This window comes from Bos indicus x Bos taurus, chromosome 1 (assembly GCF_003369695.1).
Source record: "Bos indicus x Bos taurus breed Angus x Brahman F1 hybrid chromosome 1, Bos_hybrid_MaternalHap_v2.0, whole genome shotgun sequence".
In the NCBI taxonomy this organism is placed as follows: domain Eukaryota; kingdom Metazoa; phylum Chordata; class Mammalia; order Artiodactyla; family Bovidae; genus Bos; species Bos indicus x Bos taurus.
In genome coordinates, this window is record NC_040076.1 from 143412467 (window position 1) to 143534362 (window position 121896).

Here is a 121896-nt window from a genome sequence, read left to right on the forward strand (position 1 = left end):
CCAAGGGAGTATTTCATGCAAAGATGGGCACAATAAAGGACAGAAATGGAATGGACCTAACAGAGCAGAAGATATTAAGAAGAGGTTGCAAGAATACACAGAAGAACTATACCAAAAAAATCTTCACGACCCAAATAACCATTATGGTGTGATCACTCACCTAGAGCCAGACATCCCGAAATGCGAAGTCAGGTGGGCCTTAGGAAGCATCACTACGAACAAAGCTAGTGGAGGTGATGGAATTCCAGTTGAGCTATTTCAAGTCCTAAAAGATGATGCTGTGAGAGTGCTGCAGCAAATCAATATGCCAACAAATTTGGAAAACTCAGCAGTGGCCACAGGACTGGAAAAGGTCAGTTTTCATTCCAATCCCAAAGAAAGAAAATGCCAAAGAATGTTCAAACTACTGCAGAGTTGCACTCATCTCACACGCTAGCAAAGTAATGCTCAAAATTCTCCAAGCCAGGCTTCAACAGTATGTGAACTGTGAACTTTCAGATGTTCAAGCTGGATTGAGAAAAGGCAGAGGAACCAGAGATCAAATTGTCAACATCCATTGGATTATTGAAAAAGCAAGAGAGTTCCAGAAAAACATCTACTTCTGCTTCATTGACTACACTAAAGCCTTTGACTGTGTGGATCACCACAAACTGGAAAATTCTTCAAGACATGGGACTACCGGACCACCTTACCTGCCTCCTGAGAAACCTGCATGCAGGTCAAGAAGCAACAGTTAGAACCAGACATGGAACAACAGACTGGTTCCAAATTGGGAAAGGAGTACATCAAGGCTGTACATTGTCACCCTGCTTATTTAACTTATATGCAGAGTACATCATGCAAAATGCCAGGCTGGGTAAGCATAAGCTGGAATCAAGATTGCAGGGAGAAATATCCACAACCTAAACAGATAAGGACTGATGCTGAAGCTCCAATACTTTGGCCACCTGATTCGAAGAGTCGACTCATCAGAAAAGACCCTGAAGCTGGGAAAGATTGAAGGCAGGAGGAGAAGGGGACGACAGAGAGTGAGGTGGTTGGATGGCATCACCAATTCAATGGACATGAGTTTGAGCAAGCTCCAGGAGTTGGTGAGGAACAGGAAGCCTGGTGTCCTGCAGTTCTTGGGGTTGCAAACAGTCAGACACGACTGAGTGACTGAACCGAACCGGCCATTTTCAATATTGATTCTTCCTGTGTGGAACATCCCATTCCTCCTCTCATATAATCCTTTTTCATGTCTTGCAATAAAGTTTTATGATTTTTTTCCTTATAGATTATACACATCTGCTCATAAGTACCAGCCACCCATTCTGGGCTTAGATCCTTCTGTGTGTGGGTTAAATCAAGCTAATCCTAACCCTAACCTTACTTTGATTCTCCCAAACCTCTATCAGTTCAGTTCAGGTCAGTTCAGGCGTGTCCTACTCTTTGTGACCCCATGAACCGCAGGACACCAGGCCTCCCTGTCCATCACCAACTTCCAGAGTCCACTCAAACCCAAGTCCATTGTGTCAGTGATGCCAACCAACCATCTCATCCTCTGTCATCCCCTTCTCCTGCCCTCAATCTTTCCCAGCATCAGGGTCTTTTCCAGTGAGTCAGCTCTCCACATCAGGTGGCCAAAATATTGGAGTTTCAGCTTCAACATCAGTCCCTCCAATGAACACCCAGGACTGATCTCCTTTAGGATGGACTGATTGAATCTCCTTGCAGTCCAAGGGACTCTCAAGAGTCTTCTCCAACACTACAGTACAAAAGCATCAATTCTTCGGCGCTCAGCTTTCTTTATAGTCCAACTCTCACACCCATACATGACCACTGGAAAAACCATAGCCTTGACTAGACGGACCAAACCTCTATATCCTTAGTTATTTCTATCTGCTCAGACTACCATAGAATTGTGCTCATTTCACGTGCTAACAAGGTAATGCTCAAAATCCTTCGAGCTAGGCTTCAGCCATACACAAACTGAGAATGGTTCCTATTTTTATTAGTAAAGATGTGTTTGAGCCGAGTTATAATGATTTAAAATTCACGACCTGAAACTGCAGTTACTTTTGTACCAAGGAGATCCAACCAGTCCATTCTGAAGGAGATCAGCCCTGGGATTTCTTTGGAAGGAATGATGCTAAAGCTGAAACTCCAGTACTTTGGCCACCTCATGCGAAGAGTTGACTCATTGGAAAAGACTCTGATGCTGGGAGGGATTGGGGGCAGGAGGAGAAGAGGACGACAGAGGATGAGATGGCTGGATAGCATCACTGACTCGATGGACATGAGTCTCAGTGAACTCCGGGAGTTGGTGATGGACAGGGAGGCCTGGCGTGCTGCGGTTCATGGGGTTGCAAAGAGTCGGACACGACTGAGCGACTGAACTGAACTGAATAGTTCCCTGTGCTATACTGTAGGACCTTGGTGTTCATCTGTTCTCTATATAATAGCATCATCTACTAACTTCAAACTCCAGCCCGTCCCTCCCCTACTCCCCGCCCCTTGGCCACCGCAAGTCTGTTTTCTGTATGTGTGAGTCTGTTTCTGTTTCGAAGATAAGTCCATTTGTGCTGTGTTTTATTTTAAATATTTATTGACTGCATTGATTTGGCTGCTTCAGGTCTTAGATGCGACACAAGGAATCTGGGTTGCTTCATGCCGGACCTTTTGTTGGGGGCTCCTCGGTTCTGTCACACAGATTTAGCTGCTCTTCAGCATGTGGGATCTTGGTTCCCCAACCGGGGATCAAATCCCTGTTCCCTGCATTGCAAGGCAGATTCTTAACCCACTGGACCACCAAGGAAGTCCCCCACTTGTGTCGTATTTTAGATTTCACCTATATTCCCAGGTGGCATTAGTGGTGAAGAATCCACCTGCCAGTACAGAAGACATAGGAGATGTAGGTTTGATCCCTGGATCAGGAAGATTCCCCTGGAGGAGGAAGTGGCAACCTGCTCCAGTATTCTTGCCTGGAGAATCACATGGACAGAGCAGCCTATGCTCTGCACTCCATAAGGTCACAAAGAGCTGGACATGACTGAAGCAACTTAGCATGCACATTAGTGATAGCATATGATATTCGTCTTTCTCCTTCCGACTTACTTGGTATGATAATCTCTGGGTTCACCCATGTTGCTGCAAATGGCACTGTTTCATTCTTTTGGATGGCTGAGTAATATTCCATCGTTTATATGTACCACATCTTCTTTATCTATTCGTCTGTCGGTGGACATTTAAGTTGCTTCCATTAACATCCTTTCTTAAAGTAATAACCCCTGAGATCATGGACATTTTTCACTTTCCTTCCTACAGTGCATGTGCCTAGGGCAGTGTTCACATCTGTGTCCCCCACTCCCGACCACCCCCAGATATTTCCCAGCACCTGCAATTCTTTCTCATTTTTACCCCCAATGTCACTGTTGCTATTTTCACAGAGAGTTCCCGTTTGCCTGGATTCCCCATGTCTGAACTTCTGGGCTTGATAGCTCTCTTCCATCTTAGAACCCCCTGCTAGGCTCATTGTTCTCAGAACAAACCTTTGGGAACTTCCTCGAGTGGGTCTGTTGGTGGTAAACAACTTTAGCTTTTCTGCAAATGTCTTTGTCTTGTCCTGGTTTTGAAATGAAGTTTGGCTGTGTGACTAGTTACAAGCCATCATTGCTTTCTCTCAGTATTTTCAGACAATTTCCACTCCTCTTGCTCGGAGGTCTGTGGACAGGATCTCATGCCTGGTTGCAAATTCGTCCTTTCTGCCTGTTCAGAAATCCTTCCTCCTCTTTGTCTTCGCTGTCTGCAGCCACACTAGAATGTCTGCACATGAATTTGTTTTTATCTGGCTTGAGGTCTGATTTGCCCCTTGCCTCTGAGAATACAGTCTTTCATGAGTTCTAGCAATTGCTCAGCCATCACTGTGCCTCACATTTTCTCTTTTCCCTGTTCCTTCCTGCGTTCCCTCTATAACTCCAGCCAGGTATGTCCCGTGCCTGCCTGTCCATCCCCAGGCCTCAGACCCTCTTTCCTGTGCCCCACCTCTGCGTCTCTCTGCACGGCATTATGGGCAATTCTGTCCTTCTGCCAGTTGGCACATTCTTTCAGCAGCCACATCTAATCTGCCCTCTAAACCGTCCATTGAGTCTTTTTGAAAAAGTATTTATTTATTCATTTTTGGTTGCACTGGGCCTTTGATGCTGCAGGTTTTCTCTGGTTGTGGTGAGCAAGGGCTCACAATGAGGATTGCAGCGGCTTCTCTTGTTGCTGAGCACAGGCTCTAGAGTGCGTGGGCTTCAATAGCTATGGCACATGAGCGTTTTGCTCTGTGGCACGTGGGATCTTCCTGGACCAGGGATTGAACTGGTGTCCCCTGCATTGGCAGACCAACTCTTAACCAGTGGACCACCAGGGAAGTGTGCCCATCCACTGAGTCTTAATCTTAAATTTTACATTTTTATCCTATGTTTTTAAAAAAGCACATCCCTCCTCTTTTTCACATAGTATCATGTTCCTGTCCCATGCTTTTGATCCCCTTTCAATACTTGAAACATTCTGGATGCACAAAACCATGAATGGTTAAGCCCCAAAGAGTCTTCAGTCCTGGAAATACTCCTCACCCAGCACAGTCAGGGCCAAGTAGCTCTCCAGGGAGGTACCTCCTTTCTTGGATTACGAGACCATTGGCATAAGGGGTGTGAAGTGGCCAGCGGCGTCCATAGCTTTATTTCTGTGCAGAACTTAGTGTACCCCCAGTGGAGCATCCCCTACATTTCCCCCAAACCAGAGCCACCAGTCCAGCAGGATCTGCGTTTGCAGGCATGAGAGGCACACATTTTGCAGGTGGATTCTGGAGTTAATGGGGAGAGGAGCCAACTCCACCCCTCCCCGTGAGGAGTCTGGTTATGAGGGGACATTACTGTACCTTATGCTGTTGGCTAAATACACAGACAGTGTCCTGGAGCTAACACCCCACCCCCGAGGACACTGAGCTTTGGCCCCACTCAGGGGTTTTCTGAGGCTGGGCTCCCAGCAGCATGGGGAACCAGTGACAGAGCTGGGTCTCCGTGGCCACAGCTCTTCTGCTACGATGTGAGTCCCCGATCTGTGGCTGTGATGTGTGAGGTCTCCTGAGCATGGACTGGGCTCTGCAAGGACCCTTGGAGAGCAGTGTGGGCTCAGGTCCTGGCGTCCCGGGAGCAAGCCCCTGGCTGGAGCTGACATCCCCTCTGGTGGTGATGACTCGCTGCCCCCTCCAGTGAGGACGGGGGTCTCCTCTCACCAGTCTGCCCCTAGCTGGCTGGTTGAGCTCCTTGAGAAAGGAACCCTTGTCATGGACTCAGCAGCACAGCCTTCTGCGGGCAGCTTGGACATTCTGCCACATCACCCTTGGAGAGCTGGAGTGGGAGTCGCCTTGCAAGTGGCCGGGGAGTGAGATGCTGACACCCGCCCCTGGGCCATCTGGCCACCTGCTGTCCTCTGTGCGGATGTTTTCTGTGGATGGAGGTGGGACACAAAGATGCACACACTTTGGGCCACCCCTTTAGACCCATCCATGTTCCCTAAGGCAGCATGCCAAGGCCTTCCCCCCAGACCTTCCGGTCTGGTTCCAATCTGGTGCTCCCAGGCCATTCGCCGCTGCCCAGAAGTCGTCTCGTGGCATGCCCTCAAGCCACCTCTCCTTCCATCCAAAGGCAGGGCACCATGACCTCTGTGATCTCTGCTCACTGGCCCTCGGGCCACCTGTGTGGGCTGGGGTGCAGCCATGTGTACGCTCCTTTGCACTATCATCTTACCAGGCTGAGCCACTCATACTAGGCTGCCCCCCTAATAGTGTCTTAGGACTTAGGGGACACCCCCAGGTGGCCAAGGTGAGACTGAGGGGGAGGTGTCAGGGTGACAGAGGTGACAGGAAGGTCTGGACCACAGTCTGGGTAACTTCCTCATCCCTGGGCTTGAACCCAAATGTCCCATTTCCATCCCAGGACAGCGGCTTTTGTACCCGCCTAACCTTATGACAGGGGTTTGAGAGCCCCTAGCTCAGGAGGGGCAGTTCCAGTCACACCCGACGTCAGTGCCGAGTCCTCAGGACCTGCCAGGACCCAGAAACTGGAACAGTATCTAGTTCCCTGAGCCAGAAGGACTGGCATCACACTACAACCCAGGGGGCCCCTTCCTGCTACCCCCAGGGAGCCCGGCTTGGTGTCTGCATCCTGGACCATGGCACTGGCCATAGAGAGTGGCCACCAGAGCGCCTGTGCAGTGGCGGGGCCCACACTGGTGCCCACCCTCTGCTTAGTGGAGAGCAGGGGACTTCTGGCCTTCCTAGGACACTGGTCAGATGGAGGACTCTCCGACCACACAGGTGCATCTGCTGCAAGTCTCTGCCCCCTGAGCCTCCCACCCCTCCTCCACACCCTGGCCAGGCAGTGCCAGCATCTCTATGGGCTACAGGGAGTTACCGTGGCCACACCAACCGGCCGGCCCTTTCACAGCTCATCAGGGTCATCCAGACACCCGCCCAGTGCATTAGGGATCCCGAGTTCTGGGGCACAGAGCCCAGGCTCACACCCTCTTCCTTGCCCGGCCTTACACTCTGCACCACCATCTGCCCCCTACCATCCAGTCCCCCAAAGACCGTGCCTTCCTAGGAGCCAGTCATGCTAAGTTGCTTCAGTCATATCTGATTCTATGCAGCATACCCTACCCCATGAACTTAGTTCCCAGGCTCCTCTGTCCATGGGATTCTCCAGGCAAGAATACTGGAGTGGGTTATGCCCTCCTCCAGGGGATCTTCCCTACCCGGGGATCCGACCTGCATCTCTTGCATCTCCTGCATTGGCAGGCGGGTTCTTTACCACTAGCACCACTTGGGAAGCCCTCTTAGGAGCCAGACCCTGCACTAGAGTGAACAGAGCCCGCGTTCCTTTGCTCAGGCTATGCTCGGGCCTGGCTCTCTCCTGACTGTTCTGGAATGAGGGGCTGGTGTCACCTGTGACACCTGACTCAGGTGGGGCCCCTGTAGGTCTCCAGGGAAAGGGGGGGCGCTCCCCTTGTAAGCGCGAGGGAGGCTGCTCTCCTGGACCAGAGCTGGGGGGAGTTAGCTCAAGGTTTGCGGGCTGGTCTAGTGAGTTTCCCTCCCGGGTCTCAGGGTCCCATCCCCACCCTGTGCCTAGTCCTCAGCACAGCAAACTTGTCACGTGGCCCGGTCCATGGCCAGAATGCCTGTGGCTCTGCCTCCTTTGTGTGACTGGCCATCCCAGTGATCCTGAGACTGTCCTGAAAGTCCCATGGCCTTGGATACAAGCCCTTTTGTCTCCCAGAGTTAGTCACCTGCTTATGGTCAGATCCTGGTTCCAATTCAGGACAGGTCGATTACTGGTGACTGGGGATCCAGGGACAGAAACTGAGACCCTTGCTGAGGGCACAGGTCGGGGCACTGGAACCGTGGTCATTTAAATCAGGGAGCTATCTCATAACTAATACTACATTCAGTCAAGGGGAATTGAGGACCCCAAGAGTAAGCAATAGGTGCTTTCATTTACTTCAAAAATGCAGAATTAAGAATGAACAAATGTAGTAATATGTAGTGAAGCCATATGTAACTTTGTTCTGTATTTTCCAAGTCTCCAGTAAATGTGTTATCATACTTTCATCATTTAAAACATAAAAAAGAAAGAGGAAAAAAGGGATTAACAAATGTACAGGAAGTGAGACTAGTTAGTTCAGGGACTGAGGTTGAATTCATCTGGGGGACTCAACCGGCCCAGCGCTCCTCTCAGACTTTCCAGTGAAGATTGAGGGGTCATCTGGGGACACAGCCAGAGCAAGGATGAGCACAGTGGCCAGCTCTTGGTGGGCACGCTGGGACCCTGCCTGCAGGCTTTGGTGGATGGAGGGGTCACCACCTCCTGCAGCCACCCCAGGGCCTTTCTGCCACCCGGCTGGAGCCTCTGTGACCACAGAACTCACTTAGAGAGTGGCCTAGACTAATGGCCACTTAAAAATGCATGACCTTGGCTCCGGCCAGGTCCTGGGTAGCATTGGGAAGATTGATCCTGAGTCTCTCCTGCAGGGTCCCAGGGGCCCTGGAACCAGCATCAGCTTCACCTCCCGCCCACCTTCCTTTGCCTCTGACTCACCCCTCCTGGGGCAAATACTGCTGCCCTGAGCTTTGTCACCAGCTTCTCTTGTCTCATGGTTGTCTGCCCAGCTGGTTCAGAGACTGTGCGTGTTCACGGCACCAGGATGGACCTCAGGCTGCGAGGGCCGAGGATGCTGAGTGGCCCATTTCCCACGCAAAGACACCAGAGGATCAATAACCCCCATGGGTGGGTTTCCCGTCACCCATCCCCTACGGCTTCCGGCATGTCCCAGCCTTGCTCAGGCTGCAGGATCTGGTTCTGGCAACCCAGCAAGGCACTAGATTATGGACTGGGGCTGCAGCTCCCCTACCAGGAGGGAGGCTCCTCCCAGGAAGTGCTGTCTTTGCCTTCAGATCTGAAGGCCCCTCTGATCTGAGTCCAGCCTCTCTCGCAGGACTCTGCAGTGACCAGCATGGCCCGGAGCGCCCTTATGTCACCTCAGGGCACCAGTAAGCCAGGCTCTGCACTCAAGCCCAGTGGGTGGCACTTTGTCTGAGTACTTAGTCATCCCACTCCAGGGTCTGTGACTCATGGCATTAGCTGCAAGTGATCAGGACCCTGCTAACAGTGCCCTAAACCAGTCAGTTGTTTACCCATGCCGAAATAGAGCCAGGTCCGTGCTGACCTGCTCTGCAGCTTGACGAGGTCAGCGCCAGTGTGTTGTCTGTGCAGCCAGCCCAGGGTGGCTGGGTCTGAGCATGCCTGGCCTGGCAGAATCCACCGCAGAGGTCGTGACAGGCCCTGGGGTGTCAGTTGGCTGTCTTTGCAACATGCATGGCCTCCCAGCACCTGTGTTCTCAGGACGGCTGTCCCAAGGGAGCTTTAAGAGCCCAGCGGCCAGGGCTGAACCTCCACTTGTGGAAATGCTGCTGCTGCTAAGTCACTTTAGTTGTGTCCGACTCTGTGCGACCCCATAGACGGCAGCCCACCAGGCTCCTCTGTCCCTTGGATTCTCCAGGCAAGAACACTGGAGTGGGTTGCCATTTCCTTCTCCAATGCATGCATGCATGCTAAGTTGCTTCTGTTGTGTCCAACTCTGTGCGACCCTAAGGACAGCAGCCCTCCAGGCTCCTCTGTCCACAGGAAGTGAGCCCTGAGCAAACTGGCTGATGAGGAATTTGGAGAGAGAGGGGCCCGTCGGCCCAGGACCCTCCAGTAAGTTACAGCAGTTAGTGACAGCTGCTAGAGAAAGGCTGGTGTGCAGCAACTGCTGGGGTTTCTGTTTCCTTATTTTGTTATCAATTTCTGGTGTGTGTGTGCTAAGTTGCTTCGGTTGTTTCCGACTCTTTGTGACTCCGTGGACCATAGCCTGCCAGGCTCCTCTGTCCGTGGGATTTCCCAGGCAAGAGTACTGGAGTGGGTAGCCATTTTCTCCTCCAGGGGATCTGCCCAACCCAGGGATCAGACTCATGCCTCTTAACGTCTCCTGCATCGGCAGGTGGGTTCTTTACCACTAGTGCCACCTGGGAAGCCCATCAATTTCTGGTATTATTGCATTATGATCAGAAAGTCTCATCTTTTCCTGTAGTTTGGAAATTATTGAAACTCCCTGTGGCTCAATGTGTTGTCAATGTCTAAGAATGTTCCAGGGCCACATGGAGGGGTGGTGCCGTCCCTGAGATGGCACTGGCAACGTCTCCCTCAGTTCCACTTTCTGGTCATCTTGTTGGGCTGTGAGTACAGTTTCTTTAGTGCTGGTTCTGCTGTGGCTGCAGAGGAGAGTAAAGGCCCCTCTTACCAAAGGGCCAACTTTCTCTCTGTGTCTCCTGGCACAAGGATGTGTCTTAAACAACGTCCATTCCTTTCCTCCACACAGTGGCCTTGAAGAAAACATGCTCTGTCTGAGCTTTCTGGGAGGATGGCATATCTTCCCCCAACCCTTGCCATTTTGTCAGGCTGCCCGAGTCTGTAGAACTCTGCAAAGGGAGGGTAGGGGCGAGGAGGAGCCTGGGGCCAGAAGGGGCCGCTGGGCCTGGAGAAGCAGCCCCGAGGGCCAGACCAGAGACAGTGGTGAGCCCCTCACTCGCCTGGGGCCTCTGTGCCAGCTGTGGCCAGAGCAGGGCAGAGTGACACTGGCAAGCTCGCCACCCACAGGTGGGCCCAGCTCTGTTGCCTTCTGTGTTTTGGTCTGGGGCTCCTGGCCTGGCCAGTCAGGACAGCTGGCCGAGGCCTCGGGGCAGCCAGGCCTCCTTCAGGGTCATGGTCCTCAAACATTCATTAAAAGATTCAGGGAGAAAATGAGTTTCCTATTTAGTAAGTAGAAAGTGAAAGAGCAGAGTGAAAAAGTTGGCTTAAAGCTCAACATTCAGAAAACTAAGATCATGGCATCCGGTCCCATCACTTCATGGCAAATAGATGGGGAAACAGTGGCTGACTTTTTTTGGGGGGCTCTGTGGATGGTGATTGCAGCCATGAAATTAAAATATGCTTACTCCTTGGAAGGAAAGTTATAGCCAACTTAGACAGCATATTCAAAAGCAGAGACATTACTTTGCCAACAAAGGTCCATCTAGTCAAGGCTATGGTTTTTCCAGTGGTCATGTATAGATGTGAGAATTGGACTATAAAGAAAGCTGAGTGCAGAAGAATTGATGCTTTTGATCTGTGGTGTTGGAGAAGATTCTTGAGAGTCCCTTGGACTGCAAGGAGATCCAACCAGTCCATCCTAAAGGAGATCAGTCCTGGGTGTTCATTCGAGGGACTGATGTTGAAGCTGAAACTCCAATACTTTGGCCACCTGATGCGCAGAGCTGACTCATTGGAAAAGACCCTGATGAGGGCAGAAGGAGAAGGGGACACAGAGGATGAGATGGTTGGATGGCATCACCAATACAATGGACGTGAGTTTGGGTGGACTCTGGGAGTTGGTGATGGACAGGGAGGCCTGGCATGCTGTGGTTCATGGGGTCACAAAGAGTCAGACACAACTGAGCGATTGAACTGACTGACTGACTGACTGAAATACTCTTGATGCTCAAAACAAAGCATTCGGGGACTTCCCTGGCTGTCCAGTGGTTAGGAATCCTCGCTTCCACTGCAGGGGGCCTGGTAGGGGAACTAAGATGCGACTTGCTGCTTGGTGTGACCTTCCCCTTCCCTGAAAGTAAAGTTCAAAAAGAGCATTTATTACGTGTGCTAGCCAAGTTCCTGGTCAGCATACTAAACATATAGCATGTACGTAATCAGCGAGTCACTGACTTTCAGAAGCCGGGCCGTGGGCGTGTCTATTTTAGACTTGAGGGCAGCATACCTCCTTTGTGATACCGATCAGGCTGCGTCTTAGGATGGGCGTGTGCAAGACTTGGGTGCAGATGGGATTTTTTGTGGGTCCCGAAAAGAGGAGGAAGGATGTGACGGAGGGTGAGGTGGGGGAGCATGAGGAGTTCGACAGTGACCGTCACTGAACTGGTTGTCTCCGAGGGCCCTCTGTGCATCCCACACTCTGGGGTGTGATCCCAGCACTCACTGAGGGAGGGCCCAGCGGTGTCCAGGTCCCACCACATCCTACTTGGCTGCTCTGGAGCCCCCAGCGGGTCCTGGATGTGGGACCCTGCCAGTGCCCGGCCGCCCAGCAGCAGCTGATCAGAGTGAACTGCCGGCACGGGGTCTGGGGTACCCTGCGTGTCTGCTGGAGTCTGGGTCACCACGCAGGCCACTGTGACTGCACAACTGGGGGGAAGAGACACACAAGATCGGGTTAGCTGACCATCCCGCCTTACCGTTTGTGGCCTTTGGAGGCTGGCATTCTGGGTGGCTCAGCCCATAACACGCCCTTTCCTCCCACCACTCTCTTCTGCCCTTGAACCACATATTAGATGTGTTGGGTGCTGACATGAGAGGCACTAGGCCTGCCCTAGCTTCTGACCCCAGGGAAGGCGGTCTCCTGGGCTAGAAAAACAGCCCGAGCAGGTGGATGGAGGACATATGAGGGCCACCTGCAGTGCAGGGTGGTCGCATCTGCTCCTGCCCCACCCCCAACCCATCTGGCAGGACCCCAGGTGAGGGACAGGCGGTTTGGGCATGGAAAGGCCTCCCGGGGGATAACTTCAGCTTGAAAGGAAAGAGCAAGAATCCAGGCTGTCAGAAAGCCAAGGGAAAAGGCAGCAGAGCTGAAAATAGGAGCGCTGAACAGAATGTCTGGAAATGCCAACCACAGCGCCAGGTTTGATTCATTATTGCTAATTATTTAAGTCACAGAGCACAGAATAAAGCCCAGGGAGAGGATACTGTTTCGGTACAAACGAAGGCGGAAAGCACTGCACTGAGACGGTGACAGTGAACCTTACTGAGACCAGGGGGCGGCAGTCACCGCTCGTCCAACACAGTCACCCCTGGCATTCTGATGCATTTCCTTCCAATCTCTTTTGTTTTTTTCTTCCAATAGTTTATTGTCTCATAAAAACCAAGTAACATACATGATAAATATTGGTTCAAACAGGTTATTCCTCCATTGTATTATAGTATCAATTATTATTATTATTGATGAATGGTTGTTTGGGAGTGAAGTGTTTTCATTGCCATAACTGACAGTTTTTAAAATACTTCTTTATTTCTTTTACTTGGCTGCACCTGGTCTTCGCTGTGGCATGCAGGATAGCGGATCTTTTAGGTGTGGTACTAACTGACAGTTGCAGAGTGCAGCACTGGGGGGTCCCTGACATCAGTGGTGGCCCTGGGGAGGCTGTGAGGGCAGAGATGGCCCAGGCCCAGCACGAGGACTCACCTCAAGGGAAAGGAGAAGCCCCATCACCTTCTCCTCCGCACTCTTCAACCCAAGCAGCGGTACCGTCCCTGTACCTTTATCATAAAAACTGGTCTCTATATCCTGTGATTCTGGTTCTGAGAAATAAAAGATGAAGATTCCTTCATGCTCTGAATGTCCTGTTGTTTAGTCACTAAGTCGTGTCCGACTCTCTGTGACCCCCTAGACTGTATGTAGCCTGCCAGGCTGCTCTGTCCATGAGCAGCAATACTGGAGTGGGTTGCCATTTCCTTCTCCAGAGTCACTCTCTTTTAAAATAGTTTTTTTTTTTTTTTAACTTTTATGTAGTTGTGATCATATCACTCCTTCGCATTGACTCATTTTTAAACGCTCAGGGGAGACTTCCCTGGTGGTCCGGTGGTCATGGCTCAGGGCTTCCACATCGTGGGGCCTGGATTCAATCCCTGGCCAGGGAAGTAATATCCTGCATACCATGTGGAGTGGCCCAAAACAATAGAATAAATAAAATGCTCAAGAGACTTTGAGAAGATTCAAAGGCCTGAAGATAGCCAGGTTTCAGATTAGATGACAGGCATGTCTGACTGTTGGTTTTCCTGTTGCTCAAGCCTCATCTCAACTAGCTCAGTTCTGTACCTCCACGATTCTTCTAGTTAGGGGGTGACAAATTCCTCTGACTTCAGCTTACTTCATCAAAGGTACCACTCCAAAAAGAAGGAGAGAAACAGTGCAAATAGCAATCCCCGTCATGGCAAGGGGGAAAGTTTTATGATTTGGGAATCTACTTTAACAGTGAACATTTTAAGACTTTCCAGACTATCACAAACACTTTCTAAACACTATTTTGATGGTGACATAATAGTTCATCAATAAACATAGGGTAATTGTTAAATTACATAACAGCTATTGATGTTTTTGCTGTTTTCAATTTTTGGCCATCGATGCTGCAACATGAATTTCATCTATAAAGTTCTGGGAGAGGCTGTTTCCTTAAAGAGATCTAGAAGTGGAATTGTTGCATCAGAGGATGAAAGGGTGTAACTGCTTTTTAAAAAGCTGGCATCTCAGAGAATCCACTGAAGCAGAGAAACCTCCATGCAGGGGTGCTGAGCTGCTCGCTTCCCCACACCCTCACCTCTCTCATTTCCCACTGCCCAAGTTTTCTTTTTTTTAATTATTAATTTAGTTGAAAGAAAGGTTATATGGCATTTCCTCTCTAATTCACGAAGGAGATATTTCTCCACATAACTATTCAGTTCAGTCACTAAGTTGTGTCCAACTCTTTGCGACCCATGGACTGCAGAACACCAGGCTCCCCCGTCCTTCACCATCTCCTGGAGCTTGCTTAAACTCATGTCCATTGAATTGATGATGCCATCCAACCATCTCATCCTCCATCGTCCCCTCCTTCTCCTGCCTTCAATCTTTCCCAGCATCAGGGGTTTTTTCCCAATGAGTCGGCTCTTCCCATCAGGTGGTCAAAGTATCGGAGCTTCAGCTTCAGCGTCAGTCCTACCAATGAATATCCAGAGTTGATTTCCTTTAGGATTGACTGGTTTGATCTCCTTGCAGTCCAAGGGACTCTTAAGAGTCTTCTCCAGCTGCTGCTGCTGCTAAGTCGCTTCAGTCGTGTCCGACTCTGTGAGACCCCATAGATGGCAGCCCACTAGGCTCCTCTGTCCATGAGATTTTCCAGACAAGAGTACATTGATGTTTTTTGTCCTTCCAATGAATATCCAGAATTGATTTCCTTTAGGATTGACTGGTTTGATCTTCTTGCAGTCCAAGGGACTCTCAAGGGTCTTCTCCAGCACCATAATTCAAAAGCATCAATTCTTTGACACTCGGCCTTCTACATGATCCAACTCTCACATCTGTACATGACTACTGGGAAAACCATAGCTTTGATTCTATGGACCTTTGTTGACAGAGTGATGTCTCTGCATTTTATTATGCTGTCTAGGTTTGTCACAGCTTTTCTACGTCTATTTCCCTCTGTGGACCATGTGCTCCCCTGAGGCTACCTTTCACGGAAGGCTGGATTAAGTATAAGGGAACACTTGCCCTGAGGTCAGGACCACCCTGCCTCACTCCTCAGAGTGCTACATGCAACAGTGCTCCTGCACACCAGGTGAGGGAAGGACGTGCAGTGAGAAGCGCCGGAGCGCCACGAAATGGGAGTGTTCACTGACCGGGTTCTCTGTGTGTTATGGCTTCAGAGTCAGGTGAGTTTATTAAAATTCCACTTTGAGATCATGTAGAGTCATATGCTGTTGTAGAGAGGTCCCACACACCCTTTACATAATAGGGAAAATAGGGAAAACCCAATCTGACTCTGTGCCGGGTCTCTTTCTTTCACTTGAACCTGTGTGTTCTATTGCTTTTGCTACAAGTTAGTCACTAAAGGGATGCTGCCTATAGCTTGAAGTACACATAGTGCCCCAACTCCAGGAGCCCTGCCTCCAATGCCTGAGGTTAAATTGAAATACCTTTTTTTTTTTCCAGCTCGCAGGAAACACCCTGACCAGGACCGCCTGTAAAAAAGAAGGTGGTCTTCTTTCCTGCAGGAAAGAAGAAATGAACACATCCCCTCTGGGAGTCTGGCTAGAAGGAAGAAATAGTTGCAACAATTTAGGGCCTTTTTAAAAAAAAAAAAAAAATCTTTTCTTCCCCACCTACCCCCCTCCCCGCCGCCCCCCCACCCCCTGCCATTTTGCTCTGTGAAAGAAACTAGCATCTAAACCTGGGCAATGGGACTTCCCTGGTGGTCCAGTGGCTAGGACTCCATGCTCCCAATGCGGCTGGGTCGGTGGCGGGGGGTGGGGTCAGGAAACTAGATCCTACATGCTGAAACTACAATCAAAGATCCCGAGTGCCCCAACTGAGACCTGCACAGTCAAATAAATAAGTAAATATTAAAAAAAAAAAAAAAAGATAAAGCTGGGCAAGATGGTTCTTTGGGACACTAGTCCACCCTGTCCTCGGTCTGCTGGCTTTCTGTTGGTCTCTCAATTTATTGGGTTGTCGAGCGGTATGTAGTGCAAGCCTGGACTGGGTAAAATGCCCTGAGTTTCCGGCAGTGGCAGTGTCTTGTAAAACTCTAGCACAACATCACAGCAGGGAGCTGACACCAGTGCTGCCCAGACACAGGACATTGTGTGCCCCCAGGGCCCCTCCTCCTGCCCTTCTGTAGCCACATCCACTCCCTCCTTACCCCAGCCCCTCCTTAACCCCCAGCAGTCACTAAACTGTCCTCCATGTCTATAATTTTGTCATTTTCAAGAGTGTTCCAGAAATGGAATTCTATGATATATAGCCTTTGGGGACTGGAGTTCTTTCATTCAGCATAATTCTGTCAAGATCCATCCAGGTGGTTGTATATATCAACATTTTAGTCTTTTTGCTGCATCCACGGTGCCAATGGACCACACATTGTCAGACTAGTCACCCATCAAAGGACACCCGGTGGTTTCCAGTTTTCAGCTACTAGGAATAAACCTGCTGTGAGCAGCTGCTGCCTGGCCTTCGGTTTTGGTGCAGCCCTCTGTGGTGAGGGCCTGAGTGGTGGGGCAGAGCAAACTCTGTGAGGCCTCCCTTCAGACGAAGCATCTGCAATATCCCAATACATAATTGATCAGGCTCTCTGCAGCCTGGAGACAGCGTAACGGGCTACCAGGAAAGACTGTTTGGGCTCCAGTTCCAGCAACCTTTGAAAAAGCAAATGCTATCTCAGGAGAAAAGGATCCAGGGAAAAAACAAAAACATTCAGTGGACATCAGTTAATAGGAATAGCATCATTTTCACCAGTATTAAAAGGGATCACTAAACCAGAATGTGTGCTAAATTCAACCGTTTTCTAAATTCCCATGTGAAAAATAAAACCTCCGATAGGTCTGCTTAGGGGAAAAATAGCTCACTTACCACACGTGAGCTGGAGTGTTGCCTAGTAGAGTTTGGAAGAACTTTGACCTCCCCTTCCCTCTGTCCAGAAAGAAAATTCTTCCAAACAAGAGTTGGCCAGTGAGGCCAGGACACAGCATTGCCATGAAGGAAGAATTTTTAGTGTCTATCTTTTCAGAGTCTCGGCATTTACTTCTCTGTTAGAATAGATTAAGACGTGGAGACCTGGCCTTGGAGTCTACATTTGGTATCATTCGTTTCATTTTATTTTTATGTTTCTTATTTGAGTAGATGTGAAGTGATATGTTGTTGCCACTTTAATTTGCATTTCCCTGATACCTAATGGATGTTGAGCATCTTTTCATGTGATAATTGGCTGTTTGTGTTGAATCTCTCTCTCTCATTTTTTTAAAGTTTTGGTTGGGCTGCAAGACTTGCAGAATCTCAGTTCCCTGAACAGGCACTGAACATGGGCCCCAGCAGTGGAGGCACAGAGTCCTGGGAGCTCCCTGAGTTGGTCTCCTCTGATTTTTCTTCCTTCTGCTGTTCCTTTCCTGCCTCCTTTTGGATTGGACAAATATTTTATATTATTCCGTTTTACTTCCTTTGGAGAAGGAAATGGCAACCCACTCCAGTATTCTTGCCTGGGAAATCCCATGGACAGAGAAGCCTGGTGGGCTACAGTCCAGGGGGGGGTAAAGAGTCGGACATGACAGACTGCATGCGCATGCGCGCGCGCACACACACACACACACACACACACACACACACACCTCTTCATATACACATTTCTCATCTCCCACTTATCACCTCACGCCTGAAATTTCTCACTTGACAACGTAACCCATTCACAAACGTGTGATGTCCTTTATCCACACATCCTTTGTATTATCACTGTCATATCATTTACTTTTTTTTTTTAAGTATTTATTTATTTGGCTGTGCCGGATCTTAGTTGTGGCACGTGAGATCTAGCTTCCTGACCAGGGATCGAACCCATGCCCCTTGCACTGGAGCACAGAGTCTTAGCCACTGGACCATGAGGGAAGTCCCTCATTTACTTCTATATACACTTTAAAACCATCACACAAAGTTATTAAGCATGCTTTAAACAGTCAGTTGTCTGTTAAGAAAGCTATGGGAAGACGAAAAAAGCATAATTTATGTTTCCCCATTTGTTGATTATTTCCAGGGCTATCCTTTCCTTCCCATACATCTAAGTTTCCAGTGTATTATTGATATATTATTTTCTTTCACCCTCAAGAGCATCCTAAAGTGGGAATTCCACCCCCCCACACCAAAAAAAATAATATCCTAAAGCATTTCTTGTAGTCTCTACCTGTTGGCCACAGATTCTTTCAACTTTATCAGGAAATAGCTTTATCTGTTCTTTTATAGCTTTTTTTTTTTTGCTGAACATATAGTTTTTGGCTGAGTTTTTAAAATTCAGCACTTTAAAGTTTTATATAGTGGGTTTTTTGTGTGGTGAAAAGTTAGTCAAAATTCTTATCATTTTCCCCCTGGAAGTAAGACAAGAAAGAACTTGTCTTTCTTGGCTGGATGCTTTCAAGACTTTTTTCTTTATGGTTTTCATCACTTTGACTGTAGCGTGCCTAGGTATGATTTTGAGATCACTTGGTGTCATTTCAGGTACCACAGCTCTTTATGTCTCTGCAGAGAAGAATACAGTGAGAGCAAAGCGGCAGATGAGAAGTGATTTATTAGAACAGGACACTGTGAGGCTTACGAGCAGGCGGACGAGAAAGGCCATACCCTGATAACTTAGGGGACACAGTTTCTAATCAAAGGAAAAGTGGGGAGGAGAGGAGAACTTCTCTGTCTCTCTCCAGTAGACGCCATGTTTCCGTCATCAGTTCCTCCTCGGGTGGGGCAGAGTTTACCTGTCCCTCCCTAGATGGTCAGGCCAGGAGTGTCATAGCACTTTGGAAAAACACTTTCAGGTCTCAGTACAATGAACGTCTTTCATTTTGAAGTCACCTTCCCATAAGTGATTTGTTTTCTGTGTGCACAGAGCTTGGTTTGGGGTCACTGACTTGTTGACACCATTGGGCAGAGTGCAGGCCCCTTTTTCTACTATTGTTTTATTGTTCTGTGGGCATTGTGTAAAAAACCTGTCTTGGGGGCCAAAGAACTGTTTCGGGGGCTCCTAACTCACTCAGCTCACTGGGTAGGATGTGGGTCTCCTGTCACCATTGTTTTGTTGTTTGGGGGCGTGTCTCGTGTTTCTGTTGCAAGATTTTGTTGTTAAGCAAACCTGCTTTCTTGAGTAATCATTAACTTACTACTAGTGGGATTAACTATTTAATCACCTATTTTGTCCATTCTGTCCCTGTCAAGTCTATTTGCAGGTATCCTACTGAAGTTGTCCTGAGTTTCTGAATCTGTAAGTCAACATTTATCATCAAGTTTGTGGACTTCTGCCCTCTTCTCACTCTCTTCTCAGTGGGTCTCTTGGAATCTCATCCAGAAAGTGCTGAGGCCAGCTGGCATGGGGCATGTACAAGGTACCCCCCCCACCACCCCCGCCGACTTCTCATTCCCCATCCTGAGATCGGTGCTCTGCCTCACAGGCTCCAGCTGTCCAGGATTCTGCCCTCTGCCTGCTCACCCAGCCACAGAGCACACTACGCACACACGTTTAGCAACTGTGTTCACACTCAAACTGTTTCACATACATTTGTTGCTTTTGTAAAAGGTACCCCAAACCTACTTTCCTTTCATAAGAAATGTACATGCAGTTAAAGTAAGGTTTTATTCTGTGCATTCCCCAAAGGTGCACAAGCCACGGAAGGCCCTGGTGGGTATGGAGAGGGGAGCGGGTTGGGGACAAAAGTAAAAGGCAACCCCTACTCCAAGAAGTTTTCAGTGCCATGGAGACAGGAAACCAGAGTTGTGGAAATTCAGAGATGGTTGCTTCCAACCAGAGAGAGAGGATTTATGGGGGTTGATCTCCCAGGTGAACCCTGAGGAGGTGGTGCTGGAGGGTTCAGGTTGTACCGAGAAGGTATATAATCTTGTTCTACTTCACGGCAGCAATAGTACTTCATAAAACCAGACTGACAAGAAACACAAGACCAAGAGTTTTGCAAGGGGTAACTGCCATTTGCTCAGTGGTGGGAATTAACCCGGTGTCTTAACTGATCCCCCCAGGCATCAGGTCTTTGGTAAAGATAACAATGCTAGGTTATGGGCGACAGTCCCACACCTGTTAGAAACTGACATGCCCATGTCCACTTGCTGTTCTTGGTGACTCCCGGGCCCATGTGTCAGTGTTAGTGACCCCCAGGTGGCTTCCGTGTCCGCACGCGGCTGTCAGCGACCCCTGAGTCCGTCCTCGGCGTCGGGTACACGGCGTGGGGCAGGGCGGCGCTGATGTTCCTGGGCGCCCCACGGCGGCGAGTTTGGGCTGCCCTCTCCAAGCCAGCCCAGTCTGCCCGAGGGCGCCGGCTTGGGGTGGCGGCTCTCGGCCGTCCAGCCTCTACATTAGGGGCCCAGGAGGGACGCACAACTGCCCACGGCCGGCTCACGGGTGCTTCGGCCCCCAGGCGCATAGGAGCGCTCCACCAATCCTCACTCAGCCCCAGCTACCGTTCTGTCGGAGGGTTGCGCCCGCACGGCGGAAAGGCCTCCCCTTTAAAGCGCGCGCCCCGGAAGCGGTACCCGCCGCGCGCCGGCACCGGAAGTGGATGCGGCCGGCGGGCGGCGGCGGCGGGCGGCCGGCTCTGGAGCTGCTTAGCGCTGCCGGGCGGGCGTCGCTGTGGCGGCTGCGGCGCCGCTCAGGCTTGGGCTGGCCCGGCGCGGCCTCGGGCTGCCCATGGGGCGCGAGGGGCCGGGCCGGTGACGCCGGAAGCCCATGGACGCCCCTGAGGAGCCGCTGCCGCCGGTGATATACACCATGGAGAACAAGCCCATCGTCACCTGTGAGTGCCCGGCGGCGAGGGAGGGGGCGGCGGCCGCGAGTAGCGCGGCCCAGGTCGCCGGCTCCTGGGCCCCCGCGCTCTGGCCCGGCCACTTCCTGGAATAGAGGTGTGGCCGGGGCGGCGGCTGCGGCTGGGCTCTGACCCCGCGGGCGACCTCCGACCTCCCCGGGGCCGATCTCCTAGCTCTCCTGGAGGCGACCTCTGACCTCCCTGGGGACGCCCTCCAGGTTGTTCGGCTGCAGTTGATAGCGCCGGGGACGCGGGGCGGCCCTGACCGAAGTGCGCCCCGAGGGGCCCCCGCCGTGAGCCCCGTCCGGCCACAGGGTCGGCAGCTTGCCACTCGCGGCCCGTCCTTCGCGGTGGAGACTGTCTCCTCCGGGCACACTGTTCCTTCCGACCCCGCAGCGGGTCTCCCGGCGCTCGGTCGCAAGCGTGGACGAAGTTTGCGTGCGGCTGTGGTGTTAGGAGACGGGGTGTGCACTTCAGGAACGTATTAAGTGGTGGGTCTGAGACGCAGGACGCCCGGCAGAGCCGTGCATAGCCGGCCTGGCTGGGACCCCGGGGCCAGGACTCTTCCCCGCCCGCAACGCCGGCACAGAGCAGAGACCCATTTCACAGATGGCGTGTAAAGGTTCGGCGAGCTCTCCGCGCTCTGGACGGAGACGGGTGTTTCGACGTTTTGGCTGTCAGTTTGTTTTTTTTTTTTGGTGCCACATTTATGCACCCACAAAGGAACTGTTTGTTTCTACAAAATTCCCTCTAATATTTACAGTCGTGACCTCAGAATTCAGTACTTTCAAAAGCACTGAGTTTATGGAAAGTGTTGAAATGTTGGCTGACGTTTTGCTGACTTGCAGAGAGAGATTTCAGACTATTAGGAGTTTTGACTTTTGACAGTGCTTTTGTCGTCAGTTAATTTTTTTCAGATGGTCTTCTATACTTTGAAAGGAAGCACTCTTTGTATAGCAACATCCGGGGGCAGGCACTTAGGCCATAGTAGACAGTTCTGTAGGTAGAAGATCCTTTTAAAAATTAAAGTTTCTCTCTTTCATTCTTTTTCACTTTTTTTTTTCTTCTGATTAATCGATACTCTCCTTGTGTGTTTTCTCTTGTCATATTGCTGAGAAACTATATTTAAAGTCGAATTTTGTTGCTTTATGTTTAGCTGATAAACTTTCTTAGGAAAATGGACTGTTGTCACATCTGAATTTAGACGCTTGCATAATTCAGCCAAGTTTTCTCTTTTCACCAGGACACTTACCAACTGATAGTCTTACTCAGGACTGCACCTTCAGTCTGAGAGAGCGGGTAGATGCAGTGGTCATCTGGAGGCCCTGCAGTTAATCCCCAGGTGCTTTCTGTATTCTGAGGGAAGAGGAGCCAAACTTGGATGGTGCTCATGTTCGGGTTCAGTGTCTCCCAGATCCTGGAGACTTCTCCCCAAGTGCCCTCCATGCTCTGAGTGCTGGATCAGTATTACTTGTGGAGACATCCAGATGTCTCATTATACCTCATAGCCTTTAGCTTCCATTTTCCTGGCAGTGTTTCTGTAGGCATTGTGTAAATACATACCTGAAGAGAAGGTTCCTAAAGCTCTGTTGGTTCAGCCTTGACTTAGTGGGGAGATTGTTATCCTCTTGGTGTTAGAGATACACGTGACGTGTTTAGTTTCATTTCACGTACATGACAGACAACTCTGGGAAAGTTTCCTTTTGTAAAAGCTACACTGGTGGAGGATTTTCCGGTGTTTAAAGCTGTTGTCTGTACTGATGGTATCTCTGTTTTCAAAGGCACAACCATTCATTCATTGGTGCCTCAGAGAAGAAAGCGGCTTCAGTAAACTTTCAGAGAGAGTTAGCTTGAAAAATAAAAAAGATCTTTTTAAATTTAAAGATTTTTTTAACTTTTAGAAGAGCTGACTTTATAGTTCACTCTTGAAATTCCATTATGGTGTGTCTGGACTGGAGCTCCAGTAAGCACTTGCTGTCCTGGTTTTGCGTCATACTTTCTTCATTTTGTTCCATTCCTTCTGCAGCACACGTTTGATGGGAGCCCCTGGTCTAAGCAGTGTAGATAAAGGTAGTAGAAAAACTGCTTTCAAAGTCCATCTGGAGGCTTGGCTGTTGTGTACATAGCCCCCTTAGCAGCATTTTAATTTTCAAAAGTCTGTATACTACTTCTTGCAGCCATTGCACCCTCAGGAAGTCTGTGTTTGTTCATTGTAAAAATGACAGCAGAGTTGATAACTCATTTTCAGATTTTTTTTCATATAATTTAGAACATTTTACTCTGAATGAATTGTGCATCAGCCTTTCTGAGAAGAATGTAGAATGTTACTGGTTCAGATAAATTTAAGAACTGTTTATTTGCAACTGTGAGAAGAGGGGAAAGTCCCCAGAGATTAGGGGTAAACAGGATACATCATTACTTGAAAACCTTGTTAAATTATTTTAATAATATTCTGAAGCTGTCTAGAAGTTTTAATGACTTTCAGTTCATAATTAAAATTTTCCAAAGCCACTGCCCATCTGCCTCTGGTGCAGAGTGACCACCTTAGTCGAGGATCTGCTTACACTTCCAGGGTTGGAGAAACTTCTCAGTGTTGGGAGATGTGTCTGAAATGCCCGGGGTTGTCCTCCGAGCTCTCAGTGGTGCTGCTGGTGTGATGACATTGGGTGATGAATCACCTGGCTGTAGCAATTTGAACATCTATAGCATAATTTACTAATCATGAAAGATGCACCATGAAACTGAAACCAATTCAGCAGATCCGGTTAGTCTAAATTTAAGTTGGAGCTTTGATTTTTTTCCTTCAGCCACTGGATCAGTTCTCTGCTTTGGAGTAAAGACTGGGGTTTCTGATCTAAGGATACGTTAGGAAAGAGGTGTTTCCTTTCCAGCTGTCTCGTTTAGCAGGCAAAGTTATGGTAATTCCACTGATTTGTTGCTATCCTACCCAGAATTGTTCAGTTGCTAACTGAACAGTTGTGTCTGACTCTGTGACTCCATGGACTGTGATATACCAGGCTCCCCTGTCCTCCACTATCTCCTGGAGTTTGCTCAGATTCATGTCCATTGAGTCAGTGATGCTATCTAACCATCTTATCCTCTGCCGCCCCCCCTTCTTTTCCAGTGAGTCCTCTCTTTGAAAAAAGTGGCCAAAATACTGGAGCTTCAGCTTCAGCATCAGTCCTTCTAATGAATATTCAGGGTTGATTTCTGTTAGGATTGATTGGTTGGTTCTCCTTGTGGTCCAAGGGACTCTCAAGAGTCTTCTCCAGCCCTACAATTCTAAAGCATCAACATGAGATTGCGTAGTATCTGAAAAATAGCAGTGTTCCATCCAAATGATGATCTGTTTTCTCCCAGTTGCACTGGATGTTGCCGCTTTAATTTTTCTCAGTCTCTATATTTAGAGTTCTGTATCTGACATTATGAATTTTCATAGTGGGGGAAAAGATAGAAGAAATGAGTAGATCTGTAACACTTTGTACCTGGCTGGAGTTTGTTTTTCTCTCCCTGTGGGTTAAAGATGAATTTTCATAGTGGGGGAAAAGATAGAAGAAATGAGTAGATCTGTAACACTTTGTACCTGGCTGGAGTTTGTTTTTCTCTCCCTGTGGGTTAAAGTTTTTAAATTCCCACGTTGTGATTTTCTACCAAGCATGAAAGTGTGGCATTTGTGATTTAACCACTCTCAGTTTCATTGTTGGAAAAGTAACTTAAAATGTCCTCTTTTTAAACTGATACACTTAAATGCAGGTCTTGGTCCACAGTGCATTCTTAAGTCAGCAGAGAGGTAACAGTTGAGAAGAGGGGGGAACGTGTCTCCTTAGGAGACCTCAGTTCCTTGGGCCATGGTTGGAGGTAGGGACTTTGGTTGGAGGAGTTACTGCCTGTGTTCCCTGGCTTTAGAAGGCGCTGCCACCTGTGTGCAGGTAAAAGCAGGCGTGGTTTACTGTGTGATGACTTTCTCATCTGTGACCCGGGTCAGGGACGGTGCCAGTCACAGAGAGTTGATAGGGGCTTGAATGAGTATGTGTAAAGTACTCAGAAGAATGATGAATGTGCCAAAAAATGTTAGCTTCTCAGCACAGATTCTTCAGTTTTCTCTCTCCATGGTGGCTTTAGTGTCTTCAGTAATTTTTCCATAGCACTTCTAGACTCAAAAGAGTATTTAGTAATTCCATTTATTAAGTAGATTCAGGTAATTTTATTAAGTATTATGTCTTAACAGAAGTTATTTGAAAAAAAAATACACATAAATTGAAAGAAAAGTTTTTACTTCTTTCTTAGATAACCACAGTAGCATACTCTTGGGATGGTTGCACCTGTTGGGCACAGCACAACCTCTCTAAGCAGGGGATCAGATTGGATGCAGTGGCTCGCTTTACTTGGGGTGGGGGTGGGGTGGTACTTGCCTTTCATCACAACAGTTACCCTGTTTTGTGATGATAGTGATGTCACTGAAAGAAATACAGCCTACGTAGTACTGAAACTGACTCTCCTGGGGCCTGGAATGGCTTGGTATTGCTGTTCTCCCTGTAGATTTGGGACATCCGTTGGGCCCCTGTGGGTTTGCTGCAGTATCCTGGAGCACCTGGTAAGTATGGGAACCGATGTTACTAGTATGTTAGCCCAACTCTAGGGTGGATCTGCACCAATCATTTAGATGTGAAAAACTTCCTTTTCCATTTGAACTTCAGGTCATGGGCTTGGTTTGTAAGGTGTGTTACTGAAGAGTTTCTAGTGAAGTTCGGTTTATGCAGTAAGACTCAAGGGTCTGAGTTTTTTTAAGCTCTTTGAAATAAGCATGGCACACACCATGCAGGAACCAGTCTTGACCTGGAAGGGAGCGGACAGCCAGCTGGCTGGTCCACACAAGAGGTAGGAAGGGCCTTGGTCACCTTTTATTGAAAAAGCAAGTGACTTACCTGAGAATTTCTTGTCTAAAAACAGATTCTTGCCAGTTGACGGAGTGCTGGTGCCTTGTCTCCCAGGGCTCCCTGGTGATCCCCCTCCCTCTGCTCTGGCCTGGGGGGTCTGGATGACGGACCCGGGCCCCACAGATCCTCCTGTCACCCCTCCCTTCACCTCGCCTTCCCTTCTGTCCTTGCTCCCTTCTGTCCCCACTTTGAATCAGATCGTCCCCGTGGGACTGCGCTTCATGTGACTTTTAAGTGTATTCGCAGTATTTTGCTCTTTGAGAATATTTGGTTTTTAAATTTAACATTGATGACCTTGGAGTCATTCTGACTTCTCTTTTTCTCTCACAACCAACATTGTCTACCAGCAAATACCATTTTGTCTTTGAAACTGATCTAGGATTCAGCCCCTTTTCACTGCTGCTCCCCCAAACCCTGGCCCCCTTCACCTCTCCCTGGGACCCCCCACAGCCTTCCAGCTGGCTGGCTCATTTCTGGCCTTACCCTTGAAGCTGATTCTCTCTGGGGTTGGGGGCAGTCCCTCCAAGAGAGAAGTTGGCACATAATTCCTTGGCTTCCACCTCTCCAGGGGCCACCCACCTTCTCGGCATGGTATTCTCAGGGCTTCCTGTGGGCTCTGAGACCCTCTGTCCGTGTCCCCCAACTCCACCCCCATCTGGCCTCCTGGCTGGGCCTCACACAGCACACGGCCCAGCAGCCCCTGCCCTGTCGCTCTCCTGACCCCCTCGGTGTTTCCCTCGCGCACTGGGGCTGCTCATGTGCCACCGCCCAGGCTTGCGAGGGTTTGGCATCTCTTGGACTTTGCTCAGTCTTCTGGCTCAGCACCCCTGACAAACTTTTTTTTTTTTTTTTTCTCATGGTTGTTGCTCTCCACCACAACCTGGGCTGCCCTGGAATAGAATGTGAGGTTCAGAACTTTATCTGCTATGTTCACGGCTGTATTTGTGGCACCTGGATGGTGCTGGGCACATAGTTGGTGCTCAGTAAATATTTGTAGAGGAAATTAATAAGTGAGCAAACATTACTCTAAAGGGGAAACTGTGTTATATGTAAGGTAGGAGCTTTGAATGGTGTAGTTATTTTCTTTAAATACATGTCTTTGTCAGGATCAGATAGCTTTGTAGGAAAATGTTTGGAGAGTTTGGGTCCTGGCCGCTGAGACTTGGTTTCAGGTAAACTACTATGCACTTACGTGGCTCTTTGTTTTTTGGTGCTGGAGCATTTTCTCTTTGGAGTTTTTGAATCGAGGAAATACATATTAATCTAGTAGAAGAAAAGTTCCATGGCCCATAATGTTTGAACTAGTCCTTCTGAGTTGTGTTCAAGTATGGTTTCTTTACTTCAGGTCAGGAGAAATGTATGAATAAACCGAGGCATTCTCAGGTATGTGATTCAGCTTCTGCTCAGGAGCATTTAGGATGAGGGACTGTCAACCTGGCATTTGGGTGAAGCCTTTGAAAAAGATACAGCTGTAACTTTTAGAAATGAAACTTTAACCTTAAAAGTATATAAATAAAGCAGGAATACATTTTCATTATGAAGAATGAAATCTAGAAGTTTAATTGTTAGGTCAGAAGGGGAGACCCCAAATCGCCCTGTGAAAAAGCTGTCCTCCGAGTTATACTCTGCCCCACTGGGTCGGAGATATCTTTTTAATTTTTGCCAGTCTAGTGGACAGGTTATAGTTTTTTGTTTTTTCTTTTTCTGAGCAGCTTTATTGAGCTTTAGTCTACATATTATAAAATTAATATCCGTTGTACGTGTACACTTTTCAGACTGTTAGTAAATGGTCACAGTTGTGCAGCCGCCACCGTAGTTCAGTTCTAGAACATTTCCATCACCCCAAGAACTGTTAGCAGTTAATCTCTGCCCCTAGGCGTAGGCACCTCTGATCTGCTTTCTGTCTCGATAGATTGACGTTTCCTAGACGTTGCGCAGAAGTGAGTCGTGTAGCATGCAGTCTCCTATCTGGCTTCTCTCACTCTGCGGTGTTTCTGAGGTTCGTTCGTGTTACACCAGCTACAGTTGGCCCCTCCTTTTCTTGCTGTCTAGTATTCCAGTGCATGGACTCCTTTATCAGATATGTGATTTGCAGATATTTTCTTCTATTCTTTGATTGTCTTTTAGTTAATCTGTCTTCAGAAGTGCAAACATTTTAAATGTTAAGTCCAGTTACCCATTTTTTTCTCTTATACTTTCAGTATCGTATCTAAGAACTCTGACCAGCCCAAGGCCATCTTCCATCATAGTTGTTTTGGTGTTATACACCTGATGATTAGTGAGGTTCTTTTTATGTGGTTCTTCGTGCTTGTACCTCTTGAGAATTGCCTCTTCATCTGTGTGTATTTCAACATATACGCGGTATAGCCAAAAGCATATCTAAAAGATGGATTGGAAGAGCACTAGGGAAGATGTGCGTGTGATTTTTGTATTTTACACCACATGTATTAGTTTTCTAGGATAGCTGTAACAAATTATCAGAAACTGAGTGGCTTAGAACAACTGAAATTTATTTTCTCACAGTTCTGGAGACTATAAGTTGAAAATCAAAGTATCAGCAAGGCTGTGCTTCTTCCTGAGGCCTTGGGGGTGGAGGTGGTCCTTTCTCACCTCTTTCCAGTGCCCAGAAATCCTTGCTGTTCCTTGACTAGTAGGTACATCACTCCAGTCTCTGCCTTGTCTTCACATGGCCTTCTCTCTCCCTGTGTTTTCCCTTCTGCCTCTTATCTGACCTGACAAGTGACTTCTTGTCATTGGATGTAGGGCCCATCTGTATATGATACAGAATGATCTTATTTGAGAGTTTGAACTTAATCATATCTATAAAGACCCCTTTTCCAAATAAGGTTCATTCCCAGGTCCTGGGTTGGAGGGGGGGTCAGGATGTGGACAAATCTTCTAGGGGTGCTGGTCAGCTCCTTGATCACGGCTTCTGCACTGGCATCCAGGTGCACGTCGGCAGTGTCCAACATGTGTCTGGTTTTATAGCACTTTCTCCGTCTAGAGGCATGTCCTTACTGTGCTCCTGACCCCTGAACAAGTCCATGGTATCTGGAATTTTGGGCTTGAGATGTTGACTCAAGGTGGGATGATCTCTTAAGAAAAGATGAACCTATTATACAAACTCTCTTTCCTTTTTTCCCCCCAAGAAAATAAATGTTTTTATTTGGCTTCCTGCACACGTGTTACATGATGTTTCATTCCTCAGTGTTGTTTTACGCCCTCATTTGCCAAATTTTTTGAAGAAGTGAGCAGGGAGGGCTTCCCTGTTGGCTCAGTGGTTAAGAATCTGCCTGCCAATGCAGGAGACATGGGTTCGATCCCTAATCCAGGAAGATCCCATAGGCCATGAAGCAACTGAGCCCGTGTGCCACAACTTCTGAGCCTGTGCTCTAGAGCCCGCGAGCAGCGCCTGCTGAGCCACATGCCTCCGCTGCTGAAGCCCGCGCACCCTGGGGCTGGTGCTCCACCACAAGAGGAGCCCCCACGATGAGAAGCCCACTCTCCGCAGTGGGAGAAAACCTGTGCAACAGCGAAGACCTAGCACAGCCAGAAATAAGATAAATGAATGAATGCATCAGTAAATAAAATTATTTTTTAAAAACAGTAAACAGAAAAATTATGAAGAAACTGACAACAGGCTTATACCTTGCTTTCACCAGCGAATGTCATGTCATGTGTTTGGAAATTTTTCCTTTTTCCAACAGATCTATTTAGTGTTTAGAAGTAGTTGCATACATTTCAGAGCTGCAATTTTAGGTAGAGTCTTAGAACTAATAGTAACGCCTGTGGTAACAATTTTTACTACACTCACAGCTCACCATTTGTAGGCACTCTTAGTCTGGCTAGGTCAGCTTGAAGGTTCCTTAAGCACTGAGGTGAACAGCGGGAAGGGCCAGCAGGCAGGTCATTTTGAGGCTGAAGACCTGAGGGCCAGTGTCTGTGCCTGACCAAGGCCCCTCAGTATTGAGTGCCGCAGCGAGGACCAGGCCCGAGGTGGCCGACTCCTGGTCCACCGCAACCTCGCCAAGGGCTCGGGGAGTCAGACCCCGTCTGCCCACACAGAAAGGGCTTGTCCCTCAAGTTATCCCTGAGGGAAAGCCTTTGCCATAGAGCTAAGCAGAATTGAAACATCAGCAGCTGAAGAACTGAGTAGGGTAGCCGTACTGGCGGTTTTTAGTGTAGTCTTACTGGTTCTAAAATTAAATCCGTCTTCTGAGAACTTGACAGCCAGTGCCATCGCTCCATCTGCTGTAGGATGTTCTGGCCTTTGGGGGCCATGTGCTGTGTAGTGTAGAATGAGGCCCTGGATTCACCATCAGAGCAGGTCCTCAGCATCTGCTCCTGGCTTCTTAGAGCTTACGTTCCAGCAAGAGCGTAGATTGTGTGCGTACAGGGTAAATTATATCATGTAATAGGTGATGCATGCTAGGAGGAAAGGAGAAAGAGAAAAGGGTAAGAGAAATGGGAGAATTGTTAACATTTCAAACGTTTTATTATAGAAACTTGCAAACTTTTATTAAAAAAAAATAGTATGAAGAACCCCTCCAAGCCTGTCACTCAGTTTCAACAACTAAGTGGTCAGTCTTGCTTCTTTATACCCCTGCCCATTCCTTCCAATCCTGTTGTTATTTTGAAGCAAATCTCAGGCATCGAACATTTATCAGTAAGTCTGTGTGTTGTGGACTGAATATTTGTATGCCCCACCCAAATTCCTACATTGAAGCCCAGACCACTAATGTGGTTGTATTTGCAGATGGGGACCTTCTGGGAGATAATTAGGATTGGCTTGGATTACGAGGGTGGGGACCTCATGGTGGGGTCATTGGCCTCGTAAGAAGAGGAGGAGAGGCTGGGAGAGCAAGTCAGCAAGCAGGGAGGCCTCACTGGGAAGCCACCAGGAGGCACCTTGGACTTCAGCCTCCAGAACAAGGAGGAAGACAGTTGTATGTATTGTTTAAACCACTCCATCTGGGGTGTTCTGTCATGGCAGCCTGAGCTAAGACAGCCTGGAGCACTGAAAGATAAGGACTTTAAAAAATAAGACTGCAAAATCTTTATCACGTCTAAAAATACAATTCTTTAGTATCAAATATTGAGTGTTTACATTTCCAGTGTCTGATGTGTCTTTTTTTTTAAATTTCTTTAAATTATTTAGTGTCAGTAGGTTTTTAGATTGATGTTTTCATTCTGTCTTGACGTCTGAGTTTCCCTCTCACCCTCTGGTTCCTTATCGCTTGTTGAAGAGCCTGGGGGGTGTGCCTTGTGTCCGTTTGCCTGCTGGCTTCTGAGGTGTGGAATCCTTGTTGTAGGAATCTTTAGTTCCTTTGCTCTCTGGTGTGACATGATGTTCCAGACTCACTTTGTGCATTTCCTGCTCTGGCCCGGGAATCAGCCCTTCTTCGGGGAGCCTCGATTCCTTCTGGTGGGAGACTGTATTTGGAGACCCCAGTCTGTGTGCTTGGGCTTCTAGTTGCTGCTGGGCCTTTATAGGGGGAAGAGCTGGGTTGTAAATTCATTCTGATCTTTTCAGTTCAAATTCAGAAATTTAGGGCTTTATTTAACTGCTCTGTCCTCTGTATTTGGTTTCTGCCTGCTCGCTCTCGTGTATTTTTTCTTCCAGTTTTCAGGCATGCTTGGGGATGATAGAACAAGGTCCTCAGACTGGATCAGGGTCCTGTGGAGCGCTCACGGGGGGCCAGAGTTTCTGATGGAGCAGGATGGGGTGGAGCCTGGGAGTGAGGACCTCTCACAGATGCCCAGGTGATCCTGGTGCTGTGGGTCCAGGGCCCTCCTCAGTCCACCTCACACAGCCTCTGATAGCCCTGTGACTGCCACCAGCAGTGCAACAATCTAGTGTGTAGCCCTGTCCTTTCTGCCCTGTGCCTCCCTGACCTGAAGCATCTCCTTCTGTAGGAAATAGTCATACGTGTTGTATTAGTATTTCCCTTTCTTAGATAAGAGATCGCAGACTGCATACACATTCCCGACTTCACTTTCCCCCCAAGATTTCTGGGAGAACAGAGTGTAGAGATGGTGCCCTCTCTTGTTTACAGTCCTTAGAGCCCAGTTACAGAGAAGGCAGTGGCACCCCACTCCAGTACTCTTGCCTGGAAAATCCTATGGACAGAGGAGCCTGGTAGGCTGCAGTCCATGGGGTCGCTGAGAGTCGGATACGACTGAGCGACTTCACTTTCACTTTTCACTTTCCTGCATTGGAGAAGGAAATGGCAACCCACTCCAGTGTTCTTGCCTGGAGAATCCCAGGGACGGGGGAGCCTGGTGGGCTGCTGTCTATGGGGTCGCACAGAGTCGGACATGACTGAAGTGACTTAGCAGCAGCAGAGCCCTGTTATGTCGATATGCCATGGTTTACTCTGGCCATCCATCAGTGGAATTTGAATGGTTTCATCTTTTGCTGTGTGACACAGTCTTGCAATCAAATATATTTTCCCCATGTATCTGTTGGGGTCTGTCACTGTGAGGATTGCTGGGGCTGTGGTAAGCACAGTTTTGCTGGTTCAAATCCCCCTTCAAAACAGTGCTCCTTTTGAAAATGATAGTGAGACCCCATTGAGAAAGTGAGTGATCTTTTCGAATGGACTTTTAAGGAGGTGAGAGGGAAATCCAGGGGAAGAGCGGTTTGGGAGAAGCCTCCGGTCCAAGTGTGCCTGAAACAAGCAAGATATCCTCCTGAATCTCAAATGCTGTGATTCAAACGGCTGTAGCTTGACTATATTCCCTGTGTTTTAAAAATACGTAAACTTTCAAAGGCTGATTTTTTGGTCTTCTTATATATAGATGCACTTATCCAGTCTTTCTTCTGTTAAATTCCTGAGTTTTGGGTCTAATGTGGTCTCTGAGTGCTAGAGAAGGTCATTACTATCCTGTCTTTCTTCTTAAAAAAAGGAGACTTTGGGACTTTCTGTCTCGAGCGGCCTCTGTGCATTGGCTGTAGTTTCTTTTCTGCAAACTCGAACAGTCCGGAACTCGGTTAACCCTCACTGAGTGCACTTCGTCCCTTTGGTCACGCCTGCGGGCAGGGTGGTGCTGGTTGCGAAGCGAGGGAAGCAGCACGGGGAGAGCGAGCAGGTGTCTGTCACCGGCAGGCTGGGGAGCTGGTGACCAGACCTGTCAGGAAAAGCTAGTGCTGAGATGGCAGGATGGGCTGAGTTGTGATTTAAGGACATTGGAGTGGGTTGCCATTTCCTTCTCCAGGGGATCCTCCCAACCCAGGGATCAAACCCACATCTGCTGCATTGCAGGCAGATTCTTTACCAGTGAACCACCCAGGAAGCCCAAGAAACAATAAAATGAGAGAAAGAAGCATCTGCAGCAGCAGTGCATACTGTTGAGTCAGAGTGGGCAGCTGTACTCTGACGAGCTGCTTGACTCACCTGGGTAGGGAGCCGTGGGTGCCTGGGCTTCCCTGTATGGGGTGGCCCTCGGGCTGCTGGGAGGACTCCGGGTGACTGAGCACCTGCGCAGTAAACGAATGGTCCCCCCCCTGACTTCTGTCAGCTAGTGCCCACCTGGGGCCAAACCCTCTAGCGCTAATAGCAAGTCCTCCCGGATCATCAGATTGGGATAGTCCATAGATTGGGGGTGGGGAGGGCAAATCAAATGCTTCTCTTTGTTTTAAATCAGTCCTATGACTTCACTTTCTATGGTTGTGTCAGTTTCTTGTGACTGCTGTAACAAATTATGTAGACTTTGTGCCTAAAAGTAACACAGAGGTATTTTCTCTAAGTCATGGAAGTCAGAAGTCTGACATGGTTCTCTCTGGACATGGTTCCTGTGGATAGGGCTGCTCCTTCTGAGGGCTCCAGGGGAGAATCCCCTTTCCGGCAGCTGGAGGTGCCTGCTCCCTTGGCTCTCTGGGCCCCAGTTCGGTCTTTCTCGTGACTCCATCTCTCTGGTTGTGGCTCTTCCCCATGTAAGGACCCTTGGGAGCACAGTGGGCCTGTCCGGATAAGCCAGGATCATCTCTTTATTTTAAGGTCAGCTGACTAGCAGCTTTAATCCATCTGCAACCTTGATTCTTCCTTGCTGTGTAATGTAACATGTTCACAAGCCCGGGGGAGCAGGACGATTCTGTCAATTTCTGAATGCCCTTGACACATGTCTGATTCTATAAGTATGAAAGCCCTGTGTCCTTCCCAACAAATAGGTGACTTTTCTGTTTAACCTTTGGCTCCCCCTGAGGCATGATTGGTAACTTTGGAGCACTCGCACCACATTTGTTAATTTATGCCACCCTTTCTGTAGATGGTTTAGTGCTAAATGCAGTCTTATGTCATCATCAAATCTTAAAATTAAAAAAAAATTACGTAAATATTACATATACATAAATACTGCATATAAATAACCATAAATATTGCAGCTACATTAGCAACAACAAACGTATAGCTTTTTGAACAGAGATACAAATATTTTCTTCTCAATTAAGAGAATAGGTGCCTTTATGTTAGCCTAGTCTAGACACCCAGTGTTGCTGAGATGCAGACGGGGATCTCTCTCTAACCTCCACCCCAGATGGAGCCAGCTCACACGGTTTGGTTGGATGTTGATTCCAGCAGGGTTGAGCTTCATGTGCCTTTCCTCTGCTGGAGGCTCTTTCACACAGAACAGGACCCTGGACTCAGCCTCTGCTCTTTAAGTATCCGCATAAGACTGATTCTGCTCTGGTCGCAGTTGACTGTTAACTGAAGATCAGGATTTAAAATTGCTTTGGCACTAAATAACCTTGTGACATTGCAGTTCTAGTGGATCCTAAAATAAAAGTTTTGTGCAGAAAAATGATTGAAAGTGAAAGTTTCCATTGCTGTTTGCATTGGTGAAGGGTGAAGCCAATGCTGTGCGACTGACCTCAGCTGTGAGTGGCCCTGAGTGCGGCTGGGCGGGTCTGCTGCGCCCTCCTGGGCTTGGTCTGGACATGTTACTCGGCTCTGCTTAGACTCTGATCTTAGTGATGGTGTGTTGGCTCTAAAAGACTGGCCTACAGGTTTCTATTTTTAGTTATAATTGATTTCTTTGAAAATTAGAGTTGTTTCAAAAATAGCCAATTTCTTACTGTCTCTTTTTGTTGTTCATTCGCTGGGTTGTTTACGACTCTTTGCGACCCCAGGGACACCAGGCTTGCCTGTCCTTCACCGTCTCCCAGAGCTTGCTCAAACTCATGTCCATTGAGTCAGTGATGCCATCCAGCCATCTCATCCTCTGCCCTCCTTCTCCTCCTGCCCTCAGTCTTTCCCAGCATCAGGGTCTTTTCCAGTGAGTCGGCTCTTTGCATCAGGTGGCCAAAGTATTGGCGCTTCAGCTTCAGCATCAGTCCTTCCAATGAATATTCAGGATTGATTTCCTTTAGGATTGACCGGTTTGATCTTCTTGCTGTCCAGGAGAGTCCAGGGGACTCTCAGGAGTCTTCTCTGGCATCGCAATTCAAAAGCATCAATTCTCTAGCACTCAGCCTTCTTTATGGTTCAACTCCCACATCTCTACATGACTACTGGAAAGACCATAGCTTTGACTATACAGACCTTTGTCGGCAAAGTGGTATCTCTGCTTTTTAATACACTGTCTAGGTTTGTCATAGCTTTTCTTCCAGTATTCACTCAAATATTCTTGGGCTTCCGTTGTGGCTCAGCTGGTAAAGAGTCTGCCTGAAATGTGGGAAACCTGGGTTCGATCCCTGGGTTAGGAAGATCCCCTGGAGAAGGGAAAGGCTACCCACTCCAGTATTCTTGCCTGAAGAGTTCCTTGGACTGTATAGTCCATGGGGTCACAAAGAGTCAGACACCACTGAGCGACTTTCACTTTCACTTTTTTCCCAGGGAGCAAGTGTCTTTTGATTTCATGGCTGCACTCACTGTCCACACTGATTCTGGAGCCCAAAAAAGAAAAGCTGCCACTGTTTTCACTGTTTCCCCATCTGTTTGCCATGAGTGATGGGACCGGATGCCATGATCTTAGTTGTTTGAATGCTGAGCTTTAAGCCAGTATTTTAACTGTCCTCTTTCACCTTCATCAAGAGGTTCTTCAGTTCTTCACTTTCTGCCATTAGAGTGGTATCATCCACATATTTGAGGTTGTTGATATTTCTCCCTGATGTACTCCTTTCCCAGTTTTGATTCCAGCTTATGCTTCATCCAGACTGGCATTTCGCATGATGTAGTCTGCATATAAGTTAAATACACAGGATGACAGTATACAGCCTTGATGTACTCCTTTCCCAGTTGTGAACCAGTTCATTTTTCCATGTCTGGTGCTACTTGTTGCTTCTTGTCCTGTATACATGTTTCTCAGGAGACAGGTAAGTTTCCTATTTGGTATTCCTATCTCTTTAAGAATTTTGCACAGTTTGTTGTGATACACACAGTCAGAAAGGCTTTAGCTTAGTCAGTGAAGCAGAAGTAGATATTTTTTTGGAATTCCCTTGCTTTTTCTTCTTTCTTTTTCTCTTGCTTTTTCTGTGATCCAGTGGATGTTGGCAGTTTGATCTCTGGTTCCTCTGCCTTTTCTAAATCCAGCTTGTACATCTGGTACTGTTGAAGCCAGCTTGAAGGATTTTGAGCATTACCTTGCTAGCATGTGAAAATCTAAATGACACATCTTTATCTATATTTATTTATATTCTGTTGGACATGTGTTAGTGTCTTCTCAATATTGGTAAAAGTTAACTTTTATAATTGAGTTCCCAAGTCCTTCTGTTTTTAAAATTTTAAGAAAATGTTCAGCTGAGTTTATTGAAATGTGACCCATATATACTTAAGTCACTGAAATCATCTTTTTTAACTCCCACCCCCCAACTGGCCATGTTTAATTAGTTCTTACTTGCTTTTAACATAGAAAGTTTAAAATTATGTGATTAATACATAAATATATGCTTCTAAAAATCTCAGAGAATGCAGTCCTAATTCAGAAAATAGTGAAGGTCTGCCTCAGATATCTGAGTGCATGGACCAGAGTCTGATCACAAATGGCAGACATGGGAAGAGAGGCATAGGTAGTCAGGAGCCCAGGGCTCCGCCGGCCTTTTTCTCAGACGTCTCTTGTTGTGGAACATGGGCTTAGTAGCCTCGCAGTGTGTGTGTGGGATCGTAGTTCCCTAACCAGGGATCGCACCTGCGTCCCCTGCACTGGAAGCGGATTCTTAACTACTGGACCACCAGGGAAGTCCGAGTGAATCTTAGTAGGCCTCTTGAGAAAGAAAAATAAACACAGCAGTTTTCTGAGCAAAGTTCTCTCAACGCATCATCTTAGCCTTGTTTTTGCTTCTAGTAGCTGTATTCTAACAGCAGAGCCCCTGTTGTTCTCATGCCCCTGTGCAGCCCACGGGATCAAAACGAAGCTGCTCTTAGAGTTCAGACCTCAGCACGCTAGTGGCGTTTCTACTAACTGGTTGGGCTGTTTTGGGGCACTACAAAGTATTAATACACATTGTTAATTACCTTTCAAGTGAACGGAGATTTTATTCTTCTGAGGTTTTACATATAAGCTCTTTCCTGTCTGTCTTTTATGGCTCTTTCTAGCCCATTTTCAAAGATACCTCCCTCTGTTTTCCATAATACTCAGTATAAAAACTTGAGAGTATTATCATTAATAATAGCCATGCATTCTGAGAAAATCACGGTGGCTTTTCTTCACGTTCAGTCAACATAGGGTTTCAGTGGATGGGAGTGAAAAGTAGGGTGCTGTGTCAGTTTGCTCGGGGTGCTCGGGGTAACAAAATACTCCAGGCTGGGGGTGGGGGGAGCTGAAACAGCAGAACTTTGTTTCCTCGCTGTCTGGAGGCTGGAGGGCCGAGGTCAAGGTGTCAGCAGGGCTGGCTGTGAGACCTCCCTCGGTGGCTTGTCAGTGGCCATGTCTTCTTGCTGCGTCCTCACGTGGTCTTTCCTGCCCCAGTGACTGCGTGTCCACATTTTCTCTTGTAAGGATGTCTAAGGGATTTAATCAACTTCCCTGGTGGCTCAGATGGTATAGTGTCTGGCTGCAATGTGGGAGACCCGGGTTCGATCCCTGGGTTGGGAAGATCCCTGGAGAAGGAAATGGCAACCCACTCCAGTACTCTTGCTTGGAAAATACCATGGATGGAGGAGCCTGGTAGGCTACAGTCCATGGGGTTGCAAAGAGTCAGACATGACTGAGCGACTTCACTTTCTTTCTGAAGGGATTTAATCAGGGCCCATTCAAAAGCCCTTGTTCTCACCTAATCACCTCTTTCAGGTACAGTCACATAACAGAGGTGCTGAGGGGTTAGGGTTTCAATGTGTGAATTTTGCTGGGACACAGTTCAGCTCCTTAACAGGGGCTGAGATCAAATGGTCACATGTTCAGCGCCCAGTTATTATCAGACGATGTCTCTGCCCTTGAAAGGTGTGTTAATTGACCTGTAATCTTTTAAAATTAAATTTAGGACACAGATTAAAGATTTATTTCATGATTGAATGTAAGAAAAATTGTTACTTTACAGCCTCCAGTTGGACAAGTTTTATATTGTATAACAGGATTTCCTGTGGGAGACACTTGAGAAAGGGGTGTGTAGGAGGCACTTCATTTGTTTTCCCTGTTGCAGAGGTTACTTGTACCTTTATGTGAGACTTTATTGCAAGGAGCATATATATAAAAAGTTAAGTGAAAGAGAAGAAAGCTTCCCTGTGGTTGCCCTAATTTCTTTTTAGCAGAGAGTAGTCATTTTTTTTATATGTTAATTCTAGAACCTTTTCAAGAGGCAGCAGGAGTTGGCACTCAAAGATAAGAAATTAGAAGCTAACTAAAGGTTTTCTTACTTTAATGATTTCTAAGACAATTACCAAATACATGAATGCAGTGAAAACGGATGAGTTAAAACCTAAAAGCTGTTTTTATGGCAACAATAAATTATTAATAGTAACCCTTATTAACGATTTACTCTGCGTCGGGCCTTGTTCAAGGTTATTGTGTTGACTCAGTCTCACAATGACCCTGTTGGAAGCTATTTGTATTTTCCCATTTCACAGATGGCCCCTGAGGCACAGAAAGGATGGTCTTCCCAAGTGTATTCAGCTAATAGGTGGTGGAGCTCAGAAGGGACTCAGGTGGTCAACATTGCAGCATCTGTGTCCAGTCCCCATGCCCCACTGCCTCTCTGAGGATCAGCTCAGTTGCCCAGAAACATCACTCCTCTCTGTAGTGACTTGACATTGTTATGTGGTTTGGGAAAGGTTCCGTTTTGTTTGTTTTCTTTTTTTTTTTTTAGGCTCGTGGTAGCAAAATAAGTATGTATGTCAGTGGCCCACATCACTTCCCAATGATTTCTTTAAGATCAATATAAATACAGTTGGAAAAAGGTTTCGCTTAACGGTAGCGGATCCTGAGTGTAAGACTGAGCCATTGATTTTGAAAGGTTCTTTCTAGGCTGAAGTAGGATGTGGCTATACTGTCATTTTAGGAGAGCTAAGTGGATTTTTCCGTTCTGTTAAGGCCGGGATGAAAGAGCTGAGTTAACAGCTGAGCTGTGAAGTCAGAGACTCCCGAGTTCCTCACTGGTCTCTGCCACCAGCAAGCTGTATACTCTGAGCGCGGGGCCCTTACAGCTCCTCTGTCCTCCGTGTGCGGTTGGATCTGCCTCCAGGGCTTCCCATGAGGACAAGTGAGAGCAGGTGTGTTTGGTGTCCTGGGTACCAGAGAGTAGCCTGTGTGTCTTGGCTCCTGCTGGAATTTGGTGAAGAAACTCACATCCACTTGTCCTGGCTTCCTTTTCTGCCTGGAGTTCATGGCTGTTTTATCCAAGTTGAAGAAGTGGCTGTAGGAGCTGACACAGGTGCACGGCTGGGCAGGGTTGGTCCAGCTCCGCCCTCCTTAGCTGTCAGACCTCTTCCTCCTCCTCTTACTCTTAGGGAGAATTTATCTCCTCAGGGAGGCCAGGTGGGGGCGAAGTTAGATCAAGTGCTGGCTTTTCTAGAGACCACTTCTTTAAAGATACAAAACAACCTGTTTTGTGATGTCATTTTGCTAAATTATTCAATTGTGTAAAAATACCAATTAATACATTTTAGAGCCCATTTTCCCTATATTTACCTAACAGTGCCATGTTTATTCCTGTTGTAGGTGCTGGTGATCAGAATTTATTTACCTCCATTTACCCGACACTTTCCCAGCAGCTTCCAAGAGAACCGATGGAATGGAGAAGGTATGGCATCCCCCTCCTTGTTTTGTAGGTGTCAGTATGAGTGAGTGAAGCAGTGAAAGTGAGAGCCTGAGTTCTAAGGAGACTGAGAAGAAGGGCCCGTAATCTGTGAGCCTTTTTTTAAGGAACGTGTTGTTTTCTGAACAAGACCTGCGATGATAGAAATGGGACATGTCTTCGGACTCACAGGCCCCTCGTATAGAGGTGACTTCTGACTTGTGGTGGCATTTGGTTAAGGAGATGGGCACCCATATTCCTCAGAGGAGCTGGTGCCTCTGCGTCTTAACCAGGACTTCGTCACCCTGAGTGCCTGGGCTCTTCTCTTAAGGATGAGAAAGTGGACAGAAGGATGATCTTTAAAATTAGGAGTGCCATCAGATCAGTCCTCCCATTGGCCCTGTTGTTTGTAATTGTTCCTCTAATGACTTGTTCTGAGGAAATAATTGACTTTGAATTATTTTACTGAAAAACTAACTTCTGGTAAGATTAGATATTATTTGTAGAAAATGTTTGGATTGTTAATACTGTTTATTAATAATATTAATATTGTTAATACCTGTTAATACTGGCAGTCTGATTTTAACCAAGGTGAATGAAAAATTTCCTGTTGTTATTCATGCTCGTGTAATTCTGATTCTTGCTACATTATTCCTTTCTGACCACCAGTTTTTACCCTCCTAACGTGAAGAATTAACATTCTGGATGACTTTACCAGGCTCTCTGTTGAATCTAGTCTAATCTTTGTGCCTGCTTAGTGTTACAAGGAATGTATTTATTTACCAAAATGTAATATAAAGAATGTACAGAACTGGGAGAATTCCCTTACAGAAAAATTATTCAACTATTGAAGAGGCCCAGTGCTGTGAATGAGAGAAAACAATTCAGCAAATGGAAGAATCTAATAATATCTGAAGAAATGGAGTGATCTGGAAAGGATTTCAAACAAGTATACATTATTCAAACATTCAGAAAGATAAAAGAAATGAGAAATGGGCTTATGAGAAAAAAATGGAATAGAGACCCTGCATAGATTTAATGTGCATATTCTTTGCTTCACCGTCTTGAAAACTAAATGAGAGAAGAGTACTAGAAAGGCCTAAACGTTTAAGGACAGAGAAGGCGGAGGCGGCAGCAGCGGAGACACGGATATCTTTCTGGGAGCAGAAGGATGGACAGAGGAATGGGAGGGAAAGCCCTCTGTGTGTCTGCAGAGGGGACACCCTGAGAAGCAGGCGGGTCCCTGACAGGTGAAAGGGCCCAGGACCTGGGGAGGCAAGGGCAAGACCAGGTGCAGAGGGGTGTGTGTGTATGTGTGGCTCTTTAGTATTGTTTGACATGTTAAAGTGTGTGTATTTCACTTTGGCAAAAATGTGATTGATTAGATCTTGGGAAACAAAATTGAAGCAGAAACTTGACTTCATGCACTGAACTTCTGTGTAGCTGAAGAACAGAGTGATGAATTGGGAGATTGCACTTGGGAACTCCGGAGCTGAGAGCTGAGAGCCAGAGATGGAGGTCCGAGAGGAAAGCTGAGCCGTGAAGGCCAAGTCCATAGGTTTCCATATCCCTGTAGTCGGTATTTCAGAAGTGACTGTGCAGCGAGTGGAGAGATGGGCCCTGCTTGAGGAATTGGTGTCCAGGTTTTCCCAGAAGTGAGTTCAGAGATTTCAGGGGCTGCTGGATGTCAAGCAGAATGAAAACAAAACCAATCAAACAAAAAGCCACATCAGGAAATAGGGAGAAAAGAAAAACCGAGTCTGCAGTCTCTAACAGCATTTAAAATGCAGCCTAAGATAGAGCATTTAAGAGGAGTACTTTGACTTGAAGGCTGTACCTTGACTCTTAGTTGTATCTGACTCTTTGTGACCCCATACAGTCCATGGAATTCTCCAGGCCAGAATACTAGAGTGAGTAGCCTTTCCCTTCTCCAGGGGATCTTCCCAACCAGGGGATTAAACCCCAGTCTCCCACATTGCAGGCAGATTCTTTACCAGCTGAGCCACAAGGGAAACCCCACCTTGACTTGAGTTCTGAGGAGACTGAGAGTTGAGTTCTGAGAAGCCCCACCTTGACTCTAGAGTTGTGTATTATTCACACTCACACAGCGGGAAGACTGTCTCAGCCTCCCCCTGGCCTTGGAGAGACAGGGTTCCGGCTGGGCCCGGCGTGTCCGCACACCACCACACCGTGCTCTCTAGAGCCCTGCTCCCATCTTATATTCGCTGCTGCCACAGCATGGAAATAGCTGGAAACATGCTGTTAACAGGAACGCCTTCAGGTGTGTATGATCAGAAGCTGTACTACTGTCTCTGAAGTAATTAAGGAATGTGTCTCAAGGAAAACACATGTGTCAGGAACATGAACCCTGAATTCACAGGGTGAAGGGAGCAGCTGCCTGAAAGCAAGTCATAACAAAGATTTCACTATTTTATGGTGTCAATGCTTTTAAAAATTAAAAATCTAAAATTTCAGAATGTGGAAGAAAACAGAAAGAAAACAGTGTCGTATCTTGGTCCTGTTCAAGGAGAGATATAGACACTTACTGTACTTTTTGAAAGGGAAATGAAAAGTTTATGCACATTAAAAATTAAAATGTAAATAACAACAGAAAAGAAATAGAAGATTAAACTTTCAAGCTAACAGAGAAAAAGGATGGAAAAGGAAAACTTGATTAATCTCACCAAGGACAGAAAAAACTAGTGTGAGATAGAAAATCCACAAGTTAAAGCATAATAACATTCAGTATGGTTGTTTTCAGTTTATTCATCATGGAGAATCCTTAGGTTAGACAAAAAGAATAAAATCCATCTGTAGATATGTAAAAGAGACAGCTCACTAGAGGTGGAAAATAGAGGTGTGGAAAACAGAGGTGTGGAAAAGAGATGTATGTGGTCTAATTTATTTTTAGAAGGATAATTAAGCAGTGTCCATACTCTATGATAGCCATCGATTAGGTGTGTAGCTTGTGGGATCTTGGTTCTTGGATTGAGGAAAATTGGAGGACGGGACTTCCCTGGTGATGCAGTGGGTAAGAATCTGCCTTCCAATATAGGTTTGATCCCTGTTCTAGGAAGATCCTACATGCCACGGAGCAACTGAGCCTGTGAGCCATAGCTACTGAGCCTGTGCTCTAGAGCCCAGCAACTGCTGAGCCCACGCACTGCAGCTGCTGAAGCCTGCTGCCTAGAGCCCGTGCCCTGCAACAAGAAAACCCCAAGCACTGCAACGAAGAGTAGCCCCCACTTGCTGCAACTAGAGAAAGCCCATGAAGAGCAGCAAAGACCCAGCACAGCCGAAAATAAATTTAAAAATTATTTTTAAAAATTTCCTTGAGATGTCCTTTAAAAAAAATTGAAGGATGGGTGGTTACCACTATTTATGCTGTGCAAGCAGAAACCTGTTCTTTTTCACCAGACAGTTCTCTTTTTTGGATAATGCAGTTTGTTGCAAAAATATTAGAGCAGTTTAAAGCTTTGGTAGTTTCAAACTGCACTTTTGACATTTGGGAAACACTGTGCTGCTTTTATGGTGACTGTATACTGACATTTTTCTCAGAAGTCTGTACTGTTGCAAATGGAGTTATGAAGAGCTTTGACACATGAACTGTGTTTAAAGTAATTTATAGCATCTTTTCAAATGGAACATATAATAGTTAAAGTTCAGGGTTAGTATCACCTATGCACTTCTGAACGCATAGATATGATGAGATTGTTGTCTTTTCTCGTTTTCCTTCTGCTGAACATTCTCATGTTTCTCAGTGACTCGTTCACAATTGTTGATAGGTCCTATGGCCGGGCTCCAAAGATGATTCACCTGGAGTCTAACTTTGTTCAGTTCAAAGAGGAGCTGCTGCCCAAAGAAGGGAACAAAGCCCTGCTGACCTTCCCCTTCCTGCACATTTACTGGACGGAGTGCTGTGTGAGTATTCATTGTGGGGAACATTATAATGGGTTGAGAACTCACAGGTCTGGGTTTTGCTGAGACAGCTATACTTTTTGAAATTTACTATTTTAATTTTTTGGTATTCTCTTTTCTCCATTCTTCAGCCAAGTGTATGACTTTGCCATGGCTTAGTTCTGCTCTGGCCCAGTGCATGTACTCATCGTAATCACCAAATACAGTCACCGAATTACTTCCTACGTTTCCAGTTCTTGTGAGCCATCTCCCTGTGTCCTGGTGGGCACTAGCTATTTCTAACAGTTCCTTTCAGCTTTGTTTTCCTCGCACCCTGTAGTCACCACATGGCTGTTATTCTCCTTGAGAATCCTTGTCTGTCTCTGGTGCTGGTTGGCAGGCTCTCTGTGGGCAGGGAGCTGTCTCCTAACTCACCCCCCGAGTCTGGTGCAGGAGGTGCTTTGTGATGCCTGTTGAGAGAGCGGACACTGCTGCTGTGGGCACCCTGGCCTTTACTTGGCAGTTCTGTACTCATGAACCTGAATTCTTTCATGAACGAATGGAAAATTCTGTGGGTCATTTGTTCTATCTGTTTCAACTCTAATAAAATAAGCAGTTAGCAGTGTACAGAGTACATGAATCATTACACATTGTGACGTTTTAACCTGGATCTGAGGATGCAGAGTAGTTATTGTAGTTCTACTTTGTAGCCTTTCCCTGTGAAGTCACATGGACAGGCTTCTTCCCCGCAAACTCTTAGGCTAGTTTATGTGAGGTGTTGTCCACCAGGGGGGCTCGTTAGAGATGCGACGCCTGGGGTTTTATTGGACCAGGCACATAGGCAACCTCTGCCTGGCACGTAGCAGTGCTCTGAACTCCTGGGGAACACAGGGGTCAGCACAAGCCATGTGATGGGTGCAGTGTGTGTGCAGGGAGGCACTTCCTATGGCACAGTGATGGGAATCCTCCAACATCCAGATTGGATTTAGCACAAGGCTGGTTCTTCCTGACCCAGACATCACCACAGCCTGCACACACTTCTTCCCAAGTTATCAGAAACCCATGTGGGCTTCTCTTTTAATGCTTTACAGTTCATTGTCTTTATTTTGATGTTCAAGTTGTCTCAGGTTTGGCCAGTGAGAGTCACTTCAAACTGGCTCCTGTGGCCTTCTGAGCACTTTCTAACTTTAGACATGACAGAATATTCTGGGTTCTTGTCCCTTTGCTACCCCTGTGTTGGAATCAGCCGTTTTTTCTCAAGGCCTTGATCCCCCTGGCATGGCAGGAATGGCCCTGCTGCTGCGCCAGTTGACTCCACAGGGCTCTGAAAGCACATGTCTTAGAAATCATGACTTGATACCGATGCCTCTGATTTTAGCCTAACCCCAGGGTGCTTTCTTGCCTTAACCTGTTCTGTGTTTATATCCACCCTGGCCCTGACAACATGGGCACCTTCACTTAACCTGCTCAGGGCTGCAGTGTGCATAGAATGGTTTCAGAGTTGCTATAAACACGACTGCCTGAAACAGGCTGGCTGAGAAGAGTGCAGAGCCTGTGTGCAGTGCGTGCTTTCCCGGGCCTGCCAGTCCACGTTCAGACCTGGCTGGGCTGGTCGCTCTCAGGGGTCGTTCTTTTCAGTGTTTGCCTGGTTGCCCTGGCGTGTTTATTTTTTCATATGAACCTTAGTGTTCAATTCCTTTTCTAAGTATTTTACCTTTTTTGTTGCTATTGTCAGTAGGATTTTTTTCTCACATTTTCTTCCAGTTGGTGATTTTTTGTGTATATAGAGACTGTTGGGGGTTTTTTTTTTTTTTTTCATGTTAACCTTGCTGGATTTTTTTTATTGTTTGAGTTCGTTTTGTCATTGGTTCTCAAAACCAGTGTCTGCAGGCCCCAAAGTCTAGGGTTTTCCAGTCATCCTATCTTGCCACCTGCAGAGTCTTACTGCTTCCTTTTCAGTTCTTATGTCTCAAATTACTTTCCTGGTCTAGGACATTGTCTGTTAGTGGTGGAGACAGTGGGTATCTTTTCCTTGTTCCTGGTTCAGTGGGAATGCCTGTGATTGGTACCCCCCAGTAAGTAGGGTGCTGGCTGTGGGAATCAGGTGGATTTGAGTCAGTGTGTGAAGGAACTTCCATCCATTCCTATTTTCTCGAGAGTTTTTTAAATTAGGAATACACTGTTGAATTCTGTTAAAGGCTTTGTCATACCTGGTGGAGATAATCATATGATTTTTCTCACTTAGATCTACTAATACGTTGAATTACATTACTGGTAATGGGTATTTTTGAACCATACTCGTATTCCTGGTGTATTCCACTTGGTCAGAGTATTATTTTCTTAATGTGACATTGGTGTCTGTTCATTTTATTTAGGATTTTTTGCATCTGCATTCACAAGTGATTGGTCTTTAACTTTTTTGTGTATTGTGTTTATAAGGTTTAGCTACTTCCCTAGTGGCTCAGACGGTAAAGCATCTGCCTACAATGCGGGAGACCCAGGTTCGATCCCTGGGTCAGGAAGATCCCCTGGAGAAGGAAATGGCAACCCACTCCAGTATTCTTGCCTGGAAAATCACATGGACGGAGGAGCCTGGTGGGCTGCAGTCCATGGGCTCGCAAAGAGTCAGACATGACTGAGCAACTTCACTATCAATGTTATGCTTGATTCATAATTTGACAGAGTTCTGAGAAATCGTCTGGGCCTGGCACTCTCATGGGATGGTTTCTTGATTATGTTCTGTATCCCTTCCATGAAAGTTGGTCTGTTTTAACCATTTGTCTACTTTGATAAACTGTGTTTTTCTTACAAATTCTACATTTCAGTTAAATTTTAAAATCTCTTTCCATTGAGACGTATGAATAGTCTTTTTTCGACTTTTGAAGTGTGCTCTGTGTCAATAGTTATTTCTCCATTGTTATTTCTTACTTTGTGTATTGGTGTTTTGGTTTTTTTTTCTTTCTTTCTTGATGAAATTAGCTAGTTTGATTCTCCCCTTTCCTCCAGAACCAGGATTTTCATTTGTTAGTCTGATATACAGTTGGTGTGTTTTCTGTCTCATTAATTTCTGCTTTCATTTCTCACTGTCTCCTTCCTTTTGTTTTCTTATAGTTTACTTTTTCTTTTCCTAGTTGTTTTGAGTTGGAAATACGTTTATCTTCATTCTTAAGTTTTTAGTGATATAGGTCTTTAAAGATGTGAATTTAAATATATCCCAGGGCCACAGCTGACACCAGGTGGAGCAGACGAGCTGTAGACTTGGGAACAGTCAGTCTTCTGGGCCAGTCTGTTCTGTAGTGGTTTGTTACAAAATCATAGATAACTGATTGAAAAGGGAAAAACCAGAAGACTGGAGATGTTTTGATTGGGACTGCCTTGAAACTGTTAATACATTCATCTGAGAAGAATTTTAATGATGATGGATCTTCTCCTCTGGGAACCATTCTTCATGGCTTTTTAATGTTCTTCTGTAATGTGTTGTAATGTTTTTCATAGAAGTCTTGCATTCTTACTGCAAGATGTATTTCGTGTTTGTGGACATTATGTTGTTGTTGAGTCACTCAGTCATGTCTGACTCGTCGTGACCCCATGGATTACGGCACGCCAGGCTTTCCTGTCCTTCACTACCCAGGGTTTGCTCAAACTCGTGTCCGTTGAGTCAGTGATGCCATCCAACCATCTCATCCTCTCTTGTCCCCTTTTCTTCCTGCCTTCAGTCTTCCCCAGCATCAGGGTCTTTTCCAATGATTTGGCTCTTTGCATCAGGTGGACATTATAGATGATTTTTTTCCTCCTTAAACTTACATTTCCTAGTAGGAATCCTGTGGAGGTTTTTTTTTTCTGTTTTAGTTTTGGTTATCATCTAGTAAGAAAATTTCCATGGCTAAAGAATCCCACCATGGGATTCCATGGTGGCTCAGACGGTAAAGAGTCTGCCCACAGTGTGGGAGATTTGAGTTTGATCCCTGGGTTGGGAAGATCCCCTGGAGAAGGAAATGGCAACCCACTCCAGTATTCTTGCCTGGAAAATCCCATGGACAGAGGAGCCTGGTGGGCTACAGTCTGTAGGGTCCTGAAGAGTCAGACATGACTGAGAGACTTCACTTTCACTTTTCCTTTTATTAAGAAAAATTCCTGGAGCAAGTTGACAATGTTTAGGATTTTAGATTTAGAAGTAAAATTCCGTTGTGTTATTTTAGTGGTTGCTTTTGGGTTTGTAGTCCACACTGTAAGTTACGCCTCCTTCCTTCACGTCTGCTGTGCTGCTTGAGACAGTATGCGGGGTCACAGCACTGCCTTTCTCGCCCCTGCCTCATGTGACTGTGCGTACATTCAGCCTTACGTGTGTGGTAGACCCACAGTACATGGTTGTTGTTTTTGCTGTAAACCATCAAGCGTGTTGTAAAGAGAATAAACCTGGGAAAGTGTGTCTTTCATGTCTGCCTGCGTGTTTAGCATTTCCAGTGCACCCCCTTCCTGTGTGCATCCAGGTTTTCAGGTGGTGTTCATTTCTTTCTGCCTGAAGGACTTCTTTCTGCTTCTGTATAGTGCAGGGCCATTGGTGATGAGTTCTTCTCAGCCGTTAAATATTTGAGGAGCTATTTATTTTGCCTTTATTTTTGGAGAATATTTCCGTGATAGGTCTTGTGCGAAGGTTCTCCCTGCTCCGCGCCCCCCCGCCACCCCGCTTTTAGCACTTAGAAGATGTTGCTTCACTGTCCTTTGCTTTCCATTGTTACCCATGAAACATCTTTGAATTTTGACTGTTATTTTGTACATAAAATGTCTTTCCTTTGGTGTTTTTTTTTTTTCCAAACTGATGGACTAAGTGACGCCCGCCCTGGGTCTTGGTTGCTGCCCGTGGGCTCTCCCCAGTTGTGGCGCCTGGGTCTCTTGTGGTGGTGGCCTCTCTTGCGGAGCACAGGCTCTGAGGCGCGCGGGCTCTAGAGCGCAGGCTCAGCCGTCGTGGTGCGTCGGCCCAGCTGTCCCATGGCACGTGGGGTCTTCTCTTATCAGGGGTGGAACTAGTGTTCCCTGCATCGGCGGGTGGATTCTTAGCCACTGGACCACCAGAGAAGTCCTCCTGTGTTGTTTTAGGATTCTTTTTCTTTATCAGTGATTTTAAGCAGTTTGATTATGATGTGCCACGGTGGACCTTCATTTCTTGTGCTTGGATTTTGGGTTTTTGTTTTTGCTTTTTTACTTTCGGGATTTATAATTTTGATCAAATTTGGCACATTTTTGGTCATTATTTCTTCAACTATTTTTTCTGTTCCTCTTCTCTCCTTTGGGGACTCCGTTAGCTCTGTGTGAGGTCACTTGACGCCTCCCGAGTCACTGCACTGTGGGCGCGTCATCAGTCTTCATCTGTGTTTCATTTGGATAATTTCTGTTCCTGTGCCTTCACGTTAACGGGTTGTTTCTTCTTCAGTGTCTAATCTGGTCTTAGTCCTACCCAGTGTATTTTTCAGTTTAGACATTGTGGTTTTCATCTCTTTGAGTTCCTCAGGGGTCTTCTCCTTCTTTTAAAATATCTTTTCCTGTCTCTGCTTAGCATCAGTCTTTCTCTGCCTTCATGAACATATGAAATATGGCAGCAATAGCTATTTTAATGGCCTTGTCTACTAACTCTGTTATCTGTATTTACTGAGTCTGTTTCTTTTGAGTGGTTTTTCTGCTTTTTATAGATCTTATATTCTTATTTCTTTACCTGCTTGGCAGTTTTTTATTGGATGCTAGACATTGTGAATTTTATCTTGTTTGGTGCTGTTATTTTATGTAATCCCAGAAATTTTCTTTGTGCTTTATTTAAGTTATGTTTAAATTTGATCCTTTCTGTTGTTGTTGTTCAGTTGCCAAGTTGTATCCAACTCCTTGTGACCCCATGAGCTGCAGCCACAGCAGGCTTCCCTGTCCTTCACTATCTCCTGGAGTTTGCTCAAACTCATGTCCATTGAGTCAGTGATGCCATCCAACCATCTCATCCTCTGCCTCCTGCCCTCAATCTTTCTCATCATCAGGGTCTTTTCCAATGAGTTGGTTCTTCACATCAGGTGGCCAAAGTACTGGGGCTTTAGCTTCAGCATCCGTCCTTCCAATGAATATTCAGGGTTGATTTCCATTAGGACTGACTGATTTAATTTCCTTGTTGTCCAAAGGACTCTCGAGAGTCTTCTCCAGCACCATAATTTGAAAGCATCTTCTTCGGTGCTCAGCTTTCTTTATGATCCAACTCCCACATCCATACATAATTATTGGAAAAACCATAGCTTTGACTATATGGACCTTTGTCTCTGATTTTTAATATGCTGTCTAGATTGGAGCCTGGTGGGCTGCAGTCCATGAGGTTGCAAAGGGTTGGAGAAGACTGAGCGACTAAGGACAGCATAGGTTGGAGGATACATGTGTGCATGTGTGTATGTGTCCCCACACGTGTGTTTACACCTCCATATGTAACTCTTTGTGCCCGTGCATGTGAACGTGTGCATACACACAACCCAGTTCAGTGCAGCACCCAGGGTCAGTTCTCATTCCTTCCCTTTGTGTGTGTGTGACTTTCTCCAGCTCAGAGAAGCCAGGCACTCACTGTCCTCCATGATGGGGTTTTCCTCTCTTCACTGTGGTTTCCTGAGAGACCCTTAGCCCCACGGGTTCAGCTTGGGTTCCTCTTCTGCAGAGTCACTGAGCCTCTCTTGGAATGTTTGTTGTTTGCTCACCATCGTGAGCCATGGCCTGGGTTCTGTCCTGATTCCTCTAGGACTTCGGGGGACTCTGTCCTTCCTGCTGCTCGTTGAGGCCTCTTCTGAGAGTCCCTGCAGGCTGCCACCCACAGCGTCCCCAGGAGAGGGGCTGGTGTCCCCTTGGGGTGTGGTTGCCCCCCTTGTGGTGGGTTCTGGCAAAGGGCGCCTGGGAAGGCCTCCTTGGAACTTATCATGTTGCCTCACCTCTCCCTGTCCGGTGGGCCTTGAGATCTGCATCTGTGCTTTGATTTTGAAACTGCTGGGTCCTGGGCTGCCACCCCCTGGCCTTCTGGTTTCACTTTCCAGGGGTCAGGTATCTGTGTTCTGACAAAACACCAGCCCTGTAAAACTTCTGGTCCTAAGCACTGCCATTGTGTGGAAAATAAGCAGTTTGTGAGTGTGTTACTGTTGGATATTAATTCACAGAAATCAGAATTTTGCAGGATGGTTTTCCTTTTAACCAAAAGTTCTTTTTCAGATTGTAGTTGTTTCAGAGTTACACTGAGGACCTAGCAGTTTTTAAGGTTTTTAAGTACTGCCTTTTGGAACTTTTCACTTACTGATTAAATGAAAGGGAGGGACTTGATACAGAATTTGAGATTTAACTCATTCATGGATCAGTCACATGAGTGTTATTCAAAAGAGACTAAAGAAATCCAGAGGAAATATGGGCAGAATAATAAGGAATCCTTTTCTTCAAAGAGGGAAAGAATATATTTAGACAGTAGCTATTAATTATAGTTTCCAAAGGTCTGAAAATATCTGATACTGAAATGAGTTAAGCATCTTGGTTTCGATTTTCGCTCTTAATCTGCTGAGTGGATTCATGGAGCATAAGATCAGTTGTAAACAGAGTTACAAAGCAAGGAGAATTTGTGTCTCCCTGCTTCTCTCTGGAGGAGAGCTGAGGCTGGGCTTGTTGATGTCCGGGGCAGAAGGACTACCGTCTCCAGCAGGCTGCCGTTTAGGCCCCGAGTCAGGAGTAGCTTTGATTTCCAGGCCCATGTTGGCTCCGCTGTTGAGGCCATGTGAATGAGAAAAACTTCCAAAAGTCCTGGATTGTCCTCTTTGTCTGGGTCACCTCTAAAGCTGCCTTGTCTCTGACATGGCCTGCAAGTGGCATTGAGGTTGGAGTGGTTCTAGGGGCTCCTGGAGTGCCATGGGGCTGTGGAGGAAGCCACGGTGAAGCCCCCGCCCCTAGATGGCAGTGGGTCTGCAGCGGGACCGGCCGCTCCCCTTTCCTGTCATGGTGGGGCCGTGACCGGAGGGGACCCTGCCGTGTTTGGGCCCAGGGCCCTAACCCTGCAGACCTGGGTTTTAAAATCCCAGCCTTCTTAGCAGAGTGTGTCTCGGTGGGCAGTGTGCTGGGCCCTCTGCCTTTCCAGCTCTTCCTCATGACGTTGGAGGACTTCCCCTTGGTGCCCCTGGGCTCAGGGACGACGTGCACCTGGGGCATGGTGGGAGCCTGCCCTGAGCGCCGCAGCTGGGCCGGCCGCAGACTCCATGGAGTGTCCGTGCCCCAGAGCGGAAAAGCCTGCTGCTGTCTGTTATCAGGCTCTTTTGCCCTATAAACTACAGGCTGTTGATAAATCTGTCTTCACGTTGACTCATTTATTTTCAGGATACTGAAGTGTATAAAGCTACGGTAAAGGATGACCTCACCAAGTGGCAGAATGTTCTGAAAGCTTATAGCTCCGTGGACTGGTTAATTGTGGTGGTTGAAAATGATGCCAAGAAAAAAAACAAAACCAACATACTTCCCCGAGCTTCCATTGTGGACAAAATAAGAAATGATTTCTGTAATAAACAGAGTGACAGGTACGTGTGTGTCTGCTGTTAACCTCATTGGGCTGACATCTAGGTGAGATAGTTGACTGGCTTCCAGGTGATCATAAGTATTTGCTCTGTGAGTGCCTGCCCTGTGCCTGATGCTTGAGCATGTGGTGGATGCAGCCGAGGAGACCAGGCCCCTCCTTAATTGTCTCCTTAATGGATTCCCTAAAAGGAAAATTGGGTAAAACTTTTTGTGCATTTCCAGGCTCTTGGTGAGTATTGCTGACACAGGGTCACGTGTTGTCTTTGCAGCGGCATCCCAGTGACAGGGAGGCCCCTGCGCGGAGCTCCTTGCCACACTGGTGCCTGCTCTGTGGACGCTGCTCTGCTCAGATCGGCCCCCACCAGCCCTGACTTCATCAGCTGCTTTGGGTTCTCCTTTTCTGAGTTAACAACGCTTGATGGGAATTTCTGAAGCTTAGTTTGTTTGTTGCTTTAATTAATAAGGAGAAGATCTGGAAACAGTAAACGTTGAAGGTCTTAATGAGGGACGGAGAGTGTAAAGGATGTATTGTCTGGTTGATAAGCACCAGGTCACTGAAGGAAAATATTGTTTTGGTGGTTGCTGTTCATGTAGGTTTCTTTTTTCATCCACCCCTGTAGTAGAGAACTCTGCATCTGGTCAGAAATAAACGTGGATGATTGCAATCTTTAAGGCCTTAAGGAGAAACTGCTGAGCCAGCAGACCCAGCAGCTCATACAGTGAACAGATGATGTTACTTCCATGGTGGGATGGGGCTTAGGAGTGAGCTGCCTGGACCGCTTTATCTTTCAGGGGAAGAAACAGTATCTAATGCGGTGGAGTGAGGTGAGTGGGGTGACTGAAATTAAGGCCAGCTGCAAGTTTTAAAATTTCCTTCTTGGTACTGATTACTCATCTGGTGGGCCGTCTAGACTGTGGCTGTTTCACCCTTTGTCCTCTGGTAAATCAGTCCTTCCTGCAGGGGGGATGATGGGGCCCAAAGGAAATGAAACTTAAAATCTGTTCATTTTGCCACTTGCTGGTAATTCAGGTGAAGTATTTATAGAGGAGAAATGTTGAAATTCATAGCATCAATATTTAGAAGTTATTTCTAAGTTCAAATTTACCCATCTCTCTAGATCATATTGTTTTCAAGGATAAAGAAAGTTTTACCTTTTTCACCTGTTGGATGAACAGGTTATCTTTTCCAGATCCACTGGAAACACTTGTAACTTTATACAAGCCTTTGAGATTTGTACACCGTGGATACAGAGTTTTTTGTAGTGAAATTGTATCATACCTTTGTTGTTGTTGTTCAGTCACTCAGTTCTCTCTGAGTCTTTGCAACCCTGTGTCTGTAGCCCACCAGTCTCCTCTGTCCCTGGGATTCTCCAGGCAAGAATACTGGAGTGGGCTGCCATTTCCTTTTCCATGGGATCCTCCTGTCCCAGGGATCGAACCTGAGTCTCTAGCATTGCAGGTGGATTCTTTATGAGCCACCAGGGAAGTCCCATAAGTTAAGCCCTGTCCTTCTGAGCCTTTATTTATTGTTTATTGACGCTACTCTTGAGCTCAGCTGGTGGGAGAGACAGACTAACAGTGAGAAGTGTTTGCAGGGTGCGCTGATGGCACTGGTCCTGGAGTCGGGGGGCTGAGCTCGGAGCAGCTGGGGCGGGGGCTGGGGGAGGGTCAGTGAGGGTGTGTCAGCGAGCAGGGTTGTGTGGGGTGAGCAGGAACGTGTTGGGTAGAAAGACAGGAGAGCCCGAGAAGCTGAGTGGGCTTGAACTGGAGAGAGTAGGAATCAGAGCTGGACACCCGGGCTGGTCCATGTTGTTATGGTCCTCAGGTGCCATGTTAAACACCTGCCTTTTAGTCTGTCAGTCACCGGGAACCCTAAGAGGTTTTTGAAGTGGGCAGGGCACCTGGGGTTTGGGAACTGAGGCGCAGTCACCTTATTTTCCAGTGCACCCTGTAGACAGGGTCTGAGTCTTGTGACTCATCATAACCCCCCCATCCATTCTGCAGCACCTCTCTCATAACAGCACTCACTGGCTGCTTACATAGCCTTAGACCAGCTCACGATGAAACCATTTCCTCATCTGATGTCTCATCATCTGCCTGATGTGTTTCACCAGTTCTAGAGGGAAGAGAGGAAGAGGAGGGAGGAAGCCCGTTTGCATCCCAAGATCGTGGTCACTGTTGGGCGGTGGTCTGTGCCTGGAGTGTTTTCTGCATAATCTGTTCATGTCTTCCCAGGTGTGTCGTACTCTCCGATCCCTTGAAGGACTCCTCCCGAACTCAGGAATCCTGGAATGCCTTCCTGACCAAACTCAGGACATTACTTCTTATGTCTTTTACAAAAAACCTAGGCAAGTTTGAGGATGACATGAGAACCTTGAGAGAGAAGAGGACCGAGCCAGGCTGGAGCTTCTGTGAATACTTCATGGTGCAGGTACCTGAGTGACTACGCAGAGTGAGACTGCTTCCTTCTCTTTCCCTCCCTCTTCATTCTTGTGAATAAGGCAGCTCTCTTGCGGTCATTCATATGGACGTAGCTTATAAGACCAAGTGACAGTGCAGTGGCCAGCTTCATTCTCATGGCTGATTAAGGAAGATCGGAGGTGGTCTCCTGAGTAGGTACTGTGTCAGCTGCCTCGCTGCTTCAGAGCTTGGCATCTAGCCTTTTATGAAATGACCTTGTCCTCAGAGCAGGTCTGCTTTTGTCGGCGCCTCGGGCCTCCTGGTCGTCGACCATGGGCCTGGCTTCGGCCGTGGGGCCCAGCACTGGTGACAGCCCTGACGATGAGATGTCTACTGCCTGCCTGGCGCTGTGGTTGAACTACTTGAGTCCCAAGTGTGTTTCCGCCATAGTTTTATAACTTTGGGTTCCAATGAAAGATTGTCTTAAGCTGGTTTCTTTACTCTAGCTTACAAAAGTGTTTAGGTTTCCAGAAATTGTGGTCTATAGTCAGTTCTCTTGTTTTTTAAGAGGAAGAGTGTGTTAAGTGAACAAAGTGATGTGAAACAGAGGAGCTAGGGGGAGGAGACCCTCCGTGCACTGCAGAGGGATGAGAGTGTTGCTCTTAGGGTCTTTGTTCTTTGTTCACCATGTTTTGCCTGGAAAAGCAGGATTTTCATATTTTGTAATTTTCATATTTAAATATCACTTGCATATTAATTACTGAAGAAATAATGAACCTTGAATAAATAAAAGACCCTAATTAGAAATTTTGAAGTTTGTCTCTTATTCTGATGCTCCTGTCGTGGTGATATTTGGGTGATTTTGGGCAACATAAGGGAGTTTGAACGTGTTCATAATTCCCTGTATGGCTGACTATGACAGAACTTTCAGATCACCCTGTCTCTTTACCCTTCAATCGTATTAAACTTATTTCCTAAGAGTAGTGACAAGGAAAGAGAAGAGTCCAAATGAACACAGTGGTATTGGTTTAGAATCAGTGTGAACTCGTGGTTGGATAACTGGATGGCTGGGTAGATAGATTCAGAAATATTGATGTATGTGTGGGTGGCGGTTAATGCGTGTGCATGTAAATATTGCTTTGCTCTCTCCTCTGATGGGGTCTGGAAAAAATGACACCTCAGTAGCAGTGAGCAGACTTAGTGCTAAGATCTTGGTTTCTAAACTGCATTCTCCAGTAAAAGTTGCCAGGGCTCCTGGACATGATTGGTTCCAGGGCTAATGTAGGGAAAATACAATATTTTGTAGAAGCAGAAAGTAAGCAGGTGCTCAAGAAAAAGGTGGAGGTCTGTCAAAGGAGCACACACACTACCTCCAGGGGCCTCCTGACATCCAAAGCAGGAGCAGTGTGTGCAGCAAATGAGTAGTGACAGATCAGAGATGCACCCCGTGGGATAGAATCAGAATCCTTGTGTCTCCATAGATATAAATAAGTAGTTGGTTTAATAAGTAAAGGAAGGAGAAGATTCCGCTATTCCATAGAGCAGAATTCTAATTAAAGAGTGTTTGTCTGGGGAGCAAGGGAAGTACCAAGGACGAGAGGCCGAGCACTGAGGCCTGGCACGTCACAGAGGGACTCCAGGAGTCATGCTGGCCTTTTCCTGCTTCTGTCTGTGCCTGGTCATTAACTTGATTTTCTGTTTCTTAGCATAAACATTGTTCAGAATGCTGCTTGCTTTTCTCTGTTGTGATCTTTCCTGGCTTCTTACTTCAAAACACTGATTTATAATTTTGTATTTTCCTTTTTAAACTTTCTTTGGGTGACTAGGAGGAGCTTGCCTTTGTCTTTGAGATGCTGCAGCAGTTTGAAGACGCTCTGGTGCAGTACGATGAGCTGGACGCCTTGTTTTCTCAGTATGTTGTCAACTTTGGTGCTGGGGGTGAGTAGTGAAGTTTTAGAAACAAGTTCTTTTCTCACCGTAGCTTTCCCCACTTCTAACTAGTATGGAAGCTGCTGTTATTTACCTAATATTAATTACCTAATCTTCCGTGGTTTTTAAAAACAGATTATGCAGGATATATTCCCATCTTGCTATAGGGAGTGAAATGAGGGTTAGGTGTTAGTCACACTTGTGGAAGAATCTTGAGGAATCAAAGTGTTGAAGGAGTTGTTTTCAGATATAAAGTGTCATTTCTACAGCTTGAGCTGTCTGTCTAGGGATGCTCCCGATGCTGTGCCTCCTTGCTAACATAGTGTGGGGGATCTTTTTCTTTGGTTAAGAGGTTGTCTGTGTGATATTTGAGTGTTCACTACAGTGAGTCTTACATGACACCATTGTAAAGGGTGTTCATCTTTTTAACGATGTCTTAAAGTTTTCTAAAAATACGAAACTAGCACAGTGACCCGTGTACAAAGAAAAAAGTTTGTAATTGTGCTCACTGTTCTTTGCTTGGTATTTATTTTGGTAGAAATGGCATCACATTATCATGACATTTGTCTGTAGCTTGTTCTTACTAGCAGTCCATCGCAGGCATCTGTTCAGGGGGACAGGTCAGGTGCTAAGCTGTTTCTACAGTAGCTGCAGAGTGCTTCACAGTGTGGGCTCCTTAGACTTGATTCAGCCACCCCTGGTGCTGGGCATTTGGGTTGTCTCCACTCTGCTACCACAAGCAGTGCTATGATAGACATCTTTATCGGGGGTTCTTTTAAGAACCTTTGTCATAGTGTCTGAAGAAAGGCGTGATTCCCAGGAGCCATTGTCGTGTCTGCTAGGAGACCTGTAGGGAGTGAGGTGCAGGGGCCGCCCCCCTGGCCTGTGGCCCCACCCTGGTTTTCAGAGTGATTCGATGTCACCCACTGAGGCCCACTTCCAGGCAGTTTTCATTCAGTTCAGCTTTGGATCTCTTACTTTGCTGAGACACAGACAAAAGCATATAACTACAGCAATTTACTAATTAGATTTTGAAAACTTAAAGGGAGTTAAATTACATTTCTTATAACTTACATACCCATGTTATACATATATATATGTGTGTATATATATATGTGTGTGTGTGTGTGTCTCAGATAGCTTACATGTTTCTTATATTTCACATAGTTTCTTTGTTCTCTCAGTTTTAAAATAAACCTGGGGCAATTTAAAATCCAAAAGTAAGCCTGGACCAGCTTTTACAGTGAAATGATAAGGTGGTTCATTTTTGTTCATTCATACACATACTTCTTGAGAGCCTTCCCTGTTCTGAATACAGTAGGGAACACAACAAAATTCCTTCTTTGATGGAGTTTACATGAAAGGGAGACATATGGAAAAACAAGTATGTCACTTAGAGTCAGGCAGTGAGGGTAGCAAGTGCAGGCTGGGCAGCAGATGCAGGTGTGGGGGAGGGTGGCGCTAAGGCTGGTTAGTGTCAGATGGGGGCCTAGGAGGCCCTCCAAGAGAGGCCTGACCAAACGGGGGGGAGCCAGGAAACCCCAGTGGGCTCCGATGGGGCCTTAGCAGAGGGATCTGCTGAGGAAGGGCCTGACAGCTGGGGGGACACCTCACTTTATGGACAGTGAGCCGCTGAGTCTCAGCTCAGGTCTGTGAGGGACGCTGGTGCTGTCGCTGGCCCTGCAGCCACGAAGCGATGCCACCATGCCAGGGTAGACGTGGACGTCCAGGGAGGTGGCTGTGAGAGAGAACGGTAGATCAAAAAGTTTTTTTCCTTAAGATTGAATGACCCTGTTATTGTAGACGCTTGTGTTTAGTTTAAAACCATATTTGAGTCTTTGGGCTCTTAGAATTGGGGGGCCTTGTTGGAAATCTCCGACAGTTAGAGGAGGTTCCCCCTGCTTCCCACTACTACTGCTTCCTCGTGCCTGTGGGCCCTTCCTCTGGGAGCTGGGCTCAGGTGTTGACAGGGTTGAGTGGCAGACAGGCAGGAGGCTTAAACACGTCAGGAAGAGTGTGGGGATGAAAGAAGAAAAAGACTGTCCCGTGGCCAGGCTGCTCCCCCGCACACGGTAGGGAGGAACCCCATAGCACACTCCCGCCTGGGCCTCCTGCCTCCTCCCCGGTGACTGACTGTGGAGCCTGAGGTGTCCCTGACCCTCAGCCCGGCGGCCTGATCGCATCCTGGCTTGTTCACAACCTCGGGGCCTGCAACGGCGTTGTGCCTTGTGGCCTGCAACGGCGTTGTGCCTTGTGGCCTCTGTCCTGTCCCCCAATGCCAGGTGCCGAGTGGGTGTTCTTGTAGTGAGCACTCTGTCCTGTGTCCCTTGCTGGGTTCCCCACAGCCTCGAGGGGGGGCTGGCGCTTCGGGCCGAACAGCAGTTGAGCCGCCCATCGGTCCCCTAGGGCTCACGGTCCCACGCAGTGAGGTGAAGGAATCTGCAGTCAGCGCCTTTCACGATGTGTGTTTGTTTAGATGGTGCCAACTGGCTGACTTTTTTCTGCCAGCCGGTGAAGAGCTGGAATGGATTGATCCTCCGAAAGCCCATAGATATGGAGAAGCGCGAATTGATACAGAGGCAAGAAGCCACCCTGTTAGATCTGCGCAGTTACCTGTTCTCTCGCCAGTGCACCCTGCTCCTCTTCCTGCAGAGGCCGTGGGAGGTGGCTCAGCGCGCCCTAGAACTGCTGCACAGCTGTGTGCAGGAGCTGAAGCTCTTGGAAGTGAGTCGTCTCTTTTCCCCATTTACCCGCTTCCTGACTGTTGGTGTAGAAACCGATTAAGTAATTGCTAGAAAATACAACTTCTGCTCTCAACACAGTGCAGTTCACATTGGCCCACAGCGAGCCTCCTAGATGAGTTTCTCAATATAATTTTTAAGGTAACCCTGGCTTGCTCTGTGGGAGCTGGGCCTCACTGATCAAGATCACTCGTCTGGGGGACACGCAGAATCAGGTTTCGCAGGCAGTGTTTGTTTTCTTTCAGAGCTGTCCTTTCAGATACATGAATTTGCACATGAGCGTGCCGGTGACAATGTGAGTGACACACAGCAAGCTGTGCACGTTAATCAGTAGCACCCAGTTTAATGGAGATACGTTACAAGCACACGTGTGCAGGCGTGTGGGAAAGAACACAGTTAGCTGAAGGTGTTCATTGTAGCGGAACACTTGGTTTTCTGGATTAACACCCCCAGGGCTCTGGGCTCTTTTCTGCCCTTGGCGTTGGAAGCATTTTAGTGAGGTAGGGGAGCGCTAGTGACTGTCCATTCCGGGCGTCCTCACCTTTTTTGTTTTAGTGACCTCTTTACATGGAAAACTGCACATATACACACTCCAGTTGTTACATACACTTTCAGAGGATTCTTAGGCACCCGCTCCCACTGCCTGGTTAAGAACTGAGAGGGGGGTCTAATTCCATTTTATAAAGGAAGAAAGTAGGTGTGGAAGTGGTTAGGTGACCTCAGGTAACATAATTAACTCGTCGCAGACTCGGATCCTCCCGGCAGGCTGCGGTCCTTTCTGTTGGGCTCCACGTCAGGGCTCTGGGGGCACAGTTAGTGAAGACCCAGGGCACTGGTGGTAGGGGTAGTTTTCGTATCATAGACATTTCTGTTTTATGTTCCCTAAAAAGCTAAATAACAGACTCAATAAGATAAACTATTGTGCTAATTTCTAAAGAAGAGATGCCTAGCCTAGCTGAGCCACAAACTTGAGAATTTAAGACATTTTATCAAATTATTTTTCTTCTTTGGACATCTAATCGAACATATGAGAAAAAAAGAACACTTTCCACCTTGAGGTGATGTTCTTGTGGCCACCTGTCACCGAGTAGGTTGAGATAATCTTTGGCTATTCCAGTCTAGTTGTACAGACTCCAGGGCTGAGGGGGTTGCTTCATTAATGGGACAGGGCTGCCTAGAGATTTACTGACTGGGAGATTTTCTCTTGTTAGTGGGTCAGGGGAAAACATGGGAGTGTATTAAGAGCCCAAGCAGTCCAGCCTTGGCACCTTCAAATTGGGGTCACCCAGGAGGGCTCTTTAGGACTTAGTGATGGTGTTCTCCCTGGAGAGGGCATGTGGGGCGCCAGGCACAGAACTCCTCTCTCTCCTTTCTCATCTGAGATCTCTCTCTAGGTTGTTTTGGGAGCTGGGGGTGGTCCTTATATCTTAAAGAAGTTTTGCGGTTGGCAATAAAGCGGTTAAGTTTTATTCTTAGAATTTCTTTAAATTTTTATGGAGACAATGAAAATTCAAGACTCAAAATTATTTATTTTTTCTGCATATTTGATTCCGCTCTCAAAACTAGAACTCATTTCCTGTGTCTGCTAGCTTTCTTTCTGGTGATTGTTGTTGACAGTCATGTCCGTGGCCAGAGGCCAGCGTAGAGCCTTGGGTTCCCCCACACAGAGCTGGGCAGAACTGCCACTGCAGAGTCAGTTCTCAGGCAGCTTGCAGGTTGGGCCAGCACGTGGTGCTTCTAGGGTTAGGTTTGGTCATTTATCCTTATTAAGCCAAAAGCATATGTATTGCAACCATTTTGTGCATTTCTTACTGTGATGTTTCTTTTGCAGAAGATGCCTGTGTTTGCTCTTTGTGGTTTGTAAAGCAAGTTGTGGTGACTTCCTTGTTGGTGCATCAGTTGATTTATAGCATCTTCTCTGAGAGTAGGAGACGCCGAGGTGGCCAGATGCCACCTCCGTGGTGTGGCCTGGGGTCGTCACCTGCGGCGGTGCCTGCTGAGGCCGGGGGCCAGCTCCCGGCTTGGCAGTGTGTGAGTGTGGAAAGGGTGCCTGCCCACAGTGCTGCTGGCGTCAGGAGCAATAGCCCTAAGGTTGCGCCAGGTCTGTGGGGGCTCAGATGACTCCGTCACAGAGTATCTCTTTGTTGTCTACAACATTTAAACCCTCCCCCACCTGTTTACCAAAAGTCTAGTGTATTCCCTGCATAAATTTGGAAAATACAGACAGATGTGCAGAAGAAAATGTCATTGCTTATTCTAAAGTAAGAGGTTCTCTTGTTGGTCTGTGGCCTTTGTGTGTGTAGAAGGGCTGTTTGGACTTCGGGACTGTTCAGCAGTGTCTGCCGTTGCAGGAGTGTGTATCCTTGTCCGTCACCCTTACTCAGTGCGTTCACACGTAGGGTGGCCAGTTGAAGACTGCACTTGTCTTTAGCACTTTTAGTGTGCATCGTCAAATTGCTTTCTAGAAAGATCGTCCCATTTTTACTTACACTAGTAATACTCTTTTCCTGCATCTTTGGTAAGAAAAAAAGTAATACGTGTATATATTTTCATCTTTACCAGATTGGTAAGTGAGAACAATATAAGGAAGATATTTTCTAGAATGTCGTTCTATGTTTGTTATAGTGACTCCCCAAAGGATTTCTGTGTTAATGTGTTTTTCTCGGTACCGGCTTGTCTTTTATCAGCATAGGTTCTGATTATGTTCACAGACAGGGCTGGCCAAGAGATCAGGACTCTTCAGGATCTAGAGCCTGGCCAGCGCCATGCGTGAGAGGCCCACGCCCAGACTGTGTGTGGGAGAAGCTGCAGGCTGAGCAGGATGGACAAGGCCTGCCATCCAGGCCTGCCAGCTGGCGTTGGCATTCCTGGGTTCAGGCCCCACGGAGGACAGAGCAGAGGCTTTGCAGAGGAGCGAACCTCAGGGTCCTCAAGTACTTGCCCATCATGTGACCTTGAGCCCTGAGGGAGGACCCGAACTGTGAGAGGAGTGGGAGTGGACGGAGCAGGAGGCAACCGGGGAAGGCGCTGATGTCGATGAGAGCCGATGAGCCTCAGGAAGAGGGAAAGAGGGTTAGAGAAGGAACTGCCCAGCACCGTTGAGAAAGCAGCTGACCACACACAGTGGTGAGGGGAGAGAGGACCCACTCATGAGGAAGAAACGAGTCCTGCTTGACCTCAAGAAACCCCCAGTTTGTGCACAGAGCCAGCTGTGTGAGGGGGCTCTCAGAGCCCAGAGCTGCCGGGCCATCAGAGCAAGCTGTTCCAGGGCGGGGTGGGTGGGTGGGGGTGGAATCGAGGAGAGAGGGGCAGCTTGCGTGGGCACATGGACACTGCCTGACATGTCTGGGGTTGGAGTCAAGAGGTGGTCTTGTGTGAGCTGGGTTTTAAAGTTTCGTTCATTCAGCAGTTACTTGTTGAGCACCTGTTTTGTGCTAGCCAAGCACTCACTCTAGGAGCTGTGCTTTTAGCAGCGAGCACGACAGACCAACATCACCCCTCCTCACCCTGTGAGCTGAGTCAGGACCCACCAGGTGGACGTGGCCTGGGTGGCAGGCAGAGAGAGTGAGTTTCAGGAAGAGAACTCACTGTTGAGAAAGAACTCTCGAGGAGCTTAGTCTTGGTAGAACTTAGGGCTGAGGCAGGACATGGAGGTGAGGCTCCAAAGGTCTTGGAAGCCAGGTTTGAAAGCATACATCACCTTGAAAGTTGGCTTTTATTCTACAGCTAGTGGGGAGCCACCCTTGGGTTGAAAGCTGGGGTGCTGTGAGAGGTGAGGGCAGAGAGAGGCTCCCGATTAGGAGAAGATGCAGAGAAGAGTTGGAGACTCAGCTGAGACCTGGGGAGAAATGTGAGGTCGGAGCAAAGGCACTGGGGTAGACTTCGAACAAATGGAATATAAATGGATTCAATGAATAAATGGGTCTGAGTAACTGAATCTCATACCACCCACAAATAATTATTAGTTCATGAAAGATAAAGCAAGAAAGCTTCTGAAAGATAATGTGGGAAAGTATCTTTATGACCTTGAGATTAGCAAATGTTTCTTAAATAGGGCAGAAAGGCTTTGGCCAGGAGGGAAGAGTGTGGAAAATGGGCAGCCTGGAAATCAGAGCCTCTCGTCATCAATCAGCACCACGGAGGAGGGGTGACGGGGCGGCTAGGAGGGGACAGAGGTCCATAGGCTGTATAGTTAAGAAGGACTCTTACCCAGAGTATGGGAAGAACCCCTACAAATCAGCTTAAAAGACTGAAAAATCAATAGAAATTAGGCAAATGAAGATAGCCAGTTGGCTAATAAGCAGATGAAAAGGTGCTCAGTCTCATTCATTATAGAGAAATGCAAACTACAATAACAGTGAAATCTACCCCCCAGGTGGCTACAGTGGAAGGGCTTGATAAGTGCTGGTGAGAGCAGGGAGCACCTGGAGTCCTTTCCTTGACGAGAAGAGTAGGAATGGGCACCCGTCTTAGGAGAGCTGTTTGGCAGCATCTGCTGGAGCCAAACCTGTGCTGCCCGTGAGCCTGCGATTTGTCCCCCTCTGTCCAGGAGGCAGTGCAGGGATGCTCGTGGTGGCCTTACCGTAACTGCCAGGCCCTGGAAATAACCCAAATGTCCACCCTGTACGAGGGAAGCAGTCACTGCTGTCTGTGTGGACAGCAGACGGGTGTGGCGGCAGAAATCAACACACTTGGAGTGGACGAGGCTGTGAACGCAGAGTCTAGCTGGAGGAGTCAGACACAAGACGTGCCTGCATGTTGATTTCGTGCGTATGAGTTCATGAGGAGGCACCAGTGGTGTGTCGGGAGCTGTGTGGTGGGCATGGCCCCGCTGTGGTCCATATAGGACACTGGGGTTTGCGTTATGTTTTAAAACATAGGTTTAGAAAAGACAAAAGAATGTCTTTAATTTTATGCTTGGAAAATGGTCAGACAGCTATTGCCATGACCAATAATACTGATATTAGAAAAGGAGAGAGGTTTGAAGAAAGATAAAGAATGTTTATGAAGAAATTATTTTTAAAAAGTCTGTTGTTCACAAAGGAGTTTATCCAGAGGGCCCCAAAGTCTATGGAAAGGCACTCAGTGTCTTTCTCGTTAGGGTGCATGAAGTGTCCAGTTGCCGAGAATGCCACTGGGCTCCAGGTGGACTGGCGGAGCCTTGAGCTTGCCTAGGGCTTGTCCGTTGTGGGAGGCAGGGCTTGCTCTTTGTCAGGCGTGGGACACTGGGGTGGGTGGCCGTCAGGGGAACTCAGCCTGCCACTGTCTAAAGGTATGTGGCTTTTGGGTGAGACCCCTGTGGGCCATTGGTACTCCTCAGCCTCGCCCCCTGTGGAGCACTGCAGTTCGACTCGGGGGAGGATATGTGCTCTGGACAGGGTCCCTGAGCTGCATCCCACCGACCAGCTCTCCGTATCCCTTTGAGGTTGATCCCTTGTCTGGACGAGAGAGTCATACCACTTTATCACCTTATGAAAGTTGCTTCTGATCACGTTGTTATTTTCCGTACTGATTTTTCATTTGAAGGGTCTAAGTAGTTTGTCTCATTTTTCAAAGACTGGGCATTGAGCACGTGTGGGAGCATTTAATGGCGTTCTCTGGGCCTTTCCAGCTGGTGCCAGGTCCTTCTGTGTGTGCTCAGGGTGCACTGAAGAAGTGTTTCTTACAAAAGTTGGTTTCGTCAGCTTGTGCAGCTCCTCCCCTGTCAGCTGATGTGGTATCACTTCTTAGTCCCCACTGTGACTAGGACCAACTGGCGGGTCTCACCAGAGCTGGGGCCCCAGCTGTGAGACACCTCATGACGTCAGTGCCCCCGAAAAGGCAGTCTGCACTGCCAGGTGTGGCGTGAAGGTGCTGTCAATTGTGAGACACTCCTGTTTCAAAGACCCTGAAGTGCAGAGGAAAGCCCACCTTAGAACCCATCACGTACAGTGGATACTTCTGAATATCTGACAGTATAGTGTTTATTACATCCCCAAGCAACAGGCGTCCATTTTTACAAACATAATTACACCTAAAAAATTAATAGCAGTTCTCAAATACCATCAAATATCTACTTAATACTAGATTTCTATGTTGATACATGATCTGAAATGTGTTCCAGTGGTCATCTGAGGTCTTAGCTTCCCACCTTCATGATGTGTGCTCTTTAAACTGAGAGGTGACCAGTTTCCAAGCCTAGAGTACGTGCTGACAGCTCGCCTTGCAGGCATCTTTAATAAGCTTTTGAGTACATTGCTGAGATCACACGCCTGCCGAGGCCCTCCGTATCATCGGGAGTGTGAGCCACTGAGTCCTTTTGGGCACAGACAGCCCTTCCTCCTGTAGCTGAGCCACTGCCCTTGTTATTATACCCCTTTCTCTTCCCTGTGGTTTTGCAGAATCTGGGTGGCTGCGGGAGGGGCTTCTCCGAGCGCCCTCCTCACTGCCCGCGCCTGTGCCCCCAGGTCTCCGTGCCGCCCGGTGCCCTGGACTGCTGGGTGTTCCTGAGCTGCCTGGAGGTGCTGCAGAGGATAGAAGGGTGCTGTGACCGGGCGCAGATAGACTCAAACATTGCCCACACCGTGGGCTTGTGGAGCTACGCCACGGAGAAGGTAGCTGCAGAGTGCAGAGGGAGCCTGTCTGGGCTGTGCCCCTGGGGTGGGGCTGGAGTTCGCTGTTGGGGAAGTGCTGCACACGTGGTCCCTCCTGTGGCTCTGGCTGCTTCAGGGGCGTCCAGTAGCAACATGGACGCGGTGGGTCCCTGCCAGTGTCTGACTCCAGTAGACAATGGAGTCAGACACTTGCTGCGCTCGTGCAAAAGGTGGACTCTGCACCAGGAATGAGGGTGGTGGAGACAAAGCAGGGTGAGCGTGAAACCTGTGCAGAAATCAGATGAGGAAAGCGGTCCTGTGTGGGCAGCAGGAAAGTTTGGTGGCAATGCAGACAGAGTAGGGGACCTTGCAGCTTGGGAATGACCAGAGTCAGAGGCACTCCCAGGATGATTGTGTAGAAGGTTTGAGTTTGAAAGGATCATAGCAAGATGTATTTTTATATCTAGATAAAAATCTTTTGGGTAGGAAAGCTAAATTTCTTGCATTTAGATGGATGTTAACTTTAAATTTGTAAATTCTCTACTGGTTCTTATAGCAGATTAATTGATATTTGGGGTCTATCTCAACAGCTGAAGTCCCTGGGCTATCTGTGTGGACTTGTGTCAGAAAAGGGACCTAACTCAGAGGACCTCAATAGGACCGTGGATCTTTTGGCAGGTTTGGGAGCCGAGCGGCCTGAGACAGGTACTTTTTGAAATGTACCCAAAAGCACCAAGAACGTGGGCTGTGCTTGTCATGTATAACTCAGATTCTGGCAATAGGACTACTCACCATTTGGGAAATTAGACTCATTATTAGCTGACCAGATTAAGACACGGGATATTTTACCCTTTAATCACATAAAGAGATGTCAGAAATAGTTTAAGAAAGTATAAGCGTTCTTAAAACTGTGTCTGAGTTTCTGGTAGGCTTATATTGAGCTGGTCAGGAATTTGTACAGCCCTCATGAAGTTTAAATGCGCCAGTCTCCCCCAGTTACAGGTGATTTATTTTTCTGATAATATGGCCAGCCAAGTCCTTTTATGGAGTAAATTGCTCCTAGGTGATAGAGCACTTTGAAAGGAGCATTACTGATTCGTTTAGCATAATGATGAGTGTGAGTTAGCAGGGCTGTTGCTGACTGAAGCACACCTAGTGACCCAAGGGGACTCCCGCCGGCTCAGATCAGTTCCTCAGGGAAAGTGTGTGATGTGTGTGTTGCTCTGTTTCAACCTGAGACCACTTCACAGCATTCAGAAAGTAATTCAGTTCATTGTAGGATTTGTAATACATGCTTAACAACTTCTGGCCTCAGTTAAAGATGAAAGCATTGCACGAAGTGTTTAGACTATTTCATGAGTATGTTAACTGGACAAGAACGTGAGTAGTAGTGTGGTTCCAGCTGACATGGGTGTGTTGGTAGTTTCCTCAAGCATCAGACAAAGTCCTGTACCTGTGACATTTGAGGCTGAACATAACGTCATGACTGGATGTAATGAAGATGAGTAAGGATTCTTATTTCTTTCTGTTTAAGCCAACACAGCTCAGAGTCCTTATAAGAAACTCAAAGAAGCATTGTCATCAGTAGAAGCTTTTGAAAAGCACTACTTAGTAAGTATTTCAAGTGTTCCCTGTCCACTGGCGGCAGAGGGCCTGTCTCTGTGAGACTTTGCTACATTTGTAGCATTTTGGACTGGGAGTGAGCTGGTGTCTGGGACCTCCTCCTTGCTGGCGGGTTAAGTTTCCTCAGTGCCCTAGGGAATTGTCAGTGCACCTAGAGTACTTGGGTGGGTATCCACAGTGCCGTAATCAGGCATAAAAGCATCCTTGGGTATTTACTGTTCTGTTCCCCATGGGATTGCTCATTCAGTAGAGCAGAAATTGTAAGAGAGGCTAGTGAAGGATTTTCTGTACACAGAGGAACAGTTTGAACCTGAACAGGGCTTGTTGTACTTGATTTTAAAGGACTTAAATTTGGGCGTCTTAGAAAGCAGTGCAGTAGAAGTCCAGTGGACCACCTGCGTTCCCAAGTCACGGTTAATTGGAGAGCATCTGACAGTTGCCTCTGTTACTCAGAGAGTGAAAAAACGCTAAAAATGTTACCTGCATGTGGAAAATACACCAAAAAAATTATTCTATGCCTGCTGAGTTTATGTTTCTTTCATTATTATGCTTCATACTTTATATACAAGTTGATGACTTTGTATAAATCACTGTTTTGTAAAAACTCAAATAACACAAAAAGATCCAGAGTAAAAAAATGTTATATTAATAAAGAAGTCTTTTGCTTCAGCTTTGGGTAAATGAATGTCGGGTCTGTATAGCATTAAATTTGAAGTACAGAGTTACTTGGTCTTTGCTTTTCCGCAGGACTTGTCCCATGCCACCATCGAAATGTTCACGAGTATCGGAAGGATTCGATCTGCTAAGCTTGTTGGAAAGGATCTGGCAGAGTTTTACATGTAATTGATTTTGAACTTTTCTCTGAATTTCAGACATCTCCCAAGTGTAGTAAGAGGTTTGTTATGTAGGAGTTAATATGAAGTGTACCTAACTTTGTAGAATGAAAATATAAACTGTTAACCAACCATCATCATTTTTTTAGACAATTCCTTCTGAATACCAGAGATTATTAACGATAGTAATTGTTACTAATCTTTGTGTTTCTTTAATTAATTTGGTGAACTTTTACATAAATGTTGCACGTATGTAGATAATGTGTGCCCTGTTGTATGCAGCATATGGTGTGTGTTCTACACCATTTTCCCTGGTTGCTCGTGAGTGTCCCCGTGAGGTCAGTGGTGTGGAGTACATGCATGTGTCGCCTCCACGAGAGAGGCTGAGTTGTGAGTGCCCGAGAGCCGGAGTGTACAGAGATGGTGAATGTTTCTAATCTGGCTCCAGCTTCCAAGTTGGATTCCAGAGAAAAGACTCAAAACCTGGTATATTTCATATGGATTTGGTAAATAGCCTATCAAAGAAAAGAACCCTGGCTGGCAATGCAGCTGCTAATTCAAAGCACTGGAAAAGATACAAGTTATGAGGGAAAAGATGGTTGTTTTCTCAAAAAAAATATGTGTTTGAAGTGGTATCTGGATATATACAGTTTGTCATTTTGTTAGATGAAACAGGAAACAGTAATTTATTGTAACTGGTTGAGTAGGCAGGGAAGGGATTAGTAGATCATCTAAGGGAACGTCCTGATGTTTTAGGTGTGGTTGGAGCAGCCAGCAGTCAGAGCTGAGGTGGGGTCTCTTGAGTCTCCATCTGGTGTACTGAGGAATGAGATTATTGGTTACTGGAACAAAGAAGCCGTGTCCTCAGATGCTATGAGCTCAGCCCCCTAAGGCTGGCACTGCGGTGGGGTGACGCTGGCCTGCTAACAGGAGACTTGGGTTCTGGTTCTGGTGTCACCATGGACTAGCCAGCTGGGTGACCCTCAGCCTGCATCTCTACGGGCTGGGTGGCAGTGGTCTCGCATCCTGCACTACAGTGTACAAATCATTGGCTGGAGATACTAACTGAAGAAGTATGGAAGGTTCTGGCCCCTTCAAATGACAGGATGAGAGAGGACCAGAAAAGTCTAGAAAAACTGGCATTTGAAATTTGAGAATTTGGAAACTCTTACTGTTTCAGAGTAAGGTCCTGAGGACTAGGATGTTTTCCCAAGATGCCAGGAGAGCAGATGCTTGTTCATTGTTGGCCTTTATCCTGCAAGATCAGCAGTCCCAAGCCCTCTGGGAAAGGCCAGGGCATCCGTGTTGTCACTGAAGCTTGGGCAAGCTTCATTAATCATATTTTAAACTTTGGTTTGTTCTGAATATCTTGAGGTTTAAATTGGGCCTGGGAAGATGTTCTTTTATGTGATATGTGTTGCTATTTAAATCCTTCACGAAGTGAAGTGAAGTCGCTCAGTCGTGTCCGACTCTATGCAACCCTCATGGACTGTAGCCTGCCAGGCTTCTCTGTCCATGGGATTTTCCAGGCAAGAGTACTGGAGTGGGTTGCCATTTTCTTCTCCAGGGGATCTTCCCGACCCAGGGATCGAACCCAGGTCTCCCACATTGCAGGCAGATGCTTTGCCCTCTGCTCAGGGCATTGGCCTGCGTTTTGGAGTTAGCCCAAGCTCCCATTGGTTGGTCCATGGAAACCACTCTGTTTTGGTCTGTCTTCAGGAGCTAGGGTGGCTTCAAGCCCAGGTTTCTAGCTTCCTCCATACCTGCTTCTGTGCTGGTGGGCACATCCATCCCCTTTCTTCATGCTTGGCGGCCTCACAGCAGCTTGAAGTCATAAGCGATGGCCTCACACTCTTATCCAGAGACTGAACTCTGAAGGCCCTTCAGCTAGTGTAGGATGCTGGACAAACAGCATGCATGGGGTTACCAGCCTGGCATGTTTCTCGGGTCTGGTTATGTGTTCCTGATTTTGTGTTCTTTCTCACCTTGGGGGCTGGGTTGGGGGCAGTGGTCAGGAGGACTCTGGATGGCACCAGTGTCATGGTGTCGCCGAGATCACCAAGGGTGGGGAGCAAGCCATGAAAGGTCTGAGTTTGTTGATTATCGTGACCCATTATGAAAGCTTCTGTTTGTTGATTTGCAAGGAGGAAGAAGTCTCCTCAGAAGGCAGAGATGTATCTTCAAGGAGCCTTGAAAAATTACCTGGCTGAGGGCTGGGCGCTGCCAATCACACACACAAGGAAGCAGCTTGCCGAATGTCAGAAACGCCTTGGACAGATTGAGAAGTATCCTTTAAGTCGAGTACATTCATGGAATAGGATAATTGCTGTCTGTCCATATAGCAGCAGGGCCCACAGTCGCATGTCCGTAGGTGCCTGGATATTAGGAGAGGGAAGCCTGCCTTGACATGTGCCCCTGTTGGGTAGAAGCTGGTCACGTGTCTGCCTGTCTGACTTGTGCGCGAGTCCCTAGGACCCTGGAGGAAGGGGCGCACCTGCCGGCTGCACCCCCTGGGACTGGGGGCTGTGTGTGCAGCGCCCCACCACGTGGTCCTCTCCGGCCCCTTGACTCTGCACTCAGCTACCTTCAGACCAGCAGCCTCCTGGCCAGCGACCAGCACCTGACCACGGACGAGCGGGAGTACTTCTGCAGAGAGATCCTCAGCTTTGCCAGCCAGCAGACGGACAGCCCAGGTGAGACGCATTTCTGAAACTTTGTTACAGGGACATCCCTGGTGGTCCAGTGGGTAAGACTTCACCTTCCCGTGCAGGGGCTTTGGGTTCAGCCTTGATATGGGAAGTAGGATCTCACATGGCACTCGGCCAGAAAACCCAAACCTTAAAACAAGCAATGTTGGGACTTCCCTGGTGGTCCAGTGGCTAAGACTCCCTGCTCCCAATGCTGGGGCCCTGAGTTCAACCCCTGGTCAGGGACCTAGATCCCACATGCCACACCTAAGAGTTTGAATGCTGCAATGAAGACGTGACACAGCCAAATAAATAAATACATTAAAAAAAAAAAACAAAAAAACAAGCAATGTTGTAACAAATTCAATAAAGGCTTAAAAAACTTCATTGTGAAAAATGTCAAATACCCTAGAAAAGTAAAAAGAATAACACTGTGTATAATAGGTGACGTATGCTGACCGCCTGGATTCCGCAGCTGCTAACATTTTGCTGCGTAGCACCCTTGTGTCTGTCTGCCTACTTTTTGCTTTGTGCTGAACTTCAGAGCTGCTCCAGACCACAAGGGCCACTCCACCTTGGGACAGTGTCGCATCTTCTGAAAACAAGAGTGGTCTCTGAAACTCCTTGCCCACAGAAGGACAATGTTCTGGCTCGGGCTTCCAACTTGGCCCTCTTCAGGTCTCGCTCATTGTCTCAAACAGTGTTTTTATGATTATTTTTTTTTATGATTATTTTATATTAAAAATCACTGGCCTGTACTAGTCCAATCAGGGATCACATACTGCATCTGATTGTTACATCTCAGTTCTCCTTTACCATCTTCCCATCTTTTTTTCCAGACACTGACCTTTTAAAATATAGGTTTTATTGAGATAGAATTCACATATCGTGTCATGCCCCGTTTGCAGCGTGTAGCCTAGTGGTTTTAGTCTAGTCACAGGTATGTGCAGCCATCACCACCGTGAAGTTTAGAACACTTTTCCCTCAAAAGCAGCCCGTCCCATACTCATTTCCTCCCAACCTTCTCCCACCCCCACCTTCTCTCACACCCCCACCCCGCCAAGTCCCTGGGAGTCAGTAGCCTGCCTTCCGTCTGAGGATACGTGTTATGGGTATTTCACGTAGATGGAATCATGCAGTGTGTAGTTTCTTGTGACCAGTTTATTTCACACAGCACATCTCAGGATTCGCCTGTGTTGTAGCGTGTGCCAGCGTTTCATTCCCTTTCGTGGCTGAATAGTATTCCATTGGATCGGTGGACCACACTTATCCCCTCAGCAGCTGCGGGTTGTAAGACACTGACTTCTGAAAGGCATAGAGCCAGGTGTCTCATAGACCAGCTCACCTTTGGAGGTTTGTTGTTTCCTTGTGGGCGTGTCCAGCAGGAGAGTAGATCTGAAAGACTTTGCTTCTGAGTGTTCTAGCAAATATACTTTATACACATCGCTGTGTGGTAAGATTAGGTTTATGGTAATACTTGGCTTCTCACATTCAGTTCATCAAGATGAGGGTTTATTTTAAACAGTCACTGTCTCCATCAGTGTGTCTTGGCGGCCATGACAAAGTGCTGCAGACTGAGTGAGTGGCTTCTGGAGGCTGACCGCCCAGGGCCACATGCCCTCGTGGCCGGCTCCTGATGAGGCCTCCTCTCTTCCTGACTTGTCCTTTCATGACCAGGGGCGCAGGAGGAGAGACGAGACAGGAGAGAGAGGGGTAGATTCAGAGACAGACAGGGCTCTCTGGTGCATCCTTCTGTCAGGGCATGACCATCCCTGACCTCACCCAACCCTAATAACTTCCCCCGGGGAGCCACTTCCAGTCACCGTCACCCTGCGGGGATCACATGCTGTCCACAGCCGTTGCTGACTCCTGGGTGCGCGCCCCTCACACACAGCCATCTGGAGGGGCTCTCAGGGCCAGTGTGGCATTGGTTTGTGCATTAGTTTCTTCAGGGTGCCCAGACTGGCATCACAGGGCTGTGTGCCACGTCTGCTGTGTGTGAGACCGTGGACTTCCACTTTTCCACCGTTCCGTGGCCTCTCCGTGAAGAAACTCGACTGTGCTTGTCCCTGTTTTCTTGTGGTTTCATACCGTCGATCTCAGCACAGCCTCCAGTTACTGGGTATTTATAAATACCTCCTGGTCAGTCCAGCGGCCTGGTGGGTTCTCTCGACGCACAGTGCTGGTGGAGGGTGCAGTGGATTTGCTCCTTTGGTGCCCTAGGGCTGGGACTTGCTGCCCTCCTGACTCCCTGCATCCTTGGCTGAGCCCCCAGGGTGGCACACACCTGGGCTTATTTATTGCCAGATGTAGGGGGGAGCTCAGGCGTTTTCACTAGAGAACTTCTTGTGTGAGTGGGAGGGTGGTGGACTTCCTGAAACAGCTCTAGGAGTTGGACTTACAAATCTCATTTTGAAATTGAGGAGTTAGTTGATCTGTATTTACCTTGGGTTTGCCAAAACGGGAGTTAGAGACCTTAAATTTCTTCAGGTTTTATGATTTCCAGGAGGTATCTGGGCATGTGCTCCTGTTCTGCTTTTTACAAAGTAACTGCTTTTGACAGAGTAACTCCTTTTGGTGTGTGAAGATGGCGTGGGGTTGGGAGGGTCCAAACTGTCTCTGTCACTCGTCACTGCTTCTGGCCGGCGTGACTCTGAGCCTCTGACAGTGTGCCTGGGGAGTGAAATGTGTTCTGTGCGTCCACAGGTCACAGGGTCGCCCTCCCCATGCACTCCTTCGCACAGCTGCGCGATCTCCGCTTCACCCCTGCCAACGCCGTGGTCCACGTGGGTGGCGTCCTGTCTGTGGAGATAACTGTGTGCAGTCAGATGCCTGTTCCCATCCACGTGGAGCAGATCGCCATCCACGTCCACTTCAGCATAGAGAAGAACAGTTACCGGAAGACCGCCGAGTGGCTCACCAAGCACAAGACGGCCAACGGGGTTGTTAACTTCCCGGCGGAGGCCTCACCCTTTCCCACATCCCAGAGCAGCCTCCCCGCGCTGGAGCTGTACGAGATGTTTGAGAGGAGTCCTTCCGACAACTCCTTGAACACCACAGGGATCATATGCAAGAACGTCCACATGCTCCTGCGGAGGCAGGAGAGCAGCACGTCTCTGGAGGCGTCCTCGGGCCTGGCTCTGGAGGACGGGGCCCATGTGCTGAGGTGTGCCGGCGTGACCCTGCAGCCGGGGCCCAACACCATCGTGTTCAGGACGCAGGTATGTGCCGAGCAGGAGCTGGCTTTGGGGCGGTCAGAACGGTGGTGCTTGCAAGCACCTTCTGGAGAAGCTGAGAGTCCAGTGGTGGCCTCTGCTCCATTAGCCTGGCTCTGGTTTATCCTTATAGAAAAATAGATTGGTGTTTTGAAAAAAATCTATACTTGCATAGTTGTAAGGCAGTCGATAAGTTGTGGATAAAGTTCTCAACGTAGATAATTATTTGTGTTCTCACTGGATTTAGACTTTTCCCCTTTGTATTTGTTAAAATGAGGATGTTTCAAAGAGGCAGCACTTTCACGTTAAACGTTCTTTTCCTTCTGTGGCGGCTCAGATGGATGTCAGAACAGTCTCTTCTGTCCGCTCGATATAACTCTCCCCCCGCCCCCCCAGCCAGCACAGCATGTTCCGTTGGTTCCTCTGAGCCTGCACAGAGGCTGGGTCGGTGGAAAGTACCGCTGTTCGCCACTCGCGTTTTCAGTCTGGTCCTGGAGCAAGTCTTAAATTTCATGCTCCGTGTCTCCATTGACTACCTTTTCCAGAAGAGAATGCCACAGATAAAGCTTGTTAAATTGAGAAAGCACTGTTAGAAGCGTCAAGTCAAACTTAACCACCAGTTACTCACCCAGACCTCAACTAAGAGATTCTGAGGGATCTTTGGAAGAGCCCGAACGTAGACATGTTAGCACAGAGCAGCAGGATAAAGAGGGTGAGAAGAGGGACCGCTATGGCCCAGCCTTCCCTTGAGAAGCTCGTTGTCACAAGTGGGGACGACTGTGCCAACGCTTGTCTTACCCGTAGGCCAGGGAGCCGGGAACGTACACGCTGCGGCAGTTGTGCGCCTCGCTGGGCCCAGTGTGGTTTGTGCTTCCTCACATCTACCCGCTGGTGCAGTACGACGTGTACTCGCAGGAGCCGCAGCTGCTTGTGGAACCACTGGCCGGTGAGGGGGCCTGGGTGGGTGGGGCGCCGTTCGGATGGATGTCTGAGGGCCCGGGGCGGGCGGGGCCGGGGCGGGCAAGGTGCTGTGCAGATGTCAGGGCTGCGCTTTGCTCCTTTACTGGAGGGAGTCACATAGGAGGAGGCTTTCTCCTGCATCACATTCCAGTCCTCTGTGACCGTGTCCTCTCTAGGTGACACTGTTGGGAGCATTGTGGAGATTTTGCCTGGGAACTGTGGCTCTTTTGTTCATCTGAATACTTGCTTCTCTGTAATTGCTGCTTTCATGTTTACTGAACATTCTGTATCTAAAAATATGAAAAATAAGGGAAAAGTTGGCTAAATCAGCTGATGTCTGCTGCATGGAATTTAATCAGTAAATATTATAGTTTCCTGCTTAGAATTCCAAAGGCTAAATGCTAGATTTAGTTATGATCTATACTGTGATCAAAAGTCTTTTCATTGAAAGTGTTGATTAATCTTGACCCCTGGGCGTGGCATTTGAGAATTCAGTGCTGCTGTCCTTTTTGTTACGTTCTCAAATTAGGAGGGCTTGGCATAAACGAATTATTGAAGACAACATGGCTCTTCAGTAAAACACTAACGATCAAGTGTCTCAGTTAATAGCTGGGAGCAGTGTATTTATTTGCTCATTTCTTCCATTTGTGGAAAAAAATCAAGGAAACCTTTTTTGCTGTTTAATCTGTTCAAACTCCCCATTTTTACACTGTTAAACTACTCCCTTGACTTCCTGGAAAGGCCCTCAGATGTGGAGCACAGAGTCTCACAAATGATTCTTCGTCAGAGAACCTTTTGTGAGGAAGGCTGGGCCGTGTGGCTGGGAGGTGCTGGCTTGCGCCTCTGCCCTCCTCTGGGCCCCACTCCCTCACCACCTCTCACCTCCCCCTCCCTGCTTCTTGTCAGCTGTTCGTCCTCCTTGTGTCTTATCTGTTGCTTCTTCCTTCGGCCTTCCCTGGAGCCGATTCTCAGAAACCTCAGCCCATTCCCTCCCCTCCATTTCCATCCAGGAGAAAATGTAGCTGTATCTTCTGCCAAGCTGTTTCTGAACCAAAGATCTGGAGGAGGCCTGACCTGAAAAAAGCCAGAGGAAAATCTGAATAGCAGCAGCACATGCGATTTCACTAGTTTTTTTCTTTAGTGTCGTTATTATCTGATTCTCTCTTAGTAACTGACAAGCAGGTACATTGTGAGAACCTCATAGATGTGGTTGCCACCATGACCCCTAGGTTTCTGAACCGAGGTGGTGATGAGGTTCCCCCAGGCTCACAGATTATTCTAGGCAAGGGCCCCTCAGCTCTGCAGTCTGTGTAATTGAGATGAGAAGTGAGGGTGGACAGGTGGACACTGAGTGAATGGATGGAGTATTTAGAGTGAACAGATCTTTTCTAGAAGAGAAAACACACTCTTCTAACTTACAGTAGGCCTTCCATTGGTCCTCTTGGTTGATAGCAATGCTAATTGCAGTCTTTTTCCCTTTAGATAGCCTTTTGGCTGGTATTCCTCAGAAGGTCAAGTTCACTGTCACTACTGGCCATTATACAGTAAAAAATGGAGACAGCCTACAGCTCAGCAACGTAGACGCTATGCTTATCCTGTGTCCTGAGGAGAACAGAGCCGTGATCTACTCTAACACAAGAGGTAAGGGGCACTCACGGGTGAAGGCAGGCCTTTGGCCTTGGTGTGCACCATCAGGCTCTAAGGCTCTGTCATCCGCGCATCCTCAGGTGGCATCCAAGCACCTGTCTCCTTGTAGCTCTCTGCTGGCAGCGTTCCGCCTGTAGGTGGACAGTAACCCTGCCCCAGACATGGCGTGGCATCTGAGGGGATAGACATAGAACTGTGCAGTGCCCTGCGGCCAGGCGGTGTGAACCTTGCTACAAGTCTGTGATGCAGCATTACCTCCTGGCTCGTGCTCCCTGGCGATGCCTTGGTGGCCTCCAGCCTCCTTCCACCCCCCTCAACTTGCATCTGCAAAAAGCAAAAGCAAATCAACCTATGAAGGCACTGGTTGGAAGCCCTAAAAAAATCCCATCTCCCGCAGTCCCCAGCCTTGAGGTTGGAGATGGAAGGATTCAGCACTCTTCCTGAGTGGGGATTGGTCTGGTGGTGGGATGGGGTGGGGCCACCTCAAGCTGGGACACAGGCCATCTCAGGTGGGCTGTGAGGAAGTGTCTCTTTTCTGTCTTCAGACGGAGCAGAGTGACAGTTCTCTGAGCCCAGCTCTACCAGACAGCTCTCATGCAGTGCTGCTTTGTCTCACAGGATTCTGTTCCTGATTTTCCTGTCTCTCTTCCTCTGTAATCCTTCCTGGTTACACCCTTGCACGTGTGTACACACAGCAGGAGCTGGGCTGGAACTTCACTACAGGGCTGTCATCTACGAGAGGAGAAAGGAACAAGGAAACGGAGGCCCTGTGTTAAAGGTGACTTTTTCTCTTTCCTAGAAAAGGTTTCTGACGCGCTGCTCCGGGTTCAGTCATCCGACAAGGTCACGAGCATCAGTCTGCCGGCTGCACCCACATACCACCTGATCGAATTTGAACTGGAAGTTCTCTCTTTACCTTCGGCTCCAGCAGCAGGAGGGGAGAGCACCCTGCTGGGGGTGACAGAGCCCCACGGGAAGCATAAGGACACGCAGAAGACTGGCCACTGCATGGCTACCACGGACCACAAAGTAAGGAGGGACTGGAGCTGTGCAGCCTGTGCGGGCAGCTTCTGCCTGTCCTCCTTGATTTGAAGATAGCACATTCGAAATGACTTCTGTTGAGAGGGCAGATTTCCCAGTTGCTAACACCACAGGTTCTGGTTGGGTTTAGCGTTTATATCTGTGAATCAGCCTTAGATAAGGGGTACATCTTTCAAAGACAGAGACAAACAGGCTTTAACTTTTCTGTCGCACCTTGAGGAAGGACAGTTCACTGTAAGAGATACAGGTTTTGTTTAGAAGGCAGAAGTTTTGCCTCTGTGGTCCATTTGTCCTGGTGATTAGGCTAGATGGAGTTCTGTGTCTTGGTGTGCTTCATTTTTTGTTCCCTGAAACATCACATCGTACTTAGCAAGGAAGACTGCTATCATTTTATCCTTTGATATGGGTATTTATTGATTGTTATTTGAGGGATTCATAACGTTAGTCCTAAGTCCACAATCCATCAGCTCGCAGAACCTGCACTTGCATCATGCTTACTCTGATTCTGTCCATGTCTCGTAACACAGATACCCGTTCTGAGGGCTTTTGAACAACCCAAGGGTTGAAGTGTATACTTGTGGTCCCATGGGACTGTCTTTCTGGCAAACTTTTAAAAGCTGCTGCCTGAGAGTCTAGCTTCCAAACATTCAGTCTAGCCTGAATGTAGTTGCTGAGATCCTCCCTTTCGGGACTGTGACAGGTCCTGGCGCATCCTCAGCTTCTGGAGCCATTGAAAATCTAATAGGCTGCTTGGGCAAACACAGAGACAACCGAGAGCTGGGGCAAAGCGGACTGTTTGTCTCCTACGTGAGGCCTCTGTCAGGACTGGGAGAGGTGGTTGCTTCAGCCACTGTGTAGACAGAGGAACAGAGGAGCGTGTTCCAGAATGAAAGAGCAGGTAATGCCTCAGTAGAAACCTTAATGAAACAGAGATCAGTAATTTATCTGATAGACAATTCAAAGTGATGGTTGTAAAGATGCGTATTGAACTGGGAGAAAAATGGATGAAAACAGCAAATAGAGAGAAGACATAAGAAAGTACCAAATAAAAGTCTCAGAGCTGAAGGGTACAATGCTGCTGCTGCTGCTAAGTCGCTTCAGTCGTGTCTGACTGTGTGCGACCCCATAGACGGCAGCCCACCAGGCTCCCCTGTCCCTGGGATTCTCCAAGCAAGAACACTGGGGTGGGTTGCCATTTCCTTCTCCAATGCTTGAAAGTGAAAGGTGAAAGTGAAGTCGCTCAGTCGTGTCCGACTCTTAGCAACCCCATGGACTGCAGCCTACCAGGCTCCTCGGTCCATGGGATTTTCCAGGCAAGAGTACTGGAGTGGGGTGCCATTGCCTTCTCCGAAAGGGTACAATAGATGAGCTGAAAAATACACTAGAGGGGGTCAGCAGCAGACTAGATGCCGGAAGGGAGGGGCGCAATGTACTAAAATGCTGGGGGGAAAAAGACTTCCAACCAAGAATACGTGGCAAAGTTGTTATTCAGAATTGAAGGAAAGATAGAGTTTTCCAGACAAGTAAAAATTAAAGGAGTTTATCACCACTAAACTGGCCATCTATGAAATGTTAAAGAGATTTCTTTAAGATGAAAAGATACTCTTAATTACAGTAACAGAAACACAATGGAAAGGTAATGGATTTGATAAAGGTAATGGGTTAGTCACTTATAAAGCTAGTATGAAGGGTTTTTTAAAAAGTGAAAATAGCTATGATTATAATTTAAGAGGGATGGATGCACAAGATAAAAAGATGTAAAATATGATTATCTCAAAAGCAAACATTGGAGGAGGGAGTTAAAATTTTGAGTTTTAAAATGAGATCAAACTTAAGTTGTTAATCAGCTTAAAATAGACTGTTATAAATATAATTTGTTATATATAAGCATCATGATAATCACAAAGCAAAAACCTATGGTAAGGGTACAAGAGATAAAGGAATATAGACATACCACTAAAGAAAGGCATCAAACCACAAAGGAAGCGAGCAAGAGAAGATAGGAACAAAGATGAACTGTAAAAACAGCCAGAAAAGAATTAACAAAATGACAGTAAGTATGTACCTATCAATAATTACTTTAAATATAAATGGACTAAGTTCTCCACTTAGAAGACAAAGTAGCTGTATGAATTAAAAAACCAAGATCTGGGACTTCCCTGGTGGTTCAGTGGCAAGGACTCTGTGATCCCAATGCTAATTATGCTAATGGCCCGGGTTTGATCCCTGGTCAGGGAACTGGATCCCACGTGCCACAACTAAGAGTTCCTGCGCTGCAAATAAAAATCCCACGTAACCACAACGAAGACCCCACACAGCCAAATGAACAATAAGTAAATAACAATAAATATTAAAAAAAAAAAAAAAAGACCCATCTTTAAGTTGCCTACAAGAGACTTTAGATGTAAGGACACACGGAGTAAAGGGATGGAAAAGCTAATTCATGCAAATGAAAAGCAGTAGCTACACTTACATCAGAAAAAGGAGACTTTAAGACTATTAATAAAAGACAAGGCAGGATGTTAGGTAATTATAAAGGGGTCAGTCCATTAAGAAGATATCATTTGTAAGTATTTATGTGCCGAACACAGGAGCACCTAAAATATAAAGCAAATATTAACATATTTAAACAAAGAAATAGCAATATAGTAATAGTAGGGGGCTGTAATACTCCACTTCTATAAATGGATAGATCCCTCAGACAAAATGAATAAGGACACATTGGCCTTAAGTGTGTTAGACTAGATGGATTTAACAGACATTTACAGAATATACCATCAAGAAACAACAAAATACACATTCTTCTGAATTACACATGAAATATTTTCCGAGATAGAGTATATCGGGCTGCAACAGAAGTCTTGGTAAACTTAATTGGATGGAAATCATATCAAGCATCTTTTCTAGCCACAGTGGTATCAAACTGGAAATTAATTTCATGAAGACAACTGCAAAATGCACACATATCTAGAGATTAAACAATGTGTTGTTGAATAGCCAGTGGGTCAAAGAAGAAACCAAAAGAGAAATAAAAACCTACCTTGAGACAAGTGCACGTGGAAATGTAACATATCAGAATGTCTGGGATCCATTATAAGCAGTTCTGAGAGGGAAAGTCATAGCAATACATGCTTTCCTTAAGAAATAAAATCTCAAACAACTTCAGACCTCAGGGAACTAGAAAAAGAAGGGCAAAGCCCAGATTTAATGGAAGGAAGAAATTACAGATGATCATAGGAGAAACAAATGAAGTAGATACTGAAAAGACAGTAGAAGAGATCAGTGAAACCAAGAGCTGGTTCTTTGACAAGATAAAATTGACCAACCTTTAGCCAGACTCACCAAGAACAAAAGAGAGAACTCAAAATCAGAAAGGAAAGAGATGTTACAGCTGCCCTCACAGATAGTGTCGTAAGAGACTACTATGAATGCAGAGTTCCAAAGAATAGCGAGGAGAGATAAGAAAGCCTTCTTCATGATCAGTGCAAAGAAATAGAGGAAAACAATATAATGGGAAAGACTAGAGATCTCTTCAAGAAAATTGAGATACTAAGGGAACATTTCATGCCAAGATGGGCACAATAAAGGACAGAAACGGTATGGATCTAACAGAAGCAGAAGATATTAAGAAGAGGTGGCAAGAATACACAGGACTGTACAAAAAAGATCTTCATGACCCAGATAACCACTCAGATGGTGTGATCACTCACCTAGAGCCAGACATCCTGGAACACAAAGTCAAGTGGATCTTAGGAAGCATCACTATGAACAAAGCTAGTGGAGGTGATGGAATTCCAGTTGAGCTATTTCAAATCCTAAAAGATGATGGTGTGAAAGTGCTGCACTCAATATGCTAGCAAATTTGGAAGACTCAGCAGTGGCCACAGAACTGGAAAAGGTCAGTTTTCTTTCCAATTCCAAAGGCAGACAGTGCCAAAGAATATTCAAAGTACCGCAGAGTTGCACTCATCTCAAACACTAGCAAAGTAATGGTCAAAATTCTCCAAGGCAGGCTTCGAGAGTATGTGAACTAAGAACTTCCAGATGTTCAAACTGGATTTAGAAAAGGCAGAGGAACCAGAGATCAAATTGCCAACATCTGTTGGATCATACAACCTACCAAGACTGAATCATGATGAAATAGGAAATCTGAATGGACTGATTACTAATAAGGAAATTGAATCAGAAATCAGAAAACCCCCAACAAAAGTCTAAGACCAGATGGCTTCACTGGTGATTCTACTGAACATTCAAGTACCAGTCCTCTCAACCTCTTCCCAGAAATAGAAGAGGAAGGAACTCTTGTTCCAAACTTATTTTATGAGGCCAGCATTACCCAGATACCAAAACCGGATAAGGACACCACAAGAAAAGAAAATTACAGACCAGTATCTCTGATGAACATGAGTACAAAAATCCTGCGCCAAATACTAGCAAACCAAATTCAGCATATATTATGCACCATGATCAAACGGGATTATATGGTCTTGTTGATAGATACAGCAAAGGTGTATCAAAATTCAACATCCATTTATGATAAAAATTATCAACCAAGTCAGAATAGAGGGAATGTACCTCAACATAATAAAGGCCGTATATGGTGGGCCCACAGTCAGTATCGTACTCAACGGTGAAAAGCTGAAAGCGCTTCTTCTCAGATCAGGAAAAAGACAAGGACACTCACCACTTTTTCTCAATATTGTATTGGAAATCTTAGAGCAATTAGGCAAGAAAAATAAAAGTCATCTCTGTTGGAAAGGAAGAAATAAAACTCACTATTTGAAGATGACATGATATTATGTATATTGAAAAATCTAAAGATTCCAACAAAAAACTATTGTTTGCTTAGTCTCAGTCGTGTCCAACTCTTTGTGACCCCTTGGACTGTAGCCCGCCAGGCTTCTCTGTCCATGGGGATTCTCCAGGCAAGAATACTGAAGTGGGTTGCCATGCCCTCCTTCAGGGGATCTTCCCAACCCAGGGATCAAACCCAGGTCTCCTGCATTGTGGGTGGATTCTTTACCAGCTGAGCTACCAGGAAGCCCCTTTTTATATATAGAAAAATCTAAAGATTCCAACAAAAAACTATTTGAACTAGTAAACAAATTTCATGAAGTTGCAGGATAAAAAATCAATATGTAGAAATCTGTTACATTTCTTTACACTAATAATGAGCTGTCAGATACATTAAGAAAATCCTGTTTTCAATTGCATCAAAAAAATAAAACACCTAGGAATAAATTTAACGAAGAAGGTAAGAGACTTGTATATTGACACTGAAAAGACATTTATGAAAGAAATGGAAGAAGACACAAATAAATGGAAAGATATTGCATGCTTATGTGTTAGAAAAATTAGTGCTGTTCAAGTGTCCATACTACCCAAGGCAATGTACAGATTCAGTGCAGCCTTTTTAAAAATTCCAATGGCATTTTTCACAGAAATAGAAGAAATAATCCTAAAGTTTGTGCATAACCACAAAAGTCCCCAAATAGCAAAAGCAGTCTTGAGAAAGAGGTACAAGCTGGGAATAACATGCTCTCTGATTTCAAATTACATTACCAAGCTATAGTAATTCAAACAGTGTCTAGGATACTGGCATAAAAATAGACACCTAGATCAGTGGAACAGAATAGAGAGCCTTTAAATAAATCTTTGCATATATGGTCAATTAATTTATAATAAAGGATACAAGAATATATATTGGAGAAAGGACATTCAGTAAAAGATGTTGGTAAAACTGGAGAGCCACATGCAAAGGAATGAAACTGGAGTTTACACGGTACACAAAAATGAACCCAAAATGAATTAAAGACTTGAAAGTAAGGCCCGAAACAGTAAAACTCCTAGAAGAAAGCACAGGTAGTAAGTTCTTGACATAGGCCTCGGTGACGGTTTTTTCAGTCTGACACCAAAAACAGTAAAAGCAAAACTAAACAAATGGGGCTCCATCAAACTAAGACGCCTCTACCCAGCAGAGAGACTCAACGAGATGGAAGGGCAGCCTGCTGAGCGGAGGGCAGTATTCCCAGATCATACGTGTGGTAAGTGTCTGTATATAAGGAACTCATGGAACTTAATAGCAAAAAAAAGCAATCCAATTTAAAAATGGGCAGAAGATCTGAACAGACATTTTTCCAAAGAAGACATATAGAAGGCCAAAAAATTCATGAAAGAAATGCTCAACATCACTGATCATCAGGGAAGTTTAACCAAAGCCACAATGAGATCACGTCTTACACCTGTCAGAGTGACTGTTCTCAGAAAGACAATAGATACCAAGTGTGAGCGGAAGGGTACCCCTCCTGTATTACTGGTGGGGGATGTAAAGTGGTGCAGCCACTGTAGAAAACAGTATGGAATTTCCTCAAAAAATTAAAAATCGATCTGCCACACAATCTTGCAATTCTACTCCTTGGTATTTTTCTGAAGACAACAGAAACACTAACTCAAAAAGATATCTGCACCCCATGTTCATTGCAGCATTGCTAATAGTAGCCAAGATATGGAAGCAAACTAAAGCGCCCACCAATGAATGAGTTTAAGATGAACACACACACACACACAAGAATATTATTGAGCCATAAAGAAGAATGAAATCTCACCATTTGTGACAGCATGGGTGGAGGATGGATCTAGGGCACGATGCTGAGTGAAATAAGTCAGAGAAAGACATATACCACGTGATCTAACTTATATGTGGAATCTGGAAAATAAAAATAAAGACAAGCTCATGGACGGAGAATAGGTTGGTGGCTGCATGAGGTATGGAGAAGGGATTGAGAAAAAGGGGTGAATTTTTTTTGTTACTTGTTTTTGTTTTTTGTTACTTGTGCAAAAAGAAGTATATGCACAAAAGCAGTAAGATAAAAGGCTAATAAACGCAGTCATTTCAGAAGGATTATGGCATCAAATATCAGACAGGGCAGCACCTGAAGAATAATGTTTTAATTTTCAGTCCTTGGAATTTCTTCCCTCCTTACCTGATACAGAGTCAGGAAGCAGAGACGAGACTTACATCAATATGTGCACGCTCTTTACTCGGTATATGCATTTGTTCCATGAGGGAAATAAATAGAAGTTTGAGACCTGGTTCCTGCCCTTAAGGAAGTTAGTAGCTTCCTTAAGCTGAAAACCAATCAATCTGAGGGCATCGTGGAGACCCTCCACGATGGAATTTCCTCAAAAAATTAAAAGTCGATCTGCCGTACCCTCCATCGTGGAGGGTCTCCACGATGCCCTCAGATTGATTGGTTTATGTGGTCAGTGTCATGTGGATTAAGAGTTTGGACAATTCATTTAATTTTATAATAGTTAATGATTGATTAGCGTCATCTGCACATATGTGACTAAAAGCACTTTGTCATATCCTCCTGCATGTTAAAGAACGCATTTAGTGTTGTGGCCACGCGTATGTGAGAATAGTGTGTGTATGTTCGGCGGGGTGGTGGCTGCACTTTCAGCTGCGGTGTCTGCTTGGGAGCCGTTGAAACGTGCCGGTGACTCCCTTTTCTCTCCTTCCTTTGTGGTATGTTCAGTGGGGTTTTTCTTTCTGAATAAGGAATGGTAAACACATTAACGGTCTAGGAAATTGGCAGCCACCACAGATCTGGCCGGCCAGGGGTGGCGGTGGCTGTCCCTGTGACGAGTGGTCTGAAGACCTGTTCCCGGTTTCTCCTCAGGTGTCCATCGATTGCCCATGGTCCATCTACTCCACCGTCATCGCGCTCACATTCAGCGTGCCCTTCAGGACCACGCACTCCCTACTGTCGTCCGGGACACGGTAAAGGACCTCAGGCCCTGCTTCTTTCCCACTCTCCCCCACACTCAGGCCCTGTTGTTCAGAGCTTGACTTTGGTGACGCTGAGCGTGTTTTATCACAGCCATAATGCTGCGGTCCACCTGTCAAATTCACAGTCATTCCCTGGATCCTAAGTGCACGGGCTCTACTCAGATTTCCCCAGCTCTCTCAGGAGTGAGTTTGCACAGCTGGTTTGTAGGATGTGGGATTCAGACAGTCTCCTCTGTTTCTGAGATCCCTTTTTATCCCTCCTTCCCTATTTTCAAGCCACTGGCCCATTGACAGACCTGGGTCAGCTGCCAACCTGGATTCCACTGATCACATCATCATGGGTTTGTGTAACTAGTTCCCTGTCAGTTGCCATCTCTTACCTCAAAGGTGGGGTTTTCAACTTCAGCTCTTCTGACACTCCCTTAGGTAACCCCACGTGGGGGGTGATTGGCAGCACCCCTGGCTCTCCCCCACTTTTTGCCAGGGGCACTCTTCACCCTCCCTACCCCCAGTGTGAGAACCACAGATGTCTCCAGACATTGGCCCCACTTGAGAGCCGCTGCTTTGGAGGCTGGACCAAGTTCAGATTCAGTGTCTGAACAAGGAAGTCCGCGGGTGTCGTCCCACCCTTCATGTGTCTGGGCATCAGGAGATGCAGTGTCTGGTGCTTGAAAACACCAGCAGTGGACTTTCCCGTGGTGCCAGTGTAGGGGACACAGGTTTCATCACTGGTCTGGGAAGATCCCACATGCCATGAAGCAGCTAAGCCTGTGCGCCAGCACCGCTGAGCCCATGCTCTGGAGCCAGGGAACCACAACTGTTGGGCGCCTGTGCCCTGAAGCCCACGCTCTGCAACAAGAGAAGCCGCCGCAATGAGAAGCCCGCACACCACAGCTAGAGACGCAATGAGAAGTCCGCACACTGCAGCTAGAGAGAGTAGCGTCTGCTCTCCACAACTCGAGAAAGCCTGAACAAAGCACTGAAGACCCAGTGCGGCCAAAGATTAATTAGAAAAAAAAGAAACACCAGCAGTTCTACAGATATTAATGATTCAGCAATTCTGTAGATATTAATGGTTAAAAACACCAATGACTTTACAGAGAATCTGAGTTGCTGCATTTGAGACTGATTTTTCAAAATTTCTCATGTATAACAGAAATTCAAGTTAATTCTACTTACCTAGTGGAGTTTGTTACAGTTTTGCTTCTGTTTTACGTTTTGGTTTTTTGGCATAAGGCATGTGGGATCGTAGCCACCGCCCCCCACCCCCACCCCCCGCATTAGAAGGTGGAGTCCTAACCACTGGACCACGAGGAAAGTGCCCCAGTGTTTTCTTAACACAGCCAAAGTGCATTTAATAAGGTTCCCAAACATCAGGATCTTTTTTTCTCCTTTAGGAAATATGTTCAAGTGTGTGTCCAGAATTTGTCAGAACTTGACTTTCAACTGTCAGATAGTCGTCTTGTAGACACCCATGATAGTACCGACCTGCGACTAATACCGCTAAACACGGAATCTGAACAGGTAACCTCTCAGTAGAACGCAGAGTGAGAAGCGTGTGCTGGCGTCATGGAGCTGACCATGTACAGGGAGCAGCCACGCAGGCAGTAGTGGGGCGTGCACGCCCAGGGAGGAGCACCCTGACATGCCGGCTCAGGGTCCTCTGTGGGCCAGGGGGCACAGCGCACAGAGTAGGAAACAGATTGTGTTTTTAGAAGAATTAAATCTTGCATTTGTCAGACTCCACGCACAGATTTACTCTAAGCTCTTCCTCGAGTCTCATGGTGATGCGTAGATGCCATCACCCCAGCAACAGTGGCTGCTGCATCCTGCCCACAGTCACACGCTGCCTTGCCCAGTGGCGAGCTCTGGGTTGTCAGGGTAGCTTCGTAAAGGAGTCACGTTCGTGTTCATGCTGCCTGGCTGAATCCTGGCCCCGCCTTTCTGTTCATTTGTTGCGTTTGTTTTTAGACAGTCAGTGCTGAGTGTTTAGAAGATCAAAGGTTTTCTTAAGGCTATCTGATGTCTAGCATTTTCAAAGGACTTTCCCCCACATTTGGCCAACCTCAGTGCTTCCTGAGTCTGTCCACACTTAAAGATGCGGACTTGATGCCTGAGGTGCACCAGTTCTTTTCCCCACTTCACTTAGTGGTAGGTCATAGTGATTGTCATGGTGTAAAGGTGTCCCTGTAATTGTTTGATGACATTTCCCACTTGGGAAACGTATGGGATACTGTGTACTAAGAAATATTCTTTACCCCTGTGCTGTCGAGCTTAGGGAATACTGAGGAATCAAGCCCTTTGACCAGTTCCGGATGGTCTTTGCAGGCAGGGCCTCGGGAGGTGCTGGGAGGCGGGGCTGCGGCAGCACACACCTGTGTGTCAGGAGGCGGGCCTGGGGACAGCCTCCCAGCTCCCTCCCGCTCGCCTGGTGGGGCACACACACCTTGCCCTGAGCGTCTGGTGTGTGTGTGTGCCTGCGTGTGCGTGTGTGCGTGTGCACAGCGACAGCCAACTCTCTTGCAGTGCATCCACAGCAGGCAGGCCGTGTTCTTTGTCTGGGAGCTGAAGTGGACACAGGAGCCTCCCCCCTCTCTGCACTGCCGCTTCTCCACTGGATTCTCCCCAGCTTCCGAAGAACAGCTGTCTGTCTCCTTAAAGCCCTACACCTATGAATTTCAAGTGGAAAATTTTTTTGTATGTATCGCCTTATTTTTTTGGTGGGGTTCTGGGGTGGAAGCATGGAAGGTGATGTCATATTCTTTACCTTCTAAAAATCAAACAGACAAAATCTTCCAGTATAATGAAGCAACCCGTCATGGAAAAGGCCAGCGGTAGGGGCATGGGGGCAGTGGCCAGCTGTGGTTAGAGCCCTGGTCCCATCAGTGGCGCGTCTGCCCCTTGGGCCCTCCTGCGCGACCCCCACTGAGCATGACCGTCTGCAGCCTCTCCTCCCTGTTGTCTTCCTTACACTGACTTCCTCGTGTCCTGCACCTGTTCCTTTTCATCTGGAGCATTAGCGGCTACATCTCTAGGCTTTTAAAAGAAAGCAGATCTTCTTTCACGTGCACGTTAGGTGTGGAGCTAACAGCAGCCCGGAGCTGGGTGAGTCAGGCCGTCGTGCGCTGTTTGTCCAGTGCGACGATTGGGCTTGGTGTTACGCAAACCAGAGTGTGGACACACAGGTTTGTGGTGTTTTCTTCTCTAAACGACGGAGACTGTCAAGCAACGCTTCATTTGAGAAGGTGTTTGTGTGCATAGCTCTTGATATTAGCGGTTTTTTTAATACCTCCTTCTGACCAAAAGACTGTTTAAACCCACCTGTTTTCCTGAGTGTTCCATACTGGCCTTAAAGTTAAACATAGCCACTAGCGTAGTTCATCATTTTGTGGACAAGCAGATGCCCCTTTGGTGTGGTGATAGCTATTGAACATTAGATTATTCACATGGTGAAGAGTCAGCAGAAACTTAATGTGGTTTGCTTACTGCCAGTGACAGTGAACTCATTAGCAGATTCCACTGGTACTTTGTCTTTTTTGCTTCCTTTTCAAATTGAGCATAGGAAAAATTTTCCTTTAGACCTGTACAAGGTTAGTAAAAAAGCTAGAGAAAAATACCTGGTAGATTGCTGTCTTCAAAACTGGTATTCTGAGGACCAGAAATACAGAATTATTATTATTTTTTAAAGTTTCATTTCTGTACCATGAAGTTCCCCGGTGGTGCAGATGGTAAACAGTCTGCCTGCAGTGTGGGAGACCTGGGTTTGATCCCTGGGTCGGGAAGATCCCCTGGAGAAGGAAATGGCAACCCACTCTAGTGTTCTTGCCTGGGCCATACCGTGGATGGATCACAGAGAGTCAAACACGACTGAGCGACTAGCTCTTTCACTTTCACCGTTAAGTTCACCGTTAGGGGCGTTCGCTTCATTGAAGTTAGTATATTGAAAGAGCTGGGCCACCAGCACCACGATCGTATTCATTCTTCCAAGAGGAAAGCCTGTGCCCATTCACACGCCCCCCTCCTGTTCGCAGCCCTGAGCTACCCCGCTCTAGAGCAGGGTGCCTGAGCCTTGCCTGTGCAAGGACAGTCGCATTCAGTGTGATCGTCTCGAGAGTGACGGCTTTGATATGACGTGATGTTTCCAGCATTCGTTCATCTTGGGGAGCGTGTCAGGACTCTATCCTTTGTTACAGCTGGGCTCCAGCCGTGGGCTTCCCCGGCCGGGCCTCTTCCCTCCGCCCTGCTGGTGTGGCTGTTCACCTCTCCTGTGGCAGTGGGGCTGCCAGCACGTGGAGGGGCAGGCTCTCATCCCCTGTGCGGGTTTGGGGCCTTTGTCCTGGGTGGTGAGCAAGTGTGAGCAGGTGTGACTGTCAGGTAGGGAGGTCACAGAGATGGAACATCGTGGAGAAGGTTCAGGATGGACTTACTGTGGGGTAGTTCCAAGGAACTCTGTTCATTTTACTGGTTGTGGTAACGCGTTGTGTCTTTTACTGACATATCTGAAGTGTCCAGGGTGACATGGCAGGTCCAGAGCCTGCTTTACAGTAGACCCGGCAGATAAGTCAGTGTGTGTTGGTGGGGAGAGGAGGCTCGTGAAGCGCGACACTGGTGACAGGCCTGTGCGGAATCACCGGGCCAGCCTCCCTCCTCCTGAGAGGCTTGACCATGTTCACGTTAAGAAGAGTTTAAGGTTCTCGGGGTGGGGCTTCCCGAGGACATGTCTCCACAGGGACTCAGTCGGTCAGAGGGCGCCAACACACAGCTGCTCCTCTGGTCCATTCTCGAAATTTCGAGTCTGCAGGCAGCACCATGACGGCCTCAGAGAGCTGTCTGCTCAGATTGTTGACTGTCTCCTTTGCCCTCTCTCCTTTCTGGCCCAGACCTTGTACAACGTGAGAGCAGAGATATCGCCCCCTCCGGGCACGGAGCACTGTAGGACGGGCTCACTCTGCTCCCTGGACGTGTCCATCACGCGGCTCTCGGACCTCCTGGAGGTGGATAAGGATGAAGCCCTGACGGAATCCGACGAGTATTTTTCAACAAAGCTGATGTATGAAGGTGGGTCCCGAGGCTTCTTGGCCCTGACTGTTGTGCTCGGCCCTGTCGTTCACAACGTGCAGTGCTCCTCATCTGGAGAGAGAACATTCTAGAGTTGAAAGAATGTTTGAACGTCCCACTGTAGGGTGTGGCCCTGGACTCACAGGGTGTTGGACGCGGTTACTGCAGAGCTGTTGCTCTGAGAGGTGTTGGAGGCGCTGTGGGGCTCGGGGCTGGGGCACACTGATGCCTGGAGCTGCTCTGTGCTCTGCCTGTGAGTCGAGGCCCCCTCGCTCAGCAGGCCAGGCGTCCTGTGCTCACGCTCCCGCCCTCGCCCTCCAGCCTCCTTTCACCCCTTTCACCCCTCTACCCAGACCCTGGCCCCTCCTCCTTGCCGCCTCCCAGACGCCCCTCGATAGCCCTCCTCTTCTGGGGCCTGGGCTGCTTCTCTAAGATTCTCAGGTTTTGGTGTCAGGCCCTTTATGCTCTAAAAATGCTTAGGGAGGCAAGTCTTCATTTACTTTCTTTAAGATATTAGGAAAGCCATTAACGATAGTGCTCTTGAGAAAGAACTATTTTCCGAACAGTTGTGCGTTCACACTAGTTCTGGGCTCATCACCGCACTTGAGTTGGGACTCTACCAAGCTCACAGTGGCAAATGCACGTTTCCCAGAATGCTGAGTTTTGGTCAGTTTTGAACTGTACCACGGGCAGCCTCTTCCAAGCACCAGGCTTGTGCCACTGATTTTTAAGAAGGTATCTGCTGAATACCTGACGCTGAGGAGCTCGCCTCCGAGGGCCGCCAGCCCAGTGCCTGGTGACCTGTGCTAGGCCTGGGCCTGTGTCCCCTGGCACAGGAAGCCGGGTGGTGGGTGCATGGACCTCTCACTACTACTATTTTGCAACTTCTTGTGAGTGTGTAATCATCTCAGAGTTAAAGTTAAAAAAATGACGTGTACGAAAGGGCTGAATTGATTAGATTTTGACTGTTACGTGCAGAGCATCCGTAACTGACAGCAGCAGTTTCTTCTCTTCAGTCTGTAGCGGTGGGAAACACGGTGCCTCTGCTCTGAGAGCCAGTGGCCCGGCCAGCACTCAGGCTGCGGGCTTCCTGCCAGAGGGCACACCAGCACAGTGAGGCAGGGCCAGGGGCCCTCGGGCGCCCTGAGGACCAGCTCTGTGAGCCGCTGTTCAGTGTGCCCCTCCCCGTGCTGCTGTGGCCTCTGCACGGCCTCAGCTGCGGGCAGCTTGCCCTCTGCTGCCCCTGCTTCCTCATCGGCCTTTGTTGAGCCAACGAGGATCCTGCCCTCCTTGCCCGTGGGTGACTGCTCAGTCCAGCGTTTGACTCGCACTGAGTTACATCACAGTCACGGCCTCTCAGCATCCCTAGCAGCGCCTGCCGTGTGTGCGGCCTCCCCGTGGTTCCCGAAGAGGAGCTCCGTGCTTCATGTGTACCGTTTTTTCCCAAACCGTTGGGGGCTGATGTGAGCGGCAGAGCTGGGATCAGATGCTCTGGTCAGTACCACGCGTAATGGAGGAACCGGCGCCCAACTCCATCCTCACTCCTGATGCTGCCTCCGTGGTGCTGGGTGGGAGGTTACACCGCATTTTCAAGGGGCTTTCAAGGCAGCGTTGACTCTGCTCACTTACGAACGTGAGGAGAAAGAAGCCATCTTCCCCCGTGTAGCCAGCCTCTACCTTCCTTTCTCAGTCAGAGGTGTTCTACTTTGAGATGCAGCTCCAGGGCACCAAGATATGGGACAAACCCCCACTTCTGGACTTCACTCGAGCATGGACTGGCTGCCTCTTCTTTGGTGTGAACCCTGGAGGCCCTTTCTGGGTAAACATGGCGCTTTCCCTCTCTGTTTCAGTTGTGGACAACAGCAGCAACTGGGCAGTGTGCGGGAAGAGCTCCGGAGTCATCTCCATGCCCGTGACGGCCCAGGCCACGCACCGAGTCCACATGGAGGTGATGCCGCTCTTTGCAGGCTACCTGCCGCTCCCCGACGTCAGGCTATTCAAGTACCTCCCCCACCACTCTGCACAGTCCTCACAGCTGGACGCGGGTAGGGACCCTGTTGGGTAACGGACGCAGCACGCCCTCGGTGCGGGGTGTGTGGCAGCTCCGTGCTGCTCAACAGCCCCACACTCGGAACCGGGGTGCTCTAATACCAAACACTTGGTCAGGGTCACTCGTCCTGGGCCTCTGCTCCCGAGGATGATCCACCCGGGACCTGTGTACTGGCATCTCTCCAAAGGCGTGGCGGCTGTTGACATCCTTGTGCCTTGAAGGGCGGCTTGGGAGGCGAGCAGCTCCCCGGGGTGGGGAGAGGCCACCGCAGGGTAGCCTCTGTCTCACTTCCTGTTCGTTTTGCAGATAGCTGGATAGAAAATGACAGCCTGTCGGTGGACAAGCACGTGGATGACCAGCTGGACAGCGGCAGCGTCAAGAGCAGGGGCAGTGTGCACTCAGCTGCCAGCAGCGAGCACAAAGGCCTGCCGATGCCCCGGCTCCGAGCACTGCCCCCCGGCCAGGCCTTCAACTCGAGTGCGGGCACGCAGGTCCTGGTCATCCCCAGCAAAGACGACCACGTCCTCGAGGTCAGCGTCACATGACGCACAGGGCTCACACAGTCCCCGGGCCAGGCGTGTGTGCGCCGGAAGGATCCTGACTCAATGGCAGCCTCCTCGCTCTAGCCTGCCTTGTGTGACTCTGCCTGGCCGTGGGAGTGTCAGAGAAGTCCCCGTGCTCAGCTGGTTGTTCATGTCACCCGGGGTGTCAGAGGCCGTTAACTTCCTCCCCCTGCCCCCTGATATCCTCCAGGTTTGCCCAGAGCCCCGCCGCCTCCCTCCTCCTCCCTGCTCCCTGGAGAGCTTTCTGGAGCCCACTCGTCTGAGCAGTCTGTCATCTACCAGTCTTCACCTGAAGCCCAGATGTCTTTCAGGTGGACACACAGAGGCCCTGTGGGCTTGTTAGTGGCGCGTATGCCTTTCTGCCACATGGCTGCCCAGTTTCTGGGCCAGGTGGGCTTGTGTGTCTCCTCAGGAGGAAAGCACAGCCCTTTACCCCAGGTCATCTAGTCGCGCTTTTCTAGAATAACTCCCTCTCTGGGCAGAGGGATGGGGGTGAGGAGGGAATAAAAACCCCTTCTGTGCCTTGGGACGTCAGACTGGGAGGGCCTGGAGCATCTGACAGCTGGAGCCATTTTAAAGGTACTTAAAGACTAGGCCAGGGCATGAGAAACCACTCGGCACTGAGATGATTTAGGCATAAATGTTTCTGGAGCCCTTCCTCCCCTCTCCCCCCATGTGGATTAGGTATCATAGGCACTTGGAATTAAATATATATTTATTTTAATTATCATTTTATATGTGGGGGTTAATATGTTGTGTTTTTCTCTCTCTTTTTGAGTCTTTACATGTAATTGTTTCTGTATAATCAGTATTTTTTTTTTGCACCTTAAGTCTCAGAAATTAAGAGGTTCCATTTAAATGACGATTAGAGGGGTCTTCTCAGCATATTTCTAGTCTGGTTGTATGAGGGCAAGAGTCTTGGACTATTACTGTCCTGCCTGCTACATGGCAGTCATACCATACAAATGGGTTAATTTGCTTTAGGTTGTACATTTAATTGTACATATGGTTGATTTATTATTTTTAAAAGTACATACTAACTGATGTTTATGTATAAGTTGCACCAAAAATCAAGGACAAAATAAATGTGTGTTTGTTTTTATTGGTGTGAAAGTCACAGCTTGTAAATAAGTGTTGTATGTATTAAACCTTTTCCAGCTCTCCAAAGCGATGTATTTTTGTACATATGAAATAGAGAACTCTTAATTCATTAGGAAAGTGTGCTTGGAATTGAACCTGACCAGATTAATGCAAGTGAGTGTAGTCGGTCCAGCAGAGGGTGGGCCCTCACAAATAACCTCAGATGTGTGAGCCTTAGAGAAAAAGGAGGCTTCTGCAGCCACCACTGCCCCTGGCTGTCACCTCCTGGTGGCCTGAGGGCAAGAAGGCACAGGGCAAAATGAACAGAGAGCAGAGCATCACAGTCTCTTCAGTATATGGTCTTCCGGCTTATTTAACAAATAAAGGTGGTGATCCTTGCTCCCCTGGTTTTCATTATAGAAATTGGAGAAATGTACAAAGAAGATAAATACTGGTACATTTAATTAAATTTTTCAGAAATTTACCTTCCTTGTGTGCAGTTTAAAGCTAATAAACTAAGCAAATTAGAAGTTCAGAATCTAATGGTAGTTAACAGTTTCTAACACGAGTTTGCTTTATTGTAAAAATTGGTGATTGCCCTGCAGATCCGCCAGTGTCAGAAAAGCCTCTCACCCATCTGCATGGTGAGCCTCAAGAGTCCAGGGCGGCACCCTCCTCCATGTGTGACCTTCCAGAGGGGGATGTGGGTCTGTGCTTCCCGATACCCAGTTGACTTTTGCCCTGGGTTCTGATTCCACTATGAAATTCTCTTAATTACATACATATTCAGAAGGGAAAAAATGAAGTGGAAGTACAAAATGTTTATGGTGGTTTCTTATGTCTGAAAATTGAATGACATGAAATTTATCACAGGTTTATTTTTTCCTTGTTGATTACCCAAGAAGATCTTTTGCAATCTAAGTTACATGGGTACCTCTGTTGTTGTTGTTTTTAACATAAATGAAGAATGTCACCTAAAACTTTTTTTTTTAGTCTAAACGGCTGTAACTGAATTTTTGTTGTGTTTAAAATAAGGCTTATGTGTTTGAGACAAGCTGGTTTTGTAGGTAAAAATGAAGCAGCTGTTAAACAACTGTAAAGCCGGAAATGTGCATCCTAAGAAGCGGTATGCAGCCATTTTACAAATATCTGTGGAAGATGTAAATACTAGCCAATGGAAAAGGAAATAAGTTATAATTTTGGTGAATTTCATAGGGTCTCCTATGACTGGAAAAATTATAACTCTTAATGTGGGAATTCTTGTATTTAATCTGAAAATGACTTCTACCTGCAACTCCATCATCAGCTCAGCCTCTCATGGGCCAGGTTCCCATCCTGGTCTTAGGTGATGGGGCTGGGTATCCCAGAGTTGGCGGAGAAAAGACACACAGGCTTCTGGTCAATTCTAGTAGTGTTTAAAATAAAACTGAGTTACAAAATGAAGTTAAAACACTCCAGGTGTATATATGAAATGAAAACTTGTACTACTTTTTATAAAACAACAAACTAACCTGATCTAAATGTTTTATTGTCAATTGTAATCTTTAAAAGAAATCCTATGTGATTTTAAAATTTGACTTTTCATGAAAATGCCCCTTTCTCTAAATGTATTCACCCTGTGCACCAGGCTGTAAGACCTGAGAGTGTGGTCAAGATGGTTTGCTGGCGTTCTGTGGCTGGAAAAGGTGACAAGTTGGTGACTTTGATACTGCAGGTATTAACTCCATTTTCATAGATTACTATGAAAGTCATTTTTCACATTATTCTGTAATATATTGTTAGACTAAAGCCATTGTATTAAGACTGTTTAAAATGTAAGCATTATAATTCTGAAAATACACATTTTAAGAAGAAACCTGCTGGTTTGGACTTCATTCTTATCCTGTGGCGTGTGAAAATTGAGTGTGTAAAAACGAATATTCTTGTTTTCTTTCCCTAATCCTTGTTCCTGACTACTAAACATTAATTATTGGGGGGGGGGGGTAACATTAGGGATTGTTTTTCACAACTTACTGCCCAGTTGTTGTTGTTTAGTGGCTAGGTCGTTCCTGACTCTTGCGACCCCATGGACTGTATAACCTGACAGGCCCCTCTGTCCATGGGATTTTTCAGGGAGGAATACTAGAGTAGGTTGCCATTTTCTCCTCTAGGAGATCTTCCGGACTCAGGGATGGAACCTGTGTCTCCTGTAGTGGCAGGTAGATTCTTTACTGCTGAGCCACCAGGGAAGCCCCTTACTGCTCAATAGCACACTAGAAGTAAGACATCTGAGTCTAGAGAGTTTTTGAGGTTTTTCTGTAGACATATTTGCCATCCTACAGTTTGACATCTTAGACTTCAAAGAGATCAATGCAGTCAATCCTAAAGGAAATCAACCCTGAATATTCATTGGAAGGACTGACGCTGAAGCTGAAACTCCAGGGTTTTGGCCTCCTTTTGTGAAGAGCTGACTCATGGAAAAGACCCTAATGCTAGGAAAGGTTGAGGGCAGGAGAAGGGGTGGCGGAGGAAGAGTCGATTAGATAGCATCACCGACTCAATGGACATGATTTTGAGCATTTTCTGGGCGATAGTGGAGGACAGAGGAGCCTAGCAGGCTGCAGTCCATTGGGTTGCAGACAGTTGGACACCACTTAGCCCCTTGAACAACAGTCTGATAAGGTAGCTGCCTCTGTCACATTTGGTATCTTCACTAATACAACTTCTTTTCTTCGGAAAAGGTTTTCCATTTACTTAGTCTTGCTGTTTTGCCCTCCACTTAATAACCTAGAGCTTTTAAACAAGTAAGCGTGGAATCGGACGATCTAATCATCCGTAGTGCTGGGATGGTTTGTCAAAGCAGCCGGGCAAGCCACCCCAAGCCCAAGAGGACCTGAGCCTGACCTGTGGGGTGCGGAGCGGGCGGGGCTGGGGCTGCGCCTTGGGACCGTGCCGGCTGCAAAGAACCCGCGCTTGGGGGAGGGGCCGGTGGGTGGGGCTTCGCCTCCGGGGCTGGACCGGCAGCCAGGAAACCACCCTTGGGGCGGGGTCGGCCGGCTGGGACCCCACCTCGGGCCGCGCCGCTCCTCCAGGCCTCGAGGGGGCGCTGTGGCGCATGGCCGCGCTCCCACCCCGGAAGTGCTTGCTGCGGGCCGAGGGGCGGGGCGCAGAGACTGCAAGCAACACACGTGTGGCTGCCGGGATGAAGTTCGCATACAGGGTGAGCGCGGGCCAGGGGTGGTGAGGGGTTCTTAATTCGGGGTCCGGATGGAGTCGCTTCTCGAGACTGTTCCCTCGGGGTCCGGGAACCGAGCCTGGGTTGACTGGGTCAGGCACCACCGACCGGTTCCTCACCCGGCAGCCTGAGAGAGCGGCCTGGGGCTGCAGAGCCCCAACTAGGACCGAGCGGCTCGCGCGGACGAAAAGAGCAGGAGCGCTAAGGAAGGGTCACGCCGAGATCCGAGCTGGGCAGCGGAGGCCAGCCCGGACGGAAGTCCTGGTTCCCAGGCTCCGCAGCTAGAGACGTGGGGAGGACGCGGGGGCAGAGGGCGGGACCTGGGTGCCGAGCTCACTGGACGCGCTTCTGCATCTTCCCCGCGTCTCGGTCCCCTTGGCACAGCGGGCCACCTGTGTGTCTGGAGCCGTGAGCGTTTGCGCGGCCCTGCCTGCTGCTGCCACTGCCCTGAAGGCTGTTCTTCCGCAGGTTCGTCGTTTCCAGCCTTTCTCTCTCTGTCAGGTCCCAGCTCCTCACGTCCAAGGCTTGGCCTGGCCCTAGCCTCAGCGGGAGCTTCCTCAGGTCCACCCCACACCCAGGCTGCCCCTACCCAATCTGGTCGTCCTGCTCAGAATGCTCCCCCACTGTGAACCCAACCTTCCCCATCCAGCTCCTCTCGGTGTGCCCTTCATCCTCGGCTCTCCAGTCCCCCGTAGCCTCCTGGGGTTCCCAGGGCCCTGCCTACCTGCAGCTCCAGATGCTCCTTGGTGATCCCTCCCATCTCAGTGGCCCACACGCGGGTCACGGGACCTGCAGGTGGTTGATGGTTGAATGAATGATTGAACGGATGGGCTGCCAGCAGGTTACCCTGTTCAGGAAGCCTTGAACCCCACATGCAGTCGGGAGGCTGTTCCGCAGCAGTTCTCTTCCTGCACCAGGAGTCCTGTCCTCCCCTCCCTCCAGCAGACGCCTCCTATGTGGAGGCTTCCTTGCGCTGACCCTGCCCTTTGTCCACCCCAGTGGAAGCTCAGAGCCCCTGGGGACTGGGTTTATGTATTCTCTCTTGCTCGGGGCCGGACTGAGAGGTGCCCAGAAACTGTCATGGGAGGAGGGGGGTGGCTCGAGGGACCCTGGGAATAATCAGGGAGCCTGTGAGAGTCTGCACCATCTCCTTGACCAGAAGCCTCGCTTTGTCGTTTCCAAGAATTGTGTTTTCTTTATATTATAAAGACAGTTTTGTTTTCTTTTCAGTTTTCAAATTTGCTGGGGACAGTCTATCGGTGTGGAAACTTAAATTTTACCTGTGATGGGAATTCAGTTATCAGCCCTGTGGGAAACAGAGTTACTGTGTTCGACTTGAAAAAGTAAGTATGCTAAAATGATCTTAGCAATAGTGATGCTTGTAGTTTGCAAGTAAAAACAGCTTTTTCCTCACCTGTCTAAAGCACACCTTTTACTTTTACTAAAGCTCAAGAGGGGCCTGCAGATTCACATAGTGCCAATGGGTCAGCAGCGGGACTGGCTGTAGGGGTCCCGGTTTCTCCCTTCTATCCTCTCCGCTGGACCTTGTGTATTGAGGTGGTATCACTTGGCTGAAACATCTGGTAGAGGATGCCTGGGCATGGGACCAGCCCTGGACTGCTGCCTGGCCAGCCTGCTCAGGTTCACTCTGTCTCCACTGAGCACGCACGTGGCTCTGTTCCTGTCTTCTCAGATGTGTGTGGCCTGGGTGAGACCCTCCTGTTGCAGAGGCTGCTTGGATCTCTGCAGGCCTCAGTTTTTTCATCTGTAAGATGGGGCCATAGTACCTGCCTTGCTTGTGAGTTGTTTCCTGAAGTGCGGGGTGCACCCCGGGCCAGTTCCTGGCAGGTCATTGCTGGTGTCAACTGTTTAAGTGATGTGTGGCAGGGGCACTCCAAGGTCGAGGCCCTGTGGCTGCTGAAGAAGAACTGGAAAGTGATACGATAAAGGACAGAATTAGAATGTGATCCAGGGGTTATTTATCTTTACTTAGTTTTCCATGACTCTACATTTTTTCATTCCTGCAGAAGGCCTTATTGGGCGTGCTATCCCTGGGCTTACCCTCTTATTGGGCAGCTCGGTCATTTCTGGTTTCCTGATTGTATATTTGCAGGTCCTTTTGGTATGAGGCCCTAGAAGCAGAACTGACATGTTCAAAACCCATTTGTAAGGTTTTTATGTGTTTTGTGCAGGGGTGAGGGCTGCTGGTGCAGGCTGGCCTGCCCCCACCCCCCGCCCGACGACACGAGCATAGTGACTCAGCTCTGGTTTTTGTCTCCCAGCAACAAGTCCAACACCCTGCCCCTGGCCACTCGCTACAACATCAAGTGTGTGGGGCTGTCCCCGGACGGCCGCCTGGCCATCATTGTTGACGAAGGTAACCGCCTTGACTGGGGGCAGGTGTGGTAGTGTCCAGATGACTAGAGGCCAACACTGAGACCCTTGGGGGTCGAGGCCCACACAGTCCCTCCACTGCCTCGGCTGCTTCTGTGTCTGGGCCTGGGTGGGCCTCGGGTGGGCATATGAGGCATCCTCCCTGGCGGTGTGCTGCCCACACCGCAGGGCCCAGGGCCTGCCTTCAAGGCCTGGTGCGTGCGTGCCATGTGTGGGGCCTCAGTCTGCTCTCCCTTCCCACAGGGGGCGATGCGCTGCTGGTCAGCCTGGTCTGCAGGTCTGTGCTGCACCACTTCCACTTCAAGGGTGCCGTGCACAGCGTCTCCTTCTCCCCCGATGGCAGGTACGCATCTGCGGGCGGGGTGGGAGCCGTGGAGCTGCATTACTCATATGGTGGGCTCAGATGGCCCACGATCCGAGCCACAGACGGCCCCTGAGCCCTGAGGGAGCCATGGTGTTGGGTGGCATGGGCCCCTGGCCTCAATGTCCACCATGAGGACGATGGGGCCAGACCTGGCCTGTTCTTGGACTGCAGGAAAGGGGGCTCGATCTTGGGTTGCTCACACCTGGGCCAGCCTGGCCGTGTTGGGGAGGAGGCGCTCCAGTGGTCAGCTGTGAGCCCCGGCTCCGTGTCCACACTCTGAAACGCAGTAGAGGGCGTGCTGGGCCGGGGCTGTCCAAGTTTGCCCTGACCTTGGCGACCACCTCCCAGGCCGGTGGGAGGGCCTGAAGGGGCAGAAGTGTGGCGTGACCTAGAGTCTGTCTGCTTCTTCCCCGACTGTCCACCCAGAGGAGAGGGGACTGGGGTCCGTGAGAGGCAGGTGAGGGTCAGGGCCCCACCCAGGTTTGCCTCCTGTGGGAAGCCGGCCTCGGCCCAGGACCTGCCCTGGTGTCGGATGTTGACGACACCGTTTCTACGGCAGGAAATTCGTCGTCACGAAAGGCAACATTGCTCAGGTGTACCACGCCCCTGGGAGGAAGCGGGAATTCAACGCATTCGTCCTGGACAAAACCTACTTTGGGCCATACGACGAGACCACATGCATTGACTGGACGGACGACTCCCGGTGAGGCAGGGGCGCTGGACATAGGAGGGGCCTGAAGGGGCACCTGTGAAGTGTCTCATCACGTGGGGTGACTTGTCACATCCCCGGCTCTTTTTCAAATGGCCTCTCACAAGCCTCTCGTGTGGGTTGGATGCAGGCCTGGCTCTTGAGTCTGAGTCAGGTCTGCCTGGCCCTGGTCACTGGAGAGCAGCGCGAAGCATGGCCCAGGGTGAGGGCCGCCCGAGCCAGCGCCTTGTGGCCCAGCTTCCAGGGTGGCCGTGGGCAGCGGGAGCGCTGGCAGCACCTCCCAGTCGGGCTGCCCGGGCAGTGCTCTGCCCCAGCTGTCCTCAAAGGCGTCCTGGGGCTGTGTCTGCTGCCCTGCGTTCGGGGGGTGGGGGCAGGGAAGGAGGGTGCGGCTGGAGGTGGCTGCCACTTTGTAGGCAGGCCAACTCTTCCCACGTTCTCTGGGCTGTGGTGCAGGAACAGCCCCAGGCTCACAGTGTGTCCGTGGGAGACGCTGGTGGGCTGTGGGCTGCCACAGCCAAGAGGTCGTGCCCTTTTGCATGGCCTGGGCCCACACCTGGCTCTTCTCCTGCCAAGAGCACAGTTGGCTCTGATTGGGGTCAGGGAGATGGGAGGCACAGGATCCCCCAGGCAGCCCTCTGTTGGGCTCAGTGGTCGGTCCTTGGGCTCCCCTGGGCCAAGGGGAGAGACTGTTTTGCAATGAGGGGCAGCAACACACGTGCAGTGAGATTCCTGGCCCTGGGAGAAGCACAGGTGGACCCTGGCCCCGCCCAGGGCAGATGCAGACCCGAGCTGACCTTGGGCGTCGCCCCTGTGCCCGGGACGCTGTGGAAGGTGGACACCCGCGAACCCAGGCCGAGCTGTGACCCCCTGTCCCCAGGTGCTTTGCAGTCGGGAGCAGAGACATGTCCACATGGGTGTTTGGGGCCGAGCGCTGGGACAACCTCATCTACTACGCGCTGGGGGGACACAAGGATGCCATCGTGGCCTGCTTCTTCGAGGCCAGCAGCCTGGACGTATGTCCCCATCGCAGCCCCTCCCCTGGGGGCCAGGCAGGCTTCGGCAGCACCGGGCCACGTTCTCATCCCCGCAGCCCAGGTGGGTGTGGGCTGGGGGTTGGGGAAACCACCTGGGCTCACACGTCTTCCTCTGCAGCTGTACACGCTCAGCCAGGATGGTGCCCTGTGCGTGTGGCAGTGCGACACCCTTCCTGAGGGCCTGAGGCTGAAGGCCCCCACAGGCTGGAAGGCAGACCTGCTGCAGAGGGAGGAGGAGCAGGAGGAGGAGGAGGGGGCAGAGAGCGAGACCACCATCCGCGGGAAGGCCACGCCGGCCGCCGAGGAGCAGCAGGGGAAAGTGAAGTACTCGCGGGTGGCCAAGTAGGTGCCTGTCCTGCACCGGGGCGGGGGGTGAGGACCTGGGGCACTGCGGGGCAGCACCAACCTGCTGTCCCCTGCCTGCCCTCGGGGGCTGGGGTCTCCACCTGCCCCGGGGGGCCGGGGTGGAGGCTGGGGTGAGGGTGTGGGACCAGCCGGGCTCTCTGGTCCTTCTCCAACAGTTCTTGTGTCCCTGTCTGTTTAGGTACTTTTTCAACAAAGAAGGCGATTTTAACAATCTGACGGCTGCTGCATATCATAAGAAGGTCCACCTCTTGGTCACTGGTTTTGCTTCTGGAATCTTCCACCTTCACGAGCTCCCAGAGTTCAACCTTATCCACTCGCTGAGGTCAGCGCCTCTGCTGTGTGTGGGCAGTTGTGTACATGTGCGTGTGCGGTCGTGTACCTGTGTGTGTATGCCGTCGTGTACCTGTGTGTGTGGTCGTGTACCTGTGTGTGTGGTCGTGTACCTGTGTGTGTATGCAATCATGTACCTGTGTGTGTGGTCATATATCTGTGTGCAGTCATGTACCTGTCTGTGTATGCAATCGTGTACCTGTGTGTGTGGTCATATACCTGTGTGTGCAGTCGTGTACCTATGTGTGTATGCGATCGTGTACCTATGTGTGCGGTCGTGTATCTGTGTGTGCTGTTGTGTACACACGTGTGTACAGTCATGTGCCTGTGTGTGCAGTCGTGTACCTGTGTGTGTGTGCAATCGTGTACCTGTGTGTGCGGTAGTGTACCTGTGTGTGTTTGCGATTGTGTACCTATGTGTGCGGTCATGTATCTGTGTGTGCTGTTGTGTACACACATGTGTGTACAGTCGTGTACCTGTGTGTGCGGTCATGTACCTGTGTGTGTATGCGATCATGTACCTTTGTGTGCGGTCGTGTATCTGTGTGTGCTGTTGTGTACACACATGTGTGTACAGTCATGTGCCTGTGTGTGCAGCCGTGTACCTGTGTGTGTATGCAATCGTGTACCTGTGTGTGCGGTCATATACTTGTGTGTGCGGTCATGTACCTGTGTGTGTATGCAATCGTGTACCTATGTGTGCGGTCATATACTTGTGTGTGTGGTCGTGTACCTGTGTATGTATGCAGTCGTGTACCTGTGTGTGTGGTCATATACCTGTGTGTGTGGTTGTGTACCTGTGTGTGTATGCGATCGTGTACCTGTGTGTGCGGTCATGTGCACACGTGTGTACAGTCATGTGCCTGTGTGTGCAGTCATGTACTTATATGTGCAGTCGTGTGTACATTTGTGCTCTCCATCTGCCAGGCGGGCAGGGTGGGTGGAAGCCACACCATGCCTGTCAGGACTGAGGCCATGGAAGGATCAGGAGGCCAGAACTGAGGCCATGGAGGGATCAGGAGGCCTGACCGGCTGCATGGTTGGCTTCCCAGAACACCTGTACCCACCTCTGTCCTGGGTTGAGGGGCTTGGGGAGCTGTGCCACCCTCCATCTCAGATGTGCCGCTCCCACCCCCAGTCACGGGGAGGTGTATGTGGGTCATGTTCTTATCTTCCGTTTTCGTTTTCCCGCCTGTATCTTTGGAGTGTGGAGGAAATCGAAGTGTTGGTTTCATGAAGCCACAAAGCTCTGAGTTTTTGAACACAGGGTGCAGAAGCTCTGGGTTTTCTGTTGTTCCGAGTGAAGTAAACAGTAACCGGGTGGGGAGGAGGTGGGTGCCGCCAGCCAGGAGACCTGGCCTGTCCTGGCTCGTGCAGCCACCATGGGGTGGGGACGGAGGCCTTGCTGTGCTGACCGGGTCCCGTGTGTCTCCCCAGCATCTCGGATCAGAGGGTTGCGTCCGTCGCCATCAACAGCTCTGGGGACTGGATCGCCTTTGGGTGCTCAGGTTGGTGCCTGGGTTTGTGAGGTGACCCGAGTGGAGCTCCTCCTCCCCGGGAAGCGTGCCCTGCCCCACCTTGCTCCCGAGGCTCCGGGGCCAGGCTGGCAGGCTGCTGGCTCACTGTGAAGAAGCAGCCGATGAAACCTTGAGAACAAAGGCTCCTCTGAGTCCTGAGTCCCGTTGCCACCTGGAACTCTTAGTCTGTGGCCCCGGCCTCTGGAGGCGACGTGGGAGGCTGGCATCTCCGCTTTGGGTCCCCGTGTTCAGGCCCGGACGGGAAACGGGGGTCACGAGCGGTCCTGTGCGCCCCGCAGGCCTGGGCCAGCTGCTGGTGTGGGAGTGGCAGAGCGAGTCCTACGTGCTCAAGCAGCAGGGCCACTTCAACAGCATGGTGTCCCTGGCCTACTCCCCCGACGGGCAGTACATCGTGACCGGCGGGGACGATGGCAAGGTGGGCCGGCTGCATCCCATCCGGGGTTGGGGGGATCCCCCTCCTGTCTCTGTTCTGCTGACCGGCCGGGGGTACTGCACTGGTGGTCTGGCCCCGATAGCAAGGCCCCACCCGGGCTCCTGAGAAGCTGTTCACAGGCTCACCGGGGTGGGAACGAAGAGCCTTGTAGCGTCTGTTTCCCTTCCTGACTTGATTTTCCATACATGGCTCGGGTCCGTGCTGCCAGCAGCTGCTCTGACATGGGAGGCACCCCCCGCAGCCCCCAGTCCTCACTCACTAGGGCACCCACCTGGGCTGTCCTGAGCTGTGGCCTCCCCGCACAGGTCAAGGTGTGGAACACCCTCAGTGGCTTCTGCTTTGTCACTTTCACGGAGCACTCAAGTGGGGTCACCGGCGTGACCTTCACCACCACTGGCTACGTCATCGTGACCTCCTCCATGGACGGGACTGTGCGCGCCTTTGATCTTCACAGGTGACTTCCTGTGGGGACCTTGGCTCTTCAGGCTCCCCCTGAGCTCTGGGCTGTGAGACCAAGGTCAAGGGGTCGGGGCTTGTCGGGAAGACATGGGTGAGGGCATGTGGCCCCGGAACTGTTCCAACTGGGCCGTCCTCCCACAGGTACCGGAACTTCCGTACCTTCACATCCCCACGCCCCACCCAGTTCTCCTGCGTGGCTGTGGACTCGAGCGGGGAGATCGTCTCTGCTGGAGCACAGGACTCTTTCGAGGTCTTCATCTGGTCCATGCAGACAGGCCGGCTCCTTGATGTAAGGGCCGCAAGTCTGGGAGGGGCCAGGGTGTGGGGAGGGGGCCTTACTGACGCGAGAGGAGTGGGGGACGGGTCATGTCCAGCACAGGTGGCACCGTTTACATGCATTTCCTGGCAGTCTCCACTCCCTGGCCCAACCAAGGTGGGGTTCCCTCACCCCCAGCCCAGGGGCCGTGGCCTCTGCACACCAGCATCCAGCAGGCGAGTCCGGCCCCGGGGTGGAGGGACCCCGAGGGTCTCAGGTCCTCAGAGCTCTCTTCTGAATGGCCACAGGTTTTGTCCGGCCACGAGGGGCCCATCAGCGGACTGTGTTTTAACCCCATGAAGTCAGTCCTGGCCAGCGCCTCCTGGGACAGGACAGTGCATCTGTGGGACATGGCGGACAGCTGGAGGACCACAGAGACGCTGGCCCTCACCTCTGACGGTGAGTGGCACCCAGGGGAAGGCCCGGTCTTAGTCACGTGCTTGGATAAACCCAGGGTCCCAAGCGCATGTGCTGTCAGGACTGGCAGCCCCAGAGTTTCGTGGGCTGTTGGGGTTGGCAGCCCAGTCGTGTGGCTTGGCATCAGGCTCCGCAGCAGAGCGAGCGAGCAAGGGCCCTGCTGCAGCTGGCTTCCCTCCTGTTCCTGGGAACGAGGCCCTACCCCGCCGCCTGCCCGTGCCTAGCCTTCACAGAACCCAGTCGTCAGCCCTGGGGTTCTCAGTCTCTGTGGTGGTCATGGCTTCCTGCTGCCCCACATGGACCTGATCCAGGCTTTTAGCTGTGGGCCCTGCGTCTTCTTGGGGCCTGTACTGACCCTGCCTCCAGCAGGTCTGTTTCTAGCCTGCCCACGGCCTCCACATGGCACCTCCTGCCCAGACTCTGTCACCAGGCTGCCCGGCTCGGTCATGCTTGTGTGGGTCCTGCAGCCCCCAGACCCTCAGGGTGCCAGGATGAGGGCAGGGCAGAGTGGCCCAATGGCTGGAGCCCAGGGTTTTCCCCAGCCCTGATTACACATCTCTTCTTAGCTCTGGCCGTGACCTTTCGCCCTGATGGTGCCGAGCTGGCCGTGGCCACACTGAACTCACAGATCACCTTCTGGGACCCCGAGAACGCGGTGCAGACGGGCTCCATCGAGGGCAGGCACGACCTCAAGACAGGCCGGAAGGAGCTGGACAAGATCACCGCCAAGCACTCAGCCAAGGGGAAGTGAGTGCCCAGTGGGGTGTGTCCTGGAGCCTGGGGGCTCCCTGGCTGGGACCCCAGAGGGAGCAGGTTGTCCTGGGGTCCATGTGGGTTAACAGGTGTCCATGTTCTCACACCCTGAGGATGAGTGTTTGTGGGTCCTGTTATCAGGTCTAGGGGTGCATCCCTGGCAGTCTACTGCCCCGCTGGCCGTTTTTCAAAGAGCCTGTACCATTTACACCCGTCCAGGGCAGGGGCTTCTGGTCTCCTCACATCATAAGCAGTGCTCTTTACTCTGATTTACAGTCACAGCTGCGCTGGGGGGGCCGGGCGGCGGGGTGGTGTAGCCATGCCTGGGCTTGGCGTCTCCCATGCACTGGTGTTCTGGGCGTCTGCTCGTCGGCTGACAGGCCATCGTGTGTGGGCTGTGTTAATGGGTGCGTGTCTGTGGTGCCGAGTTGCAAGGGCTCTCTGCAGACTCGAGATACAAGGCCGCATCAAATACACTATCTGCAGGTACCTCCTCCCCCTGTGGCTTGTCTCCACTTCTCTCGAGGATGTTAATGTGAAGCACAAATGTTTTTAATTGTGACAAAGGCCCACTTGTTTTTTTTTGGTCACTTGAGCTCTTTGTGTCATATCTAAGAATCCTTTGCCAAACCCCAGGTTGCAGTCTCAAGTTTTGGGAGCCAGCCAGGGCAGCGCAGGCCTGAGCTCTGGTCCTGTCCGCGGCCGCTGTGGGGGTAGTGGGTGGACTGACCCATCTCCGTGCTGACTTCAGTTGGAAGCTCCCTGACGCAGCGCCGCGGTCCTTGACCTCCTCCAGGGGTCGTGGTCCCCCCAGGGAGCCGGGTGACGGGGCTGCAGGGTTTGGGCTGGAGCCCTGGAGGGGGCAGGGGCGCGTGCCATTTGCCCTCTGGGTGGTGACTAAGCCTGCATGCCCTCTGCCCAGGGCCTTCACCACTCTCTGCTACTCCGCGGATGGCCAGAGCATCCTGGCGGGAGGGATGTCCAAGTTTGTGTGCATCTATCACGTCAGGGAGCAGATTCTCAGGAAGAAGTTCGAGATCTCCTGCAACCTGTCACTGGACGCCATGGAGGTGAGTGAGGTCCAGGGCTGCTGCAGGGCTCCGTGGTCCCCAGAGCTGTCCGGCCTCACCTGGAGGCCTCCTCACACCCTGGCCCCACAGGCAACCTGGGGACCCTCCAGACAGGCGTGCTTGCCTGGGTTCACCTGTCCTGGCCTCGTGCCGGGTGAGGGGCTAATCTGTGCAGCCGCAGCCCACCCCTCCGAGCTGTCAGGGCCGGGGTGTCCTCATTGTCCCAGGACAGGCCAAGGCAAGTGGCAGCAGAGGCTCCCCACGTGCACCGCCCTCGCAGGTCACGCGCACCCTCAGACGTTGAGTTACAAGAACCCACCCTCTTCAGGCCTGACTGTGGGCCCCGGGCTGTCTTGTCTCGGGCTCCCTGGGTCCCGTTTGGGTTCCAGGCAGGATTGGGCCCCATGTTGGTGATACAGGGGGAGGTGGGGCAGATGAGTGCACCCTTCCCACCTCCCACAGTGGGACGTCTGGGTTTCGCCCTTCAGGAATTTTTGAACCGAAGGAAAATGACGGAGTTCGGCAACCTGGCGCTCATTGACCAAGATGCTGCGGAGGAGGGCGGGGTCGCCATACCGTTGCCAGGCGTGAAGAAAGGTGAGCAGGGGGTTCTCTCGTGTCCCGCAGCCAGGCCGTGGCAGGCCGTCCTGCTCCCTGGCCGTTTTCCTGGGTGATAGCCGCTTTGCTCCCTTGTCGAGGCTATAGCGATTGATGTCCAGGAACCTGGCCTGGGTGCCCCCTCTGTGAGCAGCTGGACGTCTGGCTGGTGCCCAGCCCTGTGCCTTGCTCCTAGTACCTGTCCCCATGTGGCCAGAGAGGAAGCCTTGTGTCAGGAGTGCGGGCCCTGAAACCCGCTGCCTGGCAGCCCTGGGCTGGGCGGGGCTTTCCCTAGGAGCAGGGGGGCTGCTCTAGGCTGGGCCCTAGCCCACGGGAGTGTCTACACTGCGGGTTTGCCTCTGGAGGCCGCTGGCACCCGTGAAGCAGTACCTGAGGCCCTGCAGCGTGGGCCTCCCTTTGTAGGGGGTGCTGAGGTGTGTGCAGCCCTGTGAGTAGGAGGATCTCTGTTCCCAGGTGACATGAGCTCCCGGCACTTCAAACCTGAGATCAGGGTGACTTCGCTCCGCTTCTCCCCCACCGGTGAGCCCTGGGCTTTGGGTCATCAGGGTGGGAGAGGTGGGCTTGGTCCCAATGGGCTTCTGGGCCTGTCACCCTGCTCCCAGGGCCAGCTCTGGGCACCACAGTCCCCCTGGGGTCAGATGTCGTCTGTGTCCTTGCTGGAGGGCAGCTGTGGCTGCAGACATGCCTGGCATGGGGCCACGGAGACAGGCGGCTCCCCCACCCCCTCACAGTGGTGTCATCCTTGGGCTTCATCCCCTGCCCGCCCCCACCCCTGGTGTGTCCGGCAGGGGCAGAACAGGACAGGGTCTCAGTGGCTGGGGTTCACAGGGGCCATAGCAGAGGCCAGGCACCCCTTCCTGAGGGTCCAGCATCCCCAGGCTCCCCCTACACTTGCACTCGGGGTCCCAGATATGTTCAGGACCTGTTCTTCAAAAAAGGGGGGAAGTGGAAAAAACGTTCAGGAAGCCTTTCTCAAGTCTGCTTTTCGTTGCAGGGCGCTGCTGGGCGGCCACCACCACCGAGGGGCTCCTCATTTACTCCCTGGATGCCCAGATGCTCTTTGACCCGTTTGAGCTGGACACCAGTGTCACCCCTGTGCGGATCCGGGCGGCGCTGCGCCAGCGGGACTTCACCAGGGCCATCCTCCTAGCCTTCCGGCTCAACGAGAGGAAGCTGCTGCAGGAGACCCTGGAGGCGGTGCCCTGGGACGAGAGTGAGCCTGGGCCGGAGGAGCGGGGGGGCTGGGGGCCTGCGTTCACACGTGCTGGCCGGTTCTGCACGTGCAGAAGCCACAAGCTGTGAGCACGTCTCTCCTGACGGGGTCTTTGCGGGCTGAGTGCGCCTGTCCTTCCCTCACAGTCGAGGTCATAAGCTCCTCCCTGCCCGACTTGTACGTTGAGAAGGTGCTGGAATTTTTAGCTTCATCCTTTGAAGTATCTCACCATCTAGAATTCTACCTCATATGGACTCAGAAACTGCTCATGGTGCACGGACAGAAGTTGAAGTCCAGGTACACCCTGCCCACTCACCGTGGACTCCCGTCATTGGGGCTGCTGGTCGGGGTGGGGGCAGCAGTCTTTACCCAGGGACAGCGTGGAGCGGGTCCCAGGGGCCTTGGGTGGCGGCTCGTGCTGAGGAACGTCTTTTTCCAGAGTGGGGACGCTGCTGCCGGCCGTTCAGTTCCTTCAGAAGAGCATCCAGCGCCACTTGGACGATGTCTCCAAACTGTACGTGACGTCTCCGGGGGCGGGGGCGGGGGGCTTTTACTGTCGCCAGCTGGTCCATCCAGGGCTGCTCCCCACATTGTCAGACCTGGCCTCAAAGGCCCCGCGTCAGTCTCACTGACTCGAGTCCCGTGTGTCCTCACAGCTGCGACTGGAACCGCTACAACCTGCAGTATGCGCTGGCCGTCTCGAAGCAGCGGGGCCTGAAGCGGCCCTCAGAGCCGCTGGGCAGCGAGGAGGAGGCAGGCGCGTCCGAGGACGACGACGACGACAGTCTGCACCTGCTCGGAGGAGGGCCTGGGCACGCAGACGCGCCGCTGGCCTAGGGCCGCACCCCACGGCTCTGGTCGGGACGCTGGGCGAGGAGGGGCCACCACCACGGGGGGCAGCTGTCCCGAGAGCCAGAGCCCCAGCACTGGGACTTGCTCCGCGGCAGGCACCAAACACCGCCGCGGGGTCGGGTTCCCGGCGGGCACGGCTCAGCGCTCAGGCCCGGGAGCAGCTGCTGCTGAAAACACCTTGCAGAGAGGCTAGTGGGCCAACGTGTGTGGACACAAACTTTGTATGAGGATTTTTATATTTTTAATATAAAGTTTTGATAATTTTAGGGATGAAAAAGACATGTATTTCTAAAACACAGGTATTAAGGCTGATCTCTGAATTTAAAGTGTTTGTAACATATCCTGGGTGTGACTGTCGTGCTGGCACCTCCATGCCAGCGAACAGGTGAGCTGGGCAGGTAGCCTGGCCACCAGCCCCATCTCCCTGCACAGGGTTGGAGCAGGGAGCATCTGCTGGACTCTGAGTTTGGAGACGGCCTGGGAGCCCCAGGGCTGGGCCTGGATGGGCTTCCCAGGGAGACCTGTCAGACCTGCTTGCCAGCTCCAAGGAGGACTCCATCCCGCAAGGCCCATCAGGAAGGGTCACCATGAGGGTGGTCCAGACCACAGCCAGGCGCCTGGCCTCTCAGCAGTGACGGCCTCCAGGGTCGGGACACAGGCCTCAGCCTGCAGGTCTCCAGAGGTGTGGCCAGGAGTCACTGGACTGTTACCGGGAAGAGCAGCAGGCAGGTCCTTGCTTGTCGGTCGGGACCGTGCGTCACCTTGCGGTGCCCTTCTATCTGCTTGTGAAACGTGTGTGCTACCTCCAGAGGAATCCTTTCTTTTGTAAATAAAATATCTATCAGATCCTCTTCCATCATTGGGTCTTAAGCTATAAAATAAACACATGGATGGTTATGTATGTTCAGACACAGACACATCTGTAAGCTATCCTCGTGGTCCTGAAAAGAATTCAGACAGACCTTTTTCTCCCCTCTCCCTGCTGGTGGTTGTCACCCACCAAGATTGGGACACAAACACTCTGAATCACTGTCAAAAGCCACTACAGCAGCAGGCGGTGAAGAGCGGTGTAGGGTCTGTCTTCCCACGCCCATCTAGGGGTCAGGCTCCCCGACTAATAATCAAAAGAGGACTGAGTAATGTAACCTTGACCTTCTCTAGAGGCTACCCCAACATCACTCCTGAAACAAAATTCCTGTGTTAATTTGACTTCCCCTTACATGCGGCTATACAGTTCTCGTCGTTTTAAAAGATTTTTGCGTATTTATTTTTGGCGGCGCTGGGTCTGCACTGCATGCGGGCTTTCTCTAGTGGCAAGCAGGGCCACTCCTCCTTGCGCGCAGGCTTCTCACTGCGGTGGCTTGTCTTACTGCAGAGCACCAGCTCTAGGCAGGCAGGCTTGGTAGTTCAGGCACGCGGGCTTACTTTTCTCCCTGACAAATGGGATCCTCCCTGACCAGTGATTGAACCCATGTCTCCCTCATTGTCAGGCAGATTGTGTACCACTGAGCCACTAGGAAAGCCCACACACCACTAGACAGTTCCCTTAACGATGTACTGAAATGCCTCCCTACAGAGCTCGGATCTGCCGTTATCCGCAACCCAGGACACCCTAGCAATTGGGTGCTACTTTCCATCAATCCTACCCTTCCCTTGCCCTTTCGAAGCCCTCAGGTATACACATCTGAGCTTCACCCCCTGGTCCTTGCCTGGCCCCGTGGGATAAAGCCCTTTCTCCGCAAAGACCTGGCCTCTACCTGACCTTCCCCTTGCACAACCGGGTCAATGGAAACTGGAAGAGCGGCGGGGGGTGGGGGTTGGGGAACGGCGGCGGGGGCGGGGCGGGGGTGGGACGGGGTGGGGTAAGGTCGCCAGGCCGCTGAAGTCGGGACCCTCACTCCGTCCCAACTCAGCGAACCGGAAAGGGGGCCGTGGATGAGAGCTGGACAAGCGGGCGCCAGCCACTCGGTGACGCCAGTCAGGTTGAGGTCTTATGGCGACACTGAAGTTAACTTTCCGGAACCGGTATCTCAGCACGTTATTTCTCGGGGGCTGCGACCCTGCGTCGTCCCGCCCCGGGAAAACCGGCGCGGAGAGGCGACAGCGCTCGAGACCGCGCAGACCATTTGGGACCACCTGCACTCGCGGGGCGGAGCCCGACTCCCGGGCTACTGCGCAGGCGCGGCCCCGCCCACCGTGACCTGTGACCCTGTTCTTGCGCAGCATGGCGGCGTTCAGGGCTCTGGCGGCGGCAAGGCTGGCGGTGACCCCCGGGTTCGCGCCGCGTCCCGGCCTGTGGCCGCTGCCCTTCGGCGGACCGGCGCCCTCCTCGCGCGCGGCCCTCCACTTCTCCGCGCCGCGCCCCGGGCCCAGGGTTGCAGTGGTGAGCGGACGCGGGCACCTGGGGAGATTGGAACCTGGGGCCGTGGGGGCCGAGCGCCAAGGTCCGCCTTCCCACCGTCTCTGCCCGCGGTCGGCTCCTCTGCACCCACGCCCTCCCTCGGCTATCCAGCCCTTCCCCGCCCCCGAAGTCGTCCTTTACCCACGTTGGAGGCGGTCGGCCGCCCGGCGGACCCCTTGACCCTGGTGACCGGCCCTCCATCCCCGCAGGTGCTGTCTGGATGCGGGGTCTATGATGGAACCGAGCTCCACGAGGCCTCATCGTAAGCCCCCGGGCGGCTCACCCTCGGGAGGGCCGGTCCCCCTTTTCCTGAACCGTCTGGAGAAACCTTCCTGCTGGTTAGAAAGGCAGAGACCATGGTGGACGCGAAGGAAAACGTTTGAAATCATGCATGTGAAATACAGGGAGGCAAAAAATAAGCTTTTTAGCGTCACCTCTGATGTTGTCACCCAGCAGTAAACACCCTCTCCCCTCCTGTTTTTCCACACCCCTGTGTTACACACGTTGGAATCACAAGATTCTGTGTTTTGGAGATCAAGCTCCATCCCGTGTTTACAGCGTGATTGTTAAGGGTGGTGCAGTGACCTCACTGTTGGAGAAGGCAATGGCAACCCACTCCAGTACTCTTGCCTTGGAAGTCCCATGGCCGGAGGAGCCTGGTGGGCTGCAATCCATGGGGTTGGGAAGAGTCGGACATGACTTAGCGACTTCACTTTCACTTTTCACTTTCATGCATTGGAGAAAGAAATGGCAACCCACTCCAGTATTCTTGCCTGGAGAATCCCAGGGATGGGAGCCTGGTGGACTGCCGTCTATGGGGTCGCACAGAGTCGGACACGACTGACGTGACTTAGCAGCAGCAATGACCTCACTGTAGACAGGTGTTACTGGTGTAGCCTGTCAGTTGTTACCAAGTAGTTTATATTTTGGCTTTTCATTTATTTGAGAAGTTACTGTGAGCAGGACTGAAGAGGCTGTGAGATTCAAAGTTAGTTGGACGGGAGAGTTAGGTAGTGGTTAGAGAACACCCCCCCGCCCCAAGCCTGGGACCTCACTGGCCCCAGAGGACCCTGACGCTGGTGTGTGCACTGAGCCCTCCCATTGTGGGTGGCCAGCGTGTGCTGGTGTTGGCTGGACAGGGAGTGAATTTCATGGGTCGAATGTACACGAGGTCTGAGGAGTGGAGACCAGATCCAGGGATTCCCAGCCCTACCAGGAGATGGCTGTGATCTCTCTTGAGGTCATGCTCTCATGCCACCTCCTTCCCTGGAAGGGGGTGGTGACAGCCCTGCCAGGGATGGATCACAAGCCAGTGTTTGGGCTTGGGCTGGCACCAAGCAGCCCTGGGCAACGCTGCTATCATCAGCAGCTCCCAGGATGCCTGCGTGTCTTCCTGCCTCCCACCCCCATGAGGGGAAGGTTGAGGGGACCAGGACCACCAGAAGCCCTCCTCAAACCCTCGAGCTGGCCTGTGGGAGGACAAGTGCCCAGAGGCCGCCTGGGAACCCAGACATCCAGGCAGTGACCACAGCTGGTCGCCCGTCCCCACACCCTGGTTTGTAGAAGGAGCTTGGGCACTGGCTGGTCTCCAGGTCAGTGACGGCGACTCACGTGGAGGGCGTTTGGGTTGTTCGCGAGCCAGCTATAGCTATTTTCAGACCAAGGAGACTTAAGCTGTGTGAGGAGTGTGCACCTATCAGTCAGCTGAAACCCTGTGTTTACAAACACCTGTGGGCAGGAAAGGTTGGGCTGGGCACAGGTCAGTCTGGTCTGATTCCCCCCATGCAGGATCCTGGTCCACTTGAGCCGCGGGGGTGCCGAGGTCCAGATCTTCGCCCCTGATGTCCCTCAGATGCACGTGATTGACCACATCAAGGGACAGCCTTCCGAGGGCGAGACCAGGTACGAGCCCTCTGCCTCATCCCTCAGTGAGGATGCGGCGGGTTGAAACTCCCCGAGAGCCCACCCACAGTTGCTTCGTCTTAGCTGTGAGCCGAGTCCTTGTTCAGGTGGACTTCACAGCAGTGGTCCTGGGCTTGTCCCGGGCCTCGGGGTGTTCTCGCTTCTTGCGCTACAGAAACATTGAAGGCGGGTCTCTGCAGTGAGCTCTCATACCTGCCTCTGACCGAAGGCGTGTGTGTTCCTTTGGCCTTGAACCTCATCCACCTACCTGGGCCCCAGATATCTGTGAGCAACTCCTACCAGCGTTTCTGTTCTGAGGGCGTGCAGCCCTGCTCTCGGATTCCGTCCTGCCTGGGCTATGGGGTGATGGCCCCTGGAGGCTGTGTTTCCCAGGTGCCCTCAGGCCAGGGTGTGGACAGTGAGGGACGGGGTGGTGGGAAGGAAGCGTGGTGCCCTCTCCTGGGATTGAGGGCCCCAGGTGAGGACCCTGGCCCTGGGCTGCCCACAGGGCGGGAAGAAGTTCCCTCAAAGTCACCTCTTAACACTCCGCCCACAGTTCCGTCCCATCTGCTCTCTTCACTGAGCGCCACCTGGTGGCCCTGCCTGACGCTGGTGTCTGAGTGACCAGGTGTAGTGGTTCTGAGCACCATTTGACAGGGTCTGGAGACTGAGTGGTCCCTGTCACCGTGTGGCCTGTGAGCCGGGAGGACGGGTTCTCTTGGTCATGGCAGCTCCACCCCGCCCCCATCCATGCTGAGGGATGGACTGTCCGCACTGGCCCTTTGGGGCCTCTGCTCTTCCCTAGGAACGTTCTGACTGAGTCGGCGAGGATCGCGCGAGGCAAGATCACTGACCTGGCCAAGCTCACTGCCGTCAACCACGATGCGGCCATCTTCCCCGGGGGCTTCGGGGCTGCCAAAAACCTGTATGTGTTGCTGCTTGGGCTCTCCTCCTTTTCCCTCGGGGCGTTGGGTGGGGACACGATGGTGACAGGAGCAGCTGTGGGGGGACAGTGATGATGTAGCTGCCCCAGGACAGGGGACCCCAGAGGGAGGAGGCTCCCGGACCAGGCCATCAGGCGTGGAGTTGGGAGGCCGCTCCCTGGAGCTGTTCCCCGCAGACACCCGCCCTCCTGTGGACCTTGCAGTGGGGTCATTTGGAGCACGGTCCTGATGAGGCCGGGCACCCTGTTCTTTCTGCCCCGTGGGGAACCAGAGGGTAACTGGGCCTCGAGCCGGGAGGCCGTCATGACCGCAGCCGTGACGTGTTTTGGCTTTCAGGTCCTCTTTCTGTTCTCCGTTCCTTTAACTCTCTCCTCCACGTTTCATGGAAGTCCTCTTACGCTGGCCTCTCGGGCCCAGCACATCCCTTCCGCCTTGCGTAGGGCTGCTGCTCCCATGACGGAGGGGCTCGCTGCAGCTGGGGCTGTGCCAGGAGGCACCAGACAGCTGTGCCCACGGCTCTGGGGCTCCAGCGCGGTGCGTTGTGCCCAACACCACCATTCTCCTCCGTTGAGCCGTTCACTTGTGGTGGTTCTGCTGCAGCACGATGGCCTCCCAGTTGGCGCTGTGCCCGGGTGCTGTGCCCCCAGAAGCGAGAGCAGAGGTGCTTCTATTCCGAGTCTATCCCTGCCCTCGGCCCTTCACCTCCAGGCTCCCCTCTGCTCGCGGACGTCCCTGGAGAGCCTCCTCTCTCCACATTCCCAGCAGTTTCCACAGTCCTTCCTTCGCACTCCTGCTACACCTCGTGTCCACTGCCTCTCTCACGGCGAGCCTTGGGGTGCTCTCCACCGTCTCTGTGCTCCCGAGCCTCTTGGCAGGAGGTAGTAGGTCTCATCTGCGTCAGCTGGGCTTGTCCCCCTGGTGGCACCAGGCTTCCATCTCTGAAGAATGCCTGGATTCACAGAGCCTGCCCCAGTCCCTAGACCCTGCCCAGTCTGAGGGCAGCGGCACCAGTGTGTCCTTGTGTGTGTGCTGGGGAGGGGGTTGGGGTTGTGTCCCTGGTGTGGCTCACGACCTGCCTCAGGTGACTTAGCGGTTGTGAGGAAGCGGGGCCTCGGGTCAGCATCCTTGTCTGAGCTCACAGACCCTGGGGAGCTCTGTCTGACCTTTCCAGAAGAAAGGCCAGCTCCTTGCCAGTGGTCTGTGCAATACACATGGGGCAGCAGGCGAGCTCAGTGTGACCCATTCCCTGTGGAACCCCAGTTCTTCCAGCAGGGGACCCCAGGACCCCTCTCCAGCACCGTTGCCACCTCTGTTTTCCACGAGATTTACACACGTGTCTTAAAAATCCAGTAAGATGGTAGCCTCTTGTTCTGCACCTTGTATTTTTCAGTTAAAGCTGCGACTTGTCCCTTAACAGGTGCCGTACATGCAGATCCCATCATGTAGTGACGGGCTGACGAGACTCCGGGACTCTTCATCACTGGTGGGGGTTTAGCTGATGTGCATTTGGTTAAAGTGTAAAGTCCGACCCGTTTTGAGGCTCTCACACAGCCTGAGAGCCTACCAGGGCAGAGGCCTTGACCACATGAGCCTGGCAGAGGGGGCTCGTGGCAGAGACTGCTGTGGCGTCGCCAGGTCTGAGCCCACCTGCTGGAGGGGGACCATCCAGACCCTCGGTGCTCTTGTCCTGTGAAGAAGACGGGTCATGTTTGACTTGACTCTCATCCCTGTTAGTGATACGCAGGCTCCGTCGTGGGTTTCAGACCAGTGGCACTTGCTGCTGCTCCGGGGCTGACCGAGCAGACGGCTGAGCACCCACACGTGTGTGCACACATGTCACTTCTTCAGCTGCTGAGAAGCTGACGAAGCACTCGGGATCCAGGAGGGGGTGCTCCCCAGGCCGGCGGAGGTGGAGCCCCGAGGTCTGAGGAGTCCTCTTCTCGTGGCAGGAGCACATTTGCCGTGGATGGGGGCACCTGCAAGGTCAACAGAGACGTAGAGCGCGTGCTGAAGGAGTTCCACCAGGCTGGAAAGCCCATTGGGTAGGTGCGGCTGGGAGGGCCGGCCATAGCCGGGTGGTGGGAGGGCCGTGGTGGAGCCCGCGGTGTGCCCATGCCGGGTCCCCCAGCCAGGAGCTGGGCTTGGAGCTGTGTGGTTTTGGAAACTCTCGGCCCTTTACTCACCGTAACTCAGGGGATTTTGTGTGAGTTCACAAAGCCTTCCAGCTCTGAGAATTCTGAAGTTGTGTGGTTGCATTAGTGTTTCTGGGTGACATAACAGAGAGGGGAGAGGGTGAGTCTGTCCATGTCTAGAAGGTTCCCTGGTCCTGCTCTGGCCCTAGGCTAGCTGGCCTGTCCTTCCTGGAGCCACAGCCACCCTGAGCACCATGCTGGCCCCTGTGACACAGCTGAGCTGCTTTGGGAACTAGGTCCTGTGGCGGTCGCACACTGGGCCGACACTCAGGGCCAGCCACTCCTCACCGCCCGATCCTTGGTCTTCGGTCCTGGTCCCAAGAGACTGGCTATAACTCACACCAGGAGGCTCTCAGGGACAAGAAATGGCCATGTCATCATCAGACTTGCTCGTCAGGCTGTCCTGTTCACGAGCATCCCCAGGGGGCTCCTTGGTTCTGCTTTATTGAGACAGTGGTGCTGGAGTGCATGGGTCGCGTGGGATGGGATCATCCCTGACTGGGGAAGTCCTCCCAGGAGCACAGTGGTGCACAAACGCATTGAAAGCAATATTTGCCAGTCCTCCATCACACAGCTGCTTGCTGCTTTATCTCGGCCAACTGGAGAAGGAGGTATAGAGTGCTCAGTCTGGAGGAAGCACGGAGGCTGGAGAGGACAGCCTACCAAGGGTTCAACGTCCAGGACACACATCCCGCTGCGCCAGCGGCCATAGCTCCGGAGGGCATGTGCCCGTACAACACCTCTGCCCCAGACCCTGGATGCTCTGACTGCCCGTGGGAGGCGGTGCCGAGCAATTGCAGAGCCCAGCTGATCAGCCCTGGCGCCTCGCTGAGGCAGGGCCTCGCGCTCTTCCTCTTAAGAATTCGATGGCACGACGAACAGGACGGGTCCCCAGCAGACTGACCACCTCCCGGCAGGCGCTCCTCCACCTCCCAGTGGGCACTCCTGCTCCAGTGAGCAGACGCCTCAGCCGAGCTGCATGGGAGCCGGGGGGAGGCGCAGGGTGGGGACGTGGCCCTGTGCTGGCTGCCGGGTCCCTCTGGGCAGCTCTGTTCGGGGCCTCCTACAGCAGCTCACCCGTTTCTTTCTGTGAGTGGCCGTGTCATTTGACCATGAGCGAATGCCCTTTCTAGGTCAGGGCTCCTCACATCCTGCTTCCAAGCCGCCTGCCCATCACTCCTCGGCCTGCTCGTCAGGATTATGGACGGTGTAGGGGTGCAGCCAGCTTTGTGCCAGGCCTCTGCATTCATCCCCGCACTGCAGGAGCCCCTGGAAGCCTGCACCTCGGCATCGCCTGCTGAGTTAGGTGCCTGTGACCTGGTGACACGACAGGCCCCCAGGGCGCTGGTTCCGATGACGCTCACCTGGTCCAGGCAGCAGGGATTTCTCTTGTTCCCAGATGTTGGGGTACCAATTAGTGAGTGTGAAGATTACATTCTTATGATGTTTTATGACAGGGAGTGCACGCTTGGTCTTAAGGTAAGCTCAGGACCAGATGAACAGGTGGGGAGGTAGGGCACAGCCCCTTGGGGGCATTTGGGCCCCAGGGGAGTGGGGCTGGCCAGGCCCGGAGCTGCTGTGGCAGGTGTCACGCGTGCTGTCTTGGGGAGCAGGGCACTGGTGCAGCCCTGGCTCCCGTGGGCCTCAGTGTTTGCTGATCCAGGGACTCAGGAGCTGCCGGTTGGAAGCCCCCCGATGAAGAGCAGGACCTCAGAGCAGGCACCCACGTGGCAGGTGTCCCCGTGAACCTGCTGGGCGCCTCTGGGGACAGCCTGCTCTGTGGGGCAGGGGTGGGCTCGGCCTGCTGCTAGGACAGGGCCCTCACCTCCCCTCAACAGGCCAGTCGAGGCTGCTGGTTGGACCACGTTCCCCAGGCCCTGCTCTCTCTCCAGAGAAGGAGGTCGGGTTGGAGCCGGTCAGTACTGCACGGCTTCTCTGCGCTGTGTGACAAACCGGCCGAAAGCCTTGGCCAGAGACAGTGCTCCCGTGTATGGTCTGCTCCCCGGGACACGGGATGCTGCCAGGCGCCTGGTACACGTGTGGCAGCCAGGGCCTCAGCTGACTGCCCCCCAAGGCTCCCCAGCCTGGCGCCGGGCCCTCCACTGCCCCACGCTCCGCAGGTGTCAGTCACGCGGGCAGCCCGGGGTTGGGGTCAGACTGCAGCCCTCGGAGCCGGCAGAGCCCACAGCACGGGGGTCACGCTCCTTTCTGAGGCTCACTGTGTTCCCCAGGTGCCTCACTGTGCCCCGGGCCGGGCGGCCACGTGTGGTCCTGAGCTGACCCCTTCTCGTCCCCTTTCAGCTTGTGCTGCATCGCTCCCGTGCTCGCGGCCAAAGTGCTCAGAGGCGTCGAGGTCACTGTGGGCCATGAGCAGGAGGAAGGCGGCAAGTGGCCACATGCCGGGACCGCGGAGGTCATCAAAGCTCTGGGTGCCAAGCACTGTGTCATGGGCGTGACCATATCCTTCCAACAGCCTGCGTGGCGTGGGGACCCCCTCCGGCCCCTCGGGGCTGCTCTGGGGCACTGCAGGGTGTGGGTGCCCAGGGCACCTGAGTGATGGGTGTGGCAGAGAGGCTGATGGCTCTCCTGCGCAGTGGCTTTGTTCCCATGTCCCCGCAGTGGTGCCCGCTGACCTCAGTGCACCTCAGACTCAGGCTTCGTGGGTGGGTCGAGGAGACGGTCTTGGGCTCATGGCGGGGGCGGGGGCGGGGGTGGGGGTGGGGGTGGCTGTGTGGTGTGGAGATGCCCTGCAGCTGGCCCCTCAGTGGCTTGCCACTGGGATGCAGGTCAGGAAGCAGCGCTCTGTTCGTGGAGTCTCAGCAGCTCACTGGCTGGTCTCGGGTCTTTGCTGAAGCAGCGCAGTCAGTGCCAGAAGCCCCTTCCAGGTGCTGTTGCAGGGCGAGAGGGGGATGCACTTCTGGGGGCACGGGGTGGCGCTGGACACCAGATCATCCTGGTCCTGCCTGCGGGTGTTTTTCCATAACCTGTGTGCACGAGGCTCACGTGGACCAGAAGAACAAGGTGGTCACAACCCCAGCCTTCATGTGCGACACCGCCCTCCACCATATCCACGACGGCATCGGCGCCATGGTGCGGAAGGTGCTGGAGCTCGCTGGCCGCTGAGGCCTTGGCACAGGCCCGCCCAGCTCCCCGCACAGCCACCCTCCTGCCGGCCTGGGACCCTGCAGGGGCTGACTCTTTGCTTAAACATGTAGGCATTGTCTTTGTAAGGAGGCCGCTTCTCACACACTCGCGGCTGGGAGGCTGACGTGAGAGATTCCCCCAGCAAGGAGGGAGGGGTGGCAGGGCCCACCCTCTGAGGAGCGCTGGCTACTTGCTCTGCAGGCTCAGGCTTCAGCTCGAGTCTGCTCTTCAGCACAAGCAGCAGTTGAGGCGACGCCAGGCTGAGGTCAGGCTCGCTTCAGGGCACCTTATGTAGCGTTTGGAAGAAACATTTTTGAAGCTTACAAATCTCATATTTAGAAAACCAAAATACCATCTCATCGGTAATTAAAGATTCTCTCACCTGGAGTAGACGTGTCCTGATTAGAACGACCTGCAGCTTTTCTAGAGCAGCAGGCCATCGCCTGGGAGGGTAAACTTGTATCCAAAACAGATAAGGACGCCCCGTCCAGGCCTGAGCCCGCAAATGAGGGGCGGCCCGCGTGAGCGCCTCACCTTGGGCTCAGGTCTGCTCCTTTCAGGAAGGAAGGGTGGGCACTGGGGGTGGTGCCCTGAGCAGGGGGGCAAGGGGACCGGGACGTGAGGGCGGAGCCATGAAGTGTGAGCTGTGCCGGCTGGCACCCTCCTCTGAGCGAGGGTGGTGTCTGTCCCGGGACAGAGCCCAGGGCTCCGCTCATGACAGCACAGCCCTGCCCGCCTGTCCTTAGGGACCGCCGCTCAGTGCCGCCACGTCCCCGCCTGGTCCCGAGAAGG

General features: G+C 50.0%; 3 protein-coding genes across 5 annotated transcripts; all 3 read left to right on the forward strand.

The window, feature by feature from the left end:
• The first annotated feature begins 20497 nt into the window (after positions 1–20497).
• Positions 20498–96296, forward strand: TRAPPC10 (trafficking protein particle complex 10). Its single transcript, XM_027547292.1, has 23 exons — positions 20498–20687; positions 39722–39803; positions 43583–43718; positions 52056–52252; positions 54486–54681; positions 56477–56588; positions 59056–59303; positions 65767–65913; positions 66483–66597; positions 67427–67503; positions 68263–68354; positions 70493–70633; positions 70929–71041; positions 73742–74256; positions 75055–75196; positions 76693–76851; positions 77657–77886; positions 85581–85681; positions 87088–87214; positions 88217–88387; positions 90571–90748; positions 92599–92793; positions 93105–96296. Exons 1-23 carry the CDS (start codon positions 20621–20623, stop codon positions 93341–93343), a joined length of 3780 nt encoding a protein of 1259 aa, XP_027403093.1. The 5' UTR covers positions 20498–20620; the 3' UTR covers positions 93344–96296.
• Positions 96297–97567: 1271 nt separating this feature from the next.
• PWP2 (PWP2, small subunit processome component) lies at positions 97568–111380 on the forward strand. Of its 2 annotated transcripts, XM_027547306.1 has the most exons (21): positions 97575–97640; positions 98886–98998; positions 99938–100032; positions 100293–100392; positions 100973–101116; positions 102000–102135; positions 102275–102498; positions 102701–102844; positions 104290–104360; positions 104669–104805; positions 105129–105277; positions 105424–105571; positions 105847–105997; positions 106582–106762; positions 107691–107838; positions 108327–108435; positions 108910–108975; positions 109451–109669; positions 109816–109966; positions 110109–110183; positions 110326–111380. In XM_027547306.1, exons 1-21 carry the CDS (start codon positions 97623–97625, stop codon positions 110504–110506), a joined length of 2760 nt encoding a protein of 919 aa, XP_027403107.1. In that variant the 5' UTR covers positions 97575–97622; the 3' UTR covers positions 110507–111380. The 2 variants fall into 2 exon arrangements, with proteins under 2 accessions (XP_027403116.1, XP_027403107.1); XM_027547315.1 differs by having other exon boundaries at positions 97568–97640; positions 100973–102498.
• A 1335-nt stretch (positions 111381–112715) lies between these two features.
• On the forward strand, positions 112716–121491 carry GATD3A (glutamine amidotransferase like class 1 domain containing 3A). Of its 2 annotated transcripts, XM_027547337.1 has the most exons (7): positions 112723–112904; positions 113132–113184; positions 114711–114824; positions 115630–115749; positions 117718–117810; positions 120262–120418; positions 120955–121491. In XM_027547337.1, the coding sequence occupies exons 1-7, from the start codon at positions 112746–112748 to the stop codon at positions 121081–121083; spliced, it is 825 nt and encodes a 274-aa protein (XP_027403138.1). In that variant the 5' UTR covers positions 112723–112745; the 3' UTR covers positions 121084–121491. The 2 variants fall into 2 exon arrangements, with proteins under 2 accessions (XP_027403128.1, XP_027403138.1); XM_027547327.1 differs by lacking the exons at positions 120262–120418; positions 120955–121491 and adding an exon at positions 119094–120255 and having other exon boundaries at positions 112716–112904.
• Positions 121492–121896: the final 405 nt, after the last annotated feature.

Excerpts from the sequence above, each read along its gene's own strand:
- PWP2 (XM_027547315.1), top strand. The coding sequence starts at position 101,315 with ATGGCCCAGGGTGAGGGCCGCCCGAGCCAGCGCCTTGTGGCCCAGCTT. Across the intron at positions 105,998-106,581 it reads GCTGGCCCTCACCTCTGACG|CTCTGGCCGTGACCTTTCGC; the intron begins GTGAGTGGCACC and ends ATCTCTTCTTAG. Across the intron at positions 108,436-108,909 it reads GTTGCCAGGCGTGAAGAAAG|GTGACATGAGCTCCCGGCAC; the intron begins GTGAGCAGGGGG and ends CTCTGTTCCCAG.
- TRAPPC10 (XM_027547292.1), top strand. The coding sequence starts at position 20,621 with ATGGACGCCCCTGAGGAGCCGCTGCCGCCGGTGATATACACCATGGAG. Across the intron at positions 65,914-66,482 it reads GGAGCTACGCCACGGAGAAG|CTGAAGTCCCTGGGCTATCT; the intron begins GTAGCTGCAGAG and ends CTATCTCAACAG. Across the intron at positions 75,197-76,692 it reads GCTTGTGGAACCACTGGCCG|ATAGCCTTTTGGCTGGTATT; the intron begins GTGAGGGGGCCT and ends TTTTCCCTTTAG.
- GATD3A (XM_027547327.1), top strand. The coding sequence starts at position 112,746 with ATGGCGGCGTTCAGGGCTCTGGCGGCGGCAAGGCTGGCGGTGACCCCC. Across the intron at positions 114,825-115,629 it reads CCTTCCGAGGGCGAGACCAG|GAACGTTCTGACTGAGTCGG; the intron begins GTACGAGCCCTC and ends GCTCTTCCCTAG. Across the intron at positions 115,750-117,717 it reads TTCGGGGCTGCCAAAAACCT|GAGCACATTTGCCGTGGATG; the intron begins GTATGTGTTGCT and ends TTCTCGTGGCAG.